Genomic DNA, 144,179 nt, shown 5'->3' on the forward strand with positions numbered 1-144,179 from the left:
TGTGAGGCTATTGTGCCAATATGGACCAAAATCTCTGCTGTGCCATGAGGGATTAAAGTAGTTCTGAAGGCATACCGGGGGTCCATCACAAGACTAGCAAGGTGAACCCAATAAAGTGGTTTTTTTTTTTTTTTTGTTTGTTTTTTTTCCACATTACTCATCTTTTTATTAGTTGCAGTTATATACCATCTGTTTGTTGAGATCTTTAAAAAGAAGCTAATTTGCAGTCGGTTTGGTGTTACAAGATTGTTGCAGTCCCTGAAATACATTATATAGACAAAGTGTTGGTCCACTCTTCTTAATCTTTAAATCCAGATGTTTGCAGCCTTATTGCCACAGGTGTGCAAAACTAAGCGCATGGCCACGAAGTGTAATTTTACTCACTTTTGAAAGAATGAGTTGTTCTTTTTTTTTTTTTTTTTTTTTTTTGGAAGTGACATCAGAAACAGCAGCATGTGACATCACGTGATGGCGGAGCTTCAGTTCATCCTTTGTCATCCTTTTTTTTTTTTTTTTTTTTAATAGGACAGGGGGAAAGAATGAAAGAAAGAGGGGGAGAGGAAGAAAGAAAACCAAAGGGGAAAAGAGACGGTGAGAAGGGGGGGAAGAGAGAAAAAAAAAACAAACAAAAAAAAAAAAAACTCCTGGGTCACCTGTATGGAGAGAAAGAAAAACAAAAAAAAACAGGGGAGACAGCAAACAACAAAGAGCAACATAATAATAATAATAAAAAAAAAAGCACCATCACAATAAACTAGCTAGTCATAGATATCAATAGTTACTAAATAATAAACGATATTGTGCAGCACGCAAGATAGACAGCGCACAGTGTGCTTTGAGGCAGCAGCCAAGAAAGCTTTAGTCCGCATCTGTGAATACCCATGTGTACACCTGTGTGCATACCTGTGTGGATCAGCATGCTTGCATTCCAAAGGTTTCTCCATGTAATGATATGCTAGAGAGTGTGGGGAGCCACAGCCCTGTCCTCTATGGTATCAAGCAGGTATGGAGGAGATCAAAACTCCAGACATCCAGAGGCACCCAGAACACAAGAGACCAAGGAAGACCCACAGAGGGGCAGCCGCGCCACTGTCCCAGTAAGAGCTAAGGAGAGTCCCAGATGAGAGCTCATTCAGCAGCCGCGGAGCAGAAGCCAGGGGGAGTTGCAGTGACGCGCCCGTGAGCTCCGCCGGCCCCCAGCTGTGCCTGAGTGACCGAGCCCCAGGCCGAGAGGCCGGGGGCACCCCACCTCCAAAGTGGCCCGAGCGAGCCCCAATAAGCGGCCGCCAAGGAGTGAGCCGGTGTGTACCCGGACACCCACCCCCACCCACACAAACACACACATATATATATATATATATATATATATATATATATATGTATTTTCCCAAATGAGATTCTGTGTTTATTTATGTTATTTCTTTTCAAACTCTCATGTGAAATATTGCAATTTATGCCAATCTTTGGGGCCCCAGAGGACTGCGTAGGAGTAGGAGGGAGGAACGTGAAGTAATAAAGTGTGAAAAAAGCTGGATGTAATCTGAAAGTCATACATAAGATATGCTTATTAACAAAAAAATATGTTACAGAATATAAACAAATACTGAGGTGGAATGAAATTAGTGTGTGGGTGTGTGTGAGAGAGAGGGAGATAAGCAGACAAACTTGAAATAGAGAAAGAGGACATGTGTCGTGTCCTACTTCCTCCCATGTTCTCTGGCCTTCTGGAACAACATGAAAAAATTAAAAGACTAATAAGAAGTTCAAACAGCTGTCACTTGTCACCCATCATCATCAGACATCCAAGGCCTTGATGACACTGCAGTAACTTTGCACTGACTCACACACACAAACACATGCGCGCACACACACTCTGCTTCCTCTCTCAGTCTCTAACCATCTGGTTAACTTATCAGCCTGCTCTCTTGTGGTTACCGTAGCAACCAAAGCAAACAGCGACTGGAGGCTGCCACACAGTACAATGCCTCCCTTTCTTCTTTCTTCTTTCTCTCTCTCCTTCCTTCACTCTCTTTACACTCCCTCAGTCCCTTAATCCCGCCATCCCTCGCTCCCTCTGCCTGTCACTCCTTCTCTGCATCATTTCTCCTATCCCTTTCCTCACTGCTTCATCAGTTGACTCCTTTTTCTTTCGTGTTTTCCACCCCCCACCCCCAAGCCCACCCCACCCTCCACTCTAGATTCCCCCTTCTCTATTTTTGCTTTGCTAACTTTGTTGTCTTTCTCCCTTCTCTCATCCTTTTATCTCCCCCCTCTCCCCCTTCCCTGCCTTGTGTTCTCTTCCTGTTCCTCCCTGTCTGTCTTTTTCCCGTAGGCAACTTAGCCAATCAGGCTACTAAATTGAATTTCTGTTTCAGCTTTCCACAGTACATGGAATGGAGAGAGAGTTATGATTTTCACACAAAGAGAAGAACAGCAAGAATGTGGGCCATTTTATGTGCACATATGTGTTTGTAGTAAAGGAAGAGATATGAGACTTCCTGTTTGTGACCTTGTAAATACATTTTTCGATCGCACGGGTCGTTAGTTTCCACACCGAAAAGTATTAGCAGCCATAAGTTACCTCATTAGTTTGGACCTTTACAGTAACTGCTGGTTTTTAGTTTTTGATTTAGCTTAATCCTTACATTTCCATGGTGTGTAATTTCCAAATCCAATTCTTAGGTGGCTTAAAATAGTCTTTTCATAATTCTAGCATATATTTAAAGCGCTTGCAGTTTATCTGTGTAGCACAGTATCATATGGTAATGGTTCAAAGTCCTTCAGAGATATAAAAATAACAATTAAGAAAGTCACGAAAATTAAACCTGTAAAACTGACAAAAATAGAGGAACTGTGGGCCACTGGGGCACGGCCATGTGACCTTCTGGGAATTTCCTGTGGTATCAGACATTGGGTTGTTATCAGTATATCCCTTGAGTCCTGTGGGTTGTGGGGTGGGACTTTTTTTTTACATCTGTTTCTGCTTTTCTACATGAATACCAAGGTTTCCCAGCAGACCCTGTGATGAACACTATTCCATTGACCTGTCAGTGGTTTTAATGTTGTGCCCGAGCACTGTACTGTGCAAAAACGTGAAAAAAAAATTCATTTGACAGTAATAAAACTGCATATTTGCTCCAGTAAAGTGATTCCTGGAAAACTATTAACTGAAAACTCGGCATATAGTGCAGCATGGTGTGCAATGTATCTTTAAAAATTTTAAAGAAACTGGACAAGTTAAGAATAAAAGAAGAAGCATCAGGTTGCACAGGACTCTTCATTTGATCTATGATGGTCATATCAAATATGAACTTTCAAACTGTTTTTACCTTAGAAACCAAACTTCCATGTATGTTTCAATAAATTCCTGCACTTATTTCCCATTTTTCTTGACAAATACCAGGAGATGATGATTGGCTCAAAAAGTTTGCACAGTACTGTTAGTGTATTATAATGTTACTGTGTCACTTATGTGAAAGTAAGGACTGTTTTCTGTGTAACTGATAAGAATCTCTGATTTACATGTTTCTAAAGGCTGTATTCTAACTTTTCAAAGGGCACCTACCATGTGAATCAAATTTATTCTACTGTTGAACTGTTGAAGTGAAGGAGGAGGCTTTCAGGAGCAAAGTGAAGGAGGAGATGAAAGCAGCACAGCGGGAGGTGAAACGCTGCCTGAGGGAAGCAAAGGACACCTACAGGAGGAAGGTGGAGCAGAAGTTGGAGAGGAACAATATGAGGGAGGTCTGGAATGGTGTGAAAACCATCACAGGCCACAACACCAAGAAAAGCACAGTGGGGGGGGACTGTGGAGAAGGCAAACGAACTTAACAACTTCTTCAACAGGTTTGACCAGCCCACAACCCCCCCACCCTCACCCTCACCTTCACTACAGAGTCCTCTCCCCACTCTCCTGCCTCCCTCGCTTCCCCCCCTTCCTGACACCATGACACCCCCCTCCTCCAATCCCTCTCTCAGCAGCAAGACATCTCCCCCCCTCCCCTCCTCCCAAACATCTCCCAGTGTCACAGTGGATCAGGTCAGGAGGCAACTGAGGAAGCTTCGCCCCAGAAAGGCAGCAGGCCCAGACAAGGTGTGTCCTAGGATGCTAAAGGCGTGTGCTGCTGAACTTGGGGAGCCGCTACAACGAGTCTTCAACCTCAGTCTGCGACTGGGGAGAGTGCCCGCCCTATGGAAGACATCCTGCATCGTCCCGGTCCCCAAAAAGAACCGGCCCAATGAGCTGAATGACTTCCGACCGGTGGCACTGACGTCACATCTTATGAAGACTCTAGAGCGGCTCTTCCTCAACCTCCTCCGACCACAGGTACAACATGCCCAGGACCCACTACAGTTTGCATACAAGGTGGGTGTCGGAGTGGAGGATGCCATCCTGTACCTCCTACACAGAGCCCACTCACACCTGGATGGGGGAAAAGGCACGGTCAGGATCCTGTTTCTTGACTTTTCCAGTGCCTTTAATACCATCCGGCCCTGTATGCTTCAAGAAAAACTGAACAGGATGGAGGTGGACCCCTGCCTGGTGGCTTGGATCTCCGACTACCTCACCGACAGACCACAGTACGTCAGGCTGAAGGACATCACGTCTGACACAGTGGTCAGCAGCACAGGAGCACCACAGGGAACTGTGCTGTCCCCTCTTCTCTTCACCCTGTACACCTCTGACTTCTGCTACAACTCTGAATTATGCCATATTCAGAAGTTTGCAGATGACACGGCCATCATGGGGTGTATCTGGGATGATCAGGAAGAGGAGTACAGAAGTCTGGTGAGGAACTTTGTCGCATGGAGTCACACAAACCACCTGCAACTCAACACCTCAAAGACTAAGGAACTGGTTGTGGACTTCGGGAGGTCCAGAGAAGGTCCACTGCCAGTTCAGATAGAGGGGGAGGAGGTGGAGGTGGTCAACAAGTACAAGTACCTCGGGCTGTGGGTGGACAATAAACTGGACTGGTCATGCAACACAGAGCACCTGTATAAAAAAGCCCAAAGCCGACTGTACTTCCTCAGGAGGCTGAGGTCTTTTAACATCTGCAGGAAGCTCCTGAGGATGTTTTACCAGTCAGTGGTTGCTGGAGTACTTTTCTATGCTGTGGTGTGCTGGGGGAGCAGCACAGCAAAGAGGGACTCATCCAGGCTGGAGAAACTGATCAGGAGGGCTAGCTCTGTGGTCGGCATGAAGCTGGACACTCTGGTGACAGTGGCAGAGAAAAGGACATTAAAGAAACTGATGGACATTATGGACAATGCTGGGCATCCTCTGCACACGGCCATAAACAACCAGAAGAGTCTGTTCAGTGACAGGTTGCTTCTCCCAAAGACAAGAACTAACAGACTTAAAAACTCCTTTGTCCCACACGCCATCAGACTGTTTAACTCCTCTCTGGAGGGGAGAGGGAGGGGAAACAGGAGGACAAAGGAGGGGGGAACAACTAAGCTGCAGTGCCTCTTCACCTCACTGTACAATACCTTGTGCAATACTTTTTGTAAATAGTCAACAGTGCAATAGACTCAATACTTGAAATGTGCAATTCACTTGTATTTTTATTTTTTATTCCTATTTATTCTATTTATCCCCTTTGTATATTTTATTTATATTTGTCTCTGTATTTATATATGTGTGTGTGTGTGTGTGTGTGTGTGTGTGTGTGTGTGTGTGTGTGTGTGTGTGTATATATATATATATAACAGTTCTGTAACTGTAACTTCGGTCGTTGCTGTGCTTTTTTTGGAAGTCGAATTTCCCAGAGGAACCCACCCGAGGGATTAATAAAGTTCTATCTTATCTTATCTTATCTTAACAAACATGAAATTTATTCTCGCCTTGTTCCAGAGAGGCAAAGAGTTGTTTAGGTAATTTCTGAAAATGTGTGTTGCAAGTGTATGTGTCAGTGCGTGTGCTCGGTTATGAAGTTTCCTAATTAGGATGTAATGGGTCACTGATTGTTACTCCGATCTGACAAATAAAAGAAAGTGCCTCCGAAAGTTGGAAAAGTTCTTATAACCTCCAACACCTTAATATAGTCTTATGACTTTGCATTAATAGCAAAAAACTAGTGCAGCTATGCTGGGCAAACAGCTGGAGTTTCCTCGTGCTGCACATTTAATGCAGCTGTAAAATGTTATTAGTATGCTGACATTATAGGAACGTGTGATTTACAGCAATGGAGGTTTGGCTTGTGCTTCAGTTTGAATTAGTATGCTCATGAAAGTTACAGTGGAATAAAAAAAATCCAGCTTTTCACATTTGAGTTTTATTTATTTTGTGGTTTAACAGTATGGTGAATTTGCCTGTGTATATAATTTAAGCTTTTTTATACCCAGGGGGAAAAAATGCAACAAGCTCCATTGGGCTGACACAGACTGAGATGTTGTGTGTATTGCTGGCAGTGCCTCCAGGGTGCCCAGATCTGCAAAAGCATTAAAAACTGTACAGTTTGTAAATGTCTGTTTACTTAAACACGGGGACCATGTTGTCAGCTTTGTATAAGTGTGCAGTACTTTCATAAAAGTGAGCAAAGGCAAATCCTCTTCTACTGCATTATTTCATTTCTTTTCCAATATTATAGATAAATTGCTTTACTATTATCTACTCAAATGGGGATAAACCCCTGTCCAATCTTTTATAAATAAATTTGTGAATCTAAAATTTGTATCTGAAAGAAAGAAGGTGCCAGAGTCTTCACGTGTATGTGGTGATTCTGCATATTTGCATGTGCACGTGGGTGTGTTTCTCTACTGCCCTCGCCTAAGGCTGTGCTTGCGAGCGCGCACGTGTGTGCTTGCGCAAGTGATGGATGTGTTAGGTGAGCAGGTTAATCTCTTGCTAATGTAGATGAATTGTCCACAGCCCATGTTTCACAAAAAGTGCAAACACACACCCCATACGCACACAGATAAATGATCCCAATAGCAAAAAGCATTAGACACACACATTACTGTAGATAAATTGTCACAGTGCCACGCAAGGACCGCGGAGCAATGCAGGGTGAAGGGTACTGGACATACAGGGAGACCTGCATTTGCATGTGAGTGACTGTGTTCACTTTTATTCCCTTCTCCTTTTTCTCTGGCTATACCCGCCGTTTCCCTGTGTGAATCTGTCTTGCATTATTTCTTTTTTAAATTTATTCTCTTTGATATAAGAAATAATAAAGTGCACACCCACATGGCGCACATGCAGTGACTCATTTGTGCTAGTTTCTTCTGTCAAAGTGCAACCACTCTGGGGTCTTGAAACTGACAGTGGTGGGTGGGAGTATGTGTCAGTGTGTCATGGGCCACGGGGGTAAAACGGAGAGCTGAGACCTCCAGTTCCTCTGGGTTTGACAGACAGACAACAGTCAGACTTTGAAGTCGCTCTGCTCAGCTGCACGGAGCTTCTATGAAACGGACATCGTGCCACCTGTTGATGCACCCGAAAAACCTCATCAACGGTCTGATCAACACAGGAGGCTCTGGCCTTGAGCCAGTCACTGCGGGCAAACCCTGGCGTTACTCATCTCTGGGTTTGCTCGACAAGAGTTTGTCATCTTTATGAGCTCATTAAAATTCACTCTGTGATGTTAAATAGTGTTACACTGGTAAAAATTACATGGAAGTTAAAGGGAACAAAGACTTCATTGATGCTGCTTTTCTTGTGAAATTGATTTATTATTTCTATGCTCTGTTTATATATTCATTTACTCGTTCTTTCCCAAGTGTCTTACATTATAATTTTTGTATTTTTATTGACATTTTAATGCAATTTATTTTCTCTTTCTCAGATTAAAATGGGTAATTATATTTTCTTGTATCTGATAGTCACTAATTGTTTTAGTTATTGCAGCCATTATAGGGACAAATGAGATGGATATGGTGATAAAGGGCTGGTCAGTCGGAACACTCAGATAGGGTGTGGTCTCGTCATGCCTAAATACATTGAGTTTCTGCCACATAATTGACTGATTAAGTATTTGCATTAATGAACAGTTACACAAAGTGGCTGGTGAGTGTAGAACTCCATATGTGTTGTATTACTTGTTATTCTCTATAACAAGAAGAAAACAAAGTATATTTGTTTTAATTTAACATTAGATTACAGTTTAATGTACTTTGGCTTTCTCTTTTCCTCCGTTCATTAAAATGTTCAATGTCATGCCAAATTTTGCTCTCTGTCTTAGTGAACCGTGTTGTCACCAAGCACTTAATCCCATTTCACACAGCCTACAATTCACTTAAATCATTGCAGGGCCAAATGGAGGCTGCAAACTTTGGCTCCAGTTTCTCTGTGAAAGTCTTTGCAGGAACTTTCAGGCTAAATCCGAATGATTTTTTTTTTTTTTACCCTCCTTAAATTGATGCTGATTTGTAGTCTCAACACTTTTGCTTATTGATGATCCAAGTGCTTTTTCCCATTTTCTGATGCCATGCTGTAATTCCCTTCTTATTTGAGTAGTAAATATTTTTTGGTATAAAAGTGTAAAAAGCTCAAATTAATCAACTTTCCAAGAATTTTGCACAGCATAAAAATGCAGCGTTCTTTTTTTACAGGCAAATTAAGCAAACTTATGAATTACTGAGAGCAAATCTTGATATTCATGACCTGAAAGGTGGCGTGGACACAAATACAAATCAGCTATTTGCTTTTCTATCATGCTCTGAATATAAAGTATACAAACAAGAACATGCAAACCCCAAAACGGGCTTGAGTGAGGCATAGAGCATCAACATGTTCTACTTATTTGTGTTTTCTTCATCTTCTAATTGCTCCATTTTTCAATTATTGTTCTTAATTTCTAACTCCCCCTCCCTCTCCAGTTCCCCCAGTTTGTTCTTTAGGCTATCTCTGGGCTTTTTCCTGAGTTTCTGTGTTTGTCAGTTTCATTCGGAAGTAATCCTAAACTGAAATGTCAAATAACAGGTCCAAAGCAATTTGATGCAATGTGGAAAAAGAGAAGAAATTGAAAATCAATGTAGCTATTAGTAATAGTATTACATTTAAATAGAAAAGGATTTGGAAATTGATTAAGGATGAGGTTAGTGTGCTACAACATCTGGTATCAATGTTGTGCTTTTTCCTGATGCATCTGTGTGGTAGTCAGCACTACACAGACTTTTTCACCAAGCATCTGGAAGAAGGAAAACCTTGTCTGCAGCCTTTATTATCTTGAGGGCAGATTTCTTGATGGAACCCTTCTTTCCTTTTTCTCTGGTATCCAAGCTCCAAGTTTGGCGAAACTTCATTAATATTCATAACAGCGGTAAGGCTTAATGAGAGTGTAGGAACAGTATAATTTAAGTCTTGTCCTCAACTATTTCCTACTGAGTTCTTTCTTTAAAATTCTTTTGACTCGTCAGTGTTGCTGTAGAAATGCACAGTCTATCTGACAGAACCAGTAAGAAGTTCTCACCCCAGAAATCCCAGACTCCACAGCCTCAGAACCGCTGACTTCTTGAGTCTTTGCTCCTCCAGCACTATGCTCTGAACTGTGGCAGATTGTACCTACAGCGTAGCTGCCCTCCAGCCCTGAAACACCTCCACTTTTCATTCTCAGTGTTTGGATTCTTGTAGAAAAGGCCTCGGCACTTGAAAGAAAAACAAAAAACTTTATGGGGATTTTTTTGTCTCTATGTTCCATTTGTTGCCTTTGAATTTTATAACATGTTGCAACTCCACCTCCCAAAAAGTTGGGATATTGCAATTTCAAGAAAAACTAAATGGAATTATTTGCGAGTTCCATAAACCAACATTTGATACACAAGAAAGCATATCAAATATTTAGTGAGACATTATAAGTGAGACTTTTTTCTATGTCATGAAAAATTTAGGTATTTTCAACTTATTTACAGTTTGATGGCAGCACAGAGTCTCAAAAACAGTTAAGACCAAACATAAAGACTGCTGAAAAAGTAAGTGGTACTAAAAAGAAACAGCTGGAGACAACCGTTTGCAACTAATTAGGATAATAAGCAACAGGTCTGAGTTTCTCAGAAGTAAGTTTCACCAGTCTACAAAAAATTGCATCTGCAAATTGTAGAAAAAATTCAGAATAATGTTCCTTAACGTAAAAAAAGGAACATCTCTAATATCTCACCAACAGCACATGATATCAAATGATTCTGAGAAATCTTTGAGAAATCTCTGTGTGCAAGGGTAAAGGCTGAAAATCAACAGTCGATACCAGTGATCTCTTGGCCCTCTGGTGGTATTGTATGAAAAACAAGCATAATTCTATCATGCATGGGCTCACCTCATTGACTTAGGTAGGCTTCATTGTCTGTAAATAAAGTTCACCTTTCCATCCACAAATGCAGGTTAAAGCTCTGTCATTGGCAGATAAATGAACAATGGAAGATTAATAACGGTACATTTTCTCAGTTTCAGCATGCAATATATTTTCTATAAACTACTGTGAATAAAAATGTGGGTTGACTAGACCTGCAAACTATTGCATTCTGTTTTGATGAGATTTTCCACAGGTTCACAAGTTATTAAAAACTTGGATTTATACTTTATATGCAGGATCAGAAGAGCCACGTGCTTCAAACTAAAGACTTTTGTGCTTCATGGTAAAGTATTTATCAAAAGATTAATATTTCATTTTGAATGATATATTTATAAATAGTGTTTTTATTATAAATTAAATATGAAATTACTTTATTATGTTTTAAGAAATAAAATAATAAAACAATGAATTCATAAATGAATTTACTCAATTCAATTTATTATTGAATTACAAAATTCTTTGTTTGATGCTCATGGCACTTCTGGTCTTCTATATATTTACACTTTCACTGCACCAAAATGACAGTCATTACAATGACTATATTTAATATAGTAACAAATTCTACTTACTAAAACACACTCTAAAGAACTTACATATTTTTTTAGCGGTTGTTTCCCCCCCCCCCCCCCCCCCATATGTAGCATTTTTAGCTTTACCCAGTACACATGGAAAAGTACACACAGAACACAAAGATGATTACATCATTAAAATCATGCAAGGGCAAAAAGTGGGCACTATAAGAATATGTCTAACTCTTCTGTAACTCTTACTTAGCTACAAAGTTGGTTAGTAACAAGCATCATTCAGTGGAGTGCTGATAATTTTTTTGCACTATATCAATTCAAGCATTCGTTCTTCACGCTTATTCCCACCTCTACCTTGCTTTGTTTGTATCTCTTCCTCCTTCCCTTTAGCTCTACTTGTCTGTATAATTTATTAAAATCTATGGAGCTGAATTTTCTTACCAACAACTCTCCCATTGCCACCTCTGTCTTCCTCCATCTGTTTTCCTTCTTAATTTTCATTTAAAATTCTGCCTCTTATTCCACAGGGCCGCTCTTCATGCCAATCCACCCAAAAACAAAAAGACAAAAAAATAAAAATGGCCCCCTCGAGAATATATTACATTTTAAATTCTTTGACCGTATCCCTTATCTTCAGTGAAACCTCCTGGTAACATCTCCTTGTCAACTATTGTATATACATATTTGGTTACTGTATTAGCTCTACTAGCTCCTGAATACACAGTGTACCATTAACTACCTGTGTTTGGTCTAATGGTCACATTATTTTATGCAGTCATGTAATGATGTAATGTGTTACTATACTTAAATCAGTAATTACATTAACATTACATTAAAATTATGTAATTACATGTGTTGCAATAGTTTTTTCAGTTATCTGGGTTAGCCAAAAAAAAAAAAAAAACCTGAGTGGTAGAGTGGAAACTGTATCCAAGACAGAAACAACTACATTATGCTGCTAACAGAACTTTGGCTCTTTGCAAGCAGCTGCAAAGACAGGAAGCTAACGCTAACTAGCCAAGAAGCCTGAGTGATTTTAAAGCTGAATGAATGCTGACTGCAGCCCAGCAGCCAGACCCGAAACTTCAACAGGTAACAAAAGCAGTGATGAGCAGTCAGGCTTGAAGCCTCCGTTTCTACCTGTCTACAGTAGAGTAAGTGTGCCGATCCCTTTTAAGTGTCTTTGGCCTGATTTTCATCTTTCTGTTGTCGGCTTTGTGTTTAAAAATGAAAAGAAATGTTGTATGTGTGTCCTCGTTAGGACAGGATTGTGTTAGAGTGTGGGAGCTGTAGCCTATAATTTTATATTGTTAACTGGCAATTATGTGACATTATGTTTCAGTTTATTTTATTGTAAAATGAGAATGTATTCAAGTATGTTTAAATACTAGTGTAAAGAATTACTTTCTATGGAAAGTATTTAAGTAAAGTGTTTTCAGAAAAGTAATGGGAAATGTATAATACATTACTACTTTTGAGTAACGACCCCAACACTATTAACCATATATACACACCTGTAGGTATTTGGTGCCATGCTGTAATCAACCTCTGGTTTCCAGATCAAGGTAAGTGTTTCACCAAAGATTGGCACTGTACAGTGCCTGGATTGAACCCCTCTCTCAGGTTTACTTTGATTTATTTTTTCAGATTTATTGAAAAGGTCATATTTCACCCAAACAGCTCCAGCAGGTTCATTCTGTCAACAGTCTCTTTGACGTTTGCTGGACTGCAACACTTGGCCATCAACATGAAATAGGCCTTTCCACTCTCCACATTCCACAAGAAACAGAGGCTTAAGAAAGAAGGGGGAGGCTAACTCATTTATATACACTGGGCATCGCAGGAATAGATGGACACTTGCTTCTCTGAGTGCACCACAAGTATAACAAGTAAACAAAATGAAATACTTAATTTTTAATTAAATGTCTTGTTTGCTAATGAGAGCATGTTAGATACGGATGCGGTCAATTGTGCAACTTTCGGGGTGAGAGTTGTTTCGATTTTTACTCAGCACATGCTCATTAAGGATGTTGATCAGTGTGTTGTTTATATTGCTGCTTAATAATGTCCACAGGCTGCTGCTTGAACATCACCTCAGTAATTATTCTGGTTCGATTGTCTCCACTCTTGAAAATATGGGGATGCAAACCCTTGACGCCAGATGTTGAGGGGGAAAAAAGCAGTTTGATTGAGGGCTCACTTCAATACAAGTGTAGCAGCATCCAGATCCATTCAGCATTTTAAAACCATCTCACCAAAACATCACAATAACTCACTCAGCACATTTATCCTAATGGCAGGTGTTAGATATGATATTGATTGTTTCACATTCTTCTTTGCTGCTATTTAACTGAAATGGAGATAGCGGTAAATTTAAAAAACCATTAGGATAATAACTAAAGTATACTAAATATATCAAATGTTTGTTCACTCAGACCATGTATTTGAGCTGTACTACAAACCTGAATAAGCTGATCTCATTGTTGCCCACCTAAGCTGATTGGTCAGTTAATACCTCAGGTGTTAAGAAATATTTCTCAAGGTTCCAGTTTTTCTTTTAACTCTGGCTGTTTTTGCACAGGTTTCCAATCCAATGATCAATTTCAGAGAAATGTTTTTCTTCATTTGTCATACTAGTTAACTCTTACCTTTGAATCATTCAAGCATAAAAAGCTCCACCTAACTCAAGGGATGAACCAGTGTAATGTCTACACATAACATCTTAAGCAAGAACCAGTTCTGAATTAGTTCTTTAGGCACTTTCATACTAGCAGTCTGTGCCAATAGCAGATAATTGATTCCCAGTACTTTAGCCGAATCTATGGAAAATGCCAAAGACAACACAGTTTGATGGGCATAAAATACTATTTTTTGCACCAATAATATCGTTCCTAAAGAGCCATTAACTGAAAACGTGGCATACCCCTGCATGGTGTGTTAGTCTGTCCTTTAAAAAATAATGAAACTGGGCAACTGGAGGCCTAAAACTATCAACAGCAGATGAACACTATCTGAAAGTCATGTCTTTAAGAAATGTGAAGAAAAAAAAAACAGCAAAAGATCTGACACAAAATCGCCGATTTGATCCCCGGACTCTCTGTCCTGGTAGTTGTGTCCTTGGGCAAGACACTTTACCCTACCGCCTACTGGTGTTGGCCAGAGGGGCCGATGGTGCGATATGGCAGCCTTGCTTCTGTCAGTCTGCCCCAGGGCAGCTGTGGCTACAACTGTAGCTTGCCTCCACCAGTGTATGAATGTGAGAGTGAATGAATAGTGGTATTGTAAAGCGCTTTGGGTGCCTTGAAAAGCGCTATATAAATCCAATCCATTATTATTATTATTATTATTATTATTAAAATGGCAAGAACATTCTGGAACTGCTGGGATTTATTATATAACTTGTATTTATATGTTGTTGTATAGCCAGTATAACGAGGTACTCACTGCTCTATCATTAAAAAAAATCCTCATAACGAAATATAATTAACACTTAAAACAAAAAGCATATAAAATGGTTACTGCCAACTTTTTTGTACATTTGAAACAGTTGTATTTGTATTTGACTTACACGTGTTTTCCACACTCTGAGTTGACAGTTCATGTGTTTATAGTCTTTTATAATCTGTCTCTGTAGGAACCTGGGTAAATGTAGTGGGAACACAAATAGTACTTGTGACACTGGTAAGACACATACAGTTTCAAGATTTCTTTTCATCCTGAATCCAAAATCCATATGAATCCATATGAGTCAAATTTGCCCCACAACAGTATGTAATGTTACCCATAACTGTTTGGATCTTATCACTACTCTTAAGAAAAGCTCATCAAGGAAATATCAGCTATTCTTCACCTGTGATATACACTAAAGTAGTATCATTCGGGAGCAGCAGGTAATATATGATTTCTTTTTGACTGAAATGTAATATTTCAACTTTAGCAGAATAAGTGGATGTATATTTTTTAATGAATAAACATTTAGCCAATTTTGTGGCAAATAACTAAGTGCAATAACTAAAAGAAAAGATTCTAGCAATGCTTTTCAATGTATTTCAGCAGTTAACTGAATTATTTAAATTTATCACACCATATCCAAAAGAAAAAGAAAAACAGATGCAGAAAATTTCAAGCGTCATTCCTTACATGCCAGCAAGGAAAACCCATATGGTCGCAAACAGCTTGTGCCTATATTCACTGTAAACACTTCATAATCCAAGCAACTAACACATGTATAAAATAATGAGGTAGTTTTCTTCATCAAACCTTTTAAAACCTATCTGTTCAGCTGCTGTTCTTGCCAATTTACCTCACAGTGCATTTCACCAGTCTGTCTCACCCTCTCCTCCCGCTTATTAACTGCTTTGATTGTTCTATCTTGTTTCATTTTTATTACTATTCAAAGTATAAAGTCTTTTCAAATTACATTTCTGTTTGAATGCAAAACAAAGAATGAATGGATACAGAATTGATGTTGAATGCTTATGAGATAGATTATGGCGAAGTCGAAAGGAAATTGAGAGAGCATGACAGAGAAAATATCAAAAGTGCGTGTGTTTTCCATTTTAAACTATCAGCTCAACATTTTCATGATGTCGGTACAACATTTGACTTTGATAGCTGAACTGCTTTTGAAAGACTTTGAAATGTTATTCACTCTTACATAATGCTGGCTTGCACAGCTGAAAGCTAAGAAAACAAATTAATTTCGTTTGGTTTGTTTATCCGTGTAGCTAAGTCAGCAGCAAAGCCAGCAAAACACAATTCATGTTACATACAATTAATCTCACAAACCTCAGAGTGCGGTCTTTTTCAGGTAGTCTCCAGCATCTGCTTTTCCCCCCCTTTTTGCTTTTTTTTTTTTTTTTTTGGCCTGTCCCGTTTGGCTCTTTTGCCCTCAGAATTGTTGTCTAAAGGCAAAGAAAGATGCCCAACGGATTTACTTTACCAAACTGACCATCCCAGCCTTGCCGTAATGGTCCATTTGATTCACCTTTTATTGTTTATTTTATTTTCACTTACTGAATACGGGACAGACTTGACTGGGGGAAAGAAGGGGAGAAAGAAAGAGGGAAAGAGAAACAGCTGAGAAGAGGGACGGGGGAGAAGGGCAAAAGACAAAAACCAACAGAACGGGCAGAGAAAAAAAAATGCATATATCAATCACCTGGATCACCTGCTGAGAAAGAAAAAAGAAAGCAAGCAGAAGAGAACAAGAGTAATAGAATAAACAACATCACAATGATATATGGGAATATGACAGTAAATACTAAATGTTAAACATTATTGTGCAGCACATAAGATCAACAGAACACAGTGTGCTTTGAGGTAGGAGCCAAAAAGGGTGTAGTTTGTGGGTGTGATCACCCGTGTGTACACCTGTGAGCATGGACGCGCTTGTTTTTTGTTTTTTAAAAGGTTCCTTCATGTAATAATCTGCTAGAGGGTGTGGGGGGGCCACAGCCCCGTCCTCCAGGGCGTGAAGCAGGTGTGGAGGAGATCAAAACTCCAGACATCCAGAGGCCCCCAGAACACAAGAGACCAAGGAAGACCAACAGAGGGGCAGCTGCGCCACTGTCCCGGAAAGAGCTGAGGAGAGTCCCAGATGAGGGCTCACTCAGCAGCCGCGGAGCAGAAGCCAGGGGGAGTTGCAGTGACGCGCCCGTGAGCTCCGCCGGCAGCCAGCTGCGCCTGAGTGACCGAGCCCCAGGCCGAGAGGCCGGGGGCACCCCACCTCCGAAGTGGCCCGAGCGAGCCCCAGGCTCCAGGCCCCGATAAGCGGCCGCCAAGGAGTGAGCCGGCTCACTCCCCCCCTTTTTGCTAACGCTGTTACTACCAAACTACACTGGAGAGTGACAGTAACAGAATGACAACGAGCAAAAAAATCAGCAAAGAAAATGAGGCTTGTGTGAAAAAAAATTAACAGCAGAGAGCACCACAGAAAATGTGTGAACTTGCTCCTCTAACAATCATTTCAGTTATTCTCTGAAATTAATATGTGTATAAAAAGTATGATCAGTTTATTGCTAACTTTCAAACTCTCAGTGAGACTGTAGGAGATGGAGTGAGAGTGAAGAAAAGAAATAGTAAACCATTAGACTTGGGCTATCCATGAACAGTAACGTTTCATATCTCCAGAATAAAACCACTTTGTCTCCTATAGTCATGAAATACTAATGACTCTTTGAATAATTGATAACAGTGAAAATTCATTTCTTTTGATCAATTGAGGACAATCACATTTCGAGTTGTACTTTTTTTTACTCTCTTCATTTTTTTTGATTTTCTGTCCTTCTCTCTTTTCGGCTCTGTTTCCCTCATCCTTTCACCGCTTTCTCTGCTTAATCTTTCAGCCCATTTCACTGTTGTTACACTCGGTTATATTCAACTGCTTTCAAAGTGCTTTCTGAGTCCAAAAAAATACCGGATTGGACTCTAATAATCAAAAAGTTACAAAGGCATGTCATACCGACTAAAATATCTTCAATGCACACAAAAAGGCCTCCCCATCTCCTTCAAATGACTCCCTATCTCCTTCCATCCTCAACATGCATTTTTCTGTCATACTAAATTTTCATATACCAACAATATCACCTGGAGTTACTTTGTTATTCATGATTGAGCCTAATGTCATTACAGAGCCAACAGGTGTGAGGCAGAAATTATGCCCGTGTCCCTGGAAAATCACAGCAAGTGCTGCCACTGTGACCACAGATTCAACCTCCTTTTCATCACCACTGAAGCAGCTTAAGGATTTGCCTCGCAGATTGGGGATTTACGTCCTGATGGCATAATAAAATGAAGATAGCCTTCAGGAGAGACTGGCTTATGTTCACAACTCTTGAATGCACAAAGCTCATTAGATGGTGGCTAGTGTAATGCGATACTGCAGTTATCCTTTCAGTATAATTCACAGTTTCTGTCCTTCACTCTGTGAAATGATGTCAAAAGGTCAGGGTAGCTCACCTGCAGCTGGGAGGCAAACTGCCCATGCTGACAGGAGTTGACATGCCAACGAGTTGGGTCACTTCAGAGTTCTTCTCTTGATTTATCTGCTACATATTGCAAAACGCCCGGGGTCATTAAGTCCTTCCTTACCTCTGGCTCTGACTGATTCAGTGCCTCTTGGATTCTTCTTGACTCTTTCTCAACAAACACGTTTGAGGCACAAGCCCCAAAGACATTTCTTTAGAATGAAAAAACTCACCATCCTCTTTTCCCCCCAGATAAAGTACATCAAACATTAGAGGATGTTAACTATTTATGACAGTTTATTTTAAATACTTACAATGCTAAACTTTAAATCTCGAGATTTGTAATATGATGTAAATTTTAAAAAAAAAAGATAATTGTGTTTCCATAGAGCAGTTTTCAAAGGAGCTTGCAAAGAAAAGCGTCTGGACTTCTTTAAGTTGCTTGAAGATGTTTCACCTCTCATCCGAGAAGCTTCTTCAGTTCTAAGGTCAAATGGTGGAGAGTCCCAGATATAAACCTAGTGGGAGTATCCCCCCCACAGAGGGACAAAAGGACCCCTGATGATCCTCTAATCGCCTGAGCCAAGGTGTGAAACTGGGTGTGGGTCCCAATCAGCCAGGGTTTCGGGTGAGCTCATTGTGAAACCTGGCACCACCTTATCATGTGAATTCCTGAGGTCAGATGGCCCAGGATGTGAGTGGGCATTAAGGCGTCTGGGGAGGGAACTCAAAACTGGATTATAGATGGCAGACAGTCTTCTCGGATGAGAGGTGAAACGTCTTCAAGCAACTTAAAGACGTCCAGACGCTTTTCTTTGCAAGCTCCTTTGACTACGATGACCTGGATGACTGAGAACCTTCACAGACACATAGAGTAGTTTATTTAAAAGTAGAGTGTTTCAAAATTCACTTAAAACAGAGACTCTCACCTTCCTGAATATTTTCACTTATTCTGATTAGCCTCGGGGTAAGGCTGATAAAGTTATAAAGTGAAGGTCACAGCACACAGTGTGGAAGATGCAGCCGCTTTGTAAAACAAAGTATTTGCAGTACTTGCAGCTGCAGCTGAACTAAGCTTCAGGATGTTAGTCAGCCTGGCAGGGTAAGTGCTGGTCAGTGCCAAAATTTTATAGAGCATCTCTCTATTGTCTTTCTACCATTGTGTTTTATTTGATTGTGGAATTGACAATAATGTACCCCTTTGATGAGAAAAAAATAAGACTCTCTCAGTCTTAATTCTCAGACACAATTTTACTCTTGTCTGGTAACTGCCTTTAAACCACTGCTCCTTGGTTGATGGATTTTACTTCAGGAGGGTAGATTAAGTTAAATTCAGTCTTTGATGTGCTGATGATTGCAGCAGTGGGATTGGCAATAAATAATTTCTTCAAGGAATGAGTGAGTTGTATTTGCTAATGTGTATGCTACGATACTCTGTTAGGAGGTGGTGGGTAGGTGTACTGTTGTTGTTTGGGTTTTGTTTTCCTTTTGGTTATAGGTAGGCGAGGCGGGGCTTGATGGCATTCCAACACACCTGCGACGCATCGGACATCATCAGTGAGCGCTTTTAGGGAGCAGAGTCACGGACGTCTGGTGTCGGAGTATTATCGCTGTCACAAGTGGTAACGAGTTAGCACAGGCTGCATCTGTTGATTTTACGCTGTGGAGCTGTATGTTTTAAAGGATCCACGTTTCGCCTACTTTTCTTTGTCTTAGCCTGTTCCATCGCCTGCCCGCCTACCTAGGATTTTGTGTTGGCTATTCTGGATCCGCGACGGAGTGCTACGTACCATCAGGCGGCGATCACCGCAGCGGCTGTGGTTTGGGTGGTCAAGTAAGCTCTCCAACTCTCTCCGTCCACTTGTGTTTAACGTTCGGCTATCAACGGTATGCCATAAACCCTGTTTTGTTCCCTGTTGTCAGGTAGCTCCGGTGCGTCTGCTACCTACCTGTATGCTTCGGCTCCATCTCATCGCCTCGGTGTTTTCCTGCTGGCACATTTTTATTTATCACTGTATATAGCCCCTTTCCCTTGTAAATATTCCCCCTTACTTGTGTATATATAAAACTTGCATCACCAACTATTCTGCGTCCGTGTGTGTTTCTGCCACGTAATCCATCTGTGTAATCCAGCTAACCTAACATACTCAAAGAATACAGAAATGCAACAATTTTGTCAGCTTTTGATAAGTTGGGTAATTTGGAGTCAACATCTTGTCTTGTTCCTCAAATAGTTACTTAACAAGCTTTGGAGCATAGCAGAGGGCATTACCCTGAGAGCACTGCAATAGGGGAATACTGTTGCCATGAAGGAGTGTATATGCAGCAATATTTAGGTAGGTGATGCACATCAAAGTAACATCGCCCTGAATGCCAGGAGCCAACATTTCCCAGTAGACCATCCCACTTCTTGGTGAGTGGCTATGCAGCAAACTGCAATGAACTATGTGCTCTGATTTTATTTCCATCGATGTTAGTAGAGCTTCTGCCAGATGTATTCATTTATGCATCTGTGATACTTGGACATCTATGATCCAGTCTCAGGATGACTTGTCCTTTTTGGGTCACTTTTGGTACAGGTAAAAATAAAGTACAATTCTATGGTTTTGTATATCATAACATAATTAAAGCATCTTTAGCAAGTCTTAAAATAAGGTTAATTGGCAGTTTGCTCGTCTGCAGCATTCAAATGTGTATTAACAAAATGCTAAGCAGCTAAGACATTTGTAATGATCTTAGAGAAGGAACTGTTGCTGCCTGCCAGTCATGGAAGGGTTATAAGGTCACTTCAAAAACAATTTGAAGTCCATTATTCTACAGACAGAATGATTGTTCACAGGTGGAAATATCTTAGAAAGTTATCATCCCAGCAAATTCCCCCCAATGTCAGGCTGTGTAATGCTTAGAGAAACTGAAAAAACACAAAACCAAAAGAACCAAGGGCTACACCTCAGACTCTGTTAGCATGCTAGATGTTAAAGTTCATGACACTACAATTAGAAAAAAGACTGGACAAATATAGCTGAGTGTAGCTCTTTGGCCATATAATGTTGAGCACCATGTTTGAAGAAGACCAGACACACCATATCAGCACAATTACCTTATACCAACCATTAAGCATGGTAATGCTAAATTTATGCTAGGTTTGCAGCCACAGGAGATGTAGTTAACCATAAAGCATCTAACAAACAGCTAAAGTTGGGTGAAAGTGAGTCTTGCAACACAACAATGATCCCAAGTACAACGTCAAATCTACAACAGAATGACTGAATAAGAAAAGAATAAGGTAATGCAGTAGCAAAGCCCAAACCTCAACCTGACTGAAAGGCTTTGGCGGCACCTCACAAGCTTTGTATAAACAAAGGCATAACAAACCTCAATAAACTGAAGCTACGCACACACACATACGAATGCATGAGTGTACACTGGCAAAGACAATGAGAAATGAATGTTCAAATATGTGGTTACATTCCACCTGTCAGCATTGGGGAACGTGTCTACATACAGTGGCTGGATTGTTTTGTCTCTATTGGCCACTATAACTGACAAAAGTGATGAACACAGATGAGAGTAATTGATGAGAAAAGCTTCCCCGTGAGGAGAGAAATGACTTATAGCTTTCTTCACTTGCTAGTTGTACCTTGTAATTATCTGTTGATGTGTATCAAGAGTATGAGCAATATGCTTTTATTCTCTGTGAATTTTATAATGGGGGGGGGGGGGGGGGGGACTTCTGTCTGTTGTCTATGTTGTAAATGTCTGTGGGACTTTTAACTGTCATCTTGTCCCATCTTATCCTCTATGCAAGCTTTCAGACTCCCTTCTGACAAAAACTCCAGCACCAAACCTTTGACGGCCAACAACCTGCTTTATGCAACAGGGTAACAATCACAGACACATGAAGACGCGCAAACACACAATTATTTTCTACATTACAGCTGACAGGATGTGTGAAAGAGAGAGAAAAAGAGAGAGGGGGGGGGGGGGTGCAGAGAGAAGAAGAGACAGAGGGCTGTGTAGGAGCAGTTAATTTAGCATGTGCAGAGAGTGTGTGTATAAATATCCTGGTACCTTGGACAGGGTGATGCAGTTAGACACAAATTATAGTTATGGCTGTTTGTGTGCTTGTGTGTCTATGTGTGTTTGCTGGACAGTATGAGTCAGTTACAGACAGTATTTATAGTTATAGGAAGAGGTGAACAGAGGACACAAAACGCACACACAAAACCACACACAACACAGCTATACATCACATTAAACTCCTCACTCACCGAACACGTTCTTGTGTGTGTGCACACAAACATAGCTGCACAATATTGCAAACACAAACACAAAAACACAGGGCAGAATATTATGGAATTGACAGTAAGCTATCCATTGTTGCCACGCAGTGCTAATCAATACAGCCTCTATTGGACACATACATCATTAGCAATGAGCTGTGCTGTCTATGTGTTTGGCTGTGTGAGTGTGTGGAAGATTTTCTGCATGTCTTTCTGCGATGGAGGAGTAGATCAAAGACACGCAGCTGGGAGTGTAACACACTATTTGAGCGATTCATGCTTTACTTTCTTAGCTCATATTTCATTTAAGTAGAACTGAACTAATTGCTGGTTAAGCTATAAAATATTTATTTTATAAAATGTCAGAACTGTAAAAATGGGGCAGGTGGATCACATGTTCCAAGGGCACAAGTTTCTGTCTTCAAAACAATAGTTTACTTAGACACTACAGAAAACTAGAAAATATTAGTCTATGAGAAGCACCAACAAGGCATTTTCTCCTGAAAATAAAGCGTTTCCTGATTGAATAGTTGCTGATTTCTTTCTGCAAAGTAATTTATACATTGCACTGCCCTATGAAAGACTTCTGCAATGTATAAATTGCAAGTCTTGCCCTATGACAGCTGGTAAAGGTGTCAGAGGGCAAGATGAGGGATGATCACTGGATAGGTTGCCAGTCTGTTGCATGGCTTACACAGAGAAACAGAAAACACATACATTCATATGTATATTCAGTTTAGAATGTATGTGGAGGTTGTAGCCCATAGCTTGCATAACAGTTTTAATGGAAAATGCTAACTTGTCTGCAAACACTTGCCAGCTAACCACTGAGCAGCAGCATTGGGAGTAACTCCTGCAGCCACTAACCAACCAGGTTTCCCCACTGACTGGTGGTTACTAGTGGGTCAGCAATCAGTCTTTTGCCATGACTGGGGTTTTAGCAATTGATTCCCCAGTGACTCCCAGTAACCTGCAGCAGACACTTACATCCGACAGGTGGTCGCCAACTGGCATGTTAAGGGTTTAACCTCGTATGTAAGGCTGTGGACTGTGAAACACAACCAGAGTACCCAGATGGAAGCCATGCAGGAACAGGGAGAAGATGCAAATTCCACAGAAAGGCCTCAGCTGGCTGATTCAAACCCAGGACAGTCTTGCTGTGAGGCGACGGTGCTAACCACAGCATCACTGTGCCACCCAGATTCAAACCTGCCAGAAAAATAAATAAAAACCTAAATCATCAGTAACAACAATCAACACTCCATGGCTCAGTGCTTTCAAAATCCTCTTCTGACCCTAAAATGGTCCTAAAAGAGTTGAGGTAGAAATAAAAAAACAGAAAAAGCAGAGAGATGGAGGGTGCTTTCACCCCAGAGAGAGCTATTTGTCTCAGAATCAGCAGGCCTATTCATTCTTTTTACTATTTGCTGAGCCATTTTTGCCAAGCAAGACGAACAACAACAATGAATAGCACCATTCTTCACAGATGCAAAAGCAGATAAATAAAATATATGGTAATGCAAGACGCTCCAACTCGGAAAGTGGGCTGGCAGCCAGGCAGTTGCCGCTCCAAGATTGGTGAAGGGGAGGGAATAAAAAATACTTCAGAATCCCTCAATGGTTATAGTCAAAGGTTCCCATCAGTACGGTGTTGCAGTGAAGCAGTATTTACTTTTTTCTTTGGGATCAAACAGCACCATTTTAAAGATAAATTTTAGAAGGGGTAAATCCCTGGTGTCTCATCGTGTGCTGCTGGTGACTATAAAAAACCTTCCTCACTGCTCTTTATGGCTGCTTTGCTGAGCAACTCACCTTAAAGAACAAAGCAACAAAGTGCTTCTAAAAGTAAACACAACAGCATAATATCTGCATATTTACTCACCTGCCATTTTTGAAGAGTTTAAATCAATTTGCATGCACATGCAGACAAAAAAGCCTTCTGAAGGAAAGTTTTATACTTCGATCACACAACAAGTTTTTGTGTGCAAATAAGTAAAGTAGAGGCACTCGATCTGTTCCCATAATTCATGCATGGGGGTGGTAACATGTTGATTTGACCCTGTTTTGCAGTGGCCGACTACCCTTAGCATTCTTCCGCATAACCTCAAACTATTACTTAAACTTGGACACAGATGGGTGTTTAATGCTGGCTGTGATAAAACAGGTGAGCACTAAGCTTCCGACCAAACAGGTAATTAGATAACAGGTGTAATTAATTTCTGCAAATTCTGCTTAGAAATCAGAATTATGAGAGAAATTGCTGATGGCTACGAAACCGCCCAGAATAAGAACTGTTAAAAGGAATCATTGAAAGCCAAATATTGCCTTGATGTTGATGTCCAAGGTGAGTGTATGCAAATGTTTGCTCTCTGCTGATTTTATATGAAATTTTTTGCATGTTTCTTAGCAGATAACAAACAATGAATCTCAAACGTGACTCTTACAGGCTGATCTGTAATGGGAGTTGATGAAGAGGGCATGACGGGCTTTTGCTTAGTAAGCTTGTGTATTTTCAAGGAAGAAAGTAAATACCCTAGCTCGTCTTAAATCATGTGCACAGGACATGCCATACATCTGTTTATATGAGTTGTTCGTATATGCAATGTGCTTGGAGAGATTCAGTTGACCCTGGCACGGAGCTATCCATCACACCGTGTTCCGCAATATTAAAACACATTTGTGTCAAAAGAAAATTGCCATGTTTTACTGCAAATCTTTGTGATAAACAGTGTCAAGCTGCAAAATGAAAAAAATGGCAGAGGTGGAGTTGGGTTGTTTTTTTTTGTTTTTTACTGAAATGTGGATTACATGAGTAATATTTCCAAATCTATCTGTCTTGGCATTACAACCTTATATAAATCTGATCTGCTTGCCTCAATATTCCAGACAGCTGCACAAACCTGCTTTTATTCGCTATACCTGTGTTCGTGTGCGCTCGAGAGAGAAATGGAGAGGCGCTGTAAGAGGTGTGTGCGTATATATGTAATATTGTGTGTATATGTCTGTGTGTCACTTACTGACTGCTGTTTCTGATTGTAATACACGAGGGCCCGTGCTGTATTTAAACCACATGTGTTACACGTCTGCTGCTCTAGTTTTACATTAATAAAATGCACAGTCCTCCTGCTATGGAGTGTTGTAGTAATAAAATCATCACACAACATTTCTGACATTTAACCAAAGATTCAGAAAAGAGAGAGGAGAAGAGAGGAGAAAGGGAAAAATTCCCCCGTGGTTTAGGCTTCAAGTCAGAGTGATTATTCTTGATATGATGGCAGGTTCATTTTCATCCAAATTAAATCAAATAGCTAGAAGACACACAAGAAACTTCCCCCACAGCAGGCATGTGACTTGATATGTAGGAGCAGAGATATTAAAAAGCAGACACATGGCACTCAAAAAGTTGAGTAGAAGTCTTTGCGACCTATTCTATAATGCCAGTCTCCTGCCTCCAGAGAGCCAACAGTTGAACCAGGAGACATTGTTGCTATTTGTGTCGTGCAATGAGCAATGTGAACAGATCGTGACAATTTCACATTTGTGGTAGCAACCATATCTACTCCTTGTAGTACAGTAGATATATAATGTGGTCTATAACCTGAATTAGCATGAAATTTGCTCAAGATTTGTTTGTAATTTTGTACTCTGGTGGGTGAAAGCAGAAACCTTGATCAAGCTGTAATCATGTGCAGCCTTGTGCATGCAGTTTTTATGTCCCGTTGACTAAGCTACTCTTTTTTTTTAGGGGCTGCCACAAGGGGCAACTCCTCAGGAAATAAATTAGTCCACATAAGTGCACGGAGGTGTTACCAAGATAGACATGCTTCTTGAATGATTTTAAACATTTGAATTTCTGTAGATGATAAATGTTAGCCTTTTCAAAAATCCTTGTATAGATAGCTGAAAAGGAAACTGTGGAGAAGTTTTAAGATTACATCTCCATCTAGAGTGGGACAATAGATAAAAGAGCTTCTTCTTCTTGGAGGTCGCTGTTGCTCAACGGATCATCTGTGCCCATCTCATCCTGTCCCTAGCATCCACTTCTGTCACACTAACCTGAGGAAGGACCTCTGTGTGTCCTCCTTGACTACATCCATGCCTTTCTTTTCTCTCACTGCCTCCAAACATGCCTTCCCCCCCTCCTCCTCTGTTGTCCTCCTTTGTCAGTAGCACAAATGAGGCTTTAGCAATCAACTTCCCAGTGACTGCCATCAACCCGCAAAAACCACTCGCAACTGGCTGGGGAATACTTATTTTTTTCCCCTCATGACTGGTGGTTGCCAGTTGGCCACCAGCCTCAGGGCCTGTGTGGCTTGGTCCTTATTCACTTGATCTAACTTCATCACCATGGTCGTCACATGTCTAAACAACGTGCTGTCATGTATTTAGTGTCTCTTAATAAAACACTAAGTGCATTTGTAAATTTTGTTCATTCTAAGTTTCAAAAAGGAGGATTATTTATTAGCTGACAAGTTTTGACTGATGATTTGTTAACCAATCAGCATGCAGTTTCACAGTGAAATCCATCTCTCGCTCATCACATCAAGTTTGAAAACACCAAGATGGCGAAGGCACAAAAGCTCACCTCAAGGCTTCAAAACAGGACCCCACAAACCGGTGGGTGGCATCACAGTAGTTACATCCATCTTTTATATTGACTGTAATATTTACATGAATTCAAATGGCGTAAATTGCCCTAAATGAACGTCTAAATTACAGGCTCCACCTAAGTAAGAAAAAACAATAATCAAAATGCAAATGTTTATCTAACTTTGCCATAATAAATAAATTAAACCACAAACCAGCTCAGCAGTCTCTATCTTATGTGGGCGTTGAACACGATCTGAAGGAGTTTGCTTCTGATTAGCACACACATTGATTGCAATTAATGGACTCCAGATTTCTCCACCAGATGTCACACTGTAGAAGTGTTTAGACCATACTGTAAGGTAATACCATGAGTCTATTTTTTCCCTCCTTTTTATTGCTATTTTTTTAAGGTGGGTGGGGTTAGACCCACAGCTCTGTTTACAGCCTGTCTTCCAATGAGAAGTGATGAAGGTAAAGAATAAATACAAAGAGTCAGTCTGTGAATTTGATTAAAATAGTGAGCAGAAATGTTACCAGTTCAGCTAAGTATACTGTAGTGCCACATTTTCAAGCTTTTGTGTCATTCTTCAGCCAGAACAGAGAAACCCTTTAAGACAGTTTTAACAATAAAGGGTGGAATCTATTAAAGAGCAGAAACGGGGTATGAATTTCTCCACCCACGGTTGACAGTCCATAATGCATTGCAGCTTTGAGACACGTTGCATTTTGACTAAAGAGCGTGACTCACTTTTTCTTGATAGGAACAAATCTCGCTGTCTTGCTTTGACTCCTGCTCTCTCCACCTACACACAGCCAAGTGAAAGCAACAAGTTGATTTCTGATCAGAGGGAATTGCTTAAAGTCATACTGGGAAATACAGGGAAGCATTAACTGCAGCTGAGGACAGGTTGAGAGGGAATAGGTATGCCGAGCAAGTAAATTGCAACACTTAATCACAAAATAACTGCTAGAATGCGGTGAGCATTGCAGATTGATGACACAACAGTGAAACAGAACCTGAGGGTGGAATTTTGCTTTAATGGTGTAGTCACCATCCACAGAATCCACACACACACACAAGGACAGCTGATATTAAAAAGGAACTGCTGTCCATTTGTGCCTGTTATGCATCCGCGCAAGGGTATGTGTGTGTGGGGGGAGGAAGGGAGGGCAGCGGTGGTGCTGGCAACACAGGCTAGAAACAAACTGTACTCCTGAAAAATCAACAAGCTGCGACCACGCTGCAGCTGAAGAGTCTCAGTGGCTGAATTAATGACGCTGGTGTGAGACACAAACAGTGCTGAAATAAATTATCTCTGTTTTGGACTTTGCAAATTTTTCAAGTGAACCAGCAGTAAAGTTTGGAAAGTTCGATGCATAATCTGTTACAGATTACTGATTACCTGCTTAAATGCCGTCATCAGTCACAGAATTGAGAGGGAGAGTTTAGAATTTATTTTCCATTACGCTGCTTCTGTAATCCATAGAGTGTCCCTCCATGACAACAATTACATCAATCTTACAACATTTTAATTTGAGTTTTAAACAGCCAAAGCTTATATTCTTATTTTTCTTTTACAACCTTAATGTTTTAAAGGTCTACAACATTGTTTGCTCTTTTCAGTCATGGTGTACAACCCATTGTGTCAAAAGCCAGAGGGGCTGTGTTGATGCGGATGTGAAAAGATGACATTTGGTCTGGGAGTTTGTGCTTGGAGGCCCTGTCAGGACTCTGCTTTGGCAATGTTGCATGGAAATCAATGAGGAGGAGGAATTTTGGTTCAATACCATTGTTGTTTTAATAACAGCCAAAAGGTGTCAGCAAGCTTCATTACAACTGCTGTTCAGGGACTTCTGTGCGAGTTTCTGAAAATGACAACCCAACAAGCACACCTACTTCAAGCAGTGATCGGTCACTCACTGGAGATGAGTGCAGGACTTGTCTTTTCAAGTCTGTTTCATTCCCCGGCAACAATTTTCATTTTTTTCCTTAGTAGAAAAATACTGAGTCATTTGAATAGCTACCACATCCTGTCTCTTTTTATAACAGCTTTTAAGTCTCTCTGTCTTCAGTACAACCATTTGGAGCAGGTATAAAAAGCAGCTGTCATGGGGCAGGAGGCAGGGTGCACCCTGGACAGTAAAACATATTTGCTAAACGGAGCACAATCCTTAAATAGCACTCAAACAGTAGGTGTGGTAAGTAAACAGTCAGTTAGTTTCAATATCAAATGCAAAATAATTAGACATACTTTTGTTAGGGATACATTAGCAGTAAACTGCATATCGGAAACATGGGTAGATCAGTTTGTGCACTTGATTTAAATATTCTCCTGCCTATGTTTTGGGCCTTGGCAAAGGAACTCCCAGAAATGCATGTTCCCACCTCTAACATGCAATATTGTCAATGCGCACTCTTTGTAAATCAACTCTTTCATGCCAAAATTCAGTTTGTACTGGTGCAACAGATTAGTATATCTGGCCCACAGACAGACAGCCATTCACACCTACAACCAATTAATCTAACCCCATGCATGTCTTTGGACTGTTGGGGAAACCACAGGATCCAGAGAGAACGCACACAGACATGGGCGAGAACATGCACACAGAAGGGATTCAAATCTAGGACCATCTTGTCGTGAGGCGATAGTGCTAACCACAGCACAACTCTGCTGCCCTTTGCTAAGTTGAAGAAAATGAATAGATGGATGAAACTTGTGTCTTCAGACTGATATGCTGGGTCATTTTCTGTTCATTTCAAACACACTTCAGTCTTTAGCAGGGGCTTGTCTGCAAATAACTAACAAAACACATTAGATAATCATCTTTTCAAAAGAATACGCTCCTTACTGGCCCCTGTTTCTTTCTGATATTACACTGGACATTGCAATCCTTTGAGACTCCTGGTCTCCAGGTGGTCCTATGAATGTGATCACTGGGATGCTCTCACAGTGATCACAATCACTGTGAGAGCATGTCTATCTATTAAACAGGACATCATATTGTTTCTTTTCTGTTTTGTTTATGATAATTATCAAAAATGCTCCAGCTGATACCCTTGCTGAGATCCACTGATTACTATATTCTCATTTGGTATGCAATTTCGGTGAGCAGGAACACAGAAGTGGATTTTTTTATATACTTATTTATTTATTTTTTGAGGGATTATTTATCACGCTTTTACTGAATGGCTGCTAGTCTTCCTTTCTAGATTCCTGCATATAAAGTCCTACTTGCTGCTGTGTCTGTGTATTTCACAATTTTAAAAGCCTCAGTCAGAAACGTTAATACATTTCATTACTGAAAAAGTTTTTATTATCCTCGACAAAAGCGCCTGTTGTAGATTGGAGTATCTGTAGCTCAGAGCGGCTAATGGCTTTGCCATGTGTGTACAGTATGTGTGTGTGTGTGTGCGTTCTACATGAGTAATATTGTAGTATAGATGAATTATTGGCGGCCATCCATGACTATGCACTGCTGTGCCACAAGGGCCTGTAATGTGTGTGTGATTTTGTGTGAAAGCGAGACCGTGTATATCACTCGCCGTGTGTGCATGTGTGCGCGCGAGTGTGTGTGAGTATGAACCCATACTGGCTGCCAGACAAAAACAACAACCCTGAAGGTAAAGGAGACGAATCTAATCACACAACACAGGGGGAAAGCAATCACACACACGCACACAGAATACACAGGCACTCTTTCTTCCTTGTCTTTTACACATACATGCATAATCACAGACCTGGATATATGACAACTATGGAAACTTTGGGAATTGGCTGGTTTTTTATAAGTGTCGCTGCAGTGGACCATTACCAGTCCTGGCCACAGCGCCTGTCCCTTTCTCTTTGCAAATGCACCAAGATAAATAAATACGCCTATGTATTTTAAAGTGATGTATTAAACTGTATTTATAGTTCAGGCCACCACTTCTTGGTTAAACTTAATGAGAAACAACATGTTTAGAGTACACCCCAATTGTGGTCATTGCATTTACTGTAATTCAACAGTCAAGAAACCCTGCAAGAAATCTTTTAAAAGTGGCCGTCTCACGTTTTTGAAACTGCCTGCACAATAGTGAAAGGATTTAGTTTTGGGCTGAGTGAGACATGAAACAGACGGTAAAAACTGAAATGCAAATTTGTCATATAAGAAGAGCCACATTTAAACAGATTCAATGAAAACCGAGGGGAAAAAATGAGAAAAACAAGTCAAGACAGTTATACAAGCAATATACAACACGTGGACGGGACGAATGAAAGATTAAACTTCTTTTAAAGTAAATGTCCTTCATCCATAACTGATGTGTATGTAATTTTCATGCAGTTGAACAGTTAGTGTGTTTATTCTGTACAAACTGTATTTCCCTGCTTCGTATCTCAGTTCTGCTTTCTCTTTGATCACAGATTTATGCCACTGATGAGGACCAGCTCACGCAAATATGATCACAGGCACGACATGACGTCCAGCATATTTTCCCATAAATAATCTTGCAGTCAAAAAAAAGGAAGGGAAAAAAAAACCCTGCACAGAAATCCACAACAGAGAGAACTTTGTGGCAACTCAAATTATCATTCTGGGTTAACAGAGAACAGAAAGTAAAACGAGCAGATATGAATAAATATAAGACGTTAAGCAAAGTGATAATAATGATGCACAGAGCAAGAGGAAGACCGGGCAACTAAGAAAGAGAAAAAAAATAGCTGACGGAAAACAGAAGGAGCGGGAGATTATATTTGGATCAACACAAGTACCCAGAACAATCAGGACACAGACATATGTAAGTGCCAAAGTGATAGAAGGTGACGGGGCAGATGAGGAGAATCGCAACTGACAGAACTACTGAGAACGATGAAGAAAGAGAGAGAGTTTCATAGTTTCCATTTTCCAGTGCGTCACATGAAAACAGTCTATTCATTAGAGCATCAAACTAACACGCAATAGTATGACCACTTCAAAGCGTGGGATGAATATAAACAGAAATATACAGAGAGAGAAGGGTGAGGGGTGGGGGTGGGGGTGGTGGGGGTGTGACAAAGATGGTCTCTGTCTCTTGCTAACTGAAAGCAAACGTAAAGTTTGTGTATAGGGTTATGTGAATATTTGTACATTGGCAAGAGACGTATTGAGGGCTGAGTGAGCCTCTGCAGTAAAGTCATCTTTTCATACCAACGTGCTCGCCATTGGAAAAGTGATTTGTGTCGTCTCGGGGAGTGTTTCTTTTAAAAAATACTGTGCACTGTTGACGGGTCGCTGATGGAGATGATAAGAGTTTAAGATCAGCTCTCCAAACTCAATCAAGTGAATCTCATCTTTCCGAATAGGAAGCTGTTTATTTATCTGTCCTTAAAGAGCCGGCTCTTTAAGGACGGCTCTCTGTGGACTCTGTGGACTGACGGAGCAATCCGACAGAATTTTGCAACAGTAAAATTTCCAAAGTCTTTTTCTGCAATATCATTAACATATGTTTGTCATAATAGGGCATTTATCCTTTTTTTGTTTTTGTTTTGAAAATCGTAGACACGTTTTTTTTTATTAAAGCAATTAAATCATTTGGCAGTTGGAACGTACTCTACCAAGGAAATAAAGGGCCAGCATTGCCATTACAAATGATATACACTGATACTTTAACCAATAAAGGTAGCTTATGTAGGGGAAAGCAGTGTGTCAAGATTTGAGATAAATCATCATCAATTTGCAAATTCTGAACAAAACTCGGTTACTTTAAGACCTGGAATGCCTTTGATTTCGCTTCTTCCTTTAAATTTGTCATGGCCTATGAATAAAATACTGAACAAAGTATCGATCTTATCACACTAGTATCAATCCAGTACCAATACCATCATTGGTATCGGTACTATCAATATTTGCATCTAACTGCCCACCTCTACAAGCAGGTTTCTTTCCACTTCCAGTAGGAGGAAAAGTAATGTAGGCCACATAAATGAGAGACAGCGTCTAATCAAGGTTAATCTCATTCTCATGCAGTGACAAATGATTTAGCTTACCATAAAGACTGAATATAAATGGGCAAATATAAGCGTCAATAATATTAGGTTAAGTGGTATCCAGTCAAGATCAGCCTGTTTTTTCCCTTAAACCTTTTTCTCTCTCAAGCTGTATTTGTATATATCAAAGGTTTAGGAGTAGAATAAGATACACGTGTGTTATCTAACTTAAAAATTGTAGCTTTTGTGTTTAAATTTTAAACCCCCCCTTAAAATCTAGTATATACACATGCTTTGGCCCCGCGGGCTGCCTGTCCTCAAAGGTCATGCACGTAGCACACTGCGGAGCCTCTTGTGAGGATGTGATGACCTCGCGTCTGCAAATGACCCAGGGCGTGTTCAGAGACATCTCTTAATCTGTGTCTGAGGCCCCAAGGCTCAAGAGTGCCTCCATTATCTAATTTTTGTGAGACGGACATGGCAGACTCTCTTTTCAGGCTGTAGGTAAAAACACTGTCTTAATCTTGCCTGGATGCAACAGTAGATGTGTAGCATAGAGTGTGATTACGCCGTTTAAGGAAATCCGCCTTGCGCTATTAACATGCATGGTCATGTTTGGTCTTGATTTTGAGTTTGATGCGTCTCTTCAATGTCAAACCAGTTCAACGCTGACTTCTTAGAGTCAAGATAATTGGGAGTCCTTACAAAGTTGAGGCTTGATATGCGGACATGAGTCATAAAATACAGATTTTTTTTTCTTTTTAAGATTGATTTCAAACATTTCTGGAGAAAATTAGAAAAATAGAAAAGCCAGTATAATGCGTGCAAGAGAAAATCTTTTTTCTCCTTTATTATTTCTTTGGCAAGCCCTGACCTCCACTGTTGGGAACAACGGCTCTGGGCACACCAACAACATAATACTATGATTTATTCACTGAGGTTCAAGAGCTAAACCGACACACACATTTTTGGTTTGTAATACTCATGCTGTGCCCAGGGGCCTGTTAACGCCAGTGGTCTCACCTTCAGTACTGCTCAGGCTGAGACATCCTGTGGTCACAGGGGCAATTTTCACAGTGGTCTTGTGAGTAATCCTTGCAGATAGGCAATATACTGGAGTGCATGTAAGTGGAGGCATATCAGAAAATGCCCTTTCAGACATGTCCAGTTGCCTTCTTTATTTTATTTTTTTAAATTATATTTATCTTCCTCAGTTGGTCCTGGTTTTTCTTTTTCCTTCTTTTTCCTTTTTCTTTAATCCCTTTTCTCTCTTTCATTCTCTGTCCCTCCATCTTGCCACACTAACATATGATTAACCTCAAGAATGGAAAAAAATAACCTTGCCCAGTTTGAGTAAGATTACATGACCTTGTTTTTAAATGCTCGACAGACATTTCCATGTAAATGAGGATATATGAACAAAGCAGCCTATCTTCACCAAAGCACTTACCAGTGTCAAGCATAACAGCTGTTACAAAAAAACCACATTGGATTTCTAGCAGATTGACTTAACAATAAATGTGCCTTTTTAAAGAGATGAGAATGCAGGCGTCGAAATGGTCCCCCTGTCCTCTGCAGTAACGACTTCCCAAAGTGCAGCGCGGTGTATGAAAGTCTCCTTTGCTTTATGAAAATATAAAAAAGAGGCCAGCAGTCAACTCAGTGTGTCGGCACCTCTAGAATAACACATACATAAACAACATGGTGAGTGACAGTAGCTGACTGTAATTGTTTTAGTATGAGCTAATTGAGTCTTCTGACTTAAGTAGAGATGCAGTTTTGTATACCCTGAAGTCAGATCAGATGGTATGTATATAACAGTGAAAGTACACAAACACACATGCAAACAATAGCTCTTTATTCCATTTACTCTTGCTTTTATACACACACACACACACACACACAAACACACACACACATACATACATATATGTGCAAATGCCCTCTGTAAGCAGAAAAAGCCCAATGTAACAAACAAAAGGAACAAACATGAATCCAGTTAAATCGAAATTAAACATTTTATCATGCTTTAAGCACATTTCGCTCCAGCGATGACATAAACACGTAAATATATTGAGAAATATTTTCCCTCTGTGAAACATTGTAACGATTATCGGATTATCGTTTCATCTTTTGTTTTGGTGAATCTGGACTGCCGATTTAAAATTCTAAACAGATAGGATAAAAGGACGCTTTGAAGTCTGATCACTGTTTCACTTCTCCCCCTTTCTTTCTTTTTCTTCTTGTTGCTGTCTCTTGACTTTTTTTCCTCTGTATGTCGGTGTGCGTTTTTGGATTTCATATTTTTTTTGTTGGGCCAGACATCTCACCAACAAGCTACTGATCTTGTTTACAGCTGGAATCCAGAAAATATGTTTTTTTTTCTCCCCGCATTGATCTCTGAAAGGTTATTCTCCTTTCACTTCTCTAAGTGGGTTAAAGGTCAAGATGAGCACTTATTACAGTATGGAGATTCTTTAGCATAGACCAAAAAAAAGGAAAGAAAAGAAAAGAAAAAAACAGAAAAAACTTCTTTCTTCCTCCCTCGGCATGCTTCCCTGCCTTCCTTGTTTTCCGCTCACATGTGTTGCGGTAGTAACACTAATTGAACATTCTTAAACATCCTATAACCTAATCCTTGTTTCTATGACGACATAATTCAATTCCACACTCAGATTACTTAACAAATTCCTCAGAGATCGAGGTATATGCACATATAAACACCAGGGTGCACATGCACATCTGCTTAGTCACTTTTCCACTTGGCATGTTTCTCCAATTGCAGTAAATAACAAGGAACACCAACGTCGAATCAGCACGTGTGTGTGTGTGTGTGCATGATTGTGGGTGTGAGTGTGTGTGTGGAACACCAGCGTTGATGGTTGATAGAGAAATGATGGAACTATTAAATTCATTAAAAGACAGATTCAGCAGTCATGCTTTACGGGGACAGGGATGGAAACACGCATATTTCTTGCACTTGTTTTGGTAAGAGCTCCTGAGACAAAGCCTGCTTCTGTAATGACACAGTTTTCTTGAGGGAATCGTTTACGTTTTATATGTATGTGTGAGGAGTGATATACTGCTGTGGTTCATTTGCGTGATTACTTTAGTGGATGTGTTGAAGATGACGGGTTCAGTGGAGGTCTACACAGCATCCATAGCACCTTTATACTGCAGCCTGTTGAAACTGTTTATCGGAACAAAACATTTATTTTTGGAGTTTCGGTTTACCGTCTACATCAATAAACCGAAAGAATTCACTCTGCGCTATCCTCCCCCAAAGACCCAATCTAACCATCACTGAGTCAGACTGAGCTTCCATGATGAGATAGAAACAACTGACATGGATCTAAATCAAAGTAATTTAGCAAGCATGCCATGGCACTCAGAACAAGAGTGACTGACGGTGCAATGGATGATCAAATATTTTCAACTGCTCATCCACTATGCCAGCTGTCACAGTGCATAAGGCAGGGTACACCATGGATAGGTCACCACGCTATCACAGGGCTAACACATAGAGAAAGCCAACCATCCATGCTTACATTACAGTTTTTCTCAAATGTTAAAACACAAAAGCCAATCCTGTAACCCAAATGACCAGTAGTCTAAACACATTTACTAAATGTAGCCACCATATTCCAGTACCATAAACACATGTCACATGAAGACACAATTCACAAAACACAACCCTCTGTACTCATAAATCTAAACACATTTTTCCTTGCTAAAACACATGTTGCAAAACAACTCTGCTCATATCCTCAAATGAAAGCCCATGTGATGCAAAATGCTTGCCACAGTCACCAATCTTTGAACACAGGGAACACACCTGGCGTCATTCACTACACACAATGACTCAAAATTGAAGACACTTGTTGCTAATGCTGTACCCACATGTAAAAGCAAGTTCAGAGTGCACAGTATGCTGAAGGTTCCAAACAAACACAATGGATGAAGGCAGAGTCAGGGGAAGAGGAATTTGATGCAGAGGAGGGAGAAGAGCTGGCCCTGGAAGAAGAGGAGCAGGCCAATGAGGAAGAGGAGTTCAAATGAGAGGAGGAAGAGGAGCGACCAACGAGGAAGAGGAGAAGGCCAACATGGGAGAGGAGAAGGTCCAGGAGGGAGAGCAAGACAACCTCGCACCATCATTACGGACGAGATGCGAGCAACAGCTCAGCGACATGATGCCGCACAGTGATTGTGGTGTGTGTGTGGTGTGAATAACGTAAATAAAAAAAACTTCACACCCTGTTCATGTTTTCAAGATTACTGTTGTGTGCATTAGATTCTGTTTTTGCATTGAGTTGTGTTACAGTAGTGTACGTACATGCAGGATTTTCTATAGATTTATACTACTCATATGAAACTCACAAATCTAAATGCCTAATCCTCTGCAGAGATCTACGACGATCCGTTACTGTATAGCTTCTAAAATATGCATTGGCAGTTATGAAACAAAGAACCTTCTCACAAATTGAGCATTGTGTTTTCAATTGTTTTGCTGTAGTGTGTAATGCTGTGTATAGTGTTTACAGTTTTGACAGCTTCGAGCTGCTCTCTTGGTGTGGGAGTTTGAGTTTTGCAGTGGGAAGGTGTGGTTGTGTTTATGTAGCTTTAGAGAAGGGTGTTGTGTTTGGACATTGGGGGACCTGGTGGTAACGTTTGTGAAATGTGTTTTAGCATTTGAGAAAAACTGTAATTCAAACTCTCCAAGGGAGCCAGAGTACTCAAAGACAACCCACACAACCGCAGGAAGAACATGCCCACCAGTGGGTTGGAATCCAGAGCGCTATCCACTGCACTACAGAGCCATCCACAAAAAATGATTTTCATTTTGTTTGTTTTTCAGTTTTGCTGAACTTTTTGTTTTATGAAGTTACCCAGTGAAACTATTCTTGGCACTACTTCTGAAACTATCCTCACTGTACTTTTAGTCCTTAATACTCTTGTACAAGTCCTTTATAGCATATGCCAGGGCACCTTAGGTCAGGAGTGGATTGTCTACAAACTAGAAGGCCAGTGGTTTGATCCACAGCTTCTCTACATGTATAAGTGTTCTTAGGCAAGACACTGAACTCCATATTGGCTCAAGAGTTGGGAGTTCGCCTTGTAATCGGAAGGTTGCCGGTTCGAGCCCCGGCTTGGACAGTCTCGGTCGTTGTGTCCTTGGGCAAGACACTTCACCCGTTACCTACTGGTGGTGGTCAGAGGGCCCGGTGGCGCCAGTGTCCGGCAGCCTCGCCTCTGTCAGTGCGCCCCAGGGTGGCTGTGGCTACAATGTAGCTTGCCATCACCAGTGTGTGAATGTGTGTGTGAATGGGTGGATGACTGGATATGTAAAGTGCTTTGGGGTCCTTAGGGACTAGTAAAGCGCTATATAAATACAGGCCATTTACCATATTGCCCCAAAGCAGGGTTTGAGGCTGCATGTGAGAGGTAAAAAGCACTTAAAAGCGCAGAATAGAGCGCTGTATGAATGGGTGTGAATGGGTGAACATGACTCATTGGGTGAAAAGCAGTGTGAGTGCTCAGTAAGAGTAGAAAATTTATATAAAAAAAATACTAGTATATTTTTAACCCTGGTTACCAAACTTTTCCATGGTTTGTTCAAATATTGGCCTGATTAGAAATGTTAGAAATAATCAATCATTCAGATTTTCAAATACTGCATGATGCAGCTGCTTTTATTTTTACTTTGACCAACCAAATTCAACACAGTTATGACGACTGTTTGTGTTGTCAAAGCATGCTGAAAGACCCTCACCATCGATCTCACTCACAAAGGCAACAAAAAGAAATATTTCAAGAAATATAAATGAGTCCAATGCATGCTACAATTATTATGTAGCATTGGAAACATTCAGCAATGACAACAAAAGGGAAATAATCAGGAACTGGTCACATTTTTTCTATAAAAAGTGTTCAAAAACCTCCGTCCGTGCGACACCTATGACTGCACACGATCATTAAGTCCTCTGCACCTGAACTCTTAGTTAGAGGCCCACAGTCAGTAAGGTGCCTGTCAGTCAGCCGGCTTCTGTGCTTTTGTTTTGATTATCTTCTTTTGTGAAAAGGCCAGCTCACAGAGATAGGTGGAGCCAAAATAGACTTTGACCTTCAGTGCACAGGAGGAGCGGCGAGGAAAGTCCTGAAAAGTTGCCGTCCTTTGCCGAGGCTCACATTTCAGTGTCACTTTGCGGTTTAATTATTGCATTGTCCATTTGGTAAAGAAAATGCAACCTGACACATACAGCATCGATGTCAGTGGAAAGAAAAATTCATGTGAAGAATTTTTGCTTTGTCCTCCTTTTTGTGCATGTACAGAAAATGCCTCTCAGATGCCACTTTATCTGAGAACGCTTTGGAGTTTATTATCTGACATTTTGGTTTGGGAAGTGCATAAGTCTCCCATTTGTCCCACTTGGACTTTGAACAGAATGATAGTGTAAATTATGTGCATCACTTCTTCCTCTTTTCCTTTCAGAGTTTAGCTCAACCAGTTGACTTCAGCCTGGAAGATGAAGCCATAAGCTGCATCAATTTCACAGAAAACTGAGATTTCATAGGCAATGAAAACCCTGGTACTCTGTGCCATCCAGTGTAAGGCACGCCACAAATAACACAAAACTCCAAATCAAATTTATATTAAAAGACTTATTATAGTTTTGTATTTTCTAATTAGTTATTTTTATTTGATTTTGACTGTTTGTTTTAATTCAGTTAGTTTCCAGAGTGAATTATCTTGTTGCAGTTTTTAATGATTGAAAATATTTAGTTTTAATGTCTGTTAATGCTCTCGGTCACTCAGGTAATCTTGCTGGAGCTTTCTTCCCAAGCTCTTTAGACTATGTTTTCTTTTAATCACATTTTTATTACTTAGAGTGCTTTAGTCTTCTTAATTATTATCGTATGAAGTGCATGTGTCAGAGGCAAGCTTTTACCTGGATTTTGTTCTTTCATTTCTTGCATCTACAGGCAAATCTCACAACTAAGCAGCCATGTTGGAATTACTCTGTGTGGTCATTTTTATGCCGTGCATAGATGAATATGAGATGAGTATAAAGATGTGTGTACATCTTTATTACAACAATGATTAGACATTTATGCCACCACGCAGCTAAAAGGTCATGAATCTCAACTCTGTGCGAGCATTACAATAGCAACATGATTGGCTAGTATGTTTTATGTCTTAGCTGTTGATTGGCTGTTTGGTGGGGCCTGGATGGGACAATCACTATGTTTACCACTTCAAAATTCCCTGATTGAAGTATATTGGTTATTCCGTCAGTGCCATGTCTTCCTCTAATAATGTTTCTATTTTCATGCATTCCTGTCAGTTTGACTTCACTTTGTTCTTTTTCCCAGTTCGGTTAACTAATCAATCTCAGTCCCGGTACATGTAAACCACTCATGGTTCACCTTCCCATTGTCTTTTTACTCTAAGACATTTCTCTGTGTTATGTTTCCAAAATTTACTTCCTTGTATTTTATTTCCAAATATCTGCCTTCCTTCGTGTTTCTTGCAGTTTTGTTTGTGTATGACCTGTGCCATGCAGAAAGGATCGTGGTTGTATAACCACGGTCTGATCATTTAAGAGACAGAGTGTACTTTTGCATAAACAAAAATTAAAGTGCCAGGGCACGTTTCTAGCAGCAGACACAGAAATGACTGTAATATCAGATAAAGTCATTTCCTGAAAATCAAAAGCCTGATTTATCAGCCTAAATTTGTTCACCAGTCAGCACTAACAGATGGTAATATACAATTCAAAGTCTTACTTTGTCAGCAGTGTAAAACAGCACACAAAGCCTGGCAGTAACAAACTAAGCTAAGAGGATTAATTGAGCTATGCTGTGAAACCAGAGGCCTCCATTTTCAAGTGCGGTGACACTGTCTAATCCTACAAACAACTCCGTTTTATTACATCTCTGCCATAGCGGGCAGCAACAGCTTTGGCAAAAGTGAAAGATACAACTTACTGTGTTTATTTAACTAAGGTGGAAAATGCCAATTCAAATGAGCTGCAGCGAAAACAGAAGCTCGTAGATTAGCCCCCTGAAGAGATGCTTGAATCCATTTGGTCTAATTCAGCTTTAAAAGTTCAGGCCCTAAAGTAGCTGTAATGGCAGACTTTAGTAATGATTCATTTTATCCTCCCAAACACACACAAGCATTATGCTTTGCTGTGATAAATCTGCACAACTTATGCACAATCACACACACATACAAACACACAAGTTAATTCACAGCAGAAACAGATTACAGGAAAAAAAACATAATTAATGGAGCTTATTATCACACCTTTAAACACACACTAACACACAAACATGCAGATATTAGTGCACGCTGTTTGTTCTCTCTATGAACACAGGGCTTGTCGCTGGTTGTCATTCACGTCTGCATATTCCTGCCTGTAATTTGAATGCGTGCGTACTGCTGAAAGCCAGCTTGGAGCCCACTGACCTGAAACTTGCTAAATGACACACGGAGACTATAGATGGCGAACGTAATGACACAGAGACACAAGATAAGCCAACCGCAACCACGTTAAGAAGGAAATCTCAATCCTAATCAGTATTTGGGATTCCTTTATTTACCCAGCAGCTGTTTGCTAAAAGTCCAGCGTCTTCTTGAGAGATTTCTGCTCTGTAGCAGCTCCTTCACCAGAGAGGATTCATTAAACCTTCGAGGCGCATTGTAGAGAATTAAACGAGCAGATATTTGACTTCAGCGTTGAATTGAGTGACGCACAAATTCAGTTGATCTGGAGCTCTTTAAGCTTCTTAAAGCTTATTGTTTTGGTTCTTTGGTCGATGCATCCGCTATACGTTTCCGTCTCAGACAGTCTCATCAGTCAACACAGGCAAGGACTTCTTTGATAAACTCATTCTACCTGCCCAGTGATGAGCAGCAGGCAGAAAATGAAGACAAGCGACTTAAGAGCTGAAGACCCATGTGGTTTTCAGGAGAGAGCACCTCAAGTAAAACGGCAGCATAATTAATATGTATTGTAGAGGCTGCAAAAATAACTCCATCAATAATGCAGGGCTACTGGAAAGGGTAACACATCAAAACAAAAAGTCCTGTGGCAAGTGATGCAATGTTTATATTCAAAAAACAAGAACAAAAAAACCCAACAAAGTTTAAATAAGATGTTAAACCTTTTCTTTTGTCCCAAATCATCTTACCTAGGTTATATCCTCACCCTGAAAAAGCATTCTTTTATCAGTTTTAGCACAGAATAAATAAACAACTCCACATAAAGTGCAGTTAGAATAAAGACTTTTACAGAGAACATACAAGTGTCACGTGTTTTGGCCTGATTATGCTAATCATGTCTTTCTCCTTATCAAGAAAAAAGGGAGCAACGTCACCTTTTATTTGTCATCATGCTTGTGGTGAGATGACATAACTTGTTGCTGTCATTGTCAGTTTAGATTTGCTTTGATCTTTACCACCTAGAGATATTTTTGGCTCTGCAGCTGAAAAACGCTCCATGTATACCTCTTTTCCACCGAGCTGCAGGTGCTTGCGTGGGCCGCCTTTGCCTTGGCGCTTTTCCAGAAACCGCCCCCATTGGGAGAAATAGTTTGTGACTGCAAATCATTTATGAATATCTTGTGGTGGCCCTTCCCATAGCCGCTGACATCATTGGTTCCAGCTTTTTGCACTGGCACCAGTCTTTTAAAGGTGAAAATCTATGGAAGCAGCTCTAGATTAGTTTCTTGCACTGCCACAAAGTCGGTGGAAAAGGACTAAAAGCTTACAGTCGGGTTTTTCTGATGTTTTATAACAACAACGACACTGATGTGAGTGAAGCAAAGGCTAAACGTTATCTAGATTAAACCAAAACAGTGGGATATAAATTGCTAAAATGATCTGCAGAACCGAGGAGTACTGAGGGATGTTCACTCTCTGTGGGCTTATTACTACAAATGACCTCTCACATAATACACAGTTACGAGGCGTTCATCATTTACAAACATGATTAGTGAAGTTTTTAATTACTCTGATGTAAAATATCCCAAATAACTATTCCCCGTGTGGTATTGTTCCTTTGCTGCTTTCAAATGCAGACAAATCTCAGCAGGTCTTACAATCTAGTTGCTATAGTAACTTTGTCGCAGTGCTGTTCCTACAAAATATCATCTTATGTCGGCCGACTCTTTGTCCCACAACACTTTCTTTGCTTAAACACCAGTGAGTAATTTATTCATGCTCCTGCCCAGACTTTCCCAGCTGATGTTTCTGACTTGATTTTGACTTGTTGAACTTTCACATCCCTCATTAATGTAACAAGTAAACACCAGTTTCTTAGGTCTAATACAACCGAGGGGATTGCTAATGTCCCTTAATGGGACAAATATGCAAATGGTCTCATAATCACACTTCACACAGTTTGACGGCTGGTAGATTTTGTAGAACGTTGGAGGTCTAATTAATTCTGTTCTCAAACTTCATTAACATATTTTCGGAATAAAAACTATTTGCATTTTTTCCGGGCACCTAGCCTGGATGATGAGGGTATAGGAAGGATGCACACTTACATATTTGTTTACTTTCACAAAACACAAAGAGACACACTCACACATCTATCTATCTATCTATCTATCTATCTATCTATCTATCTATCTATCTATCTATCTATCTATCTATCTATCTATCTATCTATCTATCTATCTATCTATCTATTGTTGCCTTTGGCTCATGTATATTCATGTTTAATCAACACGGAGTGCAGTTAAGCATAGCCTATCAGATTCTGCCCTGGCATTCCTGGATTTGCATATTTTAATTGCTGCCTCAACAAGTGTATTACTGACACATCACCTGCCTCTTGCACAGACCCACAAACACACACATACACAGGTGCTGTGGCACATAAAGTAGAATTTAGGTGTTTAGGATCAGTTTCTTTCAGTCGCTTGTCTCTCAGCCTCTCGGTTTCTTTATTTCACTTTGCTGGTAATATCAGTAATTATTCAGGCTACTTCCCACTAGTCTGCCTGGAATTGAATTTAGCTATCTGTGTGTGTGTGTGTGTGTGTGTGTGTGTGTGTGTGTGTGTGTGTGTGTGTGTGTGTGTGTGTGTGTGTGTGTGTGAGGGCACGCACGTGTTGTGTCTCACTCCCCATGTGTAATTGCTTGTTAAGCTATTTCAAAAGCAGGTGCAGTTTGTCTGAATGACTTCTCTGTTTTCTGAGTAGCTAACTGCTTTAACCTGCCAACTTACATGCCTGTGTGTGTGGGTGTGTTTGCGCGCGTGCGTATAATAAGGGCGACGTTAGTCATCATGTCTGACAGCTCCCTTCCTGAAAATACACCTAAGAAAACACACGCTGCCATTCACATATGTGGCGGCAAGCGCAGGCCCTTGCAAACGCATGCATGGATTTCCACAGGCACAGATGCATGTGTACAAGCAAACAGGCATGCAAACACTCTCTTACGAAAAGATAACACACACCGCGTGCTGCTGACAGATGAAAACCTGACGTCGCCAAAATGTCAACATTTCAGTCTGCAACCTTTTCTGATTGATAGCCTTGCTTGTGAAACTACAGTTTGGAAAGTTTGGAAAGGGTGCAGTGGTGAGTCCTACCACTCAGAGCTCACACAGTGTTAAGAAACCTGTTTTTAAATGTCAGAAGCACAACAAAAGCAACACATTGTGATACTTTTTTTAAAGCAAAAATTTAATGAGCCTGTATATTAAAATACAAACAGAAATTTTAGGAGAATACTTTTTTTGGTTGGTTTTTTTTTGTCTTTGTTTAGTTCAGTCTGCTTTATCATGTAGCTGTTTTTATATGGAAAAACTGCTTTCAACTGATGCACAACACGAATATTCAGAATTACTATGCAGTTACACATACAGTAGTTTTGATATCCAAAATATCCAGTGTCTCATACTGGAGTTCAGGCACCTCTGGGGTCAAACATAGTAGAACAATTGTCTTTGAGCTAATGAAAGTCCAGGATAGTTGTTAGATAGATGTTCCATATAATACAACAATGAAGAGGCAGCAGTTTACTTGTTCCAACCTGCAGAAGACAAAGATAATGCTCTTCAATTTTGAACTTATATCAGCTTCTGTCAAATAAAGACAGCAGTATGTGGCAAATAGTTGGGAAACGGGCATGTGTACTGTTGTTTTCTGCTTCTCAAACCAGGAACACTTAAAACACCACTGCAATTAACACCCGCCCCCCCCGCCCCCCGCTGTCTTACTATTTGTACCAAAAGCAATACAGATGATTTTGTTGTATTTTTTATATTTTGTTTTCAAAGAGCCAGACTTGTAATTTTTTAAAGTGCTCTTGAGAAATAGTTCACCGCTTTTTTGTTTTTGTTGTGTTTTGTTTGTGTTTTTTCTTGTCTTTTCTTTAGACATTGGCTGTTTTTTCTTTTCAGCCATTTTGAGAAGAAGAATTTTCTTTCTTTTTTTTGTTAATCAATTCAACATTAGCTATAACGTGAACCCGTGTGATATATACGCAAATCTAATTTCATTACTTTGTGTGTGTGTGTGTGTGTGTGTGTGGGGGGGGGGTGACACATCTGGCTCCTCAGCTGATCTATCTACTGTTCACTAAAGCCTCATCAGAATGGTCACGGTGGAAGGGTGTCTACCAAATAGCCATTCTTAAGGAGGTATTTAACAAGAAATCACTGAGGTATGCAAAATTACACAAGAGCACTTATTTTATCGGTGATGTTTTGACCTCCTCTGAGTCTGCACTTCAACATTATTTGAACACTGTCGAGAAAGGAGAGTTTTAGTATGTCCTTCAAGAAGCCTGGAAACTTTTCCTGAAGACTACTTGTAGAAATTACAAGACAGCAAGACAGCATGCCTAAGAGAGTTCAGTCTGAACTGAGGAATAAATGTTGTCACAACAAATTGATTTTAATTCAAGCTCATTACAGTTGTACTAAATTTCTTTCCCTTATGTTTTCACATAAATAAATGCCTGCACTGATTTTTCATGCTCCTAGCATAATAGAAAAAAATAGGGGTGGCTCAAGATTTTTACACAGTATGGGATTTTTTGAAATTTTGCAAGTCAGCACTGTTTTTCACTCTGCTATATGAAGTTTGATATATTTTAGCTCGATCCACTTGCTTCTCTGAAGTGTGAAATTCACTTGTGAATGCATTTTACAGTGTAGTAACACTTTTTTTCTCCTGTAAGAGAAAAAACAAGGTGAAGGAGACAGGTAAACAGGAGCTTCCCTTCAAAAAAGCATTTCTTAGCCGTGACACAGCTACAATATGTCAGTGATGCAACCGGTAGCCTTAAGGGATTACACATCGTGGCACATGGTAGCTGCCCAATACAACTGCAGTCTGAACTTTTGACCGGTGTGCAGCCCCACTGGAGAAGTTTGATGTCTTGTGCCTTGCTCAGTGACCCCTAAATGGTGGATAATAGAAGAACGTTCCAAAAAGATCTGCTGATCCAGCCAAAGGTCTGCCTTTGTTTGGACAGCGTGTATTATAATAAGCTCGTAATGTACACAAATAAACAGAACAGTCAGGGTTTTATATAAACCAAGCTGCTAAGCTGGAGTGTTTCTACTAATGAGGCTATCATCAACAGTTCTGATTGTTTCTTTCGCCTTCTGTTGCACTAATTAAACCACCGTGTGCCCTGAGGTCCACTTACAGGTAAAATTTGCTCTACTGGTTGCATTAACTGACAAAGCAGGGGAAAGATGCTGCATGGTTAGAATAAGCCAAACTTTTTAAGATTTCGTGCACAGGTGGAAAGTTTTTGAGAACGGAAGGGAAAACGACTTCCCTAATTATCTGCTGGCAAGCAAAAGAGAAAATTAACATTTTAATTAGGAGAAATAAATGAGAAGTACTAGCATGTGATTCAGCAGAAACTATCCATTGCCTTCGCATTGAGTTTATTTGTTTATAGCAAGCATGAGAGAGGGTGAAAACGTTGTCACAATTAAAAGTGAAAGCCACAGTTATGCTTTTTAAACTACGAGAAACGTGTTTTACTGCAAACGCAGCGTCGCTATCACTGCGCCGTTTTAGCACCGCGCAGTTATAAAAACATGAAACATATTAAACAGAAAGAAAAGGACTGACAGGCTCGCAGAGACAAATGCAGTGAAAGTCTAATAGGTTCAAGAGATGGGGGTGTCGGGGGGAAGTAAAAAAAACCTTTGCGCTGGGTTCCCCTTCGTTCCAGCCTGTCTCATTGTAAATTCCCTCATTTAAAAAATGGTGAAATTCATTTCTCACACAGATGGGAACAGGCAAGGCTGATTTCATTAAAATACCCCATCTGTTGGAGTGGGAGAGAGGGTGAAAGAGACAGAGAGGGAGAGAGAGAGAGAGAGAGAGAGAAAGGGAGGAAAGGGAGGGAGAGCGAGAAAAAACAAACAAACAAGGGTGAACCAAACAAAACAGTTCTGCTGTCCTGAAATAATTTGTTTCTCCTCCAATGATGTATATATGTGTGTGTTTGTTTCCACGTGGTACTGATGGGAGCTGAGTTTGAACAGACAAGCTGCCATTGCTAGAAGCTAGAGAGAGAAGCAGAAATATGTGTAGGCTATGAGGGAAAGACTACGAGAGGGTGAACGAAGAAGTAAAAAAGTAAAATATGCAACTGGAGTGACAGAAGTAGGTGGAATAGTTTAGGACAGAGATAGACAGGTAGATCGCTTAAAAATGAGAGCAGTCGACAGTGTCAGGATAACGCTGAAAAGTCATGTTAGTCTCTCTTTGCCACCCAGCACACGAGTGCAGTTAGCTTCTTAAAAATTACTGGATGAGCTTTAATGTTTTTACACTGAAACTGGCAGTTTTTTAAAGATCATATTCTAAGTTTATCTGAAACATTAAAGTTAATTAAAATGAGCAAATTAACAGTTGGTCTGTCACAGTCACCTGTTAAAAGTTTGATCCAAAACAACATGATGTCTCTTTTGTGTTATGTTCCCCAAAACACAAGGGGGATGAGGGAAAGTAACACTAAAAGCCAACATGATGGAAGCAATAAAATTAAGGATTATATTCTTAAATAAACTAAAAAAAATCAAAAAACAGAGAAGACATGATCATCAGGTGAGAGAGAGAAAAGACTGTCAGGAAACTAGAGAAAAGGCTGAAAAATATGTACCTTTTCAGTGAGCATGAGTGAACCATCATAAACGCACAGCTAACACACTGTAGGGCAAAGTCCTCGCCTCCCCGATGTTAAGAGCTCTTAGCTCAAACTGCTGAGTGGAGACAGCTGGCAGGGGCGTTGCCTAAAGAAGAGCGGGGACGACAAGACACACCCACAGGCTAATTTAGAGAAGGCGGCCGTAAACATTTTGTAAATTATGGTAGCATTTAGAGTGGAAGATAAAGTAAGATATAGTTTGCAGCTTGACTTAAGTCATCACTTTGAGTGTGTAGTGTCCTCATTCCCTCAGTTAAATCCACCTCTTGCCTGGCATGTCTGTTTTCAAAAAAGGAAAGAAGGAGAAAAAGATGCCAACACGCCACACTCAAAGCTTAAATGTAAACACAAAGCCATGAGCTGTGTCTGTCTTTGATATACCTAAAGTCTAAAGATTTATTTACCAAGACAACTTTACATACTTACTGATGATTTTTGTGAGTAAATGTTGCCATTAGATAGAAATGAGGTGCCAAGTTGTTCAGTATGGTTTTAATGATCTTACATGCCCTGTGATTTGATAAAACTAAAAAACCACAGTAAACCCTGGAGTCTGGTCACTGATAGAAAGTATCTGGTTTTAAAAATCAAGAAATCTGTGTGCTGGTAAAAACCTGAGGTACATAACCTCCCGTAAAACCCTTCACGCTGTTACAGAAACTTTGTCTGTCTTGGAAGTGGTGGCATTTTTCTTTGTGTTTTGGACACAGGCTTATGTACAGTGCTGCGAACAAGTGTTTGTCATGATTGCTCATTATTTAGCATATTTGTCACTCTTACATGTTCTTACATGTTTCAGATCATCAAAGAAATGTTAATATTAGACAAAGAGAACCAGAGTAAATGCAAAAAACAGTTTTTAAATGATGATTTCATTTATTAAAAAGGAATCCATGGTAGGATTCCAAAGAGAAAACCAATATTGACCAACAAGGTCCCAAACTCTTGTCTCACATCTTGATGATCTTCAAGACTTTTGGGAAAGTGTTGCGTGGCCTGACGAGACAAAAGCCAAACTTTTCTGAAGGTTTTGGTTTTGTTCCATCTGATGTAAAACTAATACAACATTTCATAAAAGGAACAACATACCAACAGTAAAACATGGTGGCGCTAGTGTGATGGTCTGGGACTGTGCTGAGCCTCCTGGACCTGGACGACTGCTGTAATTGATGGAACCAGAAAATCCTGAAGGAGAATTTCCAGCCATCAGCTTGTGTCCTGAAGCTGAAAAGCACAGTACAATGATCTGATGATTCAGTGTAGCTGAATTATAACAATTCTGCAAAGATGAGTGGGAGACAATTCCATTGTCAGCTATTGGAAATTCTTGATTGCAATTCTTGCTGCCAGTGGTGGCACAACCAGTTATTAGGTTTAGGGGGAAAATTTTCCACACAGGTAGATTTGGATAGCTTTTTTCCTTAATAAACAAAGTAATCATTTAAAACTAAAATCTTTATTACTTTTACTTTTCATCACTCTATAAGTCCACACGTGTGTTAACCAGTGTAGGGACTAACGTGTTATTAAGTAACGCGTTACAGTAACTACGTTATTATTGTGGTAATGAGCACGGTAACTAGTTACTATGCCAAAATCAGGAATGCGTTTATCGTTACTGGGATTTAGATTCGTTATTTGTTACTTCATGCGTTGCGTTTGACTTACCTCCGAAATCGGAACACGGACCTTGAGTTCCGAGTACAATCAAAAGCACCACGACTGCAGTTTCCCTGTTGGTCATAAAAAGCGCAAGTGACGCTGTGACGTAGGCTAGAATCTGTAGTCGACGACGGTCCAGGCGTGGGATTTCTCTCGTGGAAATATGCACATTCAGTTAGGGAAGCAACACATTAATAAGAGAATTCTGAGTAAAACCAAAGTTACTTTCCCTAGTAACTAGTTACTTTGAAAGTAACTTGAAGTAACTGAGTTACTTTTGATAGAAGTAACTAGCAATGTAACTAAGTTACTAATTTAAAGTAACCAACACTGGTGTTAACCCACATCTAGCTCTCAAAAACAGGGTTAACACACTTTATTTTTTAGAATGTCAAAAGGAAAATATGAATGAATCACCAATGGATTGTTCATTGTCTCAGTGCAGCAGCACTCAACCAGGTTTACAAAGTTGTAAATAAAGTTACAATTTCTTTATCAAGTCTCAAATGTGTGTCTCATATAGGTCGTTTACTGAAAACAGAAACAGAAATATACACAGCAAATTCAAAAGTGTTAAATTTTTTGGTGTTAATAGTCTCCTTGCAAAAGTAGAGTTAATTTTACTCTAAGCAGAGTCACATTCTTTTAATGTAACTCTGAGGCGTAAAATGATAGTAGTTAAAATCGAGTGTTAAAAATGAGTGTTTCTCTGTCAAATCTGGAGGTGTTAAAATGGAAACATTAACTCTTGACCTCTTAACTCTGAACTCCTACAGGGGCTATGACACCAACAGAGTAAATTCACAGACTCCGCCCCCAGCACGGCTCCAATCGAAGCTGAAGTGAAGCCGTTTCAGAACATTTTGCTCTACATATTTGAGTTGTTTGCCATGCTTGGTAAGTCATTTTTTCAAAGATTGTTTCAATTGTTATTAGCTTTTACTTCTGTGGCTCTTTGGAGTTGAGACAAAGCTGTGTGAAAGGCATTAGCCATGTTGCTCGGTGATAGCATAATATTCTGTTTTAGCTAGCTGAAAGGTATTGTTTGCGGGCAAATACCACAGCCTTGAAAAACAGCTTGCATGTGAATTTTCAGTCAAACTTTTGGTCAAATACACCTAAAACAATGTCTAGAATGTGAAATGTTGGTATAATGGTGCTACTTGAAGCCTGAAAACGATCGCCCATAAAAAAAAAACAAAAACGAGCAAACAGCAGTAGCTGACGTCCTGACTCGATTCTACGGTAGCATTTAGATCCCTCCAGAGTTTTGTGCACACGGTTTAGGTAAAAATTAAAAAGGTTGAGGTTTTACATTTAGTTCAGTATTACCTGTTGCCTGTGTCCTTGTCTTTTGGGAAAATACTTTACACAAGTAATGGCTCAAAAAGGATTCCTTTTTTTTTACTGTGCTGCAATTGTTTACTGGATTATTTGTGCCATTAATTAGTGTCAACTAATTTTTATTCAATCTCCGCACAGGATATGCTTGTGAAGATGGAATATGGGGGAGAGCAGAAGTGCGTTGAAGTTCCACAAAGGGATGAATGAAGGACATGCATATTGTATTGAAGAAATAAGTGATGAGAATGCTGTTATTTGCATTTACCATGTCAGACCTTTTGATAAACAAAATTCTAATGAAAGTGAGAACATGTTTCATCTTTCAGAAAATGTTTTGAAATTGTGGTGCACAGTTCAGAATAAATGTTTTTCAAAAACCATTGCATCTTTTTAGTAAATGTTTATTTCCAAAAGAAATTTCTAGAAGTTCAGAACAGTAAAATTCCCACTTTTTAGAATGAATTGGAAGATAACTCTTACGTAGTTAAACTAAAATACTCTTTGAGAGTTAATATATAAACTCTTAACACCAAGTGTTAAATTATCAACTCCAGACAGATTTGGTGTTTAACACTAAATCAGAGTTAACGTACCAACTCTCCAAAAAGAGTTAAATTAACACTCTCTGGTGTGGACCCATATAGACACTTTAATAGTGTTGAAATCAAATCCGACAGTGTTAATTTGGACATGCTGGATTTGCTGTGTACTAATGGAAAGAGCTTAATCCTCAGTTTGGCTCAAAAACCAGTATGAATGATCATGAGAAGAAGGAGGTGACAAAGCAGAGCCTTAACCAGCTGTGACTCAGCACAATAATTATGTTGTGTATCACACTCCTTACCAGATGCTAACTCTGATGCACAGTTTGTTTATTTTTTGTGTGTCCGCAGCTTTGGATGTAGAAGGGGAGCAATTTAGCTGTCCTTTTAGGTCAGTAGACTTTCATGAAATGACACAAAAATGTGCAAATGCAATTTTCAATATTTGCTGACTCAGTGAGGTCCAGCTCTTTCGCAGCCATACTGAGGTTTTGTCGGAAGCTGCTGGCATTACAAAGATATGCACACATTGTCCTTTGGGGTTTTTGCCAAGAACAAATGGTGCTCTTTGAGAGAGTGACAAAGTTTGCATATAGAGGTTTTAGGGGTGGTGGTGGTGGCGTAAATCACACAGTGTACAACCCAGAGGTTGGTGGTTTCTGACAGCTATGTGCTTCCTTCTCTTTTCTCTTTGTTAGGCAGAGGCACCAAAAAAGTATCCAGCAAACACCTGTCTCGTTATAGATGTAACCGGTGTGTCACGGCATCGTCAAAAAAAGTACACCTCGTTTGTATCTCTTATACGCCAAAACGCTTTCACAAAACAGCTGGATTTCAAGGCTTGGGAATGAAGACTGGCTCTGTGGCCACAGTTTGAGACATGAGATTTAATAGAGGGCCGATGGATAGAGGAATGAGATAGTGTGAGAGGGGAGCTGGCATTGTATTTTACATTTGTTTTCAGATGGTTTGAGATTTACTGAAGCCCAATCTTAATGTGTGTGTGTGTGTGTGTGTGTGTGTGTGTGTGTGTGTGTGCGTGTGGTGGCGTGAGGTCATGTGTGTACGCGGGTGAGCATGTGATTCATGTATGAGTGGGAGTGAAGGGTGGGTTTAGATTGCTCCATAATTCATTGTGTTCCTTTTTTTTATTGCATTTGAACAACAGAATTTCCCTACAGAGGTAATAAAGTTTATCCTCGGAGAAGGCAGAAACTGACAGAGAGGGCTAATGAGTGGAGGAAAATGAAGAGCTGCCAACAGAGAAGTGTGATTAACAGCTTCTGTTTCTGAACCTTTGGCCTGGATCAGCCACCTCTGAACGGCAGGATCTGGTATCACGCTCTGCGTATAAAAGTTCAACTAAATACTCCGAGTTGCATGTCTTCCAGAGCCGCAGGGTAAAACAGCATGACCTCATTTGTTGTTGTTTTTTTCAAACCCAGAGGAAAAGAGTTGTTGTCCCATTTATTGTTTGTTTTCACTGACAGCAGTTCAGCTAAATTGTGTTTTCCAGGAGGAAAGTGATACTATATTTACTGTGGCTGCCACAGCCAAAGAGAGGAGGGTGTTGTCTGTGCAGGCACAAACACTTTGCACATGCCTCTTGTGAATGCACATATTTTGGACAAGTGGTTTAGATGAGACTGAGATGATGAATTCATGCGTTGCATATGCATTAATTTATTACTCTTTGTAATTTGTTTGAGTGATACATTTATTTATGTGGCTTTTTGTAATTAAGGCAGATCTATGGCGTGATGAAAACAGGAGTCCCCGGGTGTACAGTAAAATCCTTCAGAATTCAAATCAAGAAGAAGAAGAAGAATCTACATGGAGGAATAACCACATGTCTTCTTAATGAGCATGCTGTGACAGCATCAAATCTTAATGTCACTCTGTTTTATAATTGACACATGTGGCTTGCTTTATTACAGACTGTATTGTCGATTGGTTGGGATAGCTGGTGATGATTTACAGCTGAACATGACGTAAACATCAAGTATTTCTTATACAACTGTTAAATTATACTTGTTCTCATTTTGCGTTTCGCTGGAACGAAGAGAATTGTGTACCAAGAGCGAACAACACAGCTCACTACAGCCAGGAAAACAAGAACGACCTAAAATGAGCTTTCATGATCTAAACCTGCAGATCATCATTCTGAATGTCTAGACATAACTCACAATGGGGGAACTGGTTAGTTGTTACTTTTAGCTACATAACATGAAATGGACTGGTTATGAACCAGCGTTATGAACTGCTGACACCAGCAGTGATGAGAGAGCTGCGCATGGCAGCAAAGTTGTTGATTTACTGTTTGATGTGCATCCCTATCCTCACCTGTTGATATGAGCTGTGGGTAGTGACAGACATAATAGGATTGTGGATACAAGTGGGTGAAACAAACTTCCCCCTTAAAAGGCTGAGGAGGGTCTCATAGTAGAGCTGCTTCTCCTCCACGTCAAAAGAAGCTACATGAGGTGATTCTGACTAGGGACACTCCTAGATGAGGTGTTTTGAACATGTCCTGCTGGGAAGAGGCCTTGGGACAGACCCAGGATATATGCTGGATAGGTTATTGCTCTCGACTTGCTTACATGTAGGAATGCTTTGGTGCTTCCCTTGAGGAGCTGGATGAGGTGGCCAGGGAGAGGGAGGTTTGGCCATCTCTCCTTGCAACCAGGACCTGGATAAAACACAGAATAACAGTAATTGTTGTAATTGTAATTGCATAGTAACTCCTAACTGCTTATAGGAAGAAAAAAGTGCTAAAAAGGCATCAGTGCACTAGAACAGCATCAAATGTTGGACTGACAACAAGTGACAAAAAGGAAAGCCAGCTCCCCTGGTTGAAGTGCACCTAAACACTTGTGGAAAATGTTTTTGCAGTGGTTAAACTTTCAGTGGTTAAACTCCTCTCAACACTGCAGCGATCTCGCAGTGTAAACCAAATGTGTCAGAGTAATATGACTTCAGTGGCTTTATTGTTTGATTCTCGGCTGGAAAGTTTTATCCTCATTGCTACCAAAACATAGCAACACGGCACTCTTGATTGATGTAACAACCTCCTCTTTTTTTCTTTTTAATATTTGCTTTCATTATTTGAGCTTCACTGCTGAAAATCCTTTTACTTGGCCGTTTTAAATCTTTTAAACTGACCATTTACCTATTTTCACTCTAACCTAAACAAGCTGTGAGAGCTCCATTATTACTATTGACATTGTCTTGCAAAGATGGGAAAACTGCCAAAGATTGAACAGACTTTTGAATTTGTTAATGAGTTTTTCCAGTAGTGAAACACTGCTTTTAAGCTCGCTATTCAATCCCTAGGATTCTGTATTAGTCACCGATATGCGCACATGTCTGAAAAGCTTTTGCATTTTAGTGTTTTGGCGATGTGTGTTAAGTAACAGACCCTGATCTCAGGGGCCTGACGCTTTTTCAATAACATCACTTCAGTCTTTTCAGATTTCCCACCATCTTTCCTGGCAGTCATAATATAGAACTGCCAAACATAACCTTTGGATGATAGAATGAACTTATAAACACCAATTTGGGACTTGCAATTGCATTTCACAAACAGCCTTACAAACATTTCATGAAGAAAAAAATATAAAGAGCAGCCTCTCTTTAACCTAAACCGCTTACCCTCAGTTATTGCTGTTTCAAGATACTATTTCCCCACAAGCCCTCATTAAAGGCTAATTTATTTGAGCTTTTGGAAGTTTGGAAGTGACATGGCATCCCCAGGAGAGTTCAACCCGTAACCTACGCACTTCACTGGAAATGAGTTTCTTTTTCCTAGCATTATGTACTGTATCCATCAAAGAATAAACACAAATCCTAAAATTAAGTCAGACATTTTATAAAAGTTAATATGTGGAAAAGCTTGTGACCAAAATATTCAATAGAAACTACTTTCTAACATTTGTACCATAAATATGCATGCATGTTTATTCTGGTGTGCTGATGTCATCCCATCAGGGAGCACAGGAACAACACATTTTCTCACTTTCTATAAGAAACAGACACACACACACACGCTCACACACACACACACTAGCAACCAGCCGCAAAGTCTCTGTGATAATGCACACTGGGCATTTATCTTTACAGTGAATTATGGTACACTGCGGTCTCATTGACTCTGTGCACAAATGTGAGTGCGTGTCTCTTAGTGTGTATATGCATAAGTGTTGAATTATGGTATCCGCTGTGTGTGTGTCTGCGTGTGCGTGGCTGTGTGTTTTGAATTGAATTATGGCGCTGCGCTATCTCATTGACTTCAACTGAGTCCCATTCATCACAACTTAACCATGGAAATAGACTTTATGGACAAAAATGCTGTTTTAGCAGTGTGTGCGTGTCTGTGTGTGTGTGTATGTGTGTGTACGAGACACTGTGTGCAAGTCCTTGTGTTTGTGACTGTGGAAATTCCCCCGATATATATTACAGCATCGGCATGTGTCAAAGAGAGAGAGAGGTGCTCAGTATACACACATTTAGTGCACTAAAAAATGAAGAGATATCAGTGGTGTTTGATGTATTTCTGATTCTTTTTACCTGCATCGAGACATTATTTTTCTCAGGAGCAGTGCAATTACAGGTCTAAACCTGAACCTCACAATCATTTACTCACATCAGAGAAAAAAGTTACGAAACACAACAAAACGATTTATGAGGCTGTTTGCAGTGACCCAGAATCTATGTGGGCAATCTCATGTGCACACACACAGGTGTGCATGCACTCCACAGTCATAAAGCATGTGCAATCCATTCACATTGACCTTTTACTATAATAACAAAGTTACATTTTCTTTATGAACGTGTGTGGAAAGGTCAGTACAAAGTAAAATTGCACGTGAGCCTTCGACTGAGGGGAACAGCAGGATTCATATTCCATATAACAGGTTTACAATTTCTATACTTTTCTTGGGTAGAGTTGAAAGTTTAGAGTCCAGCAATGAATTTAACAACTGTAATAGTTTCAGCAGCCTCTAAATAATATCCTCGTGTATGCTACAAGACATGACAGGGGGTTGGCATGAGGAGGAGGCGTGGAGGGGAGAAGTCCTTTCTGTCAAGGTCTGTTTTCTGTTAAGCGGTGACACATCAGCTGATGTATGCCACTCTTACCCTGTTCTTCTTTTTAGTGGTGTGGAAAGTCAGCAGTATGGGTTTGAATGTTCCAAATGCTGAGGTTTATTTTGATTTTTCCTGCACATGTACACACTTTGTGGTACTGAGTTTACCTCTGCGGTGACAGCTCAATAACAACAGTTGTCTCACAGGTTTATGGTCGGCAACACAATCACACCCGCATATTTTGCCACGGCTGTGTGTCTCTGCTACTGCTTTTAAAACACTGATCCATCTCGCTCTCATGGAATCATCAAGCAGGCTCTCCTCTGCTCTCACCATCTTTGGTGGTGTTTTATCTTGTAAACTCCCCCGTTCCCACCTCTACTGCCCAGCTTCACGATTGCCACTGAGGAGTGTTTATTTGTCCCGTTGAAGCTTAAGTGTCGGTCGATGCCCTTATATCTCCATCCAATCTTTTCCTCTCAGTGTTTATCATGGCTGTTAGGACTTTTCATCCCTCCCATTCAATCTTTGAATCTCTGCGTTACAGGACTCAAGATTATTGCAGTTATTCACCCAGCACCAACCATGACAGTAAGTGAAAAAAAGCTGATAGAAAAAAAAGTCATAAACTTTTCACATGTGACCCATGGAAAACATACGATATTAGTAAATGGAAGCAATGATGTCATTATGCCCTAAAACTGCACTTAATGCTTACACGGTACTTTAAGGCAATCACTGCCTGTGTGTGTGTGTTTTTTTAATATATTCAGATATTTGGAAAAAAAAGAGGAAAAACTGAAATAAATAGAGGAAAAAAACAAAACATACATGATGAATGATGGAAGCAGGAAATGACCACCAGCGTTTTAACAAGATATGAAATGTGACTATTTATGATTTTGTCTGCTCTGAAAGGACCACTTATGCACTTGTGCATGAATGACAGTACAAGCATGTGTTTATTTGTGCAGACCGTGGTCAAAAAGCTACAGAGGAGATGGCGTTCCTTTTGGTGCATGGGCCATCCTCAGTCGTTCTGTCGGGCACATCAAAGCCAAGTACTACAGTGACTGACAGACCAGGATCTTTTAAAATGGGCTGGCATGTAATTCTAATAACAAAGCAGGGGTGCTTTGTTATATTCTGGAACCAGAACATTTCATCAGAATTAAAATAAATAAAAAAATTGGTATAAAAGCATTGGACTTAATATTCATACTGCAGCTCTATTACTGATTCTCTTACTGAAGTGGAGCAGCAGAAGAATTTAAATATAATTTTGTGTTGAATAACTGTTTTTGTGTAAAAAAAAAAGTATTTAGGCATTTAAGATATAATAATACTTAAGTGACTTAATGGTCACAAATTAATTAATGAATTATTAAATAATAGGTAATTCATAGTGCACCAGTTGTATAATAGTTATATAGTATAGTTATATACTTATAATGAAAATATATTTGAAGGATCAAAAGTAAGCAGAATTATGTACACACATTTGAGTGAAATATACAGTACTACATGAATATTATTGTATAAAAATTGTCGGTTCATTGATGTACAAATACTTTGATGCACCAGCTGTTGACAATTTTAATTACTTATATATTGCTGGGTAGCTTGAGCTATAATAATGCAATTAATCAGAACAATAACAAGAAACTAAAGCTTTAAATTAATTGGTATGGGTTACAAAATAAAATATTGGCATCCAACATATAGTGGTATAAAAGCAGAAGGCAGCACATACTCTGACTACTCCTTTCATCCTCTCATACGACAGTGTTGATCATTTTAAGATTAAGAGCCCGCTACTCAAATGAGATCCGGGGCAGGGGCTGGTGCCATCTCGTACCCCCCTCTACACACACCCCTGTGTAATGCTGTTATATTTTCACATTTAAAATTAAAATAAAATTGTCTATACTCTAAGGTAATGAGCTAACAAAAACATAAACAACACAAGTTAATAAATTACTATAAGATAAGTTGATTGTTAGTGTGCCCAGTGTCACAAATAGGCATTAGTGCGTCAAGCAAAATACCAAGAACCTTTCCCAGCTGTCTTAGGGCCAGAGGCAGGGTGCACCCTGGACAGGTTGCCAGTCTGTCGCATAGCTAACAAATAGACACAGACAACCATTTGCACTCACATTCACACCTATGGGCAATTTCGAGTTACCAATTAAGCTGCTTTGCAATCCACTTCCAGCCCAGCGCCTCCTTTCACAAGGAGTTCATGTCCCCTAACAGAGCCATGCCACCAAAACAAAGTGGTTCTGATTAAACTGCATTTTGTGCTCAAATGACAAAACACTTATAAAAATTGATCTTTTTCTGGCATTTGACTGCTCCAAAATGGCTTCTAAAGTGCACTTCATAACAAGAATTATTAAAGAATATGCTAAAATTTAGTGTTATTGTCTTTTTTCAGCTTTCGTCTTTTTGCAATTCAAAAATTGACATTTACTGTTGCAAATTCTTTTCTCTTCTTTGACCTCCCATGATGTTTTTCACTCCAACACGCCGAGCACATGCACACAGTAAAAAGAATAAAATATATACACAAACTTTCAAAGGTGATGGAGAGTGCTCTTCTGACTCTGTACTCCAAAATATGCTGAGCCAATGAACTAAGCCAACCGCTGTTTATAATTATAGATTTACAGCTCTCTGCGTGTGTGACCATGGGTGTGTGTGTGTGTTTGGTAGGTGCCTGACTTTTCTGTTTTTTTCTTTTGACTTCACCTGACCTCAATTTACCTGCCGCTTGCCTCTAAATGTAGCGTCACCCTACAAGTACCCACACGTACACATGCACACACAGAAACGCCAACATACACTGTACTTGCTTTTGCCAATATGTGCACCAGCTTACATATCCTGTCTTCCTCTCACATTATCATATCTACACACGCACACACACCATCACACCCAGAGTTCTTCATATGAATAATACATTATTATATAAGAGCTGCCCTAAAGTCTAGAGAGAACTGGAGACAGTGAAAGAGAAGAAGCGTAAAAGTTTCTTTTTGTGTGTTGTTAGAGTTAGTTTATTAGATGACTGGCTGTGACTCTCGGCACACACATACTGTACAGTGCTGCATTTGTCTCTCTCCATGTCCCCCTGCATGTCTCTCTCTCTCTCCTTCCCTGAAGGCTGTCAGATTGCATATGCCAACTGATGACACTCTGATCTGTGTGCGTGTGCCTCCATGTGTGTGTCTTTGGTGTGTGGGTGCTATAACCTCTATGCCAACTTAAAGTGGGTTCTCCGTTTAGAGTGGTGATGGCCCGATTTGTCTTCCACTTGTCAACTTCAGCTTCCCGAGAGAGATAGAGACAAAGGGAGAGAATGAGGGAGAGGGCTGAGGCCCCCCCCCCCAAAAAAAAGCAGTGGACGTGTTTGTAAAATTAAAAGTTTGGCTCCTGAAGCTGTTTGTAAAATCAAAACGTTAACACATATCCGTGTCGACATCTTGTTCTGCCTGGTGTAAAAATATTGCAGACTAATATCAGGGTGATGTAATTAGAGTGCCAAAAGAAGGGGCATTTGCAATACTGCATGTTAAATAAAACATGGTGACCAGTTTTTAATCATTGACAAAGACGGTATTCAGCAGACAGCTGACAGTGCAAGAGAAGGACTGCAGCTTGAGTGAAATGCTCCTGGTTAGTATTCACTATTCAGTCTCTATTCTTTGCTGATGCAGTAGTGCTTCAAATGCAATCAAGCCAGACCTGTTTTCGAACAAAAAGACAGTGTAAACAGACTTACTGCTGCCAGTTTTCAAATCGTGCAGAAGCTGTGTAGGGTTTTCTGGACGAGCTTTACCTACTTCAAAGGTGAGTGGAGGAAGGGAGAAAGTCAAAAGAAGTCAATACAACAGCAACAACTTTTCGTCTTTTTTCTCTCCCAAGACCAATGAATTTTGATCCTTAGCTTTCATCTAGCCATAATATAGCATGTATATCTGCAGATGTTTTTCTTCTTAGAAGCTTTAGTCTAATATCTTTGAAGACTGTCACAAACCAGCTCAGGCTCCCTTTTTAAATGTGACAACAAGAAAGCTCATACATGGGCTTTACAACGGAAGAATAAACTAACAAACACCAAACAGGGTTGCTGTTAAGCCAATGGAAGAGAGAACCCATGAGCCACTTATCTGGGCCAGCTTTTTATAGCCTGATGCACAGGTGAACTGCATTAGCAGACGACCCTCCCGTGTAAGCCAGCTGTCAGCAAGAATAGGCCAGAGCTGCCTTCTAGACGGTGGGAGGGGCTTCAGCTTCTTGTTTTTGTTTCTGAACTTGAACTTTTTAACTACATGTTCTGTAGATCTTTTTAAAGGTGCACATGGTGTGGAATACCTGATTTCTGAATTTCCATTTGCCACACTCTAAATTGAAATGTGTGTAATTTAATGACTGTCTGTCATCTGCTTCTGGCCTCACATGCCAGAGGAATTAAACCTTTGTCTCATTTTCTGCACAGCCTTTGAAGCATTCATTTAAAGTACAGCTACAATTATAGTTTACAAAACAGTCTGCAGCAATGTGAAGTGTGGCAAAAGAGCTAAACAGCACATTTGCGGTCCTTTTCAAAAACTCAAGAAGAAAAACTGAAGAGCAACCACAAATAAAATGCTGAAAAAAGTAGGGCAACGATTACTCAAAGCGTAATGGTTAAAACTGTCTAGAATAAAGTAATAGCAGAGAGTGTCCATATATCACTCTTGTACCAAAGTGCTTCTGCTGCCAGGTTCTGTCACCATCTGCTTCTGGTCCTAAATGCCAGGGGAATTTAATCTTTGTCTCACTTCTACCCAGCCTTTGAAGCCTGCTGTTGTTTAGTATCTGTGTTTGCGTATGTGTGTGCAAGAATAATTGTGTTTCCATTGTTTAGGTGTCAACAACTCATGGTGGGCTACTTGTTTGCATATTGTTAATTTCCCCCTCTCACTGTGTCCGGCTGTGCTTCCCTGCATGTTTCTATGCGATTTGCGTCGACGCCTGTGTATGTGTGTCCTGCCAAGTCGCGAGGTCCATGCACAATGACACTCGATTTGACAGGCCTGCTGACACGCTAGCATTTAGCCCTGCATGCGTGTGTGTGAGTGTGCGAGTGTGTGCGGTATGAGTGACAAGGTGTGACACACTAGCATTTGTCTCGTAAATGCCAGAACAGAGAACTGACACTAAAGGGCAGAGAAATGGCGAGAGAAATGGTGAGAGAGAAATGTAGGTGCAAAAGAGAGATGGAGGAAAATGGGATTGCTATGTTCTCATATTTAATTGGTAGTTCACTCGTGTATTTGATATTTTTAAAATCCAGGGGAACCAGCGCACTGCTAATCTGCCTTTAAAGTGTGACAAGCTTCACATCTGCTGAGGTGTTTGTCTGGCTGTGGCACCTTTCATTTTGGATGTCACAAATCCCTTTTTCACTTTGCAGTGCAGACGTGCAACAAATCTCCATTTTAACAAGTCTGTTATAGAGTCCTGTAGCAGAAGTCTTATTTGTACCTCAGATGAAAAATTCTGCCAGTCAGATGCCAGTGTTATGAGAGCAATTCGGCGTATTTTCAATACAACAATTTGTCTTTTTTTTTTTTAATCATGGTGCTAACCAAGACCTTTATATTATTGCTCTCAGCATCAAAGGAGCTGTCCAAGGTACTTATTTGCACCCAAATTAATGCTCACTGCCAAAGGCAAGTTCCAGCAGATGATTATGAAATATAAATATGAATAAAAAAGAAATGTCTATATAAAGTAAAAATGGGTCACGGGATTTTTTTTTTAAATGTGTTTTTGTAATTGGTAAAAGCTAAAGGGTGTACTGTGAAGCAAGACTAATGTGTTAGTGAGGTACGTCAAGCTAGATCATCACAGTAAAGCTGAAAACATAACCTGAGGCCTGCACTGCGAAGCAGGATTTCATCTTATTCAGGGTACACTTGTTACTGAGGTACATCTTCATGGCAACTTGTGCTGTAGGCCAAACCTGCTAGGGAGCAAATTATGGATCAACAGGTATGAAGATCAAAAACAGTATCTAAAGTCTTTGTGTTTTATTATGAATACAGATTCTTATATGATATACTTCCATATTCATTTCCATCTACATTTGGCCATTTTAATAGAGTTTGTTACTCTATAAAAAAGGCTTCTGTCAATCACATGATTGGTCACTGATTGAAGAAAACAGGAACAACCCCAAGTTTCTCATTGAGCCAACTAATTCTTTACCTTTAACTAGTAATGACTAATGAATGTTAACCAATAGACAAATTTCACCATTAATGCTTCAGTATTGCTGCTCTGAGAGTTTCTTCTTGACTCATCTCTCTTTAAATACTAATATTGTCTGTCTCTCCTATAGTTTGCATTTTGTCCTGTCTTTCTCTCTTGTTCTCTCTTTTCTCTCTTCCCTTTGGTCTCACCTCAACGGGTTGTGGCAGATGGCTGCCCCTACCCGACCTTGGTTTCTGCAGGATTCTTACTGTTAAAACTGAGTTTTTCCTTCCTAATGTCACCAAGTTTCTTTCTAATATTGTAGGGTCTTTACCTTTCAGTGCACAGCACCACGAGGCAGTTGTTGTTCTGAATTGGGGCTATATAAATAAAACTAAATTCAATTGTACACAGCTTTATTCCTTGATTTCCCCCCCTGCTGACTGTAAACAATATTTCAACAATTTTATTGTTTTATAAGTTTGAATACAAGACCATAAAAAGAGCACCTGTTTGTACTTGCATGTAGCCCAGTCTGAGCCTTGATTGTATTTATTCTTTGCATGTCCTCAGACAGTTAAACACCACAGAAATTGAAAGAAACTGAAAGAATAAAATCTAATACTGTCTTCCTCACATTTAAGAATTCATTTTAGTCTTTGATTAGCATTGGATTTAAAGTATTTGTATTTAAACATTAATCAAATTCTTGATTATAATCCATCAGTCTTAATGATAGAGCTGTCAAACTAACAAGTCTGTTAACTTTCAGAGTTGGCACTTTTGACAGCTTTCCCTTCTGGCTTCACATAGGCTTAACTTTATTAATATAGTAACTCTTCTTCAGTCTTACTGAACAAAACATTTAAAGCCCTTACACATTCATACAGTGCTTTTCAGCTCTAATGCACACTCACAGAGCTGTGTTGCTTTTAGTCTGTAACATGTTTAATATATTTTTTTCTAATATTGTAAGGTTTATCTATTTGTAATTGGTCAAATGCTTATAATGCCACCCCTTTCAGCAATATTAATGTTATGTTGTAATAAACAGAAAGCAATGTAAATATCAAGTAATATATAAAACTCTAATAGGATAGATTGTCTTAGAAATAAACAGGACAGAGAGTGCACTGAGCGGCAAAGTAAACAAATACTATATTATAATAAATATATGTGTATATATTTACCAAGGTTCTTGGGTTTTCTTTGTCTTTGTAGTTTTGAATTCTTCAAGTATATCTCAGTTTGGGTTTTTTATTATTATTATTCAGATTGTCTGAAATTTCAGTTCAGTTGGATTTTTGGGTTCCTCTTTTAATTTTACTTCATTCTAGTAATCTTGTTTCAGTTCTTGTAGAAGACTTTTTTTTAGGATGTCTTGACGAATATGTCAACAATGTGCACAACACAACACATCTAAGTGCTGATAGTATGTTTAGAGGTCACAGGCCTTACTGTGACGGATAGAGACAGGTGGTGATGATGTAACTTTGTGATATGTTCTTGCCTACTTTCTACTAAGTGAATATTATTGAAAGAGTACAGCCTAACAGAATTGTTGCTGAACATTTCCATCCCTTTATGACCACAGTGTATCCATTTTCTGCTGGCTGCTTCAAGCAGGATAAAGCACCGTGTCACAAAGCTCAAATTTTCTCAAACCGGTTACTTGAAAATGCCAATGACTGTATTCAGATATCCTCCACAGTCACCAGATCTCAGTCCAATACAGCACCTTTGGGATATGGTGGAACGGGAGATTTACATAATGAATGTGCAGCTGACAAAACTGCAGCAACTAAGTGACACTATCACATCAATATGCACTGAAATCTCTGAGGAATGTTTCCTGGACCCCGCTGAATCTATGCCATGAAGAATTAAGGCCTTTTTGAAGATAAAAAGGGAGTCCAACCCACTACTAGCAACATGTACCTAATGAAGTCTGGTGAGTGTATACTGGTAGATGGTGTTTTTTTTCCTGGCTCCTCCATTTAGACAGTGATTTAAGTGCCACATGCATGCATCTTTTAGATTCAGTGCCATAATGTCCCACTGGCTCAGGGTGAAATGAAAACACTGATTTAACAGCTGTTACCAAAAATGGACTTCAATACTCTAAATGTTAGAGAAGGCTAAAGTAGGCTAGCTCATATTTGTTTAATACGCTGTTCCTCTGCCTTAAAGCGACCCACTCTTTCAAAAAATACCTGTACAACTACATTTTAATTTGTATTTCAGGGGAAACTAAACAATTTTGTTGTACAAGTACAATGACACTAAAGGGCTAAAATTACATAATTACCACTGGTTGATGGTTTACGTAGTGAAACTCGATGAACTCTGTGGAATGGTGCCCCGTAGTGTCAAATAAGAGTTGCCACTGGTCTCATATTATTAAAATTGCTTTCAGCAATTACAGTGATAAATGAGTTTCTCTTCAGTGACCTGGGAATATATGGCTTATCTGGCCTAAATGTTCTAATATGATATGAATTCATCAGTCTTTAGTCAGGAAATGAGGCTTTTGTGATTGGAGATGAACTAGAACTTGACACTGTGAAGTTTTTATCAAAAATAATACTGACAGATCTGTCTTTGGTTTCTTCCTTTTGAATATATACTGTATATATACAAACAGGAGCTTTCTGTTCTATCAATAGTGAGCTGACTCAGCCAGTGAAGAAATCATTTGAGAAAGAGTTTCAGTTCTCAGCATTAGAGCTTAGATGAGCAAATGTGGTCTCTCACCGTGGGACTCAGTCTCATTAAATTGCAATGGCACTTGTGTCATGTAGAGACTTTGCAGTATCACCCTGTGACCCATGTAGAGCCACTGACTATGCAAAAGGAATAATATTTCTGTCTAAGAAGGAGAAGAGTTTCAGATTAAGGTAGCAGACTGTTTACTTTACCTTTTTATTTACTGGATGTGTTTCCTGTTAATAATATTATTCTATCAGAAATTATTGTGGATAAGAGAATCTATATGCCTAGAAGTTATTTATTAAAGGCAAGCTACATGGACATGGATCCCAGCACCTGGTTTAGAAACCAAATCTATAAATTTCCACTGAAAAAAAGTGACAAAAAGCTGGCACTGACAAGTCTCTGCAAAATTACTGCTCCCAAATTCGTAACCACTGACATCAGAGGCTATGGTGGGGCCTACCGCAAGATATTTGCCACCTATTTGCTGGAAATTACAGCTTCTGCTATATAAGTTGGAGCAGAACTTATACACACACGCACACACACACACACACACACACTTATATGTGTTCATTTACATTTGGAAACCTTTTTGTTTCTTTTTTGTGCGTGTTGAGTGTACTGTGTATTCATGCCACTATATGGACGAAAACCCTGGGGTGCTCCGGATGTCATTTTTTGGGGGGAAACATGGAACACGGTTGACAAATGGTTTTGGAAACTCACACTGACACATGTGCACGCCAATTGGACATTGTTTTTATGTGTCTAGAGGCCAACGCTGTGAGTGTTTGAGTGTGTTCACAGCTACAGTATGCTGCAATGCTGTTTTCAGTTACCTTCAGATAAATGCAGGACATTAAGTTTACCAAAATTAAAATTATAAAAGGGAGCATTATCTTCCTGTCACTATAATGTCAGGTGATGCAGACAAACTATTCTTCTGGGGACACCCCAATATTTTAAAATTTTACATAAACATTTAATTGTTACCACTTTTGTTTTCAGAAGATTCCTGTTCTCTCAGAAAGCTACTAATCATGTTTGCTATAAGAATCATATAGAGTAAAAAGTTTTATGCAACATGCCTAATTAAATAGTGTTAAGCTAAAGGTTATGTCTGCTAATTTTAGTCATTGAACTTTTGTTCACAATGGTCACCCTTTGTGTTAACTCATACTGATAAGAGATTTCTGGATGGTACCTTGTACCAGGCTTAGTTGATCGCCTATCACAGCAGCCTTTTGTCAATGTCACGTCAAGCTTTAAAACATATAAAAAAACACACAAACACACACATAAGAAACAGCCCATCAATTTTACGCATTTGTTTTTATATATATTTCACTCTAGGTAATTCAGTGAAACGCTAAAATTAGTGTTGAGCCCAATCTCTAAAGAATCATGATCAGCTATGCAATGTGTTTTTAATCACTGAACTTTTATTTACCTGAAAAATGCACTTTCCACTTAAAAATGTGTGTATGAGCTGTTGTACACGAGAGTGTATCCATCATGTGCAACAGTAAAATGATAAGCAAGAATAAGTTCCTGCAGTGCGCCAATTTGTGACAAACATGTTTTGTGAAGTTAAATTCCTCAAATGTCATATTTCATATGCCCAAGAGCCACATGCAGATACAAACAGGCATACAAGAAGAAGAAGAAGAAGAAGGAGAAGAAGAAGAAGAGGAAAAATCCTTATCTTCAAACGCTGTGGCTTCCACTCCCTGGAGATTCTTGTGGCGCCTGTGTGCGTTAATGTGTGTGGGTTAAGTGCGTGAGCTTCTGCATATGATTTCCATGCAAGACAATGAAGTTTTTGTGTGTGTGTCATCGTGCGTGTGTGCCTTCTTATGTGCGCATGCTTTCTGATGTGGTTTTGTTCAACAGAAAAACAAGCCTTTAAGTTTTACAGAGAAAATCCTCAAATCCCCCAATGGATTGATAATTACAAACAGGACAAGACTTATATGTGTGTGTATGTGTTTATGTCACAAGGGCTGAAGCCGAACATGTTTTATGAGTTTCGAAGGAAAAATTATTACAAATTCCTGCCACAGCTGAAGAGAGGGAAACAGGCAAAGAGAATACAGATAGTTCCAGATTTAACTCGTGTGACAAAATGAATAAATATATAAATAAAATTGCAGCGAGAATGAGAAAAACATTAAATTCTTGTTATGTGACTAATATTAGATAGCTGTGCTGCAAGATATCAAGCCATCGCGGTTTAATTTAGTCCAATTACAAAAAAAGTTTTACCAAAAGCTGAAAACAGACAAAAAATTTATTTTTAATGAATGACGTATTCAGTTTCGTCCTTTAGTTCTTCATATTTGAATATAAAACTACACTGCAATCAAAACAGCTTAGGAAATTAAAGTTTTTCTTACAATGGTATCAGAAACCATCTTTGATGCGAAAATTAAGAAACTCTTATTAGTACACACTAAGCCAAAAAATAAAAAATAAAATAAGAGCAGCAGACAGGAGAGAAACAAGATGAGAGAACAAAACACAAAGAGAGAGAAAGAGAGACGGAGAGGGAAAGACAGAGAGGGTTGTTTAAAAGAGACATTTTGATGAATGAGCAGAGTTTTGGGCCAGTGGCAGTACAACTAAGCCAGAAAATTATAGACTTCTAAACAACTTCACACTTGCACAAGAGAAAGAGAGACCTTGAATTCAGCTGACTAGAATCCTTTACTGCTCGCTAAATTTATGGACATTTAGGAATTACCATAATTTTTTTTATTATCAGTAAAATCGGTCACATGATAAATTTGCAATATATTTAACATAAATAATAGGTTATTCATTGCTCTCCATGTGCATTGACATCATTGACATTACTTTTGTTTTTTTCTGCTTTGGAAAGTTTTGATGGCACCAAAATGGATGAATGTAAATGCATAAAAATGTGTGAAAGAGAAGAGAATAAATGTAGTGGAGTATAAAGTAAACCGAGTGAGTCACTTAAAAGTTTTCTGACCTTTTTTGAAATAGGTTTTTTTTTTTAAAAAGTGTTTCCTACATAGGATTCACCCGATGACTGTCATGTCTCTTTCTTTAAATATCCTTCATGCAAATAAGCTAATTGATAATACGTTTTAGCTGTGCTATCTGTTACCAGTTAGCACAGCTGAGCTTGGCTGGAATCTTATTAGTTTTAATTTATAAAAACTGACCTAATAATGACAGCTGAACTCATTTTATGTTCTCTGTAGTGACCAGAGTGTGTGCTCATTCAGGCATTAAAGCTTGGAGCCGAGCTAACCACGAAAAAGTACATTTTAAAGGTTAAATGAAGTTGAAGGTTAGCAGAAGGCTAACTAGCTAGTTAAGTTTAAAGCTGCTATGCTGTGATATTTTATAAGTTTTACTTAACAAATCTCCAGCACTGCTATAGCTTTGGCAGTAAATAAAGACAGTGTGTTTTAAAAGTTGGGACCTATAATTGAGGGTCAGTCATTGAGTGTCTAATGTAGTGTGAAATTATCCCATATATAACATTACATTAGCATTACATTACATTAACTTCTCAAGCCTTGAAGTCTTGGTGTCCGGAATACTGTGACTCTGGATGCCATTAGTACACACAGAGAGTTTTGACATGCCTATTCAAAACCCAAATGGCACAACACTGATTCAGGTGAAAAAACAGGAGCCTCGGGGAAAGCAGGAAAGTCACAGAGCCAGAAAGACTGTTATCAGCAGATCTATACATCATTACTTAACAAGCAGAGTAGAAAAGTGTGTTGACTAGCACTGTAACATATTCACTGAAAAGGAATAAGTAAGTGTGCAAAATATAGATTACATAGAAATGGTGACATTAGCTACTTTAAAACCTAAAGATATGCTGTACGGTAGTATTACTACACTGCATCCAATTTGAATTTGAATTTGAAGTACACTAAGTTTACAGGAGAGGTCAGACATATATTTGGTGATTTTTTTAAACAAACTAGACATGCCTAAATGGCTTCTCTCAAACGGGCATTCGTTTTAAATTCATGTGCTGTATATATAGTACCAGTAGCATAGCATATGTACTGAGTAGGTACAAAAAAGATATTTGAGTACTATAGAATACCTTCAGTGCTGTCTCGGCCTCCTCCAGGTGACACAACTTCACACAGCATAGCTGCAACCTCACTGGCACATGTGTTTATGCTAGTTTTTTAACTATTTGCAATTGTCCATATTAGCTTTGTGTTAAGTTGTCATTAGCAGGTTTAGCAGGTAGCAGGCTAGCAGTAATAGCTAGTAAAATGATAACATTAACATCAGCACTGAACAGCAAACCTTATCAGCTCTGCCTGTCTGTAAACTTAATAGGGTTAATCTACATCTGTTCAGGTATCTAAAATAGTGTTAAAGTAAATGACTGAAGCCGAGGAAAGAGTACCAGCACCCAGACAGAAATTGTAGCAATCCACATTACCCCCTTTGATCAGCAATAAAAATATGGTGGCAAGTCACCAGAAGCACAGGAAACACAGGACTTTAGACCAGAATACATTTGCACAGTCCAGTATACTTTTAATTTTTATTTCAAACAAATTTTACCGCTTGATTTAGTCTTTTTCCCCTCAGGGTACTGAAAGTGCTTTTGAATATTGAGTATTTTATTGGGCATCAGTATCTACATATATTGAAATTCTAAGAAAAACCCCAAACAACCTTTTTTTTTTTTTAAATGGAAGTACAACTGTCACGATTCTTTTTGCTATTTTCCTTAAAAAAGGCATGGATGGTTCATGGGAAACATCTATTTTAAAACTTATTCTCAAGACTTACAGAGAAAATATCTGAGATTTGATCCACACGCTTAAGTGTGTCAGTTCAAATTTTTCCAAGTTAAAAAAGATGATAGTGAATTTCACATTTATTTGTATGATAATGTTTCATTTAAAAAAAAACAACTTTATTTTCTAATGTGTTTTTTGGGTGATTATTAAAGACCTTGTGCTTTGCCTCTCAGTACAATGGAAAGCTTTTAAGAGTTTGTGAAAGGAAATAAAACTTAATTATTTATTGAGTCATGCCATGTTAAAGAAAAAAAAAGAAAGGTGCAATGATACACATACTACGAAAAGACTGTGCAGACAGGATAGCGTGTGCATTTCATGATTTCATGGTGCATTTGCTTCTGACTTGGGCGTGATTGTGTGTTACACAGTTACATTATAAAGAGATGTGTCTTCCTTATGAACACACAGAGGAAGCAATCATGAAGTAAATCATGAATTCTTAAGGTGAAGACGTATTTTAAGGTTAAACTAAGGTTTACAAAAAATAATGTAGATGTTTTTTGAGGTCAGGTATACACAACTGTGTGTGTGTGTGTGTTTGTGTGTAATGAACTGAAGGATATGCAGCAGACAGTCATTGTTCTCTTCATCTTCTGCCACTGGAGGCAGCAGTGGCTCACACACAGACACGCCTCCTCCCTTTCTCCCTCTCTCTCTCTCTCTGCCTCACAGAGACACATGCGCACTCTCACTGACACACACAAAATCATCCATCAAGTGTGTGAAAGATCCTTAAGGCCTTAACATTACTCTTGTTTGGTGTGATAGAGTGCCGGACAACTCTGTCTCATTCTCTCATTCCCTCACTGTTTTTCTCTTTTATTCCCTTGTTCACCCCCTCTCTGTCTCTTAATCTTACTTCCTTGTGTACTCTCACCCTAAATCTCCGTAGTCCCGCTCTCTACTCGCACCATACCTCTGCCTTTTCCACCGCCTTGTCTCCGTCTTGCCTCTCTTTGACTTTTAATCCTACTTCGTCACACGTACGATCACTCACGCACACACACACACAAACCTCACCCACTCGTTATCAATCATGATCATTATGAGCTGTATTGTTCCCTTAACATCACTGCATGAATGATGACATCATGCATCAGCGCATACATCACTGCTAATATGGTCTTCATTTGGTGTTCTTGAAGTGGGGTGAAAGGGAGACAGAGACAGAATGTGAAAGAGACAAAAAGCCCTCTTTGGTTGGGCTTAGTTTCCTGAACCATGTCTGAGATATAATTGCTAACAATGGGCGACGCTGCTTTCATGTTCCTATTCAGATGTGATTAGAATCACTGTACTTTCCAATAAATGCTACGAAAACGTGTTAAAATTAAGTTGTTGACATGACATTAACGCCAGCATTCATGCAGAGCAGCCAGTGGGGACAGGCACTGTTCATTGTTCATTATTTTTATGTATTTGCACCTTTTGATGGTGCTAGCTGGAGCAATGAGTTGACAAAAGCCTGTTTTGTAATGTTTACGATCTCCAGCAGCTTCAGACTGTTGGAGTCTTTGGCACAATTTTGTTTGAAGGGAAACAAATTAGACTTAAATTAGTTTATTAAGTATCTGGCCAACAGAAAATTAAATGACTTTTTTTTAACAATCGCAATTTCTTTAAGGATAAATAGCAATTCTGGCTTGACGAGTATGAGGATTTCTTTTTCCTATGCAAACCTAACATATGTGGATTTTAGACTGTTTTTCAGACATAAATTTAGGCTCTTGGAAATTGTCAAAGGCATTTTTTTATTTTATTTTATTCAACAACTGCTTGAAAGATCATTCAATGCAGCCCATCATAATTTATGCATTCATGTTTTTATTTGTGACACAGTACCATCAGGGAGGTGTCTGACTGATCCCAAAGTCATTCAAATGTAATGCAAGAGTGATAAAAAACTGTCTTCAGCAACAAGAAGCACAAGGAGTCGTGATTCATAAAGATGCAGAAGCAACCGAGGCAGTGAAATAACTAGTATGCATTCATTCGTGACATTATTTTTTAATGCATCTTCACTGTACTTTTAGTGCCTCAAATAGGTCAAGATGTGTCAGTGCAGATGGGATTAAGTGCTCAGTATCCTTGAATGCAACAAGAAAAAGTTGGTATCCTCCACTGTGATTCTTCTATTGTAGTCATAAAAAAGGCATGGATGGTTCATGGGAAGCATCTATTTTAAAACTTGTTCTCAAGACTTACAGAGAAAATATCTGAGATTTGATCCACACGCTTAACTGTGTCAGTATCAATATATGAACAGTTCTTTGTTGGTTTTTATAATTTCAAACTGTGTGTCTGCTTTATGCAAACTATTTTTGACATCCAGTGAAGTTATTCATTTGAAACAAGTGTAAAACTGGGAGCAAGAGAGAAAAAAAACAGCAAAGGGAAAAGTAAAAGTTGAAGAGGGAAATTGAACAAGAACGAAACAAACACATGAACGTAAACTAAGAAAGAAAGATGTTCTCTGATCTGATGGATGCTGCAGCAACGGAACCTGGGATTGATTTCAGGGTGGTTGTCTGTCAACAAACCAACCACAGCACAGAGGTAGGTGGAGTGATGATTGATTACCATGGTAACATCCGGTAGCAATCTTTTCAGGTAAGTACCATTCACGCCCAGTGTCAGGAAAAATAGCGTTATCTGCTTCAAGTTGACTGTTTGCATGATTTGCAGTCTGAGGCCTTCTCCTCTGTGACTGGAAAGTACATTTCAGGTATTTTGGGAGAGACAAAAAGTTATGACCATCATTCAATATCTCTTAAATTTAGGGGCTGCAGTTTGGAAAAGTGTCATCATTTTTGCAATCAAAACTTATGGCACCTATTGTCTTTTTCCTTTTGTTTAGTTTTTTTTTTTCAAATATATACTGCTTTTAATACTTTTCAAGAAATACCTTCAGTTTTTCATCTTGCCTGTCTTGCTAATACCACATTATGTATATCGTAATATACATTAATTTTAAAATATAGAGGTTACGCTTCACTTTGCATATTTTTAAACATACTAAGCACTGGACAGTGACCTTGAATTAGTTCAGTAGTTTTTGATGCTGCTCCTCAGGAATTGGGTGTCCTGCTGGTTTTCATTTGAGTCAGTGAATCCAGAAATGAGTCAAATGCATCACAGCAGGTAAATGAAGTTAACCACCTGTTTTGATAGAAGCCAAACACTGCTGTGGATCTAGCAGACCGGTATGTAAGGTTAATATTTAATTCATTAAATTGTTCATTGTATTTTTATTTATTTATTTTTTGTATCCATTAGGATTGGGAGCTCTGCAGTTCATGCTAAAAGTTCTGTTCTGCATTGAGCTGGCCACAAGAGAATTAATCCAAGTCCTTTTTATTTCTTCTTTAAAAAAGATTAATTAAAAAAAATCCTCGAGATTATCCTCTCTGTATGCACAGCAATGTTTACGTATCACGGAGTGTAATAACGGCCCCGTACTATTTAAAAAAAAAACATTTTTACAGCGAAGAATAACCATTACCATTTGCATGCGTAAAAGTAAGCAGAGTTAGAAAGGACAATTTGTTAAAATGTCAACACTTTGACCTAAAAATATTAGAAAACTGTGGAATCTACGCCAAATAAAGTGCTGTTTATATTTTTGACCAGATAAGATCTAAGAAAGAGATTTTATCTCCGTGCTGGATCCATCTGTGTGTTTGTACTTTGCTGGAAGGCTACTGAAGCTCTGAGTTACATCTTGTGTAGTGAGAGAGAATTGAAACCATTTAAATTGGAGACAGAATATTGACAACATGTAAACCACACAGAGGAAAACATCTTTTTACGGGAAAGGAGAGCATTAAAAGAGTCTAAAAGGATCGACCACACTGGGCTCTATTTTCTTCTTTTCCCTCTCAGCGTTCTGTAAATTTGTTTTTCCCTAATTTCTCCCAACCTTTAAATCTCTGTATTTGTGAAGGTTTTGTGTCCTTCTCAGGTTGTCTTCTAAATTTGGTTGCATCTGTCCTTTCTTTATTTACAGCATTTATGGTAATAGGTATGAATTTTCTGCAGGTAATGAGAGGATTTCTCTGCTAACTTTTCTGGTTACATCAGCAAAAAAAGAAAAAAGTGTGATATTCTGCATTAAAGTGCATTAGCAAACACTCAGTGTGAGGAAAAAAAACATTTAGACATCCTGAAATATTAACTGCGCATAATGACTAAAATAATAAATGGTAATTTCAAATTTCAAAGTACAAATATTGGAGTAACGTAAAACCTCAGCTAAATATAGATGTTGGTGAGCAGTTATGTTACTGAATAAAATTCAGATCATTTTAATACATAAAACTGTAAGAATATGTTTTTAAAAGTTGTTTTTAATCTACAAAGGCCGTACAAAAGGAGCAGACACTTATTAAGTAGCAAAGAAACAGATAGATGATGGTTACAGATGGAGGATAAATATTTCTCCTTGACTCAAAACACCATGAAGGGAATCATATGTCCAGGAATTAAGGGGGGAAAAAAAAAACAGTAGTCTCTGTGTGTGTGTGTGTGTGTGTGTGTGTGTGTGTGTGTGTGTGTGTGTGTGTGTGTGTGTGTGTGTGTGTGCGTATGCATGCACGTGTGAAAGCAAGCAAGCTGGCATGCTACCTCGTCCACCTCTATGACCCACCCGTCAAGCAGAGCACTGTGGAAAATCCATCTGGCTAACACACACACACCTAATGATGTCACACACACACACACCATGCAGAAGCGTTTTAGTTTTGTTTCCAAGTTGGAAGTAAAAGTTGCACAGACTAAACTCGCTGAACCAGAGCGGAGGGAAATCGGGTAAGAAAGAAGGAAGATGAGAAAATGACAAGAAGAAAAAGATAAAAGAGGAGAAGAAGGGAATCAGATAGATGTAAAGAAAGACAGATGACTGAAGCCAAAGATGGCACGAAAGGCTTGTGAGTCCGACGTTGCACGCACGCACACACCTAATCAGTCTGTATATGACCACCCTGATCCCATTTCCCCCTCTCATACATAAATATCAAACTATTTTATGCAGGTACAGCTAATCCTCTATGTGTGTGTGTGTGTGTGTGTGTAAGACTGGAGCATGGGGTGTGGCTGTGTGCGTGTGTGTGTGGTAGGGGGTGGTGTGTTCTGGCACGGCATCGTAGTCATTTCCCTTCTAGACTCAACATCATGCAGATACACACACATACACACACACCCAGCAAGCGTTGGAATATCATTACGGTAAGAGCTGCAGTGAGCAGGCCCCTGACACAAGCGGCCCTTTGTTCGAATACAGACGCACACACACACACACACACACACACTCGCTGCAGACCCAGACTCAGGCCTTCCATATCGGCAATATAATTACAGCTATTACATCTGACTCAAATATAACTTTACATCTTGGTCTCTCGCTCTCTCTCTCTTGCTGTGTGTCTGCATCTTACTCGATCTCCCCTCTTTTCCTTCTTACCCTGCCTTTCTTACTGTTGAGCACTCATGTTGGAGTCGTGTATAACCATTTGTGTGTCTGCTTATGTGAGTAAGTGTGTGCGAGTGTGTAGAACGGGTGGGGGTGGGGGGGCATAATGCTATATAAACATTACCTCAACTAACGAGCGGTAACTGGTCTGGCCCAAATTTTGCGTTTGTGTATGTGCGTGGTTTAACTTAATGACCTGTACAGTCAAGTTTTTGTTCAGAGGGCTTTTACTGTGAAATGGAGGAAAGTTCTCTCTCTCAGTCTTCTGATTGAGGGATGGAAAGATGGAGGAGAGATGAGTGGATAGAAGATGAAGCGATAGTTAAATTACCGCCAAAAGACTCCTGAAAAATCTCATAAAATAATGTCATTTTCATTTCTTCAGTCGTAGCTGATTTGCTACGAAAGCTGAAAAGTCTAACAATCACTCAGTTGAATGACAGAAAGCATTTATCCAGACTGGCTGCTGCGCTTCATAATCTTTAAATTTGCACTGAATGCCTTCAACGTTGACATGGATTCATACGTACGTTTTCTTGAGACATACTTTCCCATTTTTTAAATTAGTTTTGAAAAGAAAATCAAAGATTCATCATGTCTCTAATTAATGCCTAAAATAAAACTTCACTCGTTTTCCTTTTGAGACAGTTTGCCAACTAGTACCCATGACATCTGAAGGTTTTTCCCAAAGCGGCACGCATTTGTATGCCGTTAGGTGGACGGCTGGGTTTTTGTTCTGCAACATGCCTGCAGGCGTATAATGTTGTCATCCGTCTGTCCGTGCACTAAAGGAGGAACTGTTTAGATGTTGGTGGTTGGTCAAAGTTAAAGGTCACCGTGACATTAAAATGTTATGCAAAAACACGTTTCTGGCCACTCGTCAGTACCGTAACTATGACTATGCCTCACATATGATCAGATACTAAACTGGTGACATTTTTAAATAACTGATCTTTGATTCAGACTGTATTACAGTCTTAGCATGTAGGCGTGTATATTGTAGCTTTACTGGCTCTATTTCTAGCACATATAATTGTATGCAATCAACTACGGGGGGGGAGGAAAAGAAAAAAACTTTTAAAAAAAAATTACATTTACACATGAAGGCATTTTAAAGATTTGTTTAAGGATCTTTGGTGTTTCAATCGAATGAATGCACTTGAGGTTTTAAAAAAAAAACACTCTAAATGGAAGCCTGTTTTTAGGTTTATCCAGGCAAATAAATAAATAAAACTTTCCATTAGCAGCTTTATTTAATCAGATACTCCCACTGAGATAAAGTTTTTTTTTTGGACAAGCAAGACCTGAGAACAAAAGCAGTCACAGTCACACAACCACATACGGAAAACAACCCATATAGAGTCAGACAACTAAAAGCAACAAATACTCATTAAAAGCTATTACAGGGGTCATAAAAAAACGTCATGTCTTAAAGCTTTACAATATCCAAAGGGGAATGGAAGAATGTGGCTGGAATTTCCATTTTTAAAGATTGTGTCTCTTGTTTCCCTGATTTCACACTGGAATGACACCATTAACCACCATTAGTCAGCGGCCAAATTACCTGGTCCGTGTCCCAATCTGCCGAACTGACCGGTAAAGAGGTGAGAGGTTTTATCCGGCACACCTTGCAGGACGGTAAGTGCAATTTTTATGTGGGTGACATCAGCAACAAAGGGTGGCTTCTGGTGACTTTGCAGCTCGGCGGGTCAAGTCTCTTGCTAACAGGTTCAAGGTTGAGTACCCACTATCACCGTGAGCATAAAGCAAGTCTGAAGGGAGAAGTGTTAAAGAAAATATAACACATGCCGCACAAAGAGGACTGAGACTTTAGCAGTGGCTTTAGCAGCAGCTGCAGCAGCGTGTCCCCACCTCCCCGCTTGTACTTAAAAAGAAACTTATGTCCTGGTTTCAAAGCTCCTTGATATTTAAACATCTCCCAGGCCCTCTTCAAAAGCCATTTAGGCATCAGAAGAAAGGAAAAGGATTAAACAGCCGCAGTGTAACAAGTTCACTCATTTTCATTCTTCTGAGACGCTTTGCCAGCCAGTAGCCGTGGCATCTGATGGTCTCGTTCAGATCAGCGTGCACACATGCATGCTGTTACATTGAATTTTTATGAGCTTTTTTTTTTCTTCCTGCGATTTGATTGGCAGTTTAAGTTATTCCGTAATCTCTCTCGCGCCCTCGCTCTCCCTCTGTGTTAAATAGTCGTTTTCGATTTACAAGGCCAGTGAGTTTTTACTGCGCTCAAATCACATGTGATGGCAAACTGACTTTATGTGTGTGTGTGTGTGTGTGTGTTTGTTTGTAACAAATTAGTGGCTTGAGAGTAAAACCTTTTTTTTTTTTTTGTAGGGGACCGCTGGGATGGAGTGTAGGACGGAGCTGATAATGGAAAACAGTCATCCGGCGTCATATGCTAAATGTACCCACACGGGCATAAAATCCGAAAATCAGACATTAATGTAAATTTACATACACTGTAGACATTAACATTAGACCTGTTAATGTATTGATATGAACTGCTAATCATGAATGATTTGTTACCTGTTCACCCTTAAGCGAGGAAGAGCATTTGCTTTCTATCATTAGTGCAGTGAGCACATATACTAATCATAGATTCTGATAGCTGGATTTGAAAATATAGTTTAGCTCAGTATACATAAATGGCTAGTTGTGTAAAAACAGTATCTCACTGAAATATGCTTATCTTTCTAATGCTTTGTGATTAAACTCTCATATTATATCTGTTGAAGTTATTGTGTTTCTAAACACACACGCAGGCATACGTTGATTTAATCTAGTAATGAACGACTGTACAAGATTATTTCCTTAAGCAACAGGTGTGTTTGTGTGCATGTGTGTAGACAGCGCTATGTTTAAATCGGTGATATGTCCTATGCACTATAAGCAGTTGTTTCAAATGGATAATATGGGGAAATACTTTTAAGTTTTACCAGAGCCAATGCCTTTCTTAAATAACTATTCGAATGTTTTCACCCTCACATGAAAACCATTCGTAACCGGACAGCCTTTTTTGATATTAAATCAAATAAATTCCTACTTGGGCTCGATTTGGTTCCAGTAAAACAATGCGGGTCCCATTACTCTAACTCTAACTGGAGAATCAAAGATATCAGCGCTGTAGTAATACACCTTGAAGTAATTTGCATGCACATTGCTAAATTGCAAACACACGCAGTCAGCACTGATGCATGTCTAAGAGGCAGCGTTGATTCTAAAGGGCAATTTTGATTACATCTTGCTTTTCCTCTTCTTAAAATAAGATTTCCTGCTTTGCTTGTTTTTTTGTTTCTCTGCAATTTTACCCTTTTCATTATTTTTTTATGGCTATAATTGTTCCTGCGTTTCAGTATATATATATATATTTGATATATATACGTGAAATATGTTCTTGCACAGTTTTTTTCTGTCCTCCTTTCTTTTGTGAGAAAAGGCAGGGGTTATTATTGACTTTCTCACACACTCATGGATCAGTAAAACCCTGATTATGTGTTGACCTGCTCATTAAGGCCTCAGTCACACAGGCCTAGAGATCGGTCGACGACCAATTGATTAATGGTTGACTCCTGGTGAAATTCAATCTGTGCCAACAAACTACAGGTGACTGTTTTGGTCTCAAGCACAGTCACCTGTAGTTTGCATAAGACAGCTGTAGTCAAACCTGAAGTGTGATGCTAACTGGAAACTGATATGGTTATCCTTTAAGTAAAGGTTGTGTTTTACAGCTGCATCCAACCCAGTTTAAAAGGAACAAGTTTTACTTGAACACTCTTAATTATTGGTTTTCTTTGCACCTTTCACAATTGCTCTACTTAATTGGTGAGCACCTGGCAAGTGTTTGCATGCAAGTTGGGGTCTTCCACGCAAAGACAGTGAGTATGAGGGTCAATGGGGACATCTACAGACTGTTCTTAGTGACCATGTGGACTTGTACATGGAGAATTTATATTACAATGCACCAACTACGTATAATAGGAATGACCTCTTAGCTGTCGAGTTTCCAGCTACCGGTGACCACATAAGCAGTGAGTTCCCAGTTCAATTCCTAGCCAGGATACATGTCATAACCCTGCTCTGTTTTCTTTTGTTCTTTCAATTTTAAGTTTGAAAATAAACTATAAATAAAAAGCATAATAAATCTGTGACAAAATAAGTCTGTGCTTAACTTGAGTGTAATTTGTACTGACACACATAGGCAGAGTTTCTCAGCAGGAGTCCAACACACAGTCTGCATATTTAGAAATTCACACAGCTGGAGGGTGAAATCTGTGAAGTCCAATTTTTGTACTTTAAAATGGGCACGCATCCTAATATAAAAACCTATCTAAGATTAAAGTCCAGTTTGAACAGTAAAGAGTTGCTGGAAGAAAAAAAGGCATCTGATCTGATGGATGCAAATTCGGTTAACCGGACGTATTTATTTATTTAAGTTAGCATAGAGTTATATAGAGCCTTTATTTTTATAGAGGCCTTGAGCAAGCTGTTAGCAAAACATCGTGTGTATTACTTGACTGTAAAATCTTTAGTATCACTGATCAGAAATGTCTCATACGTACTTCAATCATCTAATTTTAATCAAACAGCAGAGCAACAGTCAAGCATAAGAATTAGTGGTGCTCGACTTTGCATACATTAGAAATAAACAGAGGGTCAAAGAAGGTCATGGCACCATGCTGGCTTTCACTGCAACTCAAAGTACTGTACATATTGTAAATGTGTACTATCAGCATTTGGCAGCACTTATGTGCAACATTAGTAATGTCAGCTAATCTTGTTAAGGCTGGAACTGCTGGTGGTCCTTTAGCGTAAATCCAGTTGTGGAGAAGATAGAAGTCGAGTTTGGCAGAAGTCAAGAATCTCCTAAAAACAGTGTCTTGACTTCTCTCTTTCAGCCTTTGTCTGGGCTTCTCATGCATGTTTTTTGACCTTTGAAGTTCTTTTCATGCTTTTTCTTTTGCGTTCTGAACTACATAATGTAACATGTCGGGCTACACACTATTGGCCTTTTGGAGCACTGGATCTCCCATTCTGCATTGATTTTCTGCAAACATTCTGGTTCTATTCTCACAATGTCTCTCCTTTTTTAGACAAAGATCTTCACCAGTGGACACCAGGGACTATAAATTCAGTATAACCTTATAAAACACCCAAAGTCACACAAAAGCAACAGCAAACTAATTGAGGAATAAATATGAAATATGGAACTTCCATTATCTGTGAGATAAAAAATGAAGCATTGAAGAATCCATTGTAATGCTCATATAGTTCCTGTTTCCTAACAAAAAGAGCTATTCTAAATGTCATAAATACAGCAGCCTATTGTAGATAATACAATGACTATGCATAGGCCACAGAAACAAAACTCCCAGAATAAATAAAAACTATTCACTGGGTGAAATGGTTATTTTCTTTTTAAATCTCATAAGGAAACCAGTAACATGGTGTCACTAATACCTGGTTTATGGTGACCACATCCGTTGTGTGATGTCACCACAGTTTCAAACATGCTGCAGCCTTGTTCCTGAATGATAGGACTCCTCACTCAGAAAAAACAAACCCTCTGCATCAATTTCTATAAAAGAAAAGGTCCAAATCATTTAAAAAAAAGCACTTTCTATTACAGCTCGGTAATAATATATATAAAATTCCTATTTTAATAAAGAGAAACAGGCATGTCTACATTTTGAAGCTCTGTTTTCTGTTTTTTACACATAAACTACCATGGCTAATTAAGTGGTAATAACTTAGAAATTACCACTTTATTATGTTCTTGTATCATCCTTGTGACGCTGCTATTACCACTTTATTTCAGAGCTGTATTTTAATATTATTACCCGCATTAGGAGGGCTTTTATTATGCAGTTACATAAATTTCAGGGTAATATTACGCAACTGTTACCCCTATTGCTACATGATATCACCTGGATATTACATGGTTATTACTTTGGTAATTGCATAGTAATAACTTTTACCACATTATTACCTTCTTGTTTCCCCTTTATTACCAAGAAAGTGCAACCATTAATTTTTTTTCTTATTTTAACTTTCACCAGAACTTTCCATGCAACTGTTTTTCACGACCTTTCCAACGTATCATACAGTAGTTTGTTCAATATGGCAAATCATCATGTTCACAACAGGCAGAGGTGACACCAAAGTATAGTGTGCACCAGCAGCTGTGATGTCACTTTTGGTCTGCACCACTTTCGATTTATACCAGAGTTCTCGAGGGCAGCAACGGTGAGCATAAACCAGGTGTAAATTTTCTTAAAACTGCAGTGGCTCATGAAAGACAGCCTGACTACTTTAGATACCACCTTGTGCTATCTCTGACCTTTTTACATATTTCAAATACACCCATGTGCTTTTGTTGCTGTTGTCAAACTCTTCCAAGTATCCTTAGTTCAGAAAAAAATGATTAATTTCAGAAAAAATAACTGATTTGTTTATTCAGTGAATGATGACTTAGAGAACTTTAATTAACTTTCTAAAATGTGTTGCTAATTATTCATTAAACTGATGATTTGGGACCTGCGGTCTGTGTATTGCTGTAAAAACTTTAGATCCTCTGGTGATTTTTACACAAATATGTGTATTCACAACCTGTTATAACTCAACATTTGTAAAACACACTTTTAAAGAGATTAAATTTGCATTGGATTTTGAAGCTTTTCCTTTAATTACAATGTGCTGACGCTAACCACATAAATATAGCGGACCCTTGTAGGATGTGTAGAAAAATATCATTTTGCAAACCATCTGAATGAAGTCCTTAAGGAGCTAATTTGCAGTCAAATGAACAACGATATATGATAATGTTTGTTTACTGTGTGTGTTAGCGTGTGCATATTTGAGAGGATGTCTCTCTGCGGGGAGTACTGTTTAACACACACACCATCTGGACTCCTTCAAACACTGCATCAATCTAAGTTCCTGAACATCAGTCTCTGTGCATGTGTGTGTTTGTGCCTGTTTGCACGTGTATATGTGTAACACACCCACTGTATTTTAAGATCAAAAAAAGTGCTTTTTTTTGTCTTATGATTGCTTCTTTGATTGTCTGGATCTAGTGATTATGCATAGGTTCTGGATCCTGCAGTTGCTGTTCTTGTTCCTTGTTTGTCACTTTCAGCGCTTTTTGTGCAGAGCTGTTGTTAATAAACCTTAACTTAAAGAATTAAAATACATACATATGTACATAAGTCTATCAGTTACGAACCTATTTCCTTTGCACAGTTACTTCAAAGAGTTACATCATTACAGTATAATAACACCATTCATTGAATGACCTATACTCTTAGTTGTTTGGTACAGTTATGGACTACAACCCATCCACTAATCATGCATCAATTCTTTAGTTATTGCTGCTCACCAACACTCTTACTTACTATTAGTGGTATCCTGTGCTCTAATTGGTATGGGCATCAATTTCTTGCCTCAAAATTGGCTTGCCAGCAGTTATTTCACATATTTTGCTTGAAGTCATTGTCATTGCAAAATGCTGGAGCCATTTAGGAACCATGGCTAAGCAGCTTCTATGTACATGGTTCAGCTCTTTTGTCCATATGGTGTATCAGTCACACTGGTGCCACAGTGTAGTGCAATAATGTGCCCTTAATATCTTTTTTAACTCTATAGTAGGGAGTAATAAGCTGAATTAGACTGTGGACACATACCCAGTTCAAGTTGGCAGGACAAATGAATTGTCTTTTTTTTCTTTTCTGTGAACTTTTTCTGTGATTCGCTGACATTAGCAAAAATACAGACGCCAACTAAAGTAACTGTTTACAGTGTAATCTCATTTTACAGCAAATCTTCGGTAATGTATTTTAAATCTACATCAGATTTGATTGTCCACTGATGGTCATGTGGTCATTGTCTCCTGCTGTTACCCACATCAACAGTCTGCAGCGATTAATATATATTAGTGTTCTTTCCATTTACACTAATTACACCTTTTAACCTACTTCCTAACCTACATTACCTCATTGCTGTTGCTGTTAGGCTCTCTGACGTTATTGATAATGCACATTATGCTATTCTCACTTGCACCACTACTGCAGGTAATCAAATCTTCCATTTCCATTTCCCCATTGCATTTCTACTTATTATTGCACAGCTACACCCATTACACCCTTCACATCCATCGATTCAGTTGTCAGAACAAGAGTGTGATTCGCTCCCTCTCAACAGCGAGCAAGGTATTACTAAATACATAGTGAGGTGAGTGCAATTCAAATTCCCCTTTGCACTCTATAAATATCATTTTAATGAAAGTGTCTGTTATCTAGCAAGTCAATAAGTCAGTCAGCAAGTCAGACAGCTAGGCTGAAAGCCAGCTAGTCATCCATTTATGTATTTGCTCCATGTGCCAACCAGTCAGTCAGTTATCCAGCAAAACATCCAGCCAAACAGTTGCCAGCAAGCCAAATAATAAATTATCTACTCAGCCTACTGGCCAAAAACAGCCAGCCAGTAAGACAGACAGGGAGAAGTGTAATTAGTGATAAGTGATTAGGATGTTCCAGTCGTTTAGGATGAACAACTGCATTCTGCAATTACAGCATCTCTCCTTCCCTTGCTGCTGTTTCTCCACTCTGCCTTGTTCAATACTTTCTGCTTCAGATAATATTGTCTGTGTAGCCAGACACGTCATATACACACAAACACAAACATTAGGATTCTGCTCTTTGCTGCACTTAGAGAAACTTCCATTGAGAATCCATTAGTGGTCTAAAAGCACTCAGACTAATTATGAATATAAATTCACTGATGTTCTCAGATGCCGTGTTCACACACACACACAAAAAAGTTGTTTTTGCAGAGCAAAAAATTTCAGTGGCGGAATTAATGCAACTTGTTTTTTTTTTAAATGCAAAAGTTTTGTTTTACATCTAAGTAGATATACATGACACATACATATGAAAGATGTTGTAACTGTGTTCCTAAAGCCAAGCGGGAGTAGATGCAGGGATCAAAGCTTTTATGTTTTTATCTGTTTTATTAATCTAGGCACTTATTTATTAAAGTTTATTGATGTTGTAAGGTTGCAGCGTGTTTTCTTTTGTTGCATGTAAATAGCTGAATAAATGCCAAATGAATTTTTACACATCAAAGCCTGTTCACGAGTTTTAAGCAGTACTTCTGCATGCGATAAACATTTGATTTACTGACTAGAGTTACATCACTGCATCCACCCCCTTTTTTAAAGGTGCTTATGCATGAAATGTAAACAAAAACAGAATGAACAGAACAAGTTTTTCTGGGTTTTTTTTCAATTATTTATGAATTGAATTGATTTTGGGCTTCTGTTGAAATTATATTATTATTTCAGCTGTCTGAAGTTTTCTGAGTTTTAGATTTCTGTTCTTTTGTCTTTTAATAATTGTGAGTCTGATTTCTTGTGATTTTATTGGGTCTTTGATTTCTGTCTTTACAGCAGGGTTCTCAAACGAAGACGTTTCTGTTTGGTTATTGCGCGCTTTCATTCATGATTTAACAGTTAGTATGCTGAGTTGTAGCCTTATTGTATTAGTGGAGTTGTGGTTCCTGAATAATGTTCATAGAGTTGTGGATGACTGTTGATGATTAGCTGCTATAGAAGTAGCTGTGAATTCTTTGTTTCTATTTGTCCTCCAGTGTCTCTTTGCCTCTTGTCTCCAGGCTGAGTATTTCTTGATCGTTACCTAATCACCCCTCTGTGTATAAATAAGGCTGTTTTTCATCTTTGGCTAAAGTGTCTGTTATGTTTCCTGCGTTTGATCCTCACGTGCAGCACAGGGGCTTTTCCCTCATCGCCTGTGCTTCTTTGGATTTTTGTAGACACCCTTGGATTTTTATTTTTATTTATGCATTTAATTAAGCATTAAAGCCTTGCTTTTGTTTAAACTCCATACATCAAACCATATGACTTAAAAATTGCTGTTGCCCTAAGATGGATAAGTGACTACAAAAATGGCTGAACAGACAAAGACAACATGTCATTTGTTGAAATATTGATATTTTTATTAGATTTTTATTATCCTTTTTCTACAACACGTGAGGAGACCAGTGTTTTCGCATTCTTGCTAAGATTTTGGCTCCAAGACAGCTCCTATGTAGAGTTATAAAATCATTATGAATGAAACAAATAAAACCTTTTCCTTTTAAAAAGAATGACACGTCTGAACTGCAGGGAGAACAGTTTAGCACCCAACCTTGTATTGTAAAAAGTATTTTACTTGATTTGCAATTTTGATAGTAAAATTACAAAATAATTCTCATCTTTCAGGGACCATTTGAATATTCTCTCTAGCCTAAAATGGTTGAGGAGTTATTGTAATTTTAGGCGCACATGGTAAAATGAATGAATTTTTCTGTCTTTGTTCAGACACCAGTACTTTATGAATGCTTTGTGCTCCCGTAAATACCAAATATCCCCACGTCTTCTTTCCTGAACCATTTGAATTTCATCTCTTGAACAAACAGTAACAGAATTAAGGTCATTAAAGAGAGCTAGTAAAATGGGCCCACTGCTCATTTTACAAGCGCTCTTCTGTGGACATGGACACAGCTGGAGACACCAAGACTGACTGGTCTTTGCTGTTATATTCCTTTGAAAGTCAGACACCTGTGGCGCATGTGTAGATGGTGCACCAGTGAAATAAAGTCTGTACTATACTAATACAAATACTGGCAGGTATTCAATTTTTTTATGCCAAAATTGAAGCCACTCAACCCCAAGTGGACGAGAAGACACAGAAAACATAATCAAGACCAATGTTAAGCCTTGAAAAAACAAGAAGACATCTGTTGGATGGTGGATATGCTGGCAGTAAAAACCTGAATATGATGCTCAGTTCTAATGGTGCCAGATGTGTAAGTTACCCATTGCTTTCAGAGCATATACAGTGATTAGCGATGGCACCAGAACCAATACTTATGCTACTTCTCTCCACCAAAATTTAAAAAATGCAGTACTTTTTAAACATTTCTCTTAGGTATCAGTTTTGAAATTCTAGTATTATGACAATCCTAGCAGTGATTACAGAACTGTGTCTGTTTTTAATGCAAATGCTGGTTTTAGACTTTGTCCCTTAGGCACAGTGATTTCTCTCTGGATTCTCTGAATTTCTTTTAAAAGATATCACGTACACTGGATGATGAAATCCCCAAATTCAAAAAGGTGGGAAGAGGCTTGCATGCAGAATCAGCATAAACACATTATTCACAAGACAAGTTGCTTGTTGCTTGCAAGTTTGTCCATATATATTTAACTGTAATTCATGATTCTCAGTGGCAAATCGGTAAAAAGCAAAGGGGCGATGCTAGTCCATCATACAGCTGCGGTTTGAGTGGTGATAGGTTGTCAAGATATTGTCGCGTGGGAGGTCTTATATAATAAGAAAGATGTGGTAATATAAAGCTCTTTTACCTCCAGGCCTTGCACAAATTTTCTTTCTCTCATTCTCTGTCTCGTTTCAATCCTCATTTCTCTATTCTCCAATCATGCTTTTCTGTGAACCTCTTAACCTCGCAGAGAAAGGGGGAAAGACTGGAATATTGGGTTTCTGCTGCTAATGGGACACTTTTGAAAAGGGCCATCAGAAATGGGCTTTTCTTCCTTCATTTTTACTGGTGCCTCACAGAAGACTTGAATTTCTTCTTTTTTTTCTTTCCATGTCTCCATTATTTTTTTAATCAGGGGTAAAAACTGCTGACCCCAAATGAGAATGGGGAGCTTGAGCTGACTTGAGGACTTCATGGTTTATGCTATTTCAGAAACAAGTTAGAATTATGGATATAAGGAGTGAGAACTGTGTGCCTACAAGTTAAACAGTTAAGTTTGGTTCTATTGATGAATCACTTGCTCAGCTCCCAACAGCAAATCTAACTGAAGGATCTCACCATGAACATTGATCCATTTCTTCTAATAATTCATCACCTAGTTCATCATTAGTTGTCTCTAAAATATATAAAAGCCAATCTATAAAAATGGTCCAAGTCCTGAAGTCCAGAGGACCCCATAGGAACAACATTAGCTTGTAAAGCAGAGCTTTTTAGCCACCTTGTAATTCAACTCTAAAAGTTTCTAGGTTACAAGATTGACTCATGATTTCTGAAGAAACATTTCAGCTCATTTACTGAAGCTGTCTCACCCCAGAAACACTTTTGGTCTGAGGGATGTGGCCATATTTACCAACTCTCCACGCAGGGAGGGAAAAAGGCCTTTTTTTGTCTAGACATGATAGTCTAAATACTTGTGTGGTTACAGGAAATCAAAACCGAGTCAGCAGAGGAAGCACATTTGTCCAGATGCAGATGTAATTGGATTAAAATGTTCCTTCAAGAAGTTAATAATTAGTGTTTACAGAGGAGAGCCGGAAAGATATGAGACAAGAGGGCATGTGACAAAAGTCCTGATACAAATTCAACCCCTAGTGTCACAACCACATAGTCTGATCTTTAGACCAGCAACCCACAAAGCTTTTATATCCACTCTTTCTCCCTGTAACTATATTATGGCAATAACAAGATAATGTTGCAGAATGAGTAAAGTCATTTTTACTCAGACCTCCTCTGTGTCTGCTGATAAAGAGGACAGATCCAATATCAGTGCTTTACTCTGACACACAAACACACACAGACAGACACTCATTTAATAGAGAAAATTCAATATAACTTTTAGACATCAGAGGACTCAAGAGAGCCAGTGTAAAGCAGACAGACAAGGCTGTGTGATTTACAAACGTCTGCATATCTGTCCTAGCTTTGTGTTCAGTCTTTCACCATGACAATATAACATATTGGGATTATGTTTATGAGAAATGCCCTTTTGCAACCTTAAGGAATGAACTGCGATGTTTTTCTGCTATACAGCACTTTGTCATAGATGTTCTGATGCTAGACAGAACACACCTTATGTAAGAGACACTGGTTTGGAGGACTGTGTGTACAGATCTTCTAGTAATCAGTCATCGTGTCTCTTTAAATATTAGCTAACCCATATCAGTATATTAAAGGAGTTATTTCTAGTTATCATGACCAATGCCTGACATTCCACATACAGCCATCTGAAAAATAGAGTTTTGACAGGACTACATTATTATGTGTTTCTCACATTGCTCTGGAAGAATTTTGGTCATCTCTTCTTTGCAATGTTGCTTCAGTTCCTTAAGGTCCAGTCACAGCATTTCTGATGGGTTGAGGTCTGGACTTTTTTCTTTTTCTGCCATTCTGTTGCAGATTTGCTGCTTTGCTGCTTTGGGATCATTGTCCTGTTGCATAATGGAATTTCAGCCGAGCATTAGCTCTCAGACAGATGGTCTCACGCTTGATTCTGGACTATGGTGGAGTTCTTGATCAACTCAAGGACTGCAGTCTTGCAGGTCTTGTGGCTGTAAACACGCCCAAACCATCACCCCTTCACCTTAAAGGTCAATGTCAGTTTTTTTTATATAGCACGTTTTCAACAGCTCATGCTGTACAAAATGCCAAACAACCTAAAATGGAGTTAAACAAGGAAAATGCACAACAGTGGTGGAATAAAAATGTAAAGAAAATAGAACTACAAGATAAGACAATAAAAAAAACTAAGAACAACAATGACTGAGGGGTAAAAAAAAAAAAAAAAAAGGTTTAAGTCAACATGTGCAAAAACCCAGTCCAGAAAAATAGGTATAGGTAAGAAAGGGCTTGGCCATTTAGTGATTTAAAAACAAAAAGCAACATTTTAAATCGGATTCTGTAGGTAATGGGAAGACTGTGTAAAGAGGCCAACACTGGGGTTTTATGCTCCTTCCATTTCGTACCAGTAAGCAAACAAGTAGCTGTATTTTGGACCAACTGGAGATGATAAATACAGGACTAGTCCAAACCACATTACAGAGAATCTGCAAGTAATAAACAGATGAATAACATGTTCAAAGACATTACCTGGAATCCATGGCTTTACCTTGACTATCTGTCTCAGATGGAAAAAGCTAGATTGGACTACTGCACCAACCTGCCTACACAGTTTAAGGGAACCATCAACATACACATTGTGGTTTTAACATTTGTCTTACAATGAGCGGATAAAGGGCCCAGAGCACTGTTTACTAACAGAGTTGCCAGAAATGAAAATGTCTGTTTTGTTTTCATTTAGTTTTAAAAAATAAAAGGATATCCACTGTTTAACATCTAAAGCAAAAACAGCTGAAATGAGACTGTCCCGGCTTTTAAAGGCAAATGAATTTTCAATTTATCTGCAAAACAGCGAAAGAAAAAGTTATACCAACCCCACTGGCAACATGCACATACAGTGCAAGCAAGGCGGGAACCAAAATTGCGCCTTGAGGCACAACATAACTAAGACGAGCTATTTTCGAGCTGTAGGGGCCCAGGATCACAAATAAAGGTCCTTCCAGATAAGCAGGAGCATGATAGGAGGATATCAAACAACAAGAGGGCAGCAGGGCTTAACAAGAGTCCAGAGTTAAATGAATATCACTGAAAACCCTTAAAAGTACTGTGTCCATGCTATGTAGTGATTTAAAAGCAGATTGAAACTTAACAAAGATCTCATGAAGATCAAGATGGGCCTTCAACTGTGAGTAAACCGTTTTCTCAAAATCTTTTGAAAGAAAGCTTTAAAATTGGCCTGTAATTAGCCACAAAAGTTGGGCCCAGACTGTGTTTTTTAAGGGGATCTTGAACTATAGCCTGTTTAAAACATGATGGGATGCATCCTGTAACAAGGGAAGTGTTAATTAACGTCTGGATAAAAGGGCCAGGAGTATCAAAATATTTTTAGCAGACTGGGGGTAAGACAATTTGACGGGTAGTGTGATGATCTGGGACGATGAACTACCATAATTCACTCAAGGAAACAAGCTCAAACTGCTCCATAACAGCTGAGCACACAGAGCATACTTGGTGAAGGTACAGCACCAACATTATCACATAGACTAATAATACGATTAAAAACATCGCATCTACTAAAAATCTGCTAAAAGTCTTCGAATGGGCCGTTTGTAGGTTTATATAGGATGGAAACTTTGTTGGCAAAAAAAAAAGTTTTTCTCTGCATTTTTATTAAAAACCTCAGAATGTCCTGCATAATTGTATAAAAATCATATAAAGAAAAGAGAATGAAATGCTCACCTTCTTACTCTTGTGCTATCCTTACAACAAGGATTGTGACACTTGCCTGTAGGTCAGGGAGAAGCCATTTATGCCAGCACATCAAGTAAAATATCATGTCACCATCTATGCTCCACATAAATCTTTATTATCATCACCATAGATTTGTCTTATAATTCTGAAGGAACAGAGCAGTAATCACGATGCTCCAGAGAAAAGAGAAAGAAACCGAGAGGGGTGGAAAGGAGAATCGAAAATGCAAAGTCATAATTGGGCTATAAAGAATATTGTTAGCAGTAAATGAGCCATATCATGCGATGACTCAGCAGTTCTTGGATCCTCTCATGAGCCAGCAGTTCTGTAACACGTTTGGTGTCACCCATGGACGGGCACACAAAACTTAAGGTGAAAACAGAGCTAAATCACAGATTTTGGTGAAGTTACTTTTAAAAGTAAGAGAAGTTTTTCCAGGGTTGCACTCTGGGTCCCTCTCTGCTGAGACTGATGAAATGTTGAAGGAAACCATTGTCACAGCGAGTGAGATGAGCCGTGTGGGAGTAATAAAGGAGGATCCAAACGCAGGCATTTGTGAAGGTGGTTTATTAAACACAAAATAAAAATAGACAAACGGAGAATGAACTAAACTATACTGGGAACAACTAACTACTGACACGAACCAGAACATGAAGGAAGGTAGACGATGGTATATGATGTTGCCAGCAGGGAGAACACACGAATGGCACATGGTAGAAACACAGACGGACCAGCGACTACTACAACAGAAGACACGACTTAAATACACTCAGAGAAACACAGGGAGATTACACACAGGTGGGGGCCACAGCTGGGAGTAATAAACGAGACGAGACACGAGAGGTAAAACACACTCACATGAGACGCAGACCTTCACAATAAAACAGGAAACCATCACACACAAAGACGCAGACTCGACACTGAGAGGCAGACAGAATATAACACACGGAACTCAAACAATACATGAGATAACAAATCCTTAAACACGGATAAACAGAAACATGAAACTCTAATAATAATCATCATCACCAACACAAGCACTATAAGAGAATAAGAAAACAATCCATAATGCAAAAAACACACCTAACATAACAACTGACCTAGAACCATGACAACCATGCAACGTGACTAAAGATGACCGTGGTCGGTTACAGTCACCGTGTGAGTCAGAAGGAGTTAGGAGTTTTATTTGTGGTTCATGGAGACAGATGATCCCAGAAATGTGAGAGGAAAAAGACTGAAGAGTTTATTTATTCTGCACTGTTGAATTTAATTTTCAGGAGGCAGAGGAGGAAGAGTCTCAAAATAATTGTAGATGTAGTGCCACATCACTTCATATCTCTTTCTGGTTGAGTAAAACTATGTGTTGAATATGAAATAGATTTTTCACTGCCCAAGTTCTCATCCTATGCATTATTAAATAACAGAGAGGCACAGTGTGGTAAACAGTTGTGGGGTGGTATTATTGAAGGGTCTTTACCGTACAATATAAACCACCTCGAGGTGACAATGGGTGTGATTTAGTGTTATGGTAACTTTGTAATTTGATGACTCTACGTTAGTACAGTAATGTGATTACTCAGACCCTGCCACACTTTACTCAAGGCTTTTACATATGAATACACCACTGACAGTGGATACTAAAACCTGCAGAATAGATACTTCTACCTGAGTAAATACTTTTATTTTGTAAAATATGGTAACAATACTATAATAACACTTTCCATTATGGCGAACCTTCCACTACTGGACATTGTGGCAAAACTAATTCTGACACTTCTTGAGTCAGGAAGTGCAGAAAGGTAAAAGCAGAGAGCAGAGAGATGCTGGGAAGAGACTCTCAGCATGGAAAAGACGGGCCGGGGGTTAGGGGTCATCGACTCTGCTGGCTTTACTGTAAAAATCACTGCACACCACTGCCTTACATAGAGAGCAAACATCAAATACTGGGTCAAACTGACCCAACCTTTATTTCGCTGATCATCACTAGTGAGGTGAGTTGGCTCTCTGGCTGTTTTCCAGAAAGAAAACAGCACTTTCCAGTGAAGGAGACTAAAGGCCTGAAGAGTTCAGAAGCAGGAAGAGAGAAAGAAAAACTCATGACAGGTGAAAACAAATTCACTGAGTCTTTGATGCCAGTCAAGCACAACCCAACAGCATGCAATGAGTGCAGAGAAGTATTTCTCAGTCCTTGCTTCTTGCCCTGGTGGTGCTAGAGAAGGCATCCAAACTAGCCCACAGATTAGAGCATCTTTGCATAGTTATAAAAAGGTGGCTTTAGAGAGGATTCCATTTATTTACATGCTCTGTATGCACTGGATACTCAAACATTACTCAGTGCTTGAGTGGACCAGTATAGCAGGCCTGTTATACAGGTGTGTAAAAGTTCTCAAAGTTTTGGTGCAAAGGCTGACTTGACATTAGCACAGAATACATCACAACCTGACCGCCTTCCTGCACATGAATAATTTATGAGAAGAGCAGAGGCCGTTGGGACTCATTACAGTCTAATGGAGACCTGGCCAGCATCCCCACAAGCCCCTCAAGTTGAGAAACTTGTCCCTCACCATATTGGGTTTGATGTCACAACTCCATCTGGAGCCATTTTTAAGGCAGCCATTTTGTGTGCCTCCTGGCAAGCATTTCACCCATTTTATTTGAGCGTAGGATAGAATTTCGTGTATGAGGTCTTTCGCAGGGCTTGTGATTGAGAAAAGTGTGTGAAAGCTGGCGTATCTGTGAAGACTCACCAGGTAATCAGATATGTTGCTGCGCTCAGGTGATGGTTTTGGAAGAAGCTGTAGAGAATGTGCTAAAGGTGAAATTTTTTGTACGCTTCACTCCATTTGCTTCCTTCTTTTATTATTCTCTTTGCTTCATGCCCCATTCTGTCTTACCTTCTCATTCACTCCCTTCAAATCTTTCCAGGTCCCTCGCGTCCCATCGTCCTCATCTTTCTTCTTCCCCGTCTTTGTCTTTCTCCATACGAGCCTCTCTCCATCTAGCCATGCCTCACTCCTCCTCTCCAGTGTTTCACTCTCTCACCCTCCTTCCCTGTGTCTGCATATGCTGCGAATCAGAATAGGTTTCCGTGGGGAGCAGCTCTGAATATTATCTTAAATTTTTCATTCCTCATCTCTGCTGCTAGTTTTACCCTCAATTTGTTGCCCAGAGCCAAAAAGCAACATGGGATTCATGAAACGTGCAGACACTACAGAAAATGCGATTATAGCCTATCCATCTCTCTTTCCATTCTTCTGTCTCGCTATCCAAAACAACTTGGGAATCATGAAACGTGCTCACACCTCAGACTGAAGTACTTCTCTTTCTCTCTGTCTTGTCTCCTGTTTCTCTCGCCATACCCCGCCCTCTTTTTTCGCCTCCCTTCCATTCCCTTTTAATTCATTTTTCCTTCTCACTCAACTCACTTCGTGTTATCACTTCTTCTCTCTCCAGTTCAGTGTCTTTTTTCCCCCTGCCTATTTTCCATCTATATTTCACTCCCTCATGCTCAGAGGTAATTCTTTCTCTCCTCTCCTGAGCCTTATTCATCATCATCATCACCCTTTTCTCTCTCTCTCTCTCTCACACACACACACACACACACACACACACACACACACACACACACACACACACACACACACACAAATATACATTTCTATTGACATGCAAAAGCCCAGCCTGCGTATCGGTGTCACTGCTTCTGACCAATAGAGAGGATGATAACATTTGGGTGGGTTGAAGTAGAAAGAAGGGGAAGAAGAAAAGAGACAGTGATGGAGAGGAAAGGGAGAGTGATCCACTCACCACTTTATATACACATACAGTGCTGTGACAATTGAACCACACGTCATTTCTTTAGATTTTGGGTGGAAAATGGGAAATAGATGCAGGAATTTATTGAAACGTGTAAACGTGCATAAAAATACAGTATATAAGGCAAAAGTGTGTAGTTCTAATGATCTTGAAAGTCAATATTTGATATGACAGTCTTTATTCATCAACATTTGCTGTGTTATCAGTCAACATGATCCCACACTGCTTCAATAATGTTGAGTTCCAGACTCTGCTGAGGCCAATCTATGACTGTGTGTATGCTTGATATTGTATAGTGGCTCAAAATCTGATGGCTGAAATACAGGCCCAAACCATGACAGAGCCTCCACCGCGTCTCACTGTTGTACATCTCTCCTGAGCTCTTCTGCAGGTAAGGATGAGATTTTGATTTTCAAATTTGCATTGATTCATTCCTTCGTAAGGCCTGTTGCCAATGATTTTCAATCCGGTTCTTGTGCAGTTGTTCACCTTTTCTCCCCGGTTCCCTTTCTTAACCTCCTAGGACCTGGCGTCCACATATGTGAACATCACATTTTGGGTTGTCTAGATCAAAATACCTAATCTTACTCTACAAGGGCCTGATATCCAGTTACGAGGACATTATACTGCCACTGTTCTATCAAAATTTAAAACATATGTTGATCTTATTTTTCTCAGAAACAAAAATTAGGTAAAAATAAAAATCTGGTAATTCTTTTTTACATTCATCAGGTCCCAGTCAGCCCAAATAGCAAAGAAAAATTAAAAATGCATGCCATGAAAGAGTTCGGGTCTCAGGAGGTTAAGAATGGCATCTTAACAGCCACTGAGACCATTTCTGATAGACAGATCAACTCAAGGTCCAGATGCATTTTTCAGGTCCTATTTTAGGTCTTCGCTGGATCTTTTTCCTATTTTGACGGCACATAACTTTGAGATACTGATATTGTCACTGACTCCCCCACCCCACTTCCACACAAACTCTTGCCCACAAGCACTCGGATGTTGTTGGACACTGTTGTTGTCTATGTAAGATTTTGTGTTGTATTGTGTTGTACGTAAGACTTTTATTTTGTTTTATTTTTATCTTTTTATCTTTATATTGTTTTAGTGCAGCGGTCCCCAACTTTTTTTGCACCACAGATCTATTTATTCATAATACACGGGAAAAGACTCAGGGAAACCAAGTAAACGATAAAAACGATTTAAAAAAATAACACTAAAAACCCTAAAAACCATGAATTTGACACCCGAGCCTCAACTCTCGCAGTGCGGTACCAAACGTGGCCCGAGGGTTGGGGACCGCTGTTTTAGTGTACACTGAGGGCCGCGGGAGCACTGCAATTTCAAATTCCTGTGTATGACCTGTAAATATGGTTTTTGACAATAAAGCTGACTTTGACTTGTTCTCCATTTATCCAGTTTTTTCTTATTTTTTAAGGACACACTGAACACCCCACAGTTTTGCAACAGTTTACTATTAACAAAGTACATAAAGATACCATTTAAAATTGGTTCTTTGCTAAGTTGTCTGTAATGTGTAGGCATAACGCTGGTTTCTTCTCTGGTTCAGTCGCTTAACAAAAAATAAATACATAACATGCATCTAAAAACAGGCACAAGGTCTGGACTGAAAATGAGTGGAAAAAGAACTCATTGTCCAAAGAAAAACTCTGCAAGACAGTCAGAAAGCCTGGAGAACTGTTGCTCAAGACCACATGAAAAAACTGCAAGTCTGTCTCCTTGGAAACAAAATATAAAGACACAAGGGATGGCTCAGGACTTTTGCACATTAGTGTAACACTGTATCTTCAAGTACTTTGACCAAGTTTCACCACATGTGTAAAAATAAACTGCTTTAACACATAGTACAAACAAAGAGAAGAAAAAAAGCATCGATAATGACAATGACATGAATAGCAGGCTTGCTAAATTATAAAAATTTACTTTCGAAAAAAGAAATGACGCAGATTGGAGAAATAACATCCTCGTGCCAAAAACGAAATGTGTAATTTCCACTGTGAGGAAATTCTCATTATTATTATTACAATGAAGGATCCTGTTAATGTGTCAAAATGTTGTCAGCCAAGGTCTTAATCATTTTCCCACAACAAAAGGCAAATGAAGGGATTCATGGAGCATTTTATGGATGCAAAGGAGCAGACGATATTACATTTGATTAACCTTGAATTAATTGAAGTAGATCTGTCTCGCGCTATTCAATTTTCCCTTTCGATGACATTTATTTATGTCATAAAGTCAGAGGATGAGAGTTTCTTTCAAGCAGAAAGAAAAGATAAAGTGCACGAAATGGACAGAATTACGATAGTTCACACAAAATGTTTTCAGTGACTTTTGTTGAGGAGGAAAAGAACAGTTCAGTTTCACTAAGATTGATCTTTTCTTCCTGTAAATATCTGCGAAGGTAAAAAAAAGAAGAAGCTGTTGTTGGCTTGTTTTGAATTATTGCTGCGTTCAAGTTGGCTTTTTTTGTTTGCTTCTGAATATAAGAGAAATTTTATAAAACAATTTTAGAACTGCGTCTTTAAAAGCTGTCTTGTTACGTGCTTTCTGAATGAAAACTGGAATTTTATTTTCAGTTATTAAATACATATACATGTGAACACACACATCTAGTCGGACCACAGCAATGAGATGAACCCAGACCACACCAAATCTTTCTTGTTTATGTATACGTGTGATTTAATGTCATATAAATGGAAAGACAGAGCTCCCAGAGATACAAAGAGAGAAGATGAGAGAAGAATAGAGTACACTACACACACACACTGAGGGAGGAATGATAAATTAACATCATGTGTCGTCATAGACAGTTTACCCATGTGACATTAGCTAAGATGATGGATGAGTGCGGTTTATAGGCAAAAATAAGTCTTTGTATGTGTGTTTGCTTATGTCTGTGTGAAACCGACTAAAGCAGAACAACTTGTGCGTTTCTGGCTTGTGAGCGTGCAAATATGTATAATTTTTGTTTTTATGGATTTGAAGTCTGCTTTGTTTTTTTAACGGTTACACACATAAACCCTGCTATTGTTATAGATGTTATGAAAAGTTCAGAGGTGACCCAAATACAGACAACGAACACAGCTGACGGTGTAAAATGTGAAATTTAAGTTTAAAAAATGAACAAAAAAAATAAAATCTTCCCCCCAAATAAACATTTGGGAGCAAAGATCCAGGTGAAAGCAAACAAAACAGGTGAAGGTAAAGAGGATGAGGGAGAAAATTCCACTAGAAGGAAACTAGAGGAAAACAAACATTGCAATAAATACTTGGGAACACAGGTGACAGGAGAAACTAAATGCAACAAAACTAACCAAATTAACAGTGGTCAAAATTATTTCATACATTGCAAAATCACAAAGATTATCACAGTTTGTGTGGTCTTGTTAGTTTAAATAAGATATATTTATTTATATTATGTTATATATGTGTTATATATTTGTATCCAACCAGAATTAACCCAATTTAGTTCTGAGACAAATGGTAAATGGCCTGTATTTGTATAGCGCTTTACTTAGTCCCTAAGGACCCCAAAGCGCTTTACACTACATTCAGTCATCCACCCAATCACACACACATTCACACACACGTTCACACACTGGTGATGGCAAGCTACACTAGCCACAGCTGCCCTGGGGCGCACTGACAGAGGCGAGTATCTAAGTCGTACGTCAACAAGCGCAATGCAAAGCATTAGTGGCAGTGATATAAAGCATGCTGCCACTGGGTCAAGTACTGGAGATGTTCTCTGGAGTGACGAATCATACGTGTACGTCTGGCAAGCCAACAGACGAGTCTAGGTTTGGTGTTTGCCAGGAGAACAGTATTTGTCTGACTGCATTGTGGCAAGTGCAAAGTTTGGTAGAAGGGTTATTATTAGTTCCAGTGAAAGCAGCTCTTAATGCTCCAGCATAGAAAGATGTTCTGGAGAATTTCATGTTTGGGGATGCTCCCTTCCTGTTCCAACATGACTGTGCACCAGTGCACAAAGCAAGATCCATAAAGACACAAAGGAGCAAGTTTGATGTGGAAGAACTTGACTGGCCTGCACAGTCATCATTTTAAACCCTGTGGATTAAGAATGGTATGTCACTGAGGACTGTGTGTGTGTGTGTGTGTAGGCAGGTGAGGCAATACTTTAGGCGATATAGAGTTATAAAGATAACTCATACCATTATGCATTAATTAAACATTAAGCATAAATCTTTATTTCCTGTTTTTTGATGTGATTGGCATCATTGAGGAATAAAGCAGGTTGGAGAAGGAAGTGATTTGTCAAATGTGTCAGATGATCAATATCCCCCATGTTTGTGTTGTGTCTGTGTTTCTGTTTTCCTTGAATGAATCTGTTACTGTGATGTCACGTCCTTAGATATGTAAATCAGATCAGAACAATGAATGGCAATATTTTAAAAAAAAAACTTCACGAGCTAAAACAAAAAATAGTAATGGTGAAAAGTCATATCGTGAGCTTATTGCCAAAGGGGGGAATGGGGGAGCTTTCTGTAAATATCACTGATTCTCACCTGTGAATCCAGATTAAAACAGTTACAGTGGTGAGGTAGAAGTCAGGGGACCTGGTCTTGTGCGGACAAATTTCTTCTCAACCTGTTGTGCACAGCGATAGATGATTGGTAGCTAGTTGTAGCCAAAACTTGAATGTGATTTGCAAGGAATATACAACCCCTTTGGAGGATTTATAACAGCCCTCACAGTCAAGGACACTGCTTCAGGCTGGAGCTGCTAGAGAGGGTGTTGTTGGTCTGTAAGAGCGCATGAGTGGCTGTGTGTTTTTTACAGTTATGTGAGATAGTCCTACCCCGGAAAATGACAACATAGGTTGTTTATGAAATTTCTTATTACGACCTATAATTACATTTTAAGTTATGTGACCTCTGGAGATTGAATAGGTGCATTCAAAATGTGAACTGCTGCACTCACCATTAGTCGGGTTGGAAAATGGCACAGAAGTAAGCTAGAAAAATGAGCTTTCTAACCTGTATACTTTAAAGCAAAGCATATTTTCCTTCCAATCAAGAAGCTGTGGCACCCTTAAACGCTTAAAGCGACTACGCTATTTGCCTCCTTTTTCAGTGCCTTAATGTTTAATGTTCTCTTTTAGGAAATCTGCATGGGCCTTTCCAGAGGGTAAGAGTGAGTGACTAATATAACCAGTCATTCCTTTTGATTTGGTTGAGGGTTAAAGTGAAGGGTTTTTGAATCATAGACGTACCAATACAGGCAGCTTGAGCTGATCACTGTCTGCTGGCCTCGTGTCCACTACTATGAGAAACTCAAACTCACATCTATATTTGTGGTGTTGGTGCCATTTGAAGCAATTATAGCAATTATCAAACTAAATAATGTGTCCTGCCTGTGTAGTACAACCCGCTGTGCTTCCATTTTAGTGAGTAAAATTCTGGTTCATTACATTAGCACTAATTACAGACTTGCATTAGTGCTTTACTAGTCAGACTGACCACTCCGTATGACTAGACACCACCAGAAGATTGCAAGCCCCATATAACTGTACATTCAAACAGTGTTTTAGTATATAGTGAATAAGTTAACCACTTTATCTATCACACATGCAGGTCTTTGGACTCTGGGAAGCCCACGCAGGCACACATAACAGCTCAGTCAGGATTTGAACCAGGAAACTTCCTGCTGTGGGGTGACTGTGCTAACTACTGGTCAGAACTAACCCTATCAAAGGATGACTCACTGTCTTCACAATGCTCCTCCACAGCCTCACAAAAAAAAAAAAAAAAACTTTCAGAAATGAAATAGGAGTTCTTACAACAAATAAATCTTATATTAAATTGACAAACTTCTTCTTCTAAACTTCTGACTCCTTCATAATAGTGATTTTGATCACTAACCTGCTGATATAAATGCACAGTCTAAAGCCTTTTTTTAATCTGTCCTTGAGGCAATTTGAAACCTTATTAAACTGTAAAAATGTCATTAGTATGATATTATTAATCAATAAGAAGGTAATGTTATTTCTTATTTGCTTTTGTTGTTCTGTTGTATTGTATCTTGTCACTTCTCATGCTTTTATTGTACCAAACAAACACATTTAATGCACAAAATACATATTTTTTGCTTCTCGTGCATGTCTCTTAAAATTTAATGCACACAGGCTGAGCTTTATCTGAGCATCACCAGTTCTCTCGCGAATCGTCGACGATGATCAACTTTTTGGATGGAAAAAAAAGCCTGTTTGTGCTTTTCCATGAATCTAAAATGTAATTCACAGCTTTGCCAACTGTTCTAATGAGGAAAATATGTCCTTATCCCCCAAAACTGACACGGCTGATGTCCTCAAATATGAAATAAGCTGTCAGAGATTAAGGAAAGCATGTCAAGTTTCCTTTAGAGTGTATTAACCCTTTAAAACTGCTAACTGCGTCGCTTTCTGAATGCGGAATCTAAACATTTTCACTGGCTCAGAGCATGCTAGAAAATGCAGCATCAAAAGTACTAATGAAGAAAAAGCAAGGCGAGTGAAAAACCGTATGGAACGCTGGATTCAATCCCACAGAAATGGCTTTGATAGCAATGTGTAAAAGTAGACACTGGTAGCGTGTAGACAATCGGCACCATGAGACAGACAAAGACACAGAGAAAGAGCAACACATTGAGAGAGAGAGAAGAGAGAGAGACATTGTGGTTTTTCTTCTCATGGATATATAATCAGTTTAAGAGGAAGTTTTTCCCCTCAGTTTTGCTTTGATGCACAATCAGATTTCGACCCACACTGTAATTCTCTGTCTCTCCCTGTCTGTCCCTCTAGCTCTCTCTCGCTCTCCCGTCGGTGTTTGATGTGGTGGCACCCTGGCATTGTTCTTGCTATTGTGCCAGTGTGGAAAGAAGGGAGGAGGGACAGAGATAGTTGAAGGGATGGTATTGCAGTATTGATGTGGCATTGAGGCCCCAGTAAAGTTGAAAATCTGGATATAATTGACAGCTACACTGGCAGATCTGGGATTCCCATCAGAATGCGGTGGAATGTTCTAGAACGTTCCGAAATGACCTCTGTGAACTCCTCGGAAGGGCCAGCAGGCAGCAGAACTCGTATATCATCATATCACCATCACAAATACCAAACATTTATGTTTCTAATTATTCCTCCTGCCCTTGTTTATCTTCCATTACACTGTCCTTATCTCTGCTGCTTGTGCAGAGACAGAGTCGCGTGTCTTTGTATTGCGTGTACGTGCGAGCCCACTAGATGCAGTACTGTGTAAAAATTTTAGGCACTGTTGATTCATTGATTCTTATCCAGCGCATAGTATCACGAGGGAGGCATCTGACTGGGCTCCAAAATTCATTATGCAGCATGATACTTTGCGACAAGAAGAACAAGGAGTCCTGCAACAGATGGCATGATCTCAGCCTATCGGAGACAGTCTGTGATCACACGAAGAGACAGACTAAATCCACAATAAACTCCAAGGTACTGGAAACAACCCACCTGCCATGTACCTCGAAAACGGTGCGCATGTGTACCTGATCACAACAAAAATTGCACTTTAGAAACTCTTTTTGGTGTCATTAAAACCAAACTTTTGCACAGTGCTCTAAATCATTCATTTGTATCTCTTTCTCTGTTTTTGTTTCACGCTTTCTTTATGACATGGTGTGCTTGCCTACTGGAAGAGGCCATCAGAAGACGGGTACACTGTGGCTATAAAGGGATGGATACGGTCAGAAGCAATATTCAGGTGGCGCTGAGGCAGTTAAACACGTTCATTTAGTACTAAGGGGAACAAAGTGTGCCAAGAAAATATCACCTATTACACTGCTATCAGCCTGAATTGTTGATATAAGTCTGGTTTAATCCCTGCTTTCATAGTTTTTATGCCACTTTGACCCTACAATTTGAATATAGCAGAAGAAATCGAGGCTCATCAGACAAAGCAACACTTGTTGTCAGATTTTGGAAGCCATGCAATTTATTCACTTCCACTTCCTTTTCTGACAGATGTCTGCTGCCGTAGCCCATCTGCTTCATGGTTCGACATGTTCAGAAACGCTCTTCTGCGTACCATGTTTCTTAGAAATCTGGTCATTTTCATCTTACTGCTGCCATTAACCAGTCGTTTTTCACCCAGAGAACTGTTGCTCACTGGATGTTTTCTGTTTTTATACCATTTGCTATAAAGCGTCGAGATGATTGTGTGGGAAACTCCCAGTAGATCGTCAGTTTCTGAAATACTCAGACCAGCCCATTTTGCACCAACAATTATGCCACATTGAAAGTCACTTTTCTTCCCCATTTGGATGCCGTTTGATGCTGATCTTATTTTGCTTACTTCCAGTTCATTAACTTCTCATCTTCCAGTGATGTTCTGACATTTAGGACCTTCCTACATACTCTTTGGTTAACTATAAGGTATTTTAAGCTAATTTGATCACCACCACCACCCAAAAAAAACCTTCTGATAAAAAAACCCTGCATTAACAATGCATCAATGGACAAATCCGCTAAAGCATTTAACACAAAACCTTCACCAGAGCAGATGCCACATTAGTATATTTTTCTTTTTCAAAAAGGCAAATCATAAAATCAACAATCAGTTACACTAACACAAGAAACAGGATGTATTCAGGATCAGCAAAAAAAAAATTAAATTGGATCATATAAACCCATCAGAGCAAGATAACAGGATTATAAAATTCGCTGATCTGAAGGAGAGGCATTCTTGCTTCTCTTTTAGAAGCAGGAATGCTTCTCTTGTCTGTGTGCATCATTATCTTCAGGTGTGTGGAATGCATTTTTCCTCACCCCCTCTCTCTTTGATCCTCTATGGCTGTCTCTTTATCGATTTAGACCACAGCAAATGACTAATTCCATTTAAATAACTCTGGATGAATACAAAGGAACCCCTTTCGCGACTCATCCAGAATATTGAAAAGACAGTCCGGCAAGCATCCTGTGAACTTCCACATGAATCTCCATGCGCGTACACCAAATGCTAAAAGGCAATCCCAGCTTTGACTTGCAGTTAATACCTAATGATTCCTGCTGACAGATCTGGGTACTGCAGAGCAGAGCAAACTTACTTCCAACGTGTCTAATGTGTCGCTTTTTGTCTCCTGGCATTACCCCTTTGGGTTAAAGTCTGTGTAACCAATGTGGGATCAAAAGGCAAAAGCTGTTTGATGTGTTTTTCATGATTTAATATATACAATCTAGCTAGTCTGTACAGTTTAACCCACTTATGTGTTCTTTTTTTGTCATTTGCCCAATTCTCCAATGCATGATGGAACAGTGTTGCACTCAGCGAACAAAGACTGAAGTGTAACTATTTATGTTATACTTTAATCCAAACATGGCTTTAGTGTACTAATGGCTAACCTAGCAACAAAAATCAATCAAAAGTGATTTTAATGAATTCAAAATGTCTTTCATTTACCTCTGAATTTGTGTTTGACTCTCAAGAGAGAGAGAGAGAGAGAGAGAGAGAGAGAGAGAGAGAGAGAGAGAGAAAAGGAAAAAGTACAAAATGTCACCTGGAACTGTGAGGCATAACTGTGTTGTGTGTGAAATTCAACGGTTCAGTGGCAAATTCAAAGGAGGAAATAAAGCGTGTGCGAGAAAGAAAAACGGGCGATGAAGAGAGCGTAAGAGAAAGAGAAAAGACAGACAGACAGAAAATGGGTGAACCAGAGAAGAAGGGAAGGGAGAGAGGAAAGAAAGCGAGAGATGATTGATGGAGCCAAAAAGCCGATTTCTTGCTTCATCTGATCTGCATTACTCTGCAATCAGCAGACACAGACGGGCACACGCATACACACACCTTGCAATCAACACACATACGCTCTCTCGACATCTCTCTCGCAGACTATTAGTCTGCAATCAACACACAGGTTAGTGATCAGCAGCTGTCATCGACAACACACAGCGCATACATGTAGAATGCGCGCCACAGCTGTAAGCAGGTGAGTATGTCTGTAGTCATCTGCCTTTGTGCAGATGGCTATGGTCATCAAGCACAGATGCAGGCTGACACGCACGCCCACGTGCACGCAAAGCCACGAGATGATTTTTGAAAAAATGAAATGCTGCAGACTCAGGCCCGGTTTGAAGGATTCAACATGTGTTAATGGCAACACATCCCACTATGTTTTACAGCTACTTTGGGTTTTGTCTTTTGGACACAGACAACCTTGCTTTCCTTCTTTCTTATTTTCTCTATTGATCCCCAAAGGGCTAATTCATCTCTGCGCTTGCCTCCTCAACAGGAAGGTCAAACCGCAGGGTCGGCTAAAAAACTGCTCCCCTGGAGCTGTAGACCATGAGTATTTTGCTCACGGGCACAGCTTTTTGGTCAGAAAAACAAGCAACACAGAACTGAAGGCACATTTTGTTCTGTTTTTTAGTATATAAATAATATTCACAGAATAATATCTGACATAGTGTCCCACAGATGAAGATATGAATGCAGAACTTCATCGTAATTCAAAAAATATCAGCTTACAACATAAGCTTTATGTTATTTACGTGAAACATTAAATGATTTTATCAGCAAAGATTTCTTACAGGACTCTTTTCAGGACAGTGACACAAAGTGATTCTCATTTTACCTGAGCAGGTAAGACAGGCTGTCCTTTCCAAAGCTTCTGGTGTCAGTTTTTTAGATCTTAACCTTTTTAGTCTCCATCGAGAAAGAAGGAAAAAGGCTCAATTCTTGATTCTGATTCTCTAGGAAACTCTAGAAAATATCTTAAGGGCTGAGCTAAAGACTGCTGACTTTGTGTTAGGGAATATTTTCTCAACCATTACATTTAATGTGAGATGCTATGAATATTTTTGTAAATCTGGCAAGTAATGTTTGCCAGAGGAGAGCCTTTTGAAATTACATTAGCCACAGTAAAGCCATTAGCTTCCAGGGTTTGGAGACAGCTGCATGAGAGACTCAAGCTGGCAGAGCTCAGCTTCTGTTGGTTCTTTGACTCTGTGTTATATAAGAGTGAAAAACACAACTTATTGTGTATTTAGCTGAGGCATATTCAAAGGCTTCATCTTTGGGCAATTAAAAATGTCATTGTTATGTCTTGATTGATAAAAAGAAAATCAACAAAAATAATAGCGGTAATAAAATGCCTCAGCTGGAGGATATTAGAAAATATGGAAGTGCATCCATCTGGGAGATTCTACCACAGATTTTTGAATAATTTAACAACGTTTGGTGTTTTACATTTGTTTTACTGTAATAGTGTTCATTAACATGGGAAGATTCCTCACATTATCATAGAGTAGTAGGTATGTCAAGCTACAAAGTGAGGGGCTAAATAATGAAGCTAACAAAGGCGTTTTCCATAAAGCAGCATTATGTAAAAGCATAAAAAAACGTGACACTTTTAGGACATTTCACTTTTTAAGCTCACCTTAACTGTAAAGAGATTCGTTATTTTAAGAACAACTTAAAATGTATCAACCTGGACTTGGGTAAGAGGAAGGTTTTTGTTTTCTGTCTTTTAATGTGTTCTTTTGTAATAATAGCATGCAGGTCATGTTATATTATTGTAGCCATTTTAACAAAAACATTAACTTGATGGTTAACACATTCACCCGACGCACACAAGATATCAGGTTCCAGACTGGGAAGAGACACAAATCTCTGAGGGCTGTTTCAGGAAAGAGATCAGAGCTGGAAATCTGTACCAAATCAGATTCCAGTCCAACTTCTGTGGTGAAACCTTACGAATAAATGAGTAGCCAAAAGAAGCTTTCTTGCTTCTGGAGGCACTTTTATGTGCACGTGACTTCTGTAAACAACGAAGCCGTGAAAACCTAATAGTTTATTTTTAAAGGAAATAGTGGTATCACACGGAATGTCCATCTCAAAAATGTAGGTCAAAATAGAATAGAATAGAATTCAACTTTATTGTCATTGCACATGCACAGGTACAGGGCAACGAAATGCAGTTTGCATCCATCCAGAAGTGCTTTAGTTATATAGATATATTACAATATATATTAGCAATAATATAGATATGTGAGTATATTACAGAAATGGGTCTATTATGGTATGTTATAATGTACACGGTAAAATAAGGACGATCCAGGAGTTTAGTGGGTCCCATCATATTCAGTGTAGCAATTGATACTGAATACGAAACAGCCAGATATGATATATGACATTCTGCAAGACCATCAGGAAATGAAGGATTACGTGTGTGAGTCCTGGTCGTGGTAAAAATAAATAAATAAATAAAGGTATCATCACCATGTGTATGAAAACAAGAAGTGCCCTGCAGAAAAAAATGGACCAAACAAAAATGTAAAAACATAGTTTAACATGGGAATGATAGCAAAACTAAAGTGTGACATATATAATGAATATAATGGGAGTATAATGACGACGTGTCACCTAAGGGCCAGGTGTGACAAGTATATGTCAATGGTTTGTGTACATGCGTTTCTGAAAGTGTAAACATTATTGAGTGTAATCTGATACATTTTATATTACCTTCCTTTTGGCAATTGTAAAAATATGTTAATATTTTTGTAATAATGTATCAAGAGCATTTTTCAATACCATAACTTACTTACTGACTTAAAAAATTCATATGCCATTTTCTGTTTATGCTTATGCATTTCTTCCTGCTTATGTATCTGAGCTTTGCAGTTACACACACCGATGCTGTATACTGTATGAAGTCAGAACTACCATCCTAAATTAACATAGATAAATGAGTCCTCATGTGAAAACGTTCCAAAGTCAGCAAAACAGCGGCCCCTCTCTCCCGTTCTTTGGCCTACAGTTTGGGCAAGCAAGCACAGACAAACATATATGGACACACACACACACACACACACACACACACACACACACACACACTATTGGAAGTCTAATGTATGCATAGTCTTTAAAAGCAAATGCATGTAAACACACACACATGCACATCTGTGTAGATGAGTGATTAGTAACTTAATGCTATCGAAGCGTCATCATTTTTCAGTGGAGTGCAGAAGTTTGTAGTTATGAATTATGACCTCTGTAATGCCATCCATCTACCACTCTCTGTTTTCCCTCCATCCTCCCTCCATCTAGTTTTCTTCTCATTTAAATGTGTGTGTGTGTCTCTCTCTCCTCCCCTGTTTAAGTCTTCTTTTCCTACTCCTTCTCATAGCTCACTTCTCTGCCTGCCTGATCACGATAATCAGATATGATTTATAGTGGCACACATGCAAACATACACACACACAGAGACACACACACACAAACAAATTATTAATCAGATATTTGTCCTGCAGTGGCTCGTCGTAATTCTGACAACAGAATCTCTGGAAAATAAAAAAGTTCTGCTACAAGACACTTGCTGTCTTTGGGCAGATCGCACAAACACACACACACACAGATTTTATGTACTCACATAAACACCTGCCCAGCAAACTCAACTTAAATAAACTGCAATGTAACTCAAATATAAACAGACAACACACGCATTCCCCCACACAAACACGTACTAATCTTTCATCTCTGTCATTATTTTCTCATCCTTCCTCCAGCCTAGCTCATTCTAATGTGCTACACAGTGTCTCAGGTTAGCTGATGCAAAAATGCTAAATGATGCCATACTGTCCTAATGGGATTTATGCCACGGGCATGCTAATGATTGCTGGAAGCTGATGTTAAAGGTGCAATCAGTAATATTTCAATGGCTCTTTGCACCAAATGGACGTAATTTATGAGTGGGGAGACCTGCGAAAGTCGATGATCAATGCCAGCAGCTCAGCAGCCACCGAGGTAACAGAGGAGCTCTGAAACTTTCTAACCATGCAGTCTGTTTAGTGAGCTTGTATCTGTGAATGTGAAAGTAATGGCATCTCGGCAGATTATTAGAAAATGGAGGACGTCTCCAAATCAAAACGATACCTGCAGAAATATGTGCTCTTTTGAAAACACTCACACGCTTTTCAGGAAGCACATCTTCACTGCTGAGTCCAACAATCTGTAACATACAGCCTCACATGCCTTCATCATGAACGGTTAAGATGAGTAAAATGTATTACATGTTTGGGTGTGAGTGGCACTGAGCAAAACTATCTAGTAAGAGCAGTCGGTATGGCACTCACCCATTTCTTCCCTTTTCAACTCAATAGCACCAAATCTTTTACTCATAACGTGCCTTTTAATCGCTCGCTTTGCCTACAAAGTAGTGAAGGCAAGGATGTGAAAGCCTCAAGACAGGAATATGCTCAGATGTTAGATGTTTAGTAAGGTTGCATTACTGAGAAATGAAATCGCTTTCCTCAGCAGATCAAAAACCACAGAGTCCCATTTCCCTTATTTTCAAGTCAGTAAAGTGAAGATCTTTCCTGAACACATAACAAATACCATGAAGGTTTGAGCTGCAACATAAGCTGGTATCTAACTTGAACAATAAACACATAATGCAAGAAAAAAGATTAAAGACGGTCAGTTTTCATAACTAACTATTCATAACTATTAGATTTCGAGTGGAATTCTCCCCCTGTATGGTTACTACCCTTATATTCATATTCTTTGAGGATAGTTTTTAATTATTTGCCAATGTTTAATGTCAGTGCAGAGAGCAGTGTTCCCTGTTAGGAGGGGGAATATAGGGGGGTTCTGTTACTTTAGCCTTAAGTAGTGAAAGGGAAGGTCTGCAAGATGATAGTGAGACCTGCTGTGATGGATGGTTTGAAGAACAAAAAACAACAAAACAACAAACAAAAAACAGGATGTCGGGAGATGGAAGACTTAATTAAAGATTGTCATTGGGAATGACCTGAATGAATGGACAAGATTAGAAATAAGTACATCAGAAGGACAGCTCAGGTTGAGTATTTTGAAGACAAAGTTAGAAAGGCCATGTGCAGAGAAGGGGTGGTGGATATTTTGGACAAATGATGTTGATGGACCACATGCAGAGGGTTCATAAATGGTAAATGCTAAATAGATTGGCTCCTATATATCACTTTTCTACTCAGCTTGAGCACTCACCCACTCACACCCAGTCATGCAAGCACTTCTTTCTACACCTAAGTGCATTCTAGCTAACATTTGCGCACATTCATACTCCGGGGGGGGGAATTGCCCATGCATACTTAAACTTTAAGACTGGAGCAGCACCAACCTTTCAATTAGTAGATGATCTGCTCTACGTCCAGAACTACAGCAACCCCACATGTGACAGCAGAGGATGTTAGAGATAAGTTGAGATGAAGGAAGATGATCTGCCGTGGTGATTGACAATAGAAACACAAACAAAAGAAGAAAACAAAACCAAATTCAGGCTTTTGCTGACTAATTCAGTCTCCACATTGTCTGCCGATAGAACAGATAAATCTGTCAACACGTTCCACAAAAACATGACTTTGACTTGTCCTCAAGGCTGTAATAATAGGTTCAACACCAAAAAGAATTGTTACCCCGGGCTTCGTCTGAGGCTGCTGAGAGAAAAATTCAGAGTTTTCTCCTTCTGTGTTCAGTCCGTGCACTGTTGCCTGAAACCTGTCAATCATATTAACAGTGCTTTTGTGTAGCATGATCTCTGAATCAGGCTTGTTTGCACTGTCACTCTTGAGTTTGATCATCTGGCATGAATCACACACATACAATTATGGAAAAGTCACCGTGAATATGGTAAATTATGGAAAATACAGCAAATCTTAAACAATATCAAGATTCTTAAATGTGGATATTACAGCTTTCTACTCAATGATCCCTCTCATTTACATGCATGCATACAGTAAATGTGTGGATCATAATTACAAACTCTAGCACGGTTTCACTGATACGCTTGTCTCCCCTTTGTTTTCTCGCTCTGTCTCTATTTCATTCAGTCTCTGCTAATGCATATGAAATGGAAGAAAAGCTTGAATTTGAATCTCTTTTGGGATAGCGAGCAACGCTCTCATTATTATGCCTACCCCTGTCTTGTGGTAAAAACAGAAAGAGAAAAGAGCAAAAATAATAGTAAACTCTGTTCTCCCACTTAACCAGGAGGCAATCAGAATCTCTCCTGGCCAAACCGTGAATTCTAATGTTCAGAACCTTTTCCTTAATTTCTTTTCCTTTCTCTGTTATCTTGCCTTCCTGGTGTCTACAAACACTCTCATACGTGGATGCACACCTGTGTACACACATACACACACAATGATGCAAAAGTTTTAACTGATTGGTTGGCATGTCAATCAGAGCTCTGATTTCCCTCTGGGTCATTTCCCAGCTGTTGTGTTTCTTTGTGTGTCTGTGTGTGTGCATGCGTGTGTGTGTTTTCACTTGCCCGGCGTTCTTCAATCTTTTCGTGTGCGAGAAAATTGTCTTTGTTCTTTGATTTCCAATTAGAAAGACAAACGGCCCTTCTTTCTGCTTTTATTTATTACCTTCTGCATATTTACTTGCTTCCTCCAACTTTTCTCATCCCACCACCAGTGTTATGCTTCCATTTCCATCTTTTCTTCCTCTCTTTTTATGTTCCTCACTCTAAAAGGCCACCGCTGTCATCTGTAATCAGCTATTCTCTCCACCTCATCTTGTCCACATCTGGGAGTATGACCTTGATCTCCGTTTTCATTAAGCCACTTGATGACTTCATCTCCTTTTCACTGAATGCAACATTCCTTGTGTTTGCAAGTGGTACACAGGCTTACTCAGCTGTCCATAAGCCCTTTACAGTGGATGTCTTATGGACCACTGGATTAAGACCTGGCTGCCAACATCTCACTCGAATTCGAGTAACAACACCCAATCGGTGGCTGGCAATAACACAAAGGTGACTTCTCAGCTCTTCTCATCTCTTATTTTCTCTCTCATCTCTATATGTGATATATACTCACCATACACTTGATTAGATACTGTTGCTTTTTATAGCAGTTAATCAGCCAGTCACATGACAGCAACTTAATACTTAGGCATGTAGACATGGTTAACTGCTGAGGTTCAAACTGAGGTTGTCAGAATGAGGAAAAAAGTGATTTAAGTGACTTTGAATGTGGCATCGTTGTTGGTGCAAGTTGATGACTGATCTGAGGATTTCAGAAACTGCTGATCTACAAGGTTTTTCCCATACAAGCACTTCTAGAGTTTACAGAGAATGGGCTGAAAAAGATAAAATATCCAATAAGCAGCACAGTGATCAGAACAGAGCCGTTAGACTGCTTTTTGGCGGCAACAGTAACTAAAATAATCACGTGTTAAAATCAAGGTATGCAGAAGAGCATCACAACCTTGAAGCACATGGGCTACAGCAGGACTCTCCTGTCAGCTAAGAAAAGGAAACTGAGGCTATAATTCACATATGCAGACCAAACTTGGATAATAGAAGATCAGAAAAATGTAGTTGTCTGATGAGTCCTGATTTCAAGAGTTGGGAGTTCGCCTTGTAAGCGGAAGGTTGCCGGTTCGAGCCCCGGCTTGAACAGTCTCAGTCGTTGTGTCCTTGGGCAAGACACTTTACCTGTTGCCTACTGGTGGTGGTCAGAGGGCCCGGTGGCGCCAGTGTCCGGCAGCCTTGCCTCTGTCAGTGCGCCCCAGGGTGGCTGTGGCTACAATGTAGCTTGCCATCACCAGTGTGTGAATGTGTGTGTGAATGGGTGGGTGACTGGATGTGTAAAGCGCTTTGGGGTCCTTAGGGACTAGTAAAGCGCTATACAAATACAGGCCATTTACCATTTCTGCTGTGATATTTAGATGGTAGAGTCACAATATGGATTAACATCTTCTGATGGCTGCTGTCACAAAGCTCAAATCATCTCGAACTGGTTTCTTGACTTCACTGTACTCAGATGGCCTCCACAGTCTCAATCTAATAAACCACAGCATGGATCCACATCATGGATGTTCTTTATTGGATTGAGAATCTGCAGCAACTGTGTGATGATATCATGTCAATATGAGCCAAAATCTCTTAGGAATCTTTCAAGCACCTTATTGAATCTATGCCACGAAATATTAAGACAGTTCTGAGGGCAAAAGAGGAGTGAAACCCAACACTAGCAAGCTGTATCTAATAAAGTCTTAAGTGAGTGTACAGTTAGATATTCCAGCAATACATTTCACCAAAAACCTAACGGAATGGTCCTTTTTTTGTGCCAATACGACTAGAATTACCTCAAACTGGTTGTGTTTTTAGTGTGTTATTGTATCGTGTGTATTGTGTTGTGTTTTTAACTCTTCAATAAACTAGACTTTTCAAACAAATCCACAAAATAACAATTATTTATCAATTCTGTCAAATCGTTAGGCTCAAGACATTTGTCGTTTGAACTCACTGTTACTTCAAATGTTTCGGTTGATCGATTATAGAACGAGAGTTAGAAAAATGGTTTTGATAAAAGCTTTATATATTACAACTTCAGTTCATACCTATTTTTCTTTTACTGTATCGTGAAAAAAACTAGCTCTGTTACTGTTCGGGCATTATTTGAGCATTTATTTGTGTTTACAAAACTGGCATTTGTATTTCTGACTAATTCAGTTACAATATGCATTTAAAATATATAACACGATAAATATATTTAAAAAGAAGCTTAAGCTGACTGTGTATTCCACCGCTAAGTTTGGCTAACGCACCAGCTACATTAGCTATATTGATGAAATGTAGCTAACTGCCATGGCTGTCTGTGTGTACATTCAGACACTGGGTTGCTGCACTTAACTTTTACAGCGTCTCTATGTCCTATTAGTACCCCTATTATCAGCATAATGAGAGCTTTACAGCAGTGAGAGTGGGTCTAGCTGACAGAACTGCAACATAAGAACATGGACCAAGCGTAGCGATTAGCTGGTATTTGGTGTTAACTGATATCCCTAGACAGGAAAGCTTTTCTCCAGGCCTATGTGTAGCAATTTACTGCTATTGATTTGATTTGGGATGGTTATAGAAGTTGTTTGCATTGTTAATCCCATGCAAATGTAGTATTACTACAGTTTTGTCCATCTAATAGTGTCACACAACTTGAAGGAACCTCTGTAACTTGAGTTTTTTGCATTTGCGGTCTTGGTTTCAGGCTTCTCATTGCTTTGTGGGGGGTTAAAAATAGAGTATTTTGGGTGCAAATTAAAAAGGCTCATCTCACAGTATTTCAATTGTATCCAGAGATAATCCTTGGGATTTGCTTTGTAAGTCTGAGTGAAACATAGACTTAGTTTATCCCGTGTGAATGTGGGGCACAAAAGGCACATGGGGGGTAAATCACTTTTAAGTCTATTGATGAGCAGTGCTTTAGAATGACATGCAAGGCATGCTAAATTCTAAGGCTTTTTCCCTTTATTTTGCAGGAATATTAAGTGAGTGGCAGTGTGACAGAAATGTCTTTGTTGTAATTTGTTACAGTAGGGTGTTAAGAAGAACTGAAAGCTGTTACTGTGTTCTAATGGTGTTGCTTGACCTTGGAAGAGCAGTTAAGCCATTGTGGTCCACTGATGAAAACAAATCTTCTGCAGGATGCAAAAGCTATTCCAGGTTTTAAGCTGAGTGGTATTCCTATAAAATAAGACCAGTCTATGAGGTCACAAAGGTTCATTGTCAAAAAGCACAGACAAAGAGAGAGTCAGATGAGAATAAGAGTAAAAACAGACAACAGAAGGGCACAGAGACAGAAGGGAGGATAAAACCTCATCAAAAAAAAAGTGGGGAAAAAAGGATATACAAAGTTTAAAAACAGTTTTATGAAGACATGAAGCAAAAAAGAATCAGACAGAGGGAGGGAGGAAGGGGCGGAGGCCGGCATGAAAACAACAACAAAAAAAAAGTTAAAAAGAAAAAGAGGGAACTTTACCACAGAGAGCCGATTGCATGTTCAGAACTTTAACTGCTGGTCAAAACAACTACACATGCATATGCACTCACACACACACATCCATGCATGCATGCCGATCCCGACACACTCAGAAAAGGGTTATTCTAAGCGATAATGTCTTTAGCAGGGCAGAGGACTGGTTGGACTTTGGTCCTGCGGTCGGGAAGCTCTGAAGCCAAAAGCTATGATAGTGGCGAGCCGGTTCTGAGGCATGAAAATGCAAATCATCTCAGTTATATACGACACTTTTGTCTAAGTCATCTCTAGTCCATGGCCCCAATTACAAGTGAAATTTTCATAATTGAAAATAAAAAATTTAATTAAAGTAAAATATGTAGATACTTGTCTGAAATTAAAGTTTTCTCCTTCAGACACACTTGGATGTTATAGTCCAAGTAAACTTTGAAGGTGAAAAAGTCCCCAAAACATCATTGATGGCCTGCTGAAATGCAAAGTAGTGTGTTTGGGACCAGTGTTGGTCAAGTTACTTGAAAAAAGTAATCAGTAACTAATTACCGATTACTTCCCCAAAAAAGTAATCACGTTACTTTACTGATTACTTATTTTCAAAAGTAATTAGTTACTTAGTTACTTTTTAAAAACACGATTTACAACCTGAATAGGTGATAAAGCGATAGATCTTTCAGCCCAATTCTACTTTTTCTGCATAATCCATCATACAAAATGTAATCAAATGGAAAAGGAAAAGTATTTTCTGCACATTCCAGCACATAAAATATATTTTTTTGTGTTTACACTCACTCTTTCAAATAGATGCAAGTAAAACACAGCAGAAAATAAATCAAATAAAAGACTAGCAGTCCTGTTGCTCTATTTTCACCTATAAAGCAGGAGTGGGTTAGGCGGAGGTTTACCCTGGTGCAGGTGTGCCGCAGCGGTCAGTTGAAGAATCGGTTAGTTATGTCTATAACTTCTGTTCCCTGAAGGAGAGGAACGAGGTACAACACATAAGTATGGGATATCACGCCCTCGCGTGTCCTGGCTGAAGAAACCTTTATTCACGCCTTTACGGCAGATGACGTGTGATGACACGCGCAAGGCCCCGCCCGCACATATAGCCGCTGCCATCACCGTCATCCCTCAGTTCGATAGCCGCTCTTCACCGAGCCAACTGCTCAGTGGGGCCACCCTGTGTTGTACCTCGTTCCTCTCCTTCAGGGAACAGAAGTTATAGACATAACTAACCGTTCCCTTTCAGTCGATTCACTCGGTACAACACATAAGTATGGGACCTATATACACGCCCCGCAGAGCAGCCACCGAACCGGAACGGGACCACCACATCCTTAGTGAGTGGTAGACCCAGCAGAAAGGACAGCATGAGCCACCGAAGGGGCTGTAACGTCCAACCGATAAAACCGCACAAAAGTGTGCGGCGACGCCCAATTAGCCGCTGCACAAATATCAGCCACAGGCACCCCTCTAAAAAGAGCCCATGAGGTCGCCATCCCCCTGGTGGAATGAGCTCCCACCCCGTGGGGCAACGCAAAACCTCCGGTGCTGTATGCCAGCGAGATAGCTTCTACAATCCAGTGGGACAGCCTCTGTCTGGACAGAGCTCTACCTCTATTCGGATTAGCGAAGCAGACAAACAACTGGTCACACAAACGCACATCCCGAGTGCGCTCAATGTAGGTGCGTAGCGCACGCACCGGACAAAGAGAATGCACCCTCCTCTGCTCCTCAGATTCAAAAGGAGGGGAGCAAAAGCTCAGCAACTCAAACTCCATTGAACTAGAAGATGCAGGCATGACCTTGGGAAGATAGGCGGCATTCGGACGCAATACGACCTTGCGGCCATCAGGAGAAAACTGTGTGCAGGCAGGATGCACAGACAGCGCATGAAGGTCCCCCACTCGCTTCGCCGAGGCCAAAGCGAGAAGTAATGCGGTCTTATACGAAAGAAGTTTCATATCTACCGACTCAACGGGTTCAAACGGAGGGCCACAAAGGGCCTCCAGCACCAAAGACAAGTCCCAAGCCGGGACACTGGACTTAAGCACGGGCCTCAGCCGGCGAACCCCTTTCAGAAAACGCACGGCGAGGGGATGCGCACCTGGTGTCACCCCGTCAAAACCGATATGACAAGCAGATATAGCCGCTAAATAAACCTTGATCGTCGAAAACGAAAGGCCTTTATCCAACAGCTCCTGCAGGAATGTCAAAACATCCACAATAGAGCACTGAAATGGGAGAGTGTGGCGGTCCTGGCACCATCGCTCGAAGGCTCGCCATTTGTAAGCGTACAAGCCTCTAGTAGACGAGGCCCTGGCGCTCTGAATCGTCGCTACCACACTAGGTGGCAGACCCTTAGCAACCAAGTTTAACCTCTCAGCAGGTAAGCATGAAGGTGCCACAGATCCGGGCGCGGATGAAACACTTCCCCCCCCGCCTGAGAGAGGAGATCCCTGCGGAGAGGAAGCTGCCAAGGACTTGCTGCAAGCAGGCTGATTATTTCTGCATACCACGACTTCGCGGGCCACCAAGGGGCCACCAGGATCAGAGAGAGGGAATGCCGACGCACCCTCTCCAGAATTGGAGATATCATTTCCACTGGGGGAAATGCATACAGGAGCACGTCTGGCCATTGGTGCGCTAGCGCGTCCAAGCCCAAGGGTGCATCGTGGTCGATTATGGAGAAGTACAGGGGGCAGTGAGCATTCACCCTGGAAGCAAAAAGATCTATTTGCGCCTCGCCAAATAGATCCCAAATCTGAGCCACTATTGAAGGGTGTAACCTCCATTCTCTCACCAGAGGACCCCCCCTGGAGAGAAGGTCCGGCCCCAGGTTCAGGTGGCCCGGGACATGGGTGGCTCTTAGAGTCAGAAAATGAACACTGCACCATAACAGCAGAGAGCGAGACAGCTGCAACAGGGGAAGAGAGCGTGTTCCTCCCTGCCTGTTTATATAAGACACCACTGTTGAATTGTCCGTCCTGACTAAGACATGCTGGCCCTGCAGGACTGGACGGAAACGCTTTAGAGCTAAGAACACTGCTAACAGCTCTAAGTGGTTGATGTGCAGCTGGCGCTGAGCCGCGGACCAGATCCCTCTCACTGACGCACCCTCGCACAGCGCTCCCCACCCACTTAGGGAAGCATCTGTGGACACCACCTTGCGAAACAACACCCTCCCAATCCGAGAGCCCTGGTGCAGTAGCCCGGGCTCCCTCCAAGGACGGAGAGCTAGCATGCAAGACGCAGTTACCGGCAGCCTCCTCCGGAGGTGACGCGAAGCACACAAACGGTGAGAGAGAGTCCAGCGTTGAAACGCTCTCATTTTCAACAGCCCAAGCGGCACTACGGCGATCATAGATGCCATCATGCCCAACAAGCGCAATATCGTCTGGAAACGCAGTCTGCGTCCCAGCTGAAATTGAGCGAGGCAGCGATGAAACGCGGCCACTCTGTGCTCTGACAACCGTGCGCGGCTGGAAAGAGAGCATATTTCCAGACCGAGAAAAGCGATCTGTTGACCTGGGATTAGCGAGCTCTTCTGAAAGTTCACAGAGAACCCCAGTGTCTGAATGTGTGACAGAACCCGCGACAGCTGCGTCTCCGCCTGTTCTCTGGAGCAAGCCACGAGAGCCCAGTCGTCCAGGTAGGCCAAGATGCGGATGCCCCTCTTCCTGAGGGGCGCTAGCGCTGCCTCGGCACATTTCGTAAAGGTGCGGGGAGCGAGCGACAGCCCGAACGGCAGCACTAGGTATTCGTAGGCTACGCCCTCGAATGCAAACCTCAGAAACTGCCTGTGTTTCGGGTGTATAGCGACATGAAAATAAGCATCTGTTAGATCGATTGTCGCAAACCAATCTCCCGGGCCGACTGCACTCAGGAGCTGTCTGAGTGTTAGCATCTTGAACCTGTACGTTCGCAGGTACGTGTTCAAGACTCGCAGGTCGAGGATGGGACGAAGCCCTCCCCCTTTCTTCGGAATGACAAAATAACGGCTGTACCAACCTTTGTCCATCTCCGAAGCGGGGACCACCCGTATTGCTCTCTTCTGTAATAGCGCCTGTATTTCCTCTCTGAGTACCAAGGCTGCCTCGGGGTTGACAATCGTGTTCACGACTCTTTGGAAACGAGGCGGCTTGACCCGGAACTGCAACCGGTAACCCATGGCAACGGTTTGCAGCACCCACGGAGAGGGGGCGCAAGCGCGCCACTGAGGGAAGTGAGCAGCCAGCCGGCTGGCCTGCAGCACTGACGGCGGGGCGCCGTCGCCCCCCAGTGTGTCTGCAGGGGACTGCATCCCCTGCCTGACCTGGCTCATTTCGCCTGCAGGTTGAGCATTTGAGATTGTTTGAGAGTAAACAACACTCTTTATTGATTGCAACATGGGAACATGTACATTTATACATTTTGTTGGGTGCACCTTTTCCGGGGCATAACAATGAAAAACAGCGGGAACACTCGATGTGGTCGCTTGAACATTCAACACATCTGAACCGTGTGCAGGGGTTATGTGCTTGGGAGACCGCGATAGGGAAGTGCAGCGCCTTCTGGGGCTGACAACCTGAACAGAACTTAAGCGGCACCTCTTGTGCGGCAACAGAGGGGTAAGAGCAGCGTCTCCCTGCTGCCGGATCCCTTCCCCACTCGCAATCACAGCTAGGAGGGCTGAGGCTTCTTCCTCCTGGGCGTCGGGTCCCGTCGGGGGCCCGGGGGAGGGCCTTTGCCCCAGGCCGACTGGCGTGGAGCTCGGGCCGGAGTACGTGCTCTCGCCGGCGGCCCTCCCACTCCAGCAGTGGGCGCCGGTCTCTTGCCAGCTGTCAGAGGAGCGGCGGGCCTGTGAGAGCTAGCAGTGGGCTTGGGCTGGGGCTGGCGTCTGGGGATGATGTCGCGCAGAGCTTCCGTCTGCTTCTTCCTCAGATCGAATCTAGCCTGAATGGCTTCAAGTGAATGTCCGAATAACCCAGCCGCAGACACTGGTGCGTCCAGATACACAGCTCTGTCTCTATCAGGGACGTCGGAGAGGGTCAGCCACAGGTGCCTCTGCGCCACCACTGTCGAAGCCATCCCTCTGCCCAGGGAGAGCGCTGCACAGCGAGACGCACGGAGGATGTAATCCGTGGTGACTCTAACCTCGTTAAGAAGAGGTGACAGCGGGCTGTCCTCCGGAACCAGCGATCCAAGCTCCGCCAGGCACATTGCTTGGTACGTCTGGAGCATGGTGACGGAGCTCATGGCTCGAGCGGTGCCGGCCTGAGCCCGATAAATCTTCTCCAGCTGCGAGGCCGAGAATCTGCAGTGCTTGGACGGCAGAGTTGCGGGGCCACCGACACCATGGTTATGGGACGGGGCCAGATAAGCAGCCAGAGACGGCTCCATAGGGGGTGGGTTAGCTAAACCAGCTCCCTCGGCGCCGTCCAATTCCATGTACTGTCCATAGCCGGGCACAGTGACGCGGGTAGACAGAGGTTTGTCCCATGACGCTGTTAGCTCGCAGAGAAAGTCTGGGAACATGGGGAGGCAGTTTTTGGCCGTTGCGGGCTCCGGTGGAAGGAAAAAACCCGCAAACCGCGACGGCTTCCGAGCTGGTGGAGGAGAGGGCCAGTCCACCTGCAGCTTCTCAGCGGCACGGCGAAACAGGGAGAAAAGAGAGGTGTCATCGTGGCCGACCGGCGCAGCAGCGGCGGCATATTGGGTCGACAATGAGCTCTCCTGCTCATCCTCCGACAAACCATGGATGTCCAGGCCGATGTCCAGCACGTCATCGTCTTCCTGGGGAGCGCTGGCGGGCTTCAACCCAGGCTGAAGCCCGTCAGCGCTCCTGCATGGTTCCGGTCCGTCATCGGCTAACCCGTCAACGTATTCCATGTGGTCAGCCCAGCTAATCGCGGGGACATCGACCTGAAAATTTTCGTCTTCGGACTCGGACGAAGCCGGGGCTCCAGACTCGGAAAGAAGAGGGTCATGCCGTGCGACAGCCGAGCGTCCCAGCACTCTTTCCACAAACGTCACCCGTCTTTCCAGGGTCGAGCGTCGGAGCTGGCGACAAAACGCACAAGCTTCGGGCTCCGTCAACGCTCTCCTAGCGTGGACGATCCCCAGGCAGACAGGGCAGGCATCGTGCTGGTCGCTGTCGTGCAAAGAGAAACCACATCCCTGAGGACAGGGGCGAACAGAAGATTTCTGCTTTGCTCGCTTCGGTTTGGAGTCCATTCCCAAAACGCAAAGCGAAACGCTGCACAAGAAAAACTTGAAAATAGCGCTCCGCGGGCAGCCTACGCACCAGCTGGGCGGTGGAGGCTAACACCAACAGGGGCAGTTAAGCTAGGTTCAAGTTGGCAGACAACGGAGCTAACTAGCAGTAGCTAGCTAGCCCAACTCAGCAGAGGTGTTCTCAGCGAGGTGAAGAGCGTAAGAACTGAGGGATGACGGTGATGGCAGCGGCTATATGTGCGGGCGGGGCCTTGCGCGTGTCATCACACGTCATCTGCCGTAAAGGCGTGAATAAAGGTTTCTTCAGCCAGGACACGCGAGGGCGTGATATCCCATACTTATGTGTTGTACCGAGTGAATCGACTGAAAGGGAACTGCGAGTTTCTCTGTGAGTTTCCCATTATGTGGTAGCACACTCCCAGTGCTTGCTTGGAAGTTTAGGGGGTTTTTTCGCTGTAAAAAGAAGTTTTCTTCCCACGCACAGCGGACACTAATGTTTTTGTCACTTTTTATGGAATCAAACTCAAAATAAGGTCAGTACTTCCACGCTTTAAACGCTGCACGCTCATACTCTCTCCCGCACTCGATGATCCACTGTTGATCTGCACACAGCTGTTGTCACGAACGTCGCACTCGCTTACGTCATTGTCATGAGACATTCTCGCAAAAAAATCACGGTTTTAGTAACACAGTAACGCAGCATTCCTACGAGAAAGTAACGGTAATCTAATTACCATTTTTGCAATAGTAGTAATCCCTTACTTTACGGTACTCGTTACCTGAAAAAGTAATCAGATTAAAGTAATGCGTTACAAGTAACGCGTTACTGCCCATCTCTGTTTGGGACCCACTACACTGTCAAAATTCACACTGTGGATGTTGCTCGGTGTGTAAGAGCACTAATAGAAGTATCCGGATTTGGAAAAAGTTTAAATGAGTATTTGATGAGTTATAGGGCTGAGGTATGCCAATTTGCACAGGAATTGGACAGAAAATGAGCGACAACAGGCCTTTTGGAGTGATGAATCCAGATTTTAAATTTTTGGCTGGCAACAGCTTCCTTTTTCAGCATGACAGTGATCCCAAACATATTGCCAATGCAGTAAAATCAAACGGACAATGGAAAACTATCAGACATGGATTGGCCTCCCCATATTCCAAACATCAACATTACAGCAGCAGTGTGGGATCATCTTGACAGAGAACAGAACAAAAAGCAGCCAACATCCAAATAAGAGCTCTGAATGTCCTTCAGGAAACCTGGAGAACTGTTCCTGAAGAGTACTAAAAAAATGACATGAATTATTAATCAAGAAAGCTTGATTAAGAGAGTTCAGGCTGTACTGATTGATCAAAGCTCATAGGAAATATTAACTTTCATGCTTGTTAAAATAATATATTCTGTTTTTGCCTTAAATACTGTATTTCCATGTATGCTTCAATAAGTCACTGCACTTATTTCCCATGTTCCTAGATAAATATAAAGAAATGACTTAATACTTTTGCACAGCTGTAAATCTGAACTTTCCCTCTTTCCTCTCATTTGCTTTCTTCTGTTACCACGGTGATTCAAAACCACCTCAGCTATAGAAAAAACCCAGAAATCGTCCTTCACATGCCACCTAAAAAGTGCCCTCGACAGGGATCTCAGCTCTTACGCTTTATCTGTTGCAAGTCAAATAAGGTCACGTGTTCTGCTCTGGGACCTCTTGTTCACATTAAATTCAGATTTAACAGACATATTGAAGAGTGGCTAAGCCAAGCATACTGCTGCTATAACCCCATTAACATTCACCTAACAAAATAACAAAAGAAATCCGTACACCTCAGAATCTCCTGGCAGAGCTGGCGCAGCAGAGCAGAGCTCCGGCCTTTATGTTTAAAAAGCTCTGTGTGTGAGGGAGTTGTTGTGTTTGGAAACTAGATTTTACAAGGAGGCCCTTTCTCTTTTCTGTGGTCAGTCCCTCAATTTCTTTCCTTCTTTTTGTCTATCAGTCGATCTGTTTGTCTGTTGTGGTTGGTGCTCATTTTAGCCCGAGGACAAGTCAACTCTACACACACACACACAGACACACATGCACAGCGTATTGGCACCGAGCTCAAACAAAACCACAGTGGTCCAGCCCTTGGCAACATAGCCAAGATGAACTGACCACTTTGACGTCCGTCTGGACACACACATGCACACAAACACACACAAATAGTAGAATAGAGCCGAATAGAGCTTGTGGAGCGGAGTAAAATATTAATTTCGTCCCTGTGTTTTATATTTCATAATTTCACAATGATTAAAGAAGTTTTTTGAAACAGTTGGTTCGGTGAGCACAAAACACAGTTTTTTTAAGGCTGTTTCTATTCATGCTTGCATTCTAGCCAGCTGTGTGCTTTCTTCACAGTAAACACGAAATATATCGAGATAAATCTCAGTTTTAGGAAACGCTTAGATAGGGCTGAAGCTCGGAAACACAAACACACTGAAGGCTTCGCTTCACACTGACGAAAGAGTATTTCTTTACTTATTGACGTGTTCGAGTGGGCACACTACTCCCAGACACGCACACGCAGGGACCCACACAAACAAACACACAGACGTACACGTGCACCCTGTGTAGGGCCCCAGCTAAAAGCAGAGGGGACTGTTTCCTGTCTGTCGAACCACACCCTTACTGAAACAAGGAGAGAGTACAGGGCACTCCTTGGCAAATACCATTTATCTGCACCCTAAATATGGATTTTTTTCCCATTTCTGTTTTACTTCCACATTAGATTAGTGGTAAAAGAAAAACAGTCACAGTCATAGTTGAACAAGCTGAACCTAGAGTACCAGCAAGCAGTGAGTTCCACACTCACATAAGCGCCTGCTTTTTGTTCAGCTGTCAAGTTCAGAAATAGTTTTCTCTGTTATTATTACGTCTCATGCACATTTTTTTGCAATAAATACTGTATTTCATTTTTGATGCTGGTGTGGTTTCCTTTGTCCAAAACTAATTTATAGTGGCTTCTGCCTCATTTAGGTTAAATAAGGATAAAAAATTAAACACATGTAGAGTATGCATGTTTGTAGATGTTTACACAGCCAGCAGTCACATATAAGGGGATCTGACTGTCTCCACATGTAGTTGGAAAACCCAATTACATTTACACCAGCAGCCACTTTGTTAGGTACACCTTGCTAGGACCAGTTTGGACCCACGTTTTCCTTCAGAAGTGTCTTAATTCCTCATGGCACAGATTCAACAAGGTGCTGGAAACATTCATCAGAGGTTTTGGTCCACATTGACATGATGGTATCACACAGTTGGTGCAGATTTGTCTCCTGCACATCCATGATACGAATCTCCCACGCCAGCACATCCCAAAGGTGCTGTGTTAGATTGGGATACGGTGACCGTGGAGACCATTTGAGTACAGTGAACTCAACATTTCAAGGTGATTGAACCTTTGTGACATGATCCTGCTGAAAGCAGCCATGAGAGGACACTATGGTCATAAAGGGGTGGTTGTGGTGTTTTAGTGATGCTCCCTACTAACCACATTACACCACCACTAGTAGCCGTTGAACCACTGATACAAGGCAGGATGGATCCATGCTTTCATGTTTACACCACATTGCAGCTGAAATTGAGACTCATCAGACCAGACAATATTTTTCAAGTCTTCCATTGTCCAATTTCGGTGACCCTGTGAGAACTGTAGCCACTCTCTTTTGACCTCTGACACCAATGGGGCATTTTCACACAGAGAACTCCCACTCACTGGATTTTTATCGTTTTCAGATCATCCTCTGTAAACCTTAGAGATGGTTGTTTGGGCACAATCCCAAGAGATCAGCAGTTGCTCAGTTTGAACTTCAGTAGGTCATCTTGACCATGCCTACATGCCTAAATACATCGAGCTGCTGCCATGTGGTTGACTGATTCAATCATTTCATAACGAGCAATTGAACAGGTGTACCTAATAAATTCTATATGCCCATTGGTTCTTTTCCCTTTACTGCATGTAATCATTGGACGAGGACACCTGCCAGTACAAACCATTAAAAGATGACGAGTTTTGGTGCATGTATGTGTGTGTGTGTGTGTGTGTGTGTGTGTGTGTGTGTGTGTGTGTGTGTGTGTGTGTGTGTGTGTGTGTGTGTGTGTGTGTGTGTGTGTTTAAATTTTTGCCGCGGTGGTCATCATGAGGATAAAAAAAGAGCAAGGCTTGGGTCATGCAAAGTAAAAAATAAAAAATCTGTGTGTGTCTGTTTGTACATATGTAAATTGTCTGTGTGTGTGTGTGTGTGTTTTGAATGTGTGTGTGTGTGTGTCTGTGTGTTTGTGTATGTGAGTGTGTGGGCACTCAGGTACATAGTATAAGAGAAAACCTAGCCATGTATAAAATTGGCTTCGCTGGCTGGCTGCTCATATTCACTCAACCAGCTTTGTAGTGCCACACAGAAACTATCGTTCAAATCACCTTGAATGGGGATTCTCTCTCTCTCCCTCTCCGTCTGTCTGTCTGTCTCCCCTTCCCTCCTTCACTCTCTCCAGTTCCACGGGCTGAGCTCTATTTTAGCAGCCAGCCATATGAGAGTGGCTTAGGATTCAAATTGAAACCTGCCCATTTATGAATCAAATTTGTTCCGCATATACATTTCCATAGTGCACAGGACTACATTGGGCTGTGTTTAGATAAGTTGGAATATGAATGAGTGTGTATGTGCATGTGTGTGTGCGTGCGTTCACTACGGAGGACTGGGGCATTACATGTTAAAGTGGGTATATGATCTTGCCAGTACGTGTGTGTGTGTGTGTGTGTGCAATTATGAATTATGCCATTGTTCCCCTCATCAACTTTGTTTATTGCACACTCGACCAACCTTGCTGTGCTCCGTGTATAAAGTTATTTTTGAGGAGGTCTGGATTTATTAATCTTCTTGTGATTTAGTTGGTTGGATTCCTGGAATTGCAAAATGTTTGTTGAGGAAATAGTAACCAAACTGTTGCTTGGCGTCATTAACTGAGTGGACAACATATAAAAGACCTGCTGCTTGTTTCACATAGCTGCACTGACCTGGTGGAGGACGGAGGTTAAAGCTCTGGCTCTTGTATTGATTTCACCTCCCAGATCCACTTCAATCATGAAGAGGAGTAAAAGACAGCATACATATTGATTCTTTAGCCTACTGACACACTACAAAAAAATATGTTACTATCTTTTTAAATGCACTTCTAAAAATATTATACTTCCAAGCCCAGATATTACCATAATAAAACTGTAACTACAAATAACTGCCTGAGTGTTTCTATAAAAATTCCAATTCAATCTATTCCTTCTTGCTTTTCATCTAATTCTATATGATAGTAAAAAAATTAGATAATTAATAAATAAAATTATAAACTTGCATGAAATAAATGATTTGCTACAGTTGGAACCACTCACTAGCTCGACACAAAGAACAAATAAAAAGAATAAAAGATAAAAATGGTACTTAATTTGGAGGGTGTAAATCTATTAGACTATTTACAGAAAAGTTGAAATCAATAGACTGCATCAAGCTTTTTTCAATTTTCTGACAGAGCTTGCATCTGTTTCATCTGATTTTCTTTCTAATGGAACGAAGGAGACCACTTTGAAGCAATTTGTCAGACTTCCAGCAGGTCCCTGGGGCTCAAATGAAGCAAATACCATAAAGTTAGCTGAGGGTTTCATGATGTCGTGCTTTAACTTGGAACTGCAGAAACAGCAGTAATTGGGTTTGGTTCAGTACTCATATACTATGTCTAAAGGTTTCAAAAATACAACCCCAAAACAAACAAATTTAAAAAAAAAATCTATCTTCAGTCTCAAAATATGTGGCAGGGTTCAGTTGGCACCTAACACAGGCGATATCAACACAGAATTTCAACATTTTCTTTAAGTGATGCGAACTGATCAAACAACGTTTAAGACACAGGAGGATGTCGTAAAGATGTGTTTTTTCACATTTACTCAGTGAGTTCTGTTTATTCAGAAAAGTCAGACTGATATGTTGGATAATTATTTATTGATTCTAAGTCCAATAAATAACACTTTTCTCAAGTAGACCCGGTATGGTATCAAAGTCTTTACTGAGAGGGCAGGAAGCAAGCAGTAATCTTACAGGGCTGGGTGTATCCAAGGAAGTGTGGCTTTGGTGTTTTATTGACCTCCTGGAGAATTTCCAGAGAGGCATGTGTCTCATTTATACCACATTTGAATAGTTGCAAATTGTGGAACACGAAGAAAAGATGATTTTGTTTAAGATATGGACAATTCTATTATAAGGAATTAAGGCCCCAATGACACAGGCCTAGAGACCAGTTGGTGACCATCTGGGAACCCCCAGTCACGAGGGAGAAATAGCTATTCCTCAATGAGCAGGAAAGTGGTTGCTGGAGGCTGATTACTAAAGCTTCAGTCATGCAGACATACAGATCGGTCGGTCCATAATGTGCTAGGGAAAAATGTGCATTCGGGAAATGCATGCGAAATCGGTTGAGGGAACTGGAAGAGGGTACTTTTGTCACCAGCAGGTTATTTGCAAAGAAGATGCAGACACTCGTCAACGATTTCGCCAGGGGCAGTGAAACTGAAAAGTGCAACGCAACCTGGAAACTGAGAATGTTTACTTTTAAAGTAAAAGTTGTGCCTTTTGAAATGTGCTGGCTTCAACATGTGCAATGTGTATGCAGGGGGACACTTCCAGTTTGCGTCACACTTTTTCAGATTCTACTACTGCTAAGCTAGCAGTTAGCAAGTGTTAACAGGCAAGACCGCATTATTCCATGCAAACTACAGGCAGCTGCAGCAGTGTACTGGCAACCAAAGCAATCTCAAAGAAGGTTTTGGTGCTCCACCCTCTTTTTTCACCCAGTAGCTAGCAGCAAACTCTAACAACTACTTGGGGACTATCCATTTTTCTCTAGTGACCAGAGGCTGCCTGGGGTTGCCAACCAGTCTTTATGTGTCTGAGACCATAAGGTGTTTTCTAAACAAAAGCAAATTCAGAATAAAACTTTTTAATCGCAGGAGTTTGCAAATTGTTTCATAGTTCATTTCTGTAGTGTAGGACTGAGTTTGGCTATCGAAGACACTTTGAGATAAAAAGGTCTCAGTGCAGCTTTTTTTTTTTTTTAAACATCACAATCAGTTAAATCAATTTCACTAAAGCGGCCAGCCAGAAATATATATATGTATAAAAACTACTTACACAATTCCATTCCTTGTTTACCTAATTACAAAAAGGGTGGATCTTTTCTGAACAAATGTTTGGATGTGTCTATCAAGGTCTGGAAACAGATTTAGCACTGCTGTTCATTTCTTCTTTTTCTACAGACTCTAATAAAGATTTAACTTTAATAAAACCTTGTTGTACGTTATTGACAGATTCATACTGTTAGAGAGCAGCTTTCAGTTAGAGGGATTATTTCCAGTTATTCTCAATTTAAAAAAGCTACCAGTACAGTAGAGTCATTTTAGGTTTTGCCTCCATACGCTGAACTTCTTTCAGTCCCAAACGTCTTGGATCCGTGTGTGTGCACCGACTCCTACTGCGTCGACTTCAGAGGAAAAAAGAGAAATACTTTGATACTCTGTGTATATTGGTTTCATTAAATTTGTTTATGCGATGCTTTTATAAATGAGGCTGCAGGGCAGATAAAACACAATCAAAGGAGCCATGAGTGATTAGTTACACAATAGTCTCTAACTTGAGCACATCCAGTATTTGGACAAAACAATAAACAAATCTTAAATGCCACACAATAAAAAATCATTTCTGAAGACCAATTACAATAAGTGTATTAAGTTTTATAAACCCAGGACGCTTGGGCAGCCTCCAGATTTTTAATGTTTATTTTATTGTTTTTGGTTTTTTCTTTTTTAGAACAACCAACTATATTTTAGAAAAATGAGAACAGCATGTTACTGGCATAAATGTAAGAAAATATCTTGCCAATCAGTTTTTTTGATATTGTCAGAAATAGTGGGTTTTATGAAAGAAAGAAAGAAAGAAAGAAAGAAAGAAAGAAAGAAAGAAAGAAAGAACTAGATTCGCAGCTCAGTTCTGTATAAACGAATGCTCTCTCACTCCCTTGAGCAGAAAGCGAAGACGAGGGGAAGAAGGAGCAAACCAAATGAATATACCGAGATGGAAAATGTGAGGAGCAGGCCGGGGCTGAGTTGGTGGTTTCACCAGTATAACTGTCCTTTTGTCTGAGTCTACCAGAGACTGAGCACAAGAGACACACACGCGCACGTACGCACACGCACACACACCAACATGCAGCTGTGTTGTTGTCATGATCGTCATGAAGCACTAGTAAATTCTAGTGCATGTGTGCCTGTGTAAATAACCACGGAGCTAGACTGAACATTAATATGAGACAGAAAACATAATGACTCCTGGGAAATCGTAACAGCGTTGATGATAGTGATGATGATGATGGTGATGTTTCAAATACACTGAATTTAACATGCTGACAGACTATGAGATATGATCTTTAATCCTGCAGGTGTGATTCTTTTGCGCTCACAGTTTAAGCCTGCCTGACAGAAATATAAACACCATATTCAAAAGCAGTTTTTCTTCTTCTAATGAAATAAAACTTGGATAGTTTATGTGCTAATATACAGTGTAATCATGCCTCCTGTGTGATGATTACCCTTTCTGGACTGAAACTGAGTGGAAAAACTCTCTTCACTTGGCATTCGCTGTTTTCGTGCACCTTTAATACCACGCCATTGCGCTTGCCTGTCACCATGAATAAACCTGTAAACTGAATATTCCAGTCCAGCTGTGGTGTCCTGCTCTCCGAGAGCCAGGCTGCCAGAACAAATGTCTCTAAAGAAGATGGGTCTGCCAGCTCCCCTCTCTGACTGAGCAGGAGGCAACTCATAATACAGTGGAAAACAGTGATGATCCCATTGGTGGGAAGTAAAAGTCAGAGGAGGGTTTTTACATATATATATATATATATATATATATATATATATATATATATATATATATATATATATATATATATATATATATATATATATATAGATATATATATATATATATATATATATAGATATATATAGATATATATATATAGATATATATATAGATATATATATAGAGATATATATATAGATATATATATAGAGATATATATATAGATATATAGAGATATATAGAGATATATAGAGATATATAGAGATATATATCTATATATATATATAGAGAGAGAGAGAGAGAGATAGAGATAGATAGATAGATAGATAGATAGATAGATAGATAGATAGATAGATAGATAGATAGATAGATAGATAGATAGATAGATAGATAGATAGATAGATAGATAGATAGATGTGTATGGAGTCACAACTTGCAGGCCTATTCTTTTGCCACATCAATGCCACATCAATGTAGTAATCGAATAACTGTAGTAATCGAATAACAGCAACAACAGGAAAAAAAGAAAGTCTGCCAGTCTCAACCCCACCAACCTGGACTGTGCCAACAAACTTACACAAAGGAAGCAAATGTAATGAAAGTGGATAATGTTTACATTTGAACTAACAGCAAAAAAGAAATGTCTATTTATTAAACTGATTAAAAGTGACAGTCAAGCATGCCCACTTGCTTTCTAATAATCTTATAATGGTCTTAACTGGCTTATTCTGAGAGACTTGTGTTACCGATTGTGGAGTACACCAAGCACAGACACACGCACACACAGGCAGGTATAGCCAACTTCCACATTTATTGATATATTTGTATTTTGACAGCTGACTCAGTCGCACCGTCTGACAGCTCGAGCCCAGCTGATCTCCCTTGGCCGCTCCTCCTCGTCTCACTATAAACACAGCGGAGCAGACCATCATCAGTCCATAAACAATATCAGCTGTTCTTACCGGCCTCGCAGCGCCGCCCCGTTGAGCCTTCCGCTCCACTCCTCCCCTGCAGCTGCGCCCGGGGCCACGCCTCCGCCACACACCCCCACCGCCCGTTCGAGGCCGGGGAGCCGTCCGGCCGAGCCAACTCCCCCCCCGCGAGCGAGAGAGGAAATCGGCCACTGCCATCAGCGCCCCCGGCCTATGGATCACCTTGAACTTAAAGGGCTGCAACGCCAGATACCACCGGGTGATCCGGGCGTTGGCATCCTTCATGCGGTGGAGCCACTGCAGCGGGGCGTGGTCCGAACAGAGGGTGAATGAGCGTCCCAGGAGGTAATAGCGCAGGGAGCCGACCGCCCACCGGATGGCCAGGCACTCCTTCTCCACAGTGCTGTACCGGCGCTCGCGCTCCGCCAGCTTCCGGCTGATGAACAGGACAGGGCGGTCGGCCCCCCTCACCTGCTGGGACAAAACGGCTCCCAGCCCTCTGTCCGAGGCGTCAGTCTGCAGAACAAAAGGGAGGGAAAAGTTAGGAGTGTGAAGCAGCGGCTCCCCACAGAGAGCCTTTTTCACCTGCACAAACGCCGCCTGGCACGGCCCCGTCCACTGGACCAGATCCGGGGCACCCTTTCGAGTGAGATCGGTCAGGGGGCTGGTTAGCTGCGCAAACCCCGGCACAAAGCGACGATAGTAACCCGCCAACCCCAAGAACCGTCTCACCTCCTTTTTCGTCCTGGGGCGCGGGCAGGATGCGATAGCCGCCGTCTTCTCCACCTGTGGACGCACCTGCCCGCCCCCCAGGTGGTACCCCAGATACTGCACCTCCCTCCGTCCAACCGCGCACTTCTTCGGATTGGCCGTGAGCCCCGCCCCCCTCAGGGACTCCAGGACCCCGGCCACCCGCAGCACATGCTCCGCCCAGGTGTCGCTGTGGATGATCACGTCATCCAGGTAGGCGGCAGCATACGCTGCGTGCGGACGCAGTACCCGGTCCATGAGACGCTGGAAAGTGGCCGGGGCCCCGAACAGGCCAAACGGAAGTGTCACGAACTGGTACAAACCGTACGGAGTGGAGAAGGCCGTTTTCTCCCTGGCCTCGGCAGACAAGGGAATCTGCCAATAGCCCTTGGTTAAGTCCAGTGTCGTGAAAAAGCGGGCCGTGCCTAACCGGTCCAGGAGCTCGTCGACCCGAGGCATGGGGTAGGCATCAAAGCGTGACACTTCGTTCACCCTGCGATAGTCGACACAGAACCGTATAGACCCATCCTTCTTCGCCACCAGAACGATGGGGCTACACCAGGCGCTGTGCGACTCTTCTATTACTCCCATCCTCAGCATTTCCGCCAATTCCCTCTGCACGATTTTTCGCTTGTGCTCCGGGAGCCTGTAGGGCCGTGAACGCACCGTCACGCCAGGCTGCGTCACGAAATGGTGCTCGATGAGGGACGTCCGGCCGGGCAGGGGGGAGAACACGTCCGCAAAACGCTGTTGCAACGCGACAACATCCGCTCTCTGGGCCTGTGTGAGATGGTCATCACAAGGGAGGGAGGCGGGGATGATGGAATTTGGCACCTCAGGCCCCAACTCATCTCTCTCCTTCACCAAGCTCACCAGAGAAGCGGTTTCAACCTCTCGCCACAGTTTGAGGAGATTGAGGTGATAAATCTGCGTGGCCCCTCCCCTGTCCGACCGAGCGACCTCATAGTCCACGTCCCCGACTCGCCGTGTGACCACAAAGGGTCCTTGCCACTTGGCGAGCAACTTCGAGCTGGAAGTAGGGAGTAACACAAGCACTTTATCTCCCGGTGAAAATTGCCTGAGCCTAGCCCCTCTGTCATACAGGCGTTGCTGACGCTGCTGAGCCTGGAGCAAATTCTCCCGTGACAACCTCCCCAACGTGTGGAGTTTTGCTCTCAGGTCCAACACGTACTGAATCTCATTTTTGGCGGGGCTCGGACCGTCCTCCCAGCTTTCTTTAATCAGGTCGAGCACCCCACGTGGTGGCCTGGGGCACCTCCCGCACTGCGAATAACAGAGGGTCTAGCCAGTGATCCCAATTGCGTTCATCCTCGTTAATGAACTTCCGAATCATGGACTTTAAAGTCTTATTCAGCCGCTCCACCAGCCCGTCAGTCTGAGGGTGGTAGACGCTGGTCCGAATAGATTTAATGCCCAGTAATTCGTACAGTTCCCGCAGTGTACGAGACATAAACGACGTGCCCTGGTCAGTCAGTATCTCTTTCGGGATTCCGACTCGGGAGATGACCTGAAACAGTGCCTGCGCCACACTCTTTGCAGAGATGGTGCGCAGCGGAACTGCTTCCGGGTACCGCGTTGCGTAATCCACCAGGACTAACACAAAGCGGTAGCCGCGTGCACTCCGGTGAAACGGCCCGATGAGGTCCATGCCGATGCGCTCAAACGGGACCTCAATGAGGGGGAGAGGGCGCAGCGGCGCCTTCGGTATGGCCGGCTGGTTAACAAGTTGGCAGTCCGGGCAGGACGCGCACCAGCGGCGCACATCCGCTCGGATGCCCGGCCAATAAAATCGGGCCGTTATTCGCTCCAGAGTTTTCTCATAGCCCATATGCCCTGCCATGGGGTTATAGTGGGCCGCCTGGAAAAGCGTTTCCCGGCGGCCCTGCGGCACCAACAACTGGGTGTGTGTTTCCTCTGTCTGAGTGTCACGACTCACTCGATATAATCGGTCGTTTAATAAGACGAAACGCGGGTAGGTCTGCGCGGCCTCAGGGCGCACCACGTGACCATCAATAGCCATCACTTGGTCAAAGGCTGAGCGTAGGGTGTCGTCACGAGACTGCTCCAGTGGGAAATCACCCATGGGGGACACTTCCGGGGCCGGCGGGACGTCCCGTGAGGGACCCGCCAGCTCCTCCCCCCCGGAGTCGGTGTCGGACGACCCCGCGTCACCGCTGAATGCCGCGCACACGCTACACCCCGCTTCCGGTCGTGATCGCACCCCCGCGTACTGCCCCAGTAGCTGATGAAACCCCGGCCAATTGGTACCCAGAATCAGGGGGTGCGACAGGCGCGGGCTAACCGCCGCCGTTACTCTATGTGTTTTGCCCTTATATTTTAACAGCAGCGGCACAATGGGATACCTGTGAACATCACCATGCACACACCTCACCTCCACCCATTCTGCCTCCAGCAATGCCCCGGGGCGAACCAAGCTTTGGTGTACGAGGGTCTGCGTGCAGCCCGTGTCCACCAACGCCTGGCGTATACCCCCTCGAGTCCTTACCGGAATACTGTATGTCCCTCCTGGACCGGGGGAGGGTGCTGGGGCGCCAGCAACGCGAAACACCTGCCCCACTTCCATAAGCGGACAATCCCTCCTCAGGTGCCCCGGCTGCCCGCACTTCCAACACTCCGGCCCCGGCGTCTGTGCGGCCCTCCGTGGCTCGGGGGCGGCTCCACTTGGCTCGGCTACCCTGGACGGCACCAACGCCGCGAAAGGGTTAGTGGGGCTCAGCGCCGGCAGCCGCTCTGCCTGCCCTGGTGCCGGCACACGGCGTCTCGGGGCCGGCACTGGGGCCTGTTTGTTCGGCCTCCGTCCGGCGTCCCCGGGTTCCCCTGCTCCAGCGGCAAGGTGGTCTTCCGCTAGCGTCACCGCTACCTCCAGGCTTGCGGGCCGGTGGCACCGGACCCATCTCGCCGTCTCCGCTGGCAATCCCTCCGTGAACTGCTCCAGCACCACCTTGTCCACCAGCTTCGTCTCGCCCTCCGATGCTCCCGGTTGCAGCCAGCGCACCGCCGCGTCGCGCAGCTGCCGGGCCCAGGCGAATGGTCGGTCCGTTGTAGCCAGCCGACAGGCCCGGAACCGCCGGCGATGGTCTTCGGCGGTGAGCCCCAGCCTGTCCACCACCGCCCGGCTCACGTCCGGGAAGCTGCTCCTCGACGCCGGAGGCAGACTCAGGGCCGCTGTTTGTGCCTCCCCAGACAGCAGGGGGAGCAGCCGCGGAGCCCACTCCTCCCGCGGCCATTGGCAAGCCTCCGCCGTGGCACGGAAGGTCTCCAAAAAAACTTGTGGGTCGTCCCCGTCCCCCATCCGGGGCACCGACACCGACAGCGGCGAGGGCTTCGGCGTGGCAGCGGCCCCGACCAGCCGTTCCAGAACTTGCGTCTGTCGGTCCGTCTGCGCCCGCAGCGCGGCCAGGTGGGCACGCTGGTCGGCCACCTGATCCCGGCTCATCGTCGCCATCTCCGCCAGCATCTGCGCCAGCATCTGCGCCAAGAATTGCAGAGGCTGGGCGGGTGGCGTGGCCTGTCGGTCGGACATTTCCCCACCGGCACTCTCCTGGGTTTCGGCACCACTTGTGGAGTACACCAAGCACAGACACACGCACACACAGGCAGGTATAGCCAACTTCCACATTTATTGATATATTTGTATTTTGACAGCTGACTCAGTCGCGCCGTCTGACAGCTCGAGCCCAGCTGATCTCCCTTGGCCGCTCCTCCTCGTCTCACTATAAACACAGCGGAGCAGACCATCATCAGTCCATAAACAATATCAGCTGTTCTTACCGGCCTCGCAGCGCCGCCCCGTTGAGCCTTCCGCTCCACTCCTCCCCTGCAGCTGCGCCCGGGGCCACGCCTCCGCCACACCGATGTATGTCCAAAGGCAGGTAACATAAGAATCCAAGTTTAAACAGATAATTCTTTGTGTACATTCTGTGACTGGCGCATGCAGGTGGAGGGTTGCCGCATTACATGCAGAGGAGTCGTGCATGTGACCGGCAACAGCACCAAACTGGGTAACTCGAGCAACTGGGATAAAAACTGTAAGTATCAACTCTGTCTGTCATTTTTTTTTTCACTCTCTGTTCAAATAAATAAGCTTTTAATAACACAAAGACAACATTTAATACATTTTCAGACAGGAGCTTCTATGTCTCTGTCTTGTTAACTCTCGGTGTCACAGTGGGACCAAGATAGATTTAGATCAATACTTTTACTAATAGCTTCAAATTTTTAAAGCAACTCTTTATAATCTCATCCTAATTCAGACTTAGAGTCTGTATGTGTGTGCGTGCGCGTGTTTGTGCGGCCCCCTTGTGTGTAAAAGCTAGAGGACACAATGAACAAATTGAAGAGGAGTACGGCACTGAAGAGAAGGAAAAACAGACAGAGGAGGGAGAAAAAGACAGGCAGGCTGATGATTTGTGACCAGAAGTGTGTATGTAAAATCTATAAATGTTACAGTGACATATGGGAGGACCAGCAGCCAGGCAGCATGTAAACTGAAACCAGAAGTTATGCTCGCCATTAAATAGCATCTCACGTTATTCCTCTGTCCACCTCCCCTTTTTATCTGAAATCTACTAAAACCTTTATTAACTCCAGTGTATGAATTTGTTTTATGGAAATTGTTCTGTTCTCAGTTTCGGTGATATTATTGAGAAACTCTTTATTTTACTGCAGATGAACAAATATTCTGATATTATCACACTCTGTGGGATGGGTGTTATTTGATTGGGCCTTTTATGATGGATGAGTGTGAAACTGAAACCTCTCACGGCTAAGTGCCTTTCGAAAAAAGTATCGTTAACAATATAATGTGTGAATAAATATTTATTGTATTACGCTAATTTATTTTCAGAAGATACAGAATACCCACAGACACTAAGTGTATTAATAAAAAATTCCTTAGATTTAGAATATTAATATAGCTAGCCTATACATGATAATCTTTGATTATTAAAACATAAAGGGGGAAGTTTGTTCTTTCCTCTTCTCTCAAATTAATTCAAAATACAAGAGAACACATCTTTATTTGGTATCACCAAACTGAACTGAAACATGTTTATGCTTGGGAGATTACATTTCTTCCAGTTCTCTTTTCTAAGTTACATCCAGTTTGTTACAAATCAAACAGTCATCCCAGCTGCTGTCATTCAAACCCGAGCTGCTCTCTTTGTGAGGCCAGAGAGCAGCAAAAAGCTTCAAAATATAAGCTGACATATATTCTAGGTACATAAATCCCTTTAATTTAATTTGTATGAGAGCTCCAACTAGGTAATTAAGCAGACCAGTTTCTGTGCTGCAGTGTGAGTACAGTAAAGCATAAATTTAAATAGAGATTTGCAGTGTTTCATGCATAAGTAATACAGCAGGATTTTGATATGAGAGCAATTATGTTAAAGAAAATAAAATACCATTTATGTATTTCTACATGTAGCATGCATTTAAATATTTATGAAACATCTTTTTGTGCATGTTCATATACACTACAAATGTTACCATACCATATATCTGGGTCTCTTTTTCTAATTAAGTAAGTAAATTTTTACTTCTATAGCACCTTTCAGGACAAATATCACAAATCGGTTGACAACAAAATACCAGAGCATTCAAGACAACTTACTAAATATACAATTTGCTAAATGCTTTGCAGCCTGGGTTGTGTCCAGAGGTGAAGTCAAGGATTAAGGCACCAAAAAGCTTTCTGTTTAAGGCTCGATAGAGCTCATGGATTCTGTTAACTGTTAACCATTTTAATGTGTGTTGACTTTTTTTTTCTTTTTGCATTCAAAACCACAATCTCTCCTGAACCAAATCCCGCCGGCATGTATAAACAACAAGTACTGTGGTCTTTATGAGCTGATATTGCATTAAAAAATTCCATATTTGCGCAGAAAACAAATAAAATGCATTGTCAGCAAACAGTTCTGTGCAAATTAGTCTCTAAAATAAGTTCAACCCTAAGCTACTGGTTTGTATTTCTACACGACTACCCTATAGAATGATCGTGTAACCACGATCAATCACGACTGAAAACACACCCGTGTCATCACGTAACAAAAAGCACAGGGTAAAAGCATTATGAAGCTCACTGACTGACACATACTGTATAAACAGAACTTGGGCTTAGCAAAGCTGTAGACAAATTGCATTAAGGAACAAGCGCGCACATTTGCATCACATAAAGAGACCACCTGGACTTTTGAGCAGTGGGGGGAAGAAAAAAAAACGTAACCTTTTTTTGCTCTTTCACCCTTTTGTAGTTGGATTTAGATTCTGGTGGGAGGAAAGATGCTGTGAAACAAGTATCTGCAACATTGTTTGGCATAATGGTAGATTTGTCACAGCACGGAGACCACCTCATGAGCGTCATTACACTATATGAGTGCTCTGCATGGTCATAATGATCAAGGCCTTTTTACAAGACGCACCCTGTGGTGCAAATACTTTTCCCCTCAATGCATTTGCTTATTGCAAAGCCACAAAGCTTCTGCACAGGCAGACGTTTATTGCACAATAGAAAGTGAAATGCCTTACCTGTTATTATTATTTTGTTTTGAACTGTACCATAGACTATATTTAATGTAACCGCTGTGAATTCAAGCGGCTAATGTTTACAAGGGAGTAAATGACAACCTTGCTGCCACCCGAGTACAGTGTCCTGATTTCTTGATAATGAACAGATACATTTTAGATGACTTTGTGAGGTTATCAAAAAAATGAAGCCAATTCCTCAAAGTTTTTGATTCACCTTTGAATTAGGTACAACATGTGACTGTACGGTTCTTCAGCTTTGCTCAGAAAAGTCAAACATCAAATTTAAATAGGCTCTTCTCCCCTTCAAGGTAGACTACTAGGGCAGCACTGCCAAGTCCAATTCTGACCTGTTACACACGTACCTCTGCAAAGTGCAATGGAACTCCTCCAGTGTGCTAAAAGGGAAACTCTGCAACTCAGATTTCTATTTGGGGCAGAACATAAGGTCACAGGGAGGAGGTAACATTTTAGGAAAAATATTAGCTCATTCTGAAGAATTTAATGGCAGCAACACACCTTCCAAAAAGTTGTGACAGGGTCAACAGAAGGCTGCAAAAGTAAGTGCTACTGAAAAGATAATGAGGAATACAGTGAAGGAGAATTGATGGTTGTTGTTTTTTTGAGAAGCCACTTAATGTTTTAATGTTTTATGTTAAAGGTATTTTTATATTGTGTATTCTGTTGTGGATTTATATTTTATGTTGTATTTGAGATATTTGGGTTGTATGGTTGCTACTTTGGCCAGGTGTCTCTTGTAAAAGAGACTGTGAAAGAAATAAAGGTAATAATAAAGAAACAATTGGGTTAGTTGGTGACTGGTGATTAAGATGATTGGGTACAAAAGGAGAATCTATAAAGTATCTCAACTTTTTCAGAACTACCGATCAGGTAAATAGTGTTGTTTTCGGTGTATTATGTGCTAGCAAATGATGGCACAATGGTGTGATGGCATAACCACAGTTTGGGTGATTTGTGTCAAACATTCAGGGTGTTACAGCAGAGCTTTGAGTTAACTGACTCACACTGGGTGGCAAATTTCTATTGGACAAAGGCCTGACGCTCATTACCAGTGATGGTCCTCATTGTAAAGGTTGGTTGCAGTTGGCCTGAGTTGATTTTTGCTTTCTGTGCAAGTCTGAGGTCCAGATGTGAAATCAAAGTGGTCACAACAGTAAGTCAACGGGGCTATCTAAAAATATTCAAACTACCACAGTCCAGTGAAGAAGAAGCTCATAAAAGCCTTTCACGGGAGAGTTCAACAAATGTATGACTACACTTCACAATACATCTGATCTGATGAAACACATAATAATGTGAGTAACATTGTGCATTTGCATCTATTGCTGTGCTTTAGTCATAAGTGTCTTTCATTACATGGTGGCATTTAAAGAAGTCAGTGGAATAATCAGCTCATAGAAAATGTATCAAAATATGTGATTACATTTCAAATATTCAGATATGAAAGGAAGCGTATTTATTTATTTAAATGTTAAAAAATAAATAAATGAATAAATAAACAGCTTTTTTTTGCCACTGATGATGAGAAGAGAGGCCATATGAGGATGTCCCTAAAACCTTTCACCTACCTTTGCTGCTAGATCCTCTTTAACATCCTGTCACACCACACAGTCGTTGGTAGAAGCCACGCTGAGTTTGGGCAGGCTCATTATGTTAACCTCAGGGAGGATGTTCAGTTCCATCAGGTGACTGGTCTCACTGTCAAATGTCATCATTTTGTAGTAGTTGGACCACCTGCAGCATAGATACATCAGTCCTCTTGGCCACTTCCATTTCCAGTGCAATACTGACCCAAGGAATATAATCCAAATGTTTTCCCACTGCTCTCATCTCCACAGGAGTAGGGCTCATCTCTGATGCTGTGAGAGAGTTTTAGCGAGTGGCGATAGACTTCTGCAGTTCCAAATCTGCCTTCAAAGCGTATGGCAGGAAAAGCAAGTCTCTTTAACTGCACTAAAATTTGTATGTATTTGCCCAGACATCCAGCCAAGATGATGGTGTTCAACATTAAAGGAGCTGCTCTTTACAGGGACAACACCAAAGTTTTTCAGTGGCTAGCAGAATGAAAGTTACTCATTACAGGGCTGCATCTCCAGTGAAGCACTACACTCGAGCTATGCACACAGAGAAAGTGTTTCGGCTACGTTTTTTAGTCATCCGTCTTAACCGAGTCTGACAGAACAAATACACAGCGAAATAAAGTAGTACACCTGAACAGCTTATGAATCTTCACCAACCAATATGGCGAGAAACATATTTGCAATTTGATCGCAATTTTTCTAACTTGCTCATAGTAAGTATTCCTCTGTGAAACTGAACTCCAAATCACAACACAAGAACACGGGGAAGACTTAAAAACAGATTCTGCTGTAGTTTCTTGCACAGGACAGGTGATCCATACCATCTCACTGAGCATCTAACATACTATCAAGACACAGTAGAAGAATGGACAACTTTGCAAGCCCCCAACAGGACAATAAGTGATATATTCACTATTTCAAAACTATATTTTACATAAGGAATGGTTCTGTTTAATCAGAGTGGGAATTACGTGTCGGTGGATATGCTTATTCATACCCCTGGCCTGGGATTGTTTTTCTTCACTGACTCATACTGACTTTTTGTTTTAAACTACATAAAGAGTACTCTACTTCTTGCACTGTCACTGAATGTGAGCATGTAGATGTAAACAGTGCCCTGCATAATCACCCAGTGTAAACATAATTCCTTGGATTACTGGCCCGGTAACAGTCTTGTCAAGTTGCAGTGGTACAGTCGTTGCATTAGTGGCTTCTTACGCAACGGGGTGAGAGTCCACTCATGTTCTTTTTTTTTTTTTTAAGTGGAACTTAATCAGCAAAGCTGGAAACTATTCAATGACTTCATGATGAAGGAAGAAAACACCTTTCTGGAAGTTCTGCAGAAATAGCTACCCGTCACATTTAACGAAGGCTGACTTGAGTGCGGCTCAGGCTTTGTGCTCACTGTTGATGTAATCCTGTTCACAAAGAGCATCCTTTACTCAAGGTCAGTTGACAACAAGATAGAGCTCCCCTTGGATATTAGATAGAAGGTCAAACACTTCAGAGATAAAAACGTAGATTTTTGAGAGAGTCCTTAGTTGTTATCTTGTTGACTTACAGGCAGATTCAGCTTTGACATAAAACATTTCAGACTTTCCTTTCCTTGCCTTTTCTCTCATGCTGGCTTGTTTCATCTGAGCAGGAATGAAGAAAACACAGAAAGAAAGACTTTGAACACATAATGCCCTTCTTTTCTGTGGTGATAAGGAACAATTACATTGAAATGGTAACCACGGATTTTGGCTCATTCCTTCCACTGATAATGATGGTTGTGGTTATGATCCTGTCTACAGTCGCTTAGCTGGACCACCACGGGGAATAGTCATCTATTTTTTTAGCCTCTGTGGGCGCAACCCAGCTTGCAGATAAAGCACTTGGCAAGAACTGAACATGAAAGCGTATCTTGCTCTCAGAAACCATGGTAAAACTTGCAGTCTGGCTGACAGTTGTTGTGGCTGATAGCTCGACTCTGCAGCCCCTCTGTTTTGCACTGCAAGAATGACTTTATGACTAATATAATGAAGTTTTTCTATCTTGAAACAACAGTGTCGCTTGACTGTTAATTGAATTATACTCAAATCATCATTCCAGTATTTCAGAGTTGCAAAAGGATTGCACATTATGTCACACATGGTAGTCTTCAGCTTTTACTTAAATGTTTTCACAGCTCATTATTCTGCTTGCTGTTTCTGTTGCCAAGGTTAAAGATTACACTACTATTATTGTCAGAATTAATTATCCTTTTAACAGTGGGAATATGAGGGTCATGGATAGGAATATGTTAGAGTTATGAATAAGTTTTTAAAACAAATTTATTTTGGCAAACAGCGATCTGAGAAAGTCCAACAACAAACAAAGTCTAATGTGGAAAATATTAAATAAATAGGATGGGGACTCAGTAGTTTAAAGTTTCAACCATTTTGAAGACCAATGTTGTAACTTTGGTATTCCCAGACTATCAAACTATCAGACTATCCAGAAAGCAAAGTGTGCCTATTAACATTTAAATTACAATAAATAAATAAGTGAAAATGGATAAAGCCGTTATGAAAAGCACTCTAAATCACCAGGGTGTTGCATAAGAAAAGTGGCTGAAAGCAGCATTTTGTTTAAGTAAGTGCATGTCCACAAGTCTCCCAGTGAGCCACACTGACCAACTGGAAAAAATCAGCAAGCTGCCTCCAGACAAACTGTGGAAAGAGCGAGAACAAAAAAAGTCAAGTAATGTAAGAGACTAAGAACAACAAGGTACGCTCTAGTTATATATATATATATATATATATATATATATACAAAAAGAGATACTTAAACACCTGGGAACTAGCTTGCTGACACTTCTGTCTGTTTGATGGTCTATCCGTGTGGGTATGCCCTTCAGTGTCTTTGCATAGGCGATATAAAAGCAGCACTAAGGACTAAACATGAAAGGCTGGTGACACTGAAAATAAACTTTTGTCTTGTATGTCATTGTGGTTTAATCAGGTTTTCCAGATTATAAGGTTTATTCTTATAAGATTAAAGTTATAAGTAAAGACATTATAACACAGCATTTACTAATGATGACACACAAAAAAATCCCAAACAGACATTAAATAATGGCATACACAAAATTGGGCACACACAGAGTATGAACGTGATATCTGCTACCCTTTGCTAAAGCAAATACAAATCAGATTCCACTGAAGTTTCTTTATTTTTCATATATTTTTATTCACAATTTCCTGTGTTTTAGAACAAGAGTGTTAGCTATTGCTTGCTTTGGATATATTTAAGGTTTATTTGGAAATTTGATAAAGTATTTAAAGATTATGGACTAAACAAATGCCATTTTTGAAATACGCTGACTCAGGGGCTCTTGTTCTCACAGGGATTATCCCTATTGCTGATTACTGGGATATGGTTAGTTGTTATGTATATACACACTTCATTGTCCTCTCTGATTAAGGTCGCCTAGAGCCAAAACTTGGCAGCAAGGATAAAAGCAGCATTGATCTAAGACTGACTAATAACTTTATCATACTTCATCCTCAGACTGTATTTTTTTGTGATCAAGTATCAGCCTTTGGCTTCAGTCTTCAATAAATAAAGTATTGAAATGTACTCGAGCCCTTAAAAAATCTCATATATATATAAAAAATTTAAAAAAAAACTTCGTTATTTAATTAAACTAATTTTTTTAGTGTTTGGGAACATTAAACCCGAGCAAAGTGGTTACTTAGTGAACAATTACACCTACATAATTATGTATGTATACATTTTTGACTGATTCGACACCACAGTTTGGGGTGTGTGGTGATATCTGGAAGTGATCTGATACCAATGCTAAGTCTTTTTTTAATTTTCAAATCAATAAACTGTCATGTTGATGAATATAACAGATGAAAAAAGCCACTGTTCTAAATTTGGACTGTTGCACTAAAATAAATATACCCCTGCCACTTGATGCTGATGATTAGAACAGTTCTCCTCTAACAGTAGAGACGAATGAGAGGCAATGACTAAATTACTACTATGAACGCCAAACAATACACTTCTGAATTGTAATTCACTTGAAAAATCAGCATTTGTGCAAATGGACGCGAGTGTTTAAGTAACATTTGACAAAGTGATAATCAGTCAGACTAAAATATACGTCAGCCACCACCATGAAGTTTGTGAGAAAAAGAATTCAAACAGTGATAACACAAATTATTGGGATTTTCCAACACAGTACAAAAGATGATGTCTGTGGCAGATCTTAGACTAGAGGATAAAAAATATACACTCTCTTAGCAAACAAGTTGAAAACAGAAAAACAGCAGAGGAAGGTAGGGGGAAAAATGAAATTTCAAAAAGAAAGCAATGGGAGCTTTATGTAGTAGACTTATGGCAGGTAGCAGATGTATTATTTCTCCAGACTTTTTCTCTGTGGTCTATGAAAAAGCCCACACTGCTCTGGAGGAGGTGGCTATAGAAATGTGTTTGCCTGGAGGCTACAGTATTGCTTTTCTTAGTAAAAAATCCTTACCTTTGGCTTTTTAAGGACAGCGTTTGAAAAAGAAACTAAAAAGTTCACAGTCTCTTCCGCTTATTTATGAGATGGCGGGAGAAGGACTGAAAAGAATGGTGAGGGACTTCACACGAGGGCAAATTCATTATATATGTCACTCCCATAACATCCTCGTAAACAATTCTTTGATTATTTGCCACAATAACAAATCTAAAGCATTACTGAAAATCCGATATT

The sequence above is a fragment of the Diplotaxodon limnothrissa genome, linkage group LG22, assembly GCF_057381915.1.
Source record: "Diplotaxodon limnothrissa isolate DT_005_m linkage group LG22, D_limnothrissa_male_GT1.1, whole genome shotgun sequence".
Taxonomy (NCBI): Eukaryota; Metazoa; Chordata; class Actinopteri; order Cichliformes; family Cichlidae; genus Diplotaxodon; species Diplotaxodon limnothrissa.